Raw genomic sequence first — 144,179 nt, 5'->3', positions numbered from 1 at the left:
ACAGCCGTGAATCAATATACTGTCTTCCTCAATGAAATGATTTCATCAGCCCAGGTATTCCCTCCACTACTGTCTGCATGCCTGCTCATCCTGTGCCCTTCTACTACCAATCTTTCTATGTCTCCATCCAACACAATGAAGATATTCTAGTTTGCTCCTGTCATTGAAATGATCATCAAAATTATGAGAGTAGTGACTATGTGACTTTACTTAAACTCTAGTATACCTCTTTTATCTCTAGGCTGAAAAGAACATACACTTGGATCTTGACCTTAGAGGTCATCTTGGCCAACTCCCATGTTGTACAGATGAGGAATCTGATGCCACAAGAGGTTAAGTGACTTCCTCAAGATCAGAGACATAGCAAGTGGATAAGAGGCAGAGGAAAGATTTGAGCCCAGGAGCTCTAATTTCAACTTCATCTCAGTTTCCACAGAACCACACTACCTTTAGATCAAATATATACTAATACTTTTCCCTTTTAGATTCTGTTTGTACACTATATATGTACTTTGATATTTACATATTTTATCCACATTAAAATACATTATCCTGGAAAGCAGAGATTATGATTAGGTTTTATTTTGTTTTTGTTTGGTTTGTTTGTTTTTCTGGTGAATCCTATGGATTCTTTCTCATAATAATGTTTTTGAATCCATAAAATAAAATACATGGTATTATAAAGGTAACCAATTATACTAAAGTACAGTTTTCAAAGTTACAATTAAAAGCACATTCTTAATCTAGCTTAAGAAATTCTCGTTTAGAGAAAAGGAATCAGAAGATCCGAGTGAGAGGGGCTCTCATAAGCTATCTGGTTCAAAGGGTACCTTAACACGACTCCTATCTGGAACAGACTTCTTCATAAGAGTGTTGTATACTGGCAGGAATTACATGAACTGAGGAAAGGTAGAGTAGGATCAGGAGAACACAGTACACAGTAACAGCAACATTGTGCAATGATCAACTGTGATTAACTTCGCTTCTCTCAGAAATACGGTGATCAAGATAATCCCCAAAGAAGCATGGAAAATTCTATCTACCTTCAGAGAAAGAATTGATGGAGTCTGAATGTAGATCAAAGCGTGCTATCTTTTTACTTTCTTTAATTTTTTCACAGTTTTTTCTCCTTTTGTTCTCTTTCTTCTTTTGTAATATGACTAATATGGAAACATGGTTTATATAATTGTAGAAATATAACCTATATCGGATTATTGTTTTAGGAAGGGGGAGGGGAGGGAGGGAGAAAATTTGGAACTCAAAATCTTATAAAAAGTGAATGTTAAAAATTGTCTTTACACATAATCAGAAAAAAAAATACTATTTAGAAAAAAAAAAGTGTGGCATAATAGAAAGCGTGTTAGATTTGGAGTTAGGGAACTTTGGCATAAACCATCCTCTTTTATTATGTGTGTAGCCTTAGGCAAGTCCCTTAAAGCTTCTGGGCTTCAATTTCCTTATCTAAAATGAAGTGGTTGTTCTAGAAGGTCTCCTGGGTCCCTGCCACCTATAAATCTCTGATCATATAATTTTACAGTTGTGGAAACTAAGGCGGGGAGGGGAAGGGTCTCCTTAAGGCCAAGGCCGCAGAACTAGCTAATGGCAAAACTGGAACTTGAACACAAATTTCCTAACTCTCAGTCCAAGGCTCTTTCCACTGAACCACACTGCTTCTCATTGTACTTTCAGGCTAGCCTGTTATTTTGAAACTCTTCTTGAAACCCAGGGAAGAAAATGAAGGAAGGGGTTGCGGGCTTGCCAAGGGCTTTCTCTGAGCTGCTTGTACCTCCTAAGTCACATTATGCAGCCTTTTGATTCCTTCCACAATTGGAAATATCCTCTGCAAATGATTTTGAGGAGAACATGTACAAGGATTATGCAGGATTTAAAAGTATGGATGGATTTTGATTTTAACCAATGGAGGGAATGCCCAAATCAATGAGATCACAAAGCCCAGAAGTAGAGGACAAGCCTAATTAGTTAAGTGCCTTCCTTTTGTCTTCCACACTGTTTACATTTATTTATTTGCATATCTCAGGAGAGATGAGCTTTCTGTATTAAATAAAGTGGTTGGAAAGGGAACCTTTCCTAGATAAGAAAAAAACAGAGGGGGGGTAGGTATCAAGGAAATGGAGTGTTTGCTTCTCCTTTCACTCACCTACTCCAAAATGAAGATGGCCAATTTGTGCATTCATTTATTTGTTCAATAAAGTGGGCAGAACCAGGAGAACATTGTACACAGTAACAGCAACATTGTTCAATGGTCAACTCTGATTGACTTAGCTTTTCTCAGAAATACAATGATCCTCAAGATAATCCCAAGAGACTCATGATGGAAAATGCTATACACCTCCAGAGAAAGAACTGATGGGGTCTGAAAAAAAAGTGTGCTATTTTTCATTTTCTTTAATTTCTTTGTAGTTTTTTCCCCTTTTTTCTGTTTCCTCTTTTGCAGCATGACTAATATGATTAGTATTATATTTAGTATTATTAGTAAACATGGTCTATGAGATAGTTGATTTTTACGAGCCGTGCTTCATGATTAGAACTCAAGTCCTTCTGCTGACTGCCCAAGAATTGTGCACATGCTGCTGAGTAAATACGGCTGCCCTTTTCCATGCATGACAAATGCCACAGAATCGGTTTGAAATTACTTTATTTGAAGAATCATTTGTAAAAAAAAAAAATAGACCCTACATATCAAAAAGTGTGTTCTTTCTGAATATATAATTGAAATGTTTTGTATCAATGCTCCTTAGGGATAATGGCCTGAAATTTTGTTTTTTCATTTTCTTTCTCAATGTGCTCTGTGTATGTCTACAATTCTAAGGCAAATTTTTCCAATCTAACAATTCAGTTCAAATGAGATAATATTTGTTAAGTGCTTAGCATCGTGCCTGGCATATCACAGGGACCTAAGAATTCTACTCCAATTTAACAACTATTTATTAAGCATCTACTGTGCGCCAAGTACTGGGGATCTAAAATTAAATAATGTCTGACCTCTTAGTTGGGGAAAAACAATGTGTGATCTTAGTTCTCAAGATCAGAGTGGTCTCAGAACTCATCTAATCCAACTTCCTTATTTTACACATGAAGAAACTGACATATAGGGAAATGAAGTGAATTGATTAAGGTCACACAGATAGTAAATATTAGAGATAGAATTTGAATCTGGATCCTCTGATTCAGCAGTTTTTTTCTATACTATATTGACTTCCATTGTACAGATAAGTAACCATAAATTATACAGGGTTACCCAAATGGGACATCCTGTATACAAAATAAACATAATTACAAAATGATGGGGAGGAGCAACTGTAATAATGGTTGTATAGCTAGTCATTCCTGAGCAGTGATTTAAAGGAAACTGAAACTGCCTTCAAAATTTGGAAATGTAGGCTGGAGACAGACTAGGAAGGGTTTTCAATATGATAATAATCACAATTATAACAGCTAACATTTATATAATGCCTACTATATGCCAGGTCCTGGGCTGAGCTCTTTATAGATATTATTTTACTTTATCCTCACAACAGTCCTGGGAAGGAGATCAAATTATGATCTCCATTTTACAGATGAGGAAACAGGCAGATTTAGGTAAAGTGGTCAAATAGCTAATAAGTGTCTGAAGTAAGATTTGAATTCAGGTCTTCCTCACCCTAGGCCCCAAGTTCTGTCCATTGGCCTACGTAGTTGCCTCAATATAGATGTTTGCATTTACTCTGGCAATAATAGAGGACCACGGAAGTTTAGGGAATGAAGTGGTTAAACTTCTTAATTTTCTTAAACTTCTAATTTTCAAGAATATTAATTTGACCACTACATGTCAGATAAATGGGAAAAAGGGGAATTCGAAGGCAGAGGAGTCAATTAAGAAGCAATCTTAATTGTCTAGAAGTCTAGGTGAGAGATGATGAGGACTTGAGTGAGGGGGAGGAGAAGTGGTTAGATTTGAGAGATGTCATGGGGGATTGGTCAATAAGGCTTGACAGAAGAGTTCAAAGGATCATAGGATCATAGATACATAGTTGGAAGAGACCATTGAATCCAAGCTCCCTTTTACATATGAGGAAACTGAATGACAGAAAGGATAAGGGACTTACTTAAGGTTCTGCAGGTGTCAAGTGACAGGGCCATGATGAAACCCAGGTTGCCTGACTCCAATCCCAGAACTCTTTTTACAATACCACCTCCTTTTATGATCTTTATATGAATGGATTCCATCATGAGTCCACAGGCCTGTCAAATAGTTTCCCCTGACACCCAAAGAATTAATTGTGGCAGACCCCATGACTGTAGAGGTGATCAGTATAAGTTTAGAGAAAACATTCATTTGCCATGATGTCTTTTCTGACTGAATATCAGTTTTGTGTGGTCTTTTGTCTACTCTTTGAAAAGGTGGCATTTGATGAAATGAAATAGTTGTTAATGTGTAACCTAGTAGTGTGCCCATAGGCAAATAGCTTTCCCTCTTAGAGACTCAATTTTCTTATCAGTAAAAAGGAGGTGAAAATGGTCTCATGGCCTATTTCCTGGGGTTGTAATGAGGATCAAGTAGAACAATGGATGTGAAGTGTCCTGTCAACTGAAAATTTCATGAATGATAACACTTAGATGGAGCTATAAGATTTTAAAAATGGCTTATTCTAGGAAAAAAAAAACCATCCATTTTAGAAAGTAGGAAACTGAAGTTTAGAAATGCTGAAAGAATTCCATGAGCTTATACACCTAGTTACTTTCTGGGAAGGGATTCAAACTCAAGAGGTCTAGCATTCTTTCTCTTACACTCTTCTGCCTCTTTTAAGTATTAGACTGTGTTGTGGACGTCTGTCATCTAAATAGCTCTCCTTACACACACTCAAACAGCACCTCCTTCATGAAACCCCCCCTTCTTCTACCTATTATAACAGTCTCCCCCTTAGGACCTTACATAGACTTTCAGTTTGCAGTTCTCTAATGTACATATGCTATACTTGTGGTCATAGTGCTAGGTCTGGAAGAGAGTTAACAAGACACCGAGTCTAACCTCCTCATTTTATAAATGAAAAAACTGAGGCTCACAAAGGTCAAGCGACTTTTCCACAGATATTAAATATTAGAGGTAGAATTTGAACCTAGTCTTTCTGAATCCAATATCAGCACCCTTTCCACTAATAATAATAATGACTAACATTTATGTAGTGCTTTCTATATGCCAGACACTGTGCTAAATGCTTTACAATTATTATTTCCATTTGATCCAAACAAGGACCTTGGGAAGTAGGTGTTATTATTGTCCCCATTTTATAGATAAGAAAATTCAGGCAAACAGGGGTAGGTGACTTGCCCAAGGTCATACATTTAGTAAATGTCTGAGACTGAATTTGAACTTATGTCTTCTTACCTCCAGCCTGGCACTCTATCCACTGAACCAGGGTTGGGGAACCTGCAGCCTCAAGGCTATATGTGGCCTTCTAGGTCCTTGGGTGTGACCTTTTGACTGAATCCAAGTTCACAGAGCAAATGGTTTCATGAAAGGGGTTTGTTCTGTGAAGTTTGCATTCAGTCAAAGGGACTCACTTGAGGATCTAGAGGGTCACATGTGGCCCCATCCCAGCCTGAATCATCTAGCTGCCTCTATTTTATCATGCATTTTAGTTATTTGTGTTTGTATATTATTTCCTTACTGTAACGTGCTGCATGAGAGCAGAGACTACATTACACCTAAACTTTGTACTTCTATCAGCACAGTGCTCTGCTACAACTAGGGACTTCACAAATGCTTACTGAATGAATAAATGAATATACAAATTGACCATCTTCATTGTGGAATAGGTAGGGAAAAGGAGAAGAAAATACTCTACTTCCTTGATATCTCCCTCTCTCCCCCTCTACTTTTTTCTTATCTTGGAGAGATTCTCTTTACAACCACATTATTGAATCCAAAAAACTCATCTCTCCTGACTAATCTAGTGATTTTCCTCTTGAAGGCATTTTTGAAAAATACACTAATATAAGTATCTCTAGGTTAATCAGACAATAATGAATTTTGGAGTGACAAGTTACTTTGGAAGACTGTATAATAGGGCAAAAAAGGGTTGAGATCTTTATTGACAGAGGGAGTAGCCGCATTGATGAAACCACAAATCCTCAAAATATTGATATAAGAAACTAGCTAGCAAGGCAGGAAAGCTAATAGCAATGCCCCCTGGGCACCCTCCAAACACATCATTTCAGATGGCTTTAAAGAAACCATAATTTTTATATTTATGGATATAAATTAAACTAAATAATAAATTAAGTATATATAAATTAATGAATAACAATAAATTAAACAAAGAGAAGTTTGTGAAGTTACAAAATGACTTCCTAACAGTATATTTGGCTTACTTATAGAATTTTATGGAAATAGAAATATATTAGATAATAGATATTGTAATTATATGTAAATTATATTATCATAAAATAAAATAATAATAACAATGTAGGGTATTGGATGAAATCAAATAAAACCCAAATGAAATTGGGATAAATGTAAAGACATACCAATTGGGTTCAAAAAATGAATGTCACAAATCCAAGAAGGGGTGGGCAAGAGTTTGCTTGAGAAAGCTCTTGGGATAATGCCTGATCATATAACCTAAGGAGGCTACTGACATAATAAAAAGTCCTAAGTATAATAATATGATACTTATTCAACTTTCTATGGTAGCAAAAACTGAAAATAAAATGGGTGCCCATTAAAAAACTGTGGCATATAAATCAAATGGCATATTATTGTTTCTTAAGAAATCATAAATATGAGACATTCAGAGAAACTTACAGGGATTTACATAGAGTGATAAAGTATGAAGAAGAAAGAATTAAGACAGCAAAATATTCAGTGACTACGATAACGTAAATAACATAATACATGTAAGATTTTAAAATATAAAATATGTGTAATAATGTAAATAATGCTTTTGGGGGCAGCATCATGTAGGGAGTGGAGAGTAATGTTTCTGACCAATCCTGGCTATGTAACCCTGGAAAAGTCAATGTATTTCTCATGGCAACAGGCACCTCTCTCTAAGATTATCAGTGGGAGAAGTACTAATCTGCATTAATAAAGGAAGTTTCTATTTATTTTGATGGGTATCACCAGTCGATGAAGGGGCAGTGCCACCTTATTTTAAGAGATGCATCAATATTTAAAGAATGGAAGTCCATTCTTCTTAACAGAATGTCGCCTCCTCAATTCAGTCACAAGACTCACTGGGGCTCACTTGTCCTGGAAGGAGATAAATAGAGGAGGAACCCAATTCCAAACTGCTAGAAGAACAGGTAGCTGGAGCAGTGGACAGTGCTAGGCCTGGAGTCTGGAACACTTGTCTTCATGAGTTTAAATCTGACCTCAGACACTTACTAGCTGTGTGATCCTGGGCAAGTCACTTAACCCTGTTTGCCTCAGTTTCCTCATCTGTAAAAAGAGCTGGAGAAGGAAATGGCAGACCACTGTAGCATCTCTGCCAAAAAACCCCAACTAAGATCATCAAGAGTCAGATGTCACTGAAATGATTGAACAAAAACAATAGACACAAAGAAGGTAACTAGTCATAATCTGATAATTATATCACCAAGGATGGCTTAATAGGAAGTTTGTTAATATCAGGTGCCTAGTAACTGGATTCCTGTTTGGTTCTCTCACTGAGTCAAGTCAAAAGGCATTTATTAAGCCCTTGCTATGTAGCAGGCACAATGATAAGGCCTACAAATCAAGCAAAAAGAAACAGTCTCTGACTTCAAGGAACTTACATTGTAATGGAGGAAGGTCACACTTAAAAGGGATGCTGAAAAGTGGAGCTGGGCCTTGGTATATGTCCCAACATGGTATTTTGGTCTCCCTTGGGGACTTATCTCATTTCCAGATCTCTATTACTGGGTCTCTTAGACCTCTTGTCAGGCCTTCTGCATATTGGTGTACAGATGTACAGATGTACATTATGTACATCGGACTCTAAGAATTCTCATGACTACGTTGCTTCCACTGATCACTTGCCTCATACCTCCTTGACTTCTATGCAGACTCTTGTCCTTGTGTGTCTATTATCCAAATGATTGCAGTTGCTTTTGTCCCATGTTCAGACAGTTTCTGCTGGACTGGGAAGGTCTATATGGGCTCCTGGTCCTGAACTTCCTTGGTACAAGTGATGATGGTGATTACCATTATTCTCTGAACTGTGGTTCTGATAATAGAGAATCATGATTGTGCTTATAGATCTTGACACCCTCCCTTATCTACTTTCCCTGGCCTCGCCTTAGCATTCAATTCTATTTTATTTTATATCTCATTCGACGGAATCTTAGAGTTGCAGAGAATCATAGCTAGAGATCAGCTAGCCCTCCCAATCTGTGCATGAAGTTCCTCTACAACACCCCTAATGCAAGATTCCATTTCAGTCTGAATATTTTTGTTAACCAGGAGCTTTGGTGCAGTAGAAAGAACAGTGGATTTGCAGTCAAGCTATCTATTGAAATTCCAGTTTTTTGCTTGCCACCCGTAGGACTTTTGACAAATCACATTATATCTTTGGGTTTCTCTTTCGTCATCTGTTAAACAAGTAGGTTGGATTAAATGATGTTTAATGAGCCTCCTAGCTCCAAATCCTAAGACCTCATGAGCTGACCCATTCTATTTTTAGATAGCTCTATTAAGGAGCATGTTTTATTGACTTGGAATCTGCCTCCTTGAAATTTGCACTCATTTTTCCTGTATTGTGGAGCTAGCCAGATTATACTCCCTCTTCCTTCAAAGTCAAGTTCTGTTCCACAGGTTAAAAATCCCAAATTCCTTTGACATTCTCATATTGAAATGTCTGTACTTCCTTACCACTTTATCACCTTCCTCTGAATTATGCACTAGTTTGTCAGTGTCCTTGCTCAAATATGATACACCAAACTGATCACAATATCCCTGATGCATATTCACCAGGGCAAAGGAGAGTAGGACTCCAATCTCCTTTGACATGTTAACACAGCCTAAATTTGCATTGTCCTTTTTAGGTAACATATTAATATTTTAACAGAAAAGAAAAAAAAAGGAAAAAATAAGCATTTATTAAGTGCTTACTATATGCTAGACACTGTACTAAGCACACACTAAGTCCTTGCCCTCACAAAGCTTATATTTTAACATGGGAAGACATTGCACAAAAAGGATATTTTTGAAGTATGGAAGCCAAGAGCAGTGCCAGGAGGAGAATAAAAGCTAGCCTGGGCCCCTCCACAAAGGGGAAGCCCTGGTAGGAACTCATCAGTGGAAGAAGTGTATGGATCATAAAGAAGATGTTCCAGGTTGAGAACAGGGACCATCAGTACTTTGGTAACAGACTAGAAAGCAGACCAAAATCTTTTCCATCTTGAGCTGATTTTTCCATCAGCTTGCTTTTCCTTAGGAAGTTACAGAAGGAAAACATAAAACAAAATTATGCACTGGACTTGGTCAGGAAGCTTTGATTTTGAAGACTGCCTTAGATACTAACTCTGTGACCTTGAATAAGTTACTTAAGCTCTCTTGGCCCCAGTTTTTTCATTTGTAAAATGAAAGAGTGAACTTGATCCTAAGGTCCTTTCAAGCTCTAAATTTATTTGAACAATAGGAATCCACGCTTCTCTGATTTCTTTCCCACTAAGGGAACTAAAACTATTCCTTACTCTGGGCATCTTTTTGTGGGATTACCATATGGCTCACTTCTCTTTCATTTCTCTTGAGAAAGAAACAGGGATGATCAATCTCATTCAAAGATGACACAGCTGAGTGCAGAGAGCTGTTAGATGAATGACTGTAGAATATAGAAAATAATGATATTAACATATATGGATATTGGGGACTTTTAAAAAATTGCTTTGGGAGGAAAGGAAATATATATTATATGTATTCACTTCTATTGAGAATTGTGAAGCATGCTGACTCTAGCATGGAAATAGTTTGATTGCAAGTTGGTGCCTATTCATAATGAATTCGATGGTGCTGATTTATTTATACCAACTGTTTAAGGCATATGCCAGATACATGAAATATATATACATATATATATATACATATATATGTATGTATTTTAATAGATGCCAGCCTAAAGATAGACAATACCAGTTGAGAAAGCAAGGAGAAGCAGCAGTGGGAACAAAGAGAAAAGAGTTACCCAGAGAAAATGTGCACAGATCATGCCACTGAGATTCCTCGCTCTCTTACATTTTTAGCAATGGGATCTCAAACAATGTTGCTTGTACTGTCTGGATCTCAGTTTCCTAATATGTGAAATGGGGATAACATTGCTTATTTTACAATAGATTGAGGTGGAAGTATCCTTGTGAAGAAAGTTATTAGTGAATTTCAATATACTAGAGACATATGAGCTATCATTCTAATAAGAGATACAAAAACAACCAGTGTGAAACTTAGTTTTCCTTAATCAGGGAGGAAATAATTTTCTATTGAATGGTGTCCCTGTTTCAATTCTCTTCCTACTCCCCACAGTATTCTGTCAAAATTATTTGTGCCCTGACAATGTGGTACCATTGCTCAGAAAGAGCTCTTTCAGAGCAATGAATTTTGAATCAGAAGACCCGAATTCAAATATAGCCTCTGCCCTTGCTACCTAGCTAACTGCCTTAGGCAAGTCACTTTGCCTATAGATTATTTTTCCTCACGTGTAAAATGAGAACTTTGGACTCGGTAGCCTCTAAGTTTCCTTCTAGCTCCAAATCTATGATCCACAAAGAATAAGCATTGAATATGTTTGTTGAATTGAAGGACTGATACCTGGTGATCATGAGCTGTTGCTAAGCTAATGAATACTATCTAAACTGCCCATTTTTTATCAATGGTAATTAAAAAAGAAGTCACAAGTAGTAAATAATGTTTCATTCATGTCATGGATCACACGACGTCAATAAACTTGCTGAAATACATCCATAAGTGTTCTACATTATATCAATTAACATGAAGGTACAAGAATGGAGAAGTTCTATGGTGCTTTAGGGGTACTTCCTTAATATATGGTGTCATTGTTCCATTAGAACCCTCTCCAGGTCATTGTTCTTCTCCAGAGTTACTACAAGTGAAGGATAATAGGGTTTTGACTTTGGATACCTACATGGAATAACATGGGCAGGGGAAGGGGAGAGATGGGAGACAAGGAAGAGTGGGGAATGAGAGGTGCTTCCCAACATCTTATCTCATGATCTTTGACCAGTCTCTGCTACTATAAAGTAAAAATTCTTAATTTACCATTCCTAGAATCATGTAGCTTATCAACCCTTGTCCAGAGGCCACTTTTCTTCCAAAATCTTATGGGAAGATTTATAACTAAGATGAGGAAGAGGGACATTTTTCTCTAGTGTCAACATTTAGCACTGGATGACGACAGATACATGAGTTTTGTACCTAATTTTCTTGTTCGTTTGCTATTGGACCTATGGTTACATCAATGTGTAAGGAGTTTCTGGTATAGAATTTCCTATCATAATGCAACGAATGGTGATTGGCACCTTCCCTACAACTTAGTCTTAGAGAGTTGCCAGACACTTGAAAGACTACAACTTACCTGGGCTCATACAGTCAGTATGTATCTTTGGAGACACTTGAATGCAGGCCACTCTGCTACTCTGCCATGTTGCCCCTTTAGCACTTAGTTAGAAAGAATAATCATTTAAAATTGGACCCTTTCACAATACAGAATCATAGAATTAAAAGCCTAGAATTTTGAAGGAACCTAACTCGCTCCTCAAAAAAGACTGCTTTCTATAGCATACATGATATGGGTCTCCATTTCCTGCTGGACCCATTATAGGTGAGCTCCCTTAATAACTCTTCTCTTTCTGGTTTCCTTATTCTCAGAAGTCCAGAGCACCATGATTTTTGCTCCTCTTTCCAGATAGGTTTTATGTTCTTTGTCTCAAGCACAGCAATCACCAGTTAGACTTCTGCATGTAAGGCTAATAGTTTTGGGGCATAGGCCACTTTCTTTGGTGGGATTTGATATATGATCAGATGGCCAGCTATGCTACCACATGGCTGCCATTGTTCTCTTCCTCTCTAATCAACTATTTCCCAAATGTCAATAGGTCCAGATTTATTTTCAGTGCTAATAAAGTACAAAGCAAGGGATGGAAGGGTCAGAAAAGTAAATTATTTTCTAGGAGTGAAACAAATAAGATCACTATTAATTGATTACTCATAATGTAAAAACTGATGGTAAGACTTTCTACTATTTCTAGGCCTGGACTCCATTTTCCAGTTATTTTTCTCTCCTTATAATGCTTTTGACTGTGTGTCAAGAGGACTTATATTTTGAATTATGATTTTAGCAGAGAAGATGGCTTTGATTAGAGCCATCCATAGTCTTTTGTCTGGTCTCTGGAGAGAGAGTTAAGGTGGTTGATCTGGAAGAAACCTTGGAGGTCATCTTGGGAAAGTATGGCCCCGAGAAAGGAGTTGCTTTACTAAGATCACTCAGGAAGACAATGACAGAACCAAATCTCCTCATTCCTAGTCCAATACTCTTTCTATGGCACTATTCTATGCTCTCTTTCTACTGGCCCCCTGACAGCTGTGCTCCTTACTTGTGATTCTAGCAGAGCTGGAATGGATTTGAATGGAGTTAGTTACTCTTATTTAGTTTTTATAGACCCCTTATCCTCCCCCCTACACACACTGGCTTGTGGCTGGGGAAAAATACAGGCAGAATTAAGGGTGATATCAAATAGGCAGAAGTTGGTTGGCCCATATAAGGAGAGGATCCAAGATGGACAGAGGGGGAAAGCAGCAAATTAACACCAAACTCTAATGAACATGTCTAAGTAATTATCTAGTCAACTGCAAACCATAGCCTTATCTTTAGAGCTCCAGTAGAGATACTATCAGGTGCTTTAGGTAATGTGTTCCAGCTGATATCAGGGTTCTCCAAATCCTGCCATGGGAAGATGGCACTGATTGGATCCATCAAGTCCCAGAAAATTCAGATACCCCTTCAGTGAAATGCATAATTATTCAAAAGAAATTTTTGAATCTCAAAGTAAGATATGATAATCTGTTGTTGTCTTTTTTTCTGATCAGGACAGATCATAGAAGATAGAACTATGATGAAGATACTCTACAGCTCTAAATTTAGCTTCAAATCAAATTTTGAAAGGCTATGTGGGACAGTGGCTAGTGGGTTATTCTCTATATCAGAAATGGAGTTCACACTCTGTCTCTGACATATACAGGCTTTGGGACCATGGGCTAGTTATTTAATCTCTCTTGAATCCCAGCTTGCTTCCTAAGGTTTTAAGGATAATTGCAACACAAAGAAATCTTGATGTGGCAAACAACTTAGCCATTGCAGCTGCCACATCATACTAGACCTCATGTTGAGTTTGTGGTCTGTTAAAATACCCAACTGCTTTTCACATGAGTTGTTTTCTGACCGAGTACCAAGTATCTTTTTATGAATTTTGTAGTCCAAGAACTGATTTTTTTTTTAAAAAATCACTACAAGCTTTTATATCTATTTCTATGAAATTCCATCTTTATAGATCATAGGATAGTAGACTTAAAAGCTAATAATATTAATATCTAGCATTTATATAGAACTTTAAGGTTTATAAAGTACTTTATAAATATCTTCACAATAACTCTGTATGGTAGGTGATACTATTATCCCAATTTTGTAGATGGAGAAACTGAGGCAGGCAATCGTTAAGTGATTTCCCTTGGGTAGGATTCAAATTCATGTCTTCCTGACTCTAGGTCTGGTTCTTTACTGGTCCAGGTCATCTACTGAAACTAGAACTGGAGAGCACTTTAGAGTCCATCTGCCCCACCCTCTTCATTTTACAGCTGAGAAAAGTGAGGCTAAGAGATTAAGTGACTTTCCTAAGGTCACTTGAGTAGCTTCTCCAAGGTAGGATTTGATATTAGGTCTTCTGACTTCAAAATTCTTTGCTATTTCTGTTTTTGCCATCCTGCCTTTAAAAATTTTATATGAATCAGTCCCCTTTTCCATCCCATCAAGATCATTTCTGGATATTGTCATCTACCCTGTTTGGTATCCCACCCTCCTAGTATCTTCATTCTTCATAGTATCTGAAAGTTTGATTAACATATTACCACTTGGAAGGGGGAGTAATAGCAATTAGTCGTTGTCATCATCATCATAGTAGTAGTAGTAGTGGTAGTAGTAGTAGTAGTAGTAGTAGTAGTAGTAGTAGTAGTAGTAGTAGTAGTAGTAGTGGTCAGTAGCAATAGTAGTAGTAGTATATTTTTCGTGATATAATAGAAGGGCCCTGAACAAGGAGCCAGAAGATCTGAATCTAGTCAGATTAATACATTTCATTTCATTGCAATTCTATCAGTAATTACTAAATGTTTGTTTTATATGAATAGCTGTGCTAGATACTAAGGATAGAAAATTTAAAAATAAAACAATTTCTCCCCTGAAGGAGCTTATATTCTACTGCGGTGTGTGTGTGTGTGTGTGTGTGTGTGTGTGTGTGTGTGTGTGTGTGTGTGTACGTGTGTGTGTGCGCGCACTTATGGATGGATGGATGGATGTCAGGGGAGGTCAATGTACCCAGAAAAATAAACACAAAATATAAGCAAAGTAAATATAAAATAATTTCCGGGATGGGGGCGTGTGCCAATGACTGAAGACTGGGAAGAGCTGGGAGGTGAGTCTTGACCACAACCATGGCAAGAATAAAGAATTTCAAGAAGCCATAAGAAGAGAGTATTCCAGAAATGAGAGAGAACATGGGTAAAGGTGCCTAGGTGGGACATGGTATGTCATGTGTGGAAATAGGCCCAGTACGATTGTAATATAGAATGAAGGGGAGTAGTATGAAATGCCATGAATGAAAAGCTGGGGTGACAAAGGATATATTTTAATCTAGAGGCAATACGGAATCACTAAAGCTTCTTAAGCAGAGTAGTGACATGGTAATGATGAGGGTCAGGTAGAATTGTGGTGGGATGTCTCTAAAGAATTTCCAAGATTCAAGTCAACTCCATGCCAGTTAGAAAGGTTTTATTATGGTTTTGGGGTTTCACACTCTGGTGAGTGGCCAAGTTCCTTAGAAGAATCAGCCACATCAGTAAGACAAGATATACAATTTTGTAGATAATACACACCGATTACACAATCCAAATTTATATATCTCATCCACTTCTAATGTTCTAACATTTAATGATTGGTGGTATGTTCCCACCTCCTTTTAAGTCTTAAAACAGAGGCTGTGTTAGAGTAGGTATTCTTATCTGGCAGAAGTTGAACTATATGGCTTCCTAGGTCACTTAAAACTTTAAAGTTCTGCAATTCTATTCCTTAGTTTAATCAGAGTACATGAAGTAGTTGGCAACAGGATGAGGTGTTAAGTGCTTAGTATTCCTTAATTCTCTGCCTCATTTCTCTGATGAGGGCTGTGCCTTCTCATGACACAGTGGTGAGCTAGATTGAATTTGTCAAGGCAGAGGGCAAGCTTCTCTGGTCAATTGAAAGGATAATCTTAGAAAATAGCATAACAGATTGGACAAGGATGCTGTACCCATCTTATATAAGGTCATCATTTAGAACGGAAAAAAATTAAGAAAGTCAGCTTGCTTCTAGGTCAGAACAACTTCGTTTGCAAGTACCCAGAGGGAGAAACTAATCAGAGAAGGAGGAAACCATATAATCATGGAATAATTCATTGTTACAGGCAAAGAAGCCTTAAATTACTGTCACCCTCTTAACTTCTATTATTCTTCAAATCTATTATACATCCTAATGTGAGATTGTGTTCATCTATATACTTTCTGTAATGATAACAATGATGATATTAATAATAATGAAAAGTAACTCATTTTGATAGTGCTTAATGGTTACAAAGCTCTTTAAGTATTTTATTATATTTGATCCTCATAAAAGCCCCTTGAGATAGAAATTATCATTCTCAAATATTCAGTATGGATCTGAAATCTCAGGAATTTGGATGTTCCCTCAAACAAAAAAGAGTATAACCCTTCCATGCCTGCCAGAATTCTTGTTCAAGATCCCCTATAAATTTGTGATCCAAAAATGATGGGGGCTAGAAGTAGAGGATCAAACTCCTTTCAATACTTTTCTATATAGAGGATAAAAGCTGGACTCCCAGCTCACTCCACTTTACCTCTTCTTCTCTGCCTGGTTTCAACCCTACAGAACAAGTTTCCACTGTGGGCTAACCATTTTCTTGTCCTGCCATCTTTTCCTGTCTCCTTTTGTGTGTTGTCTCTTTCCATTACATTGCAAGTTCCCCAGCATTTAGCACAGTGCCTTCCACATAGTAGACATTCAGTAAATATTTATTGAATTATATTGAATAGCAGTGTTCAGGGCTAGGGAAAGCTTCATACAGAAGCTGGGATTTGAGCAGAATCTTGAAGGAAGTCCTTTAAATCCAGTGGGAGACGTCAAGAAAGAAAGCATTCCAGGTACTCACAAAAGCCAGGCAAAAATTTATTGTACTTTTCTCCAGAGGTCAGAATTAGGGAGAAATTGCAAAGATTCAGATTTGGGATTGATATAAGGAAGTTTTTCTAACAATAAGATCTGTCCAGAAGTATGATAGACTGCCTGCTTAGACATATTCTAAAGAGGTTTCTTCCTCTGGCACCCGTTACACTAGATAACCTCTCAAGTGCCTTCCAGCTCTGAGATTCTATGATTCTGTAATTCTTAACAATTAGCATCCAAATTATTGTCTTGTTTGCTTCTTTTTGGGCTATTTCAACATCTCCTTATGAAAAACCAAACCAAACCTTTCTAGCTCATGATAAGATGCTTGAACAGACTTTGTCATAAAACCAATCCTGGATTTGCTCTCTAATGCTGTTTTTCCCTTGATTGCTTTGTCTGGAATACACTCTCTCCTCTCTGACTTTTACAATCTCTGATTTTATCAGACTCAGCTCATGCTGAATCCCTCTGAAAACCTATCCCAACCCCCTAGTTACTGGTATTCATTTTTTTCTCAAGTTATCATGGAGGTACTTAGTTGTTTATCCATTGCTTCCTTTCAATAAAATATAAGTTTTTTAAAGGCTTGAAATGTTATTGCTTTCATTTTTATTTTTACCATCTAGCATAAGGCCATGCACATAACAGGTTATTACTCAATGCTTATTTTATGATATTGTATATGATTAAACACTTAAAAAACCCTCCTTGGGCATGAGTTTCTGTAAATTTTTTTAAATTATGTGATCTCTAAGTTTTTGTCTAGCTCTATAACATCATAGTTCCATGAAATTCAATTTAAGTACATGCTGATTTATTCAATTCAACCCACTTTATTCATCAAATAATTATGAAGTACTTACTATAGGAAAGGCATTGTTATTGGTGCTGAGTATCCAGAAATGAAAATTGACAGTTTCTTCTCTCAAAGGATTTCAGTCTACCCAGGGGTTAAAAGGGGGAGATAATAACAAGGATATAAACAATCATGTTGGAACAAAGGAGAGATCTTGGAAGAAGTGTTTTAGGTGGGAGAAATCACTTTCAGTTGTGGCAAAGAGATAAAGTTTCCTTTTTGTAAAATAAGTTGATTTCTAATTGTTCTGCCTAAATTCAGGAGCTTCCTATTTTAACCAGTACATAGACACTCATAGAGTTGTTTAGGGAAGCAGAACTAAGATGGTGGAGTAGTGGGAGGAAATACAGTAAAATTCCCTACCACGATTCTTTCACACAGGTTAAAGAAAATGCACCAAAGTCTAGATTGGGAAATCCAAGAAAAAAAAATACAGTGAATAATTTTTCCAGATTAGATGAGCATAGGAAGAGAGACATTCCAACATTGAGGACAAGGTCTTGTCAGACATAGTAGTGTAGATCTTTCCAGTACAGTGACTGAATAAAGATCAAGGCTATGCACTATGGCACGAAGAGGTCCTAGAACCATATAGAGGAACTCGATCTTGGGCAGGATGTAGAAAAAGGTACAAATGACAGCTCTTTGATCACTGACCAGTTCTGGGTCACAGATCCATGGAGAACCAAGTAGGACACCTGAGCCTAGTGGTAGTATTCTAGGATAAAGAGTGGTGTCAGATACCAGACGGAGCAAAAATAACCTTAAGCAAGTAGCCACTATGTGGCAGGGAGGCAGGGAGAGGAGCAGGGGCTCAATTTCAGCTCCTAGTCCAATCCGAAGTCTGCAAAGAAATAAACAGGACAAGAATCCCAGCTAAGCTTTCCAACTGGTTGATTGTGGTTGAATTCAGCAGCAGTCCACTTGGAATTCCCAAAGAGGAGCAAGCTAACAGATATATTGTTCAGGTCCAAATATGTCAGGAGCTTGCAAAGTTCAGACCAACAGAGCAGTGATCAGATTTTGTCTTGGATCAGATGACTCTGGAAACATTGAAAGCTTGCAGGTTTCCACCTTGATCTTTCCCTGAACTCTTTTCTCATAACACTCAGTGTCCTAAGAAGGCAGCAACATTCCTTCCAGAGGTACACAGAGTCAAATTCCAACATTAAGTCCAAAGTCAAGAAGTAAAATGGAAGAACTACCAAGTAAAGAGACACAAAAAGAATCTCACAATTAATATATATATATGTATGTTTGTGTGTACATATATGTGTGTGTATTATATAATATATATAATACACACATACATATATGTATATATAATGGTGATGGGTCTACTAAAATTAAAACAGAAGAAAATGACTCCAAAACACCTATAAGTAAAGTGGCACAAGTGGCCTGGGCACAAGTTCAACTAGAATTCTGGAAGAGATGATGCAAAAGGGATTTTTTAAAGGAATTATAATATTTTTTATAAATAAGAATGCTAGAGAAAAATGGACAAGAAATCATAGCAATGGGGGAAAATAGAAAGCTATTAACATGTTAGCAAAACAGGTAAAACAATCTCATTCAAGCAATAAGCTTTCTAAAAATTAGAATGAGTTGAAAACAAACTAATGACATTATGAACCCACAAAATATTAAAATAAAGCAAAAATACTGAAAACAATAGAAGAAAGTATAAGATGTCTTGGGCAGCTAGGTGGTGCAGTGGATAGAGCACTGGGCTTGGAATTAAGAAGACTCATCTTCTTGAGTTCAAATTGGGCCTCAGACACTTGTGTGACCTGGAGCAAGTCACCTAACCTGTTTGGCTCATTTCCTCATCTGTAGAATGAACTGGAGAAGGAATTGGCAAACCACTCCAATATCTTTGCCAAGAAAATCCCAACATGGGGTCACAAGAAGTCAAACACAACTAAACAACAAGTAATGTATTAAAAAGTATGAAAAACTCTTCAATAAGAGATAATTTAGAAATCATTGGACTACCTGAAAATCAAACAAAAATGGTCCCTGACATTTTATTTCAAGAACACATTAAATAAAATACTCAGCTCTCATATAACAAGAAGATATAATGGACATAGGAAGAATGCTCTGGTAACTTCTTGAAAGAAACTCCAAAATGTAAACTTTTAGGTATATGATAGCCAAAAAATTCAAGGATTCTAGGTCAAAGGAAAAATGATGGCAAGAAGCCAGAAAAAAAAAAGTTTCAGGTGCTGAAGAGCCACAATCAGGATGACACAAGCACCCACCACAATGAAGCAGAAGAAAGTTTGGAACATAATATTTCAGAAAGGCAAAAGATACAGGAATACAACCCAGAATCACATGCTTGACAATACTGGGTCTAAATCTATATGGAAAAAAAATGGGATTTTAATGAAATAGAGGGCATTCAAGTATTCCTGATGATCAGAACTGAGCAGAAACTTTGAAATATAAATGCCAATGTCATAAAGATGAGCAATCATTTCCAAAGGACTGAAAAAGGATAAACTGTTTCTATGCTAGTATGGGGAGATGATCCCCTCCAAATTCTATCAACATAAGAGTTTATAGAGGAAGTTTAATTAGACAAGTCCTGAGAGTGTTTCTAGTATGTTGATCTTAAGAGAAGAATGGAAAGAGAAAGGAAGAGTTGAATATTAGACCCAGAAAAGAAAGGAAGGTTAAGGAAATTATATCATATATTCATGATATATGAGTAGGTATCTATAAAGATAGAAGTAGGAGGTGGTGGTGAGCACTTGAATTTCACTCTCATCTGAACTGATCAAAAGAAGAAAGAACACATTTAGGTAAAGAAACAGGCAAAATGTAGGGAAAGGGAAGAAGGGAGAAGGGAGAATGAAAGGAAAGATAGATTAAAAGAGGGATCAGTCCTTAGCAAAATAAAATCTAAAGAGAATGTATCTCAAAAAGAGGTTTATAAAGAATCAGAACATATAAGTGGTCTCAGGGTGAGGGAGACAGTAGAAAGTTAGTGGTGCAGAAGCTGATTGCATCAAAACTAGAACATTGATGCTGAGAATACTCCTTTTATCTCACTGCCTTCCTGTATTTATTAAGATGGAATGAGAAACAGAGAAGAGTAGAATAGAACAGGATGGAAGGAAATGCACAATTAATGATCATAGCTGAATACAAATGGGATAAAGTCACTCATAAAATGAAAGAGGATACCTGAATGCATTAGATAGTAGATTTCAACATTATGTTGCTAAGAAGAAACACTTGAAACATAAATATGCGCACTGGAGCAAATCTATTATACTTCAGCTGAAGTAAAAAGAAAGGCAAAGATAATGATCATGATAAGATACATAGTGAAATGTTTTAAGTGTCTAAAAATGAGTCATTCTCCAATTGATAAATTGTCAAAGGATATGAAATCAACTTTCTGAGAAATAAATCCAAGTTATAAATAGCCATACGAAATTCTCCAAATTACTAGTGATTAAAGAAATTCAAATTAAAATATCTTGGAGGTTCTACCTTACACCCTTTAGAGTAGCAAAACTGACAAGCAGAGGAAAATAACAATTGCTGGATGGACTGTGTGAAAAAAAAAGTTACATTAATGCACCACTGATAAAATTGTGAAACTATCCTACTGTTTTGGAAAGCAATTTGGAACTACATCCCAAAAGTCATTAAATTGTACTTACCCTTTGGCCCAGATACGTCATTTCTTGGTCATTACTTCAAACAGGTCAAAGAAAGATCTTTATACCAAAACATCTTGTGGGAGGAAAAAAGATGGAAACTGATGAGCTATATCAATTAGAAAAAGGTTGAACAAATCAGGAATATATGAATATAATGGAAAACTCTTGTGCCATACAGAACAATTTATAGAGTAAGAGCAATACTGGAAAGACAAATAACTTTGAAATACTTAGGAAATAGGATCAGTGCAATGATTAACTCCTGTGATTCCAGAGGACTTATGATGAAACATGTTACCCATCTCTTGAGAGACAGCTGATGTATACAATGAAAAGTGAGATTTTTTTTGACATGGTCAATGTGGAAATTTGTTTGTTTAACTATATATGTTTATAACAGAAGTTTTTTTTCTACCTTTTAACTTTTAACATTCATTTTCATAAAATTTTGGGTTCCAAATTTTCTCCCCATTTCTCCCCTCCTCTCCTCCCCAAAAAGGCAAGCATTCTAATTTCCCCTATCACCGATCTGCCCTCTCTTCTAACATCCCTCCCTTCCCTTGTCCCCATCTTCTTTTTTGTCCTGTAGCACCAGATAACTTTCTATACCCCTTTACCTGTATCTCTTATTTTCTAGTAGTAAGAACAATACTTGACAGTTGTTCCTAAAATTTTGAGTTCCAACTTCTCTTCATCCCTCCCTCCCCCCCCGCTCCATTCCTTTTGGGAAGCAAGCAATTCAATATAGGCCATATCTCTGTAGTTTTGCAAATGACTTCCATAATAGTCATGTTGTGTAAGGCTAACTATATTTCCCTCCATCCTATCCTGCCCCCATTGCTTCTGTTCTCTCTTTGGATCCTGTCCCTCCCCAAGAGTGTTGACCTCAAATTGCTCCCTCCTCCCACTGCCCTCCCCTCCATCATCCCCCCCACCCCTCCTATCCCCTTTTCCCCCACTTTCCTGTATTGTAAGATAGGTTTTCATGCCAAAATGATTGTGCATTTTATTCCTTCCTTTAGTTGAATGTGATGAGAGTAAGCTTCATGTTTTTTCTCTCACCTCCTCTCTTTTTCCCTCTACTGAAAAGTCTTTTGCTTGCCTCTTTTATAAGAGATAATTTGCCCCATTCCATTTCTCCCTTTCTCCTCCCAATATATTTCTCTCTCACCCCTTAATTTCATTTTTTTAAAGATATGATCCCATCCTATTCAGCTCACTCTGTGCTGTGTGTGTGTGTGTGTGTGTGTGTGTGTGTGTGTAATCCCACCAACTACCCAGATACTAAAAAGTTTCAAGAGTTACAAATATTGTCTTTCCATGTAGGAATATAAACAGTTCAACTTTAGTAAAGTCCCTTATGACTTCTCTTTGCTGTTTACCTTCTCATGCTTCTCTTCATTCTTGTGTTTGAAGGTCAAATTTTCTTTTCAGCTCTGGTCTTTTCATCAAGAATGCTTGAAAGTCCTCTATTTCATTGAAAGACCAATTTTTCCCCCTGAAGTATTATACTCAATTTTGCTGGGTGGGTGATTCTTGGCTTTAGTCCTAGTTCCTTTGACTTCTGGAATATCCTGTTCCATGCCCTTCGATCCCTTAATGTAGAAGCTGCTAGATCTTGTGTTATCCTGATTGTATTTCCACAGTACTTGAATTGTTTCTTTCTAGCTGCTTGCAATATTTTCTCCTTGACCTGGGAACTCTGCAATTTGGCCACAATGTTCCTAGGAGTTTCTCTTTTTGGATCTCTTTCTGGTGGTAATCAGTGGATTCTTTCAGTATTTATTTTGCCCTCTGGTTCTAGAATATCAGGGCAGTTTTCCTTGATAATTTCATGAAAGATGATGTCTAGACTCTTTTTTGGATCATGGCTTTCAGGTAGTCCCATAATTTTTAAATTGTCTCTCCTGGATCTATTTTCCAGGTCAGTTGTTTTTCCAATGAGATATTTCACATTATCTTCCATTTTTTCATTCTTTTGGTTTTGTATTGTGATTTCTTGGTTTCTCATAAAGTCATTAGCCTTCATCTGTTCCATTCTAATTTTGAAAGAACTATTTTCTTCAGTGAGTTTTGGACCTCCTTTTCCATTTGGCTAATTCTGCTTTTTAAAGCATTCTTCTCGTCATTGGGCTTTTGAACCACTTTTGCCAATTGAGTTAGCCTATTTTTCAAGGTGTTATTTTCTTCAGCATTTTTTGGGTCTCCTTTAGCAAGGTGTTGAACTGCTTTTCATGCTTTTCTTGCATCTTTCTCATTTCTCTTCCCAGTTTTTCCTCCACCTCTCTAACTTGATTTTCAAAATCCTTTTTGAGCTCTTCCATGATCTGAGCCCACTGAATATTTATTTTGGGTATTTGGGATACAGAAGCCTTGACTTTTATGTCTTTCCCTGATGGTAAGCATTGTTCTTCTTCATCTGAAAGGATGGTAGGAGATATCTGTTCACCAAGAAAGTAGACTTCTATGGTCTTACTTTTTTCCCTTTTTTGGGCATTTTCCCAACCCGTTACTTGACTTTTGGGTCTTTTGTCAAGAGTATGGTATACTCTGGGAATCTATAAGATCTCAGTTCCTCCAAGGTGGCACAATCAAGCGTGTACTGGTCTGGATGCAGAGAGAGATTTTTGTGCCCAGAATCTTAGCAGATACCTCTCCACAGCCACTTGGCCTCCAGTTCCCAAGTCAGTACTGGGGGCTGATTTTCAGATAAGCTGGATGGGCAGGGCCCCTATTCAGGGTGAGACAAAGACCAGCTCTCCCAGGGCCTCCACCCAGGGCTGAGTTAAGACTCAGCTTTTCAATGCCCCTAGGTGTTTTTACGCTCCAACAATGGAGCTTCCGTAAGGGCTGCTGTGTGCCCTCTGTGACAGCTGCCTGCTGCTGGAGCTATGGGAAAGCCCTTCTCCCTTCCTGGCCAGCCATTTAAACCCTGTCTCTGACCTTTGGTGTCTGTGGGCTGAGGGATCTGAGGACCCACTACTGAGACTGGAGGTTCTGCCCCTGAGGTGTCCTCCTCCCAGAGTCTCATTGCGCCTCGCAGCTTGGCCAAGGCTGTGCTGGGCTCCACGCTCTGCTCCGTGTCCAGCTCAACTGACATTTCTGTGGGACTTTCAGGTCACTGTGGGCTGGAAATCTCCTCCACTCTGTTGTTCTCCACTTCTGCTGCTCCAAAATTTGTTGAGAGTCCCTCTCTACAGGTATTTTATGGGCTGTGGGGGAGGACCCTGCGTAAGTGTGTCTTTCTAGTCTGCCATCTTGGCTCTGCCCCCCTCTTTTGTTTTCTATCTTATGAGAGGAAGAAAAGTGAAAGGGAGAGAAATCTGACTTCCACTGACTGAAAAAAAATAATTCAAACTCTAAAAATAAAATAATTCAAGAAGTGTTTAAAAGTAATTGTTTCCTCTTTCAAATTCAATGTTTTCCTTAGAATTTTGTTTATGACATCATCTCTATTTTTCAATTATAACCCCTTCCCCTTTCAGCACAAATTTTTATATTCCCCTACTGTCACTCACCCTTGATATTTATATTATTGTTATACTTTGAGAAAAATACATGATAAAAAAGCTACCATAATTTTAGTGAAGATGGAGATGACTTGTGATGTCATAACCTGCAATTTCATTGATAAAGTACTCCCAGATGAGGAGTTAACACCCACTTAACAATTCAGGTCTGAACTTCTGCAAATGACAGTCTTAGAGGGCTGCCTAGAGCACTGAGAGATTAAGTAACTTGCCCAGGGTCACTCAACCAGTATGTGTCTGAGGTGAAACTTGGGCCCAGGTATTCCTGCATCCACTTTTCAATACTGCCTCTAATGTTCTTGAATGAATTTGTATTTAATTAGACCACAACAGCATCTGTATACATTTGAAAATAGTAATATATGTATGTATGACACATGTAGTTAGTTTATTGAAGCTGCGTGGAATTCACTCTGCTCTCATTGTATCCTCTCTGAAGTCTTAACTGTTTTCAAAGTTCTTAGTGATAACCTATCTAAACCCCCCTCACTGTTAGTTATCTTTCTTCTCCTGGAATTATTTTTCACTTATCTTCATCAAAGTTATTTTCCTACAATAGAGGGTAACCTCCCTGTGGGCAGGGACTATTGTTTATTTTTTCTTTGCATCCCCAAGTTTTCAGTTTCTGGCACACTGTAGGTGCTAATAAATGCTTGTTGAACTAAATTTATCATATTGAATGAGGCTGCATATTTTGTTGGCATTAAATCAAAGCCAAAAGGGCAATGCAAGCTATGAGTAGAATATGAATTGTGGGTCCCTTATAGTGTTTATAATAGTAATAGTTACCATTTATTTCATGTTTAAGGGTCTGAAAAGCTCCTCTAAATATGCCAGCTCATTTGATCCTCACAATAATCCTCTGAAGTGGGTGACATTTTTATCTCCATTTTCAAGATGAAGTTGAGTAGCAGAGAGGTTGTGTGATTTGCCCAGGGTAACACATCAGGCAGAATTCAAACTCTGGTTTTTCTGACTCCAAATCTTGCTTCCTTTAGAATATGCCAAAGTGCCTCACAGTTATGGGACATAACATTGACAACCACTGCATTCTTATTTGGCTCAACAAGTTTTTCTTTCTTGGCTGAAGACAGAAGTTAACCCATGATTATTTTAGCATAAATTCTAAAGTGGTGAGGATGAAAATCATGCAGTTTTCTTAAGCTAAGGAAGCTTATGAATTATACCTCTGCAAGGGTTTTATGGGAAGAGGCCTACCTGACTTCATTAACTTAGTAAAGTGACATACACTTCCATTTGACAACCCTCTCCTGTAAAAACCCCTTAGTAGTCTTACAACAGTCTCCTACAGTGATTCTAGGTGAGGGGCATTAGAGGGACAGTAGGTACCTGCTGGTCTGGTAGTCAGAAAGATCTGAGTTTCAATCCAACCACTGACACAACCTGTGTGACCTTGGTCAAGTCACTTAATCTCTGCCTCATTTGTAAAATGGGTTCTAATAATAGTGACGAGGCAGTTGGAACCAAACAGTACGGGATGTGAGATAAGATGCAGGTATAAAACAGGACCCAGAATGTCATACCCGACTAGCCAAAACGTGCTCATAAATCACACAAATCACAATTTGGCCTCAAGAAGATAGGAAGGACTTTCCAAATCCTAGAGCTTGTGCATTAGCTAAAGTTGTGACCTTTGGGTGAACTTATGACAAAGTCAGCGTGCATTATGGGACACCACATGTGCAAAACCCACCAGATTACATGACATTACAGAATAGCTCTCCCTCTCCTATTTTCCTGTTCCCCCTCCCATTTTCATGTTTTCCACCACTGTCAGAGTGTATATAAGCCAGACACATAACCTGGCTAGAAATCCAGCCTCCCACAAGAAGCAGAGCCCACTGGGTGCATCACCACAATAAATGTCCTTTGCTTGACTTGGAGATAATATGAGTATAGATTTTTTCAAGACAACACCGTGACACATGCACCTATATCTCGTCAATAGCACCTACCCCACAGGGTCCTTGTGAGGGTAAAATGAGGTAATAGTTTGCAAAGCACTTCTCAAGCCTTAAGTATTATATAAAAGCTAGCTATTATTATTATTATACGTAGCCCTCAGAAAGGGCAGGGGAGATCTTTTGGACAAGAAGCAGTGTAAGGACCTGAAAAGGAACTGGAATGCAAGCCAGAAGATCTTGGTTCAAGACCTATCTCCGCTACTTCTCAATGGTGAGACCTTTAGCAAATCACTATCCCATCTGAGTCTCAGTTTCTTTATCTGTAAAATAAGAATTCTTTCTTTTGGCCATAGAAGGCAGAACTAAGCATCTTTTTAATTTCTTTATACTTGATTTGACCTTGCTTTACTGATTTTATTTTCAGATCAGAGGGATTCAAGCCATCCTTCTAGGGCTAGTTCATGGCCAGCCTCCTCCATGAAGTCTTCTCTGATTATTCCAGAAGACATGGATTTTCTCTTTGACTTATTTTCTGTTCCTCAATACCATATTTGCTAACTAGTTATTTTGTAAGAGGCAATTTGGTCTGCTGGAATTAGCCTTGAACTTAGTGTTGGAAAATTGTTTGAATCCTGTCATTTCTACTTATTGTTAATGAATGAATTAATCATCCATTAAAACACTATAAAGATATTGTGAATTGTAATTATGTGTGTATGTCATCTGCCCAACTAGATGTAAGTTCTCCACAGAAAAGAAATGTTCCCAATATAGCCATTCCCTCACAACTACACCCCCAGTGACCGTTAGAGTTCTATCATTCTAGGTACTCAATAAATGATCCTTAAATGAATATTGAAGGATTCAATTTAAATATTTATTAAGTATTTCAATGCATATTGGACACCATATGGGAAATTCAGAATAGAAAAAAAAAAACAACTTAGATATCACTGTGTCAGACTTTCTTCAATAAGAGAGGTCATGTGAAATAAGGGAAATGGTATTAGATAAGGAGGCAGATAGAAAACCTGGGTTCAGGTTCAGGTTCTGCTATAACAATCTGTGACTTGGACAGCTCCATTCACCTCTCTGGGCTTCAGTGTCCTCACTTCTCAAATGAGGAATTTGACTCAATCAACAGGCAGTCATTAAGTGCTTATTTGTAAGCACAGATAGAAACTTAGGTTCCAATGGTGTCTAAGTTCCCCTTCAACTTGCACATTCTGCCACTGTAATTACATCTTCTTTCTGATTGCCCCTTCCTTGAACCTGCCCTCTAGCCCTATTTGTATTTAGTCCTATCTCTGACTTGAAGGTTTGGGTTTCTTTTTCTCCTTTCCCAATTCTGATTCTAACCCTCTGGGTACCTTCCCTTCTCCAAAATTATACCCCCCCCCCCCAACTTTTTAGCTTCCTTTTTATGTATTGTCTTCCTCATTAGAACATAACCTCATTTGGCCGGTATTTGTGACCCAATCCTTAGCACAGTGTCTGGGCTACATTATTTAATAAATGCTTCTGAAATGACTGACTGACATTTTTATATGTCTGTAATTATTCTTGAGGAAATTCCTTTGTATAAATTTGATCTTCACAATTAATCTCCCTTTTGCACTCTCATTCTAACCTATCTTTTCAGTCATATTCCTGTTGTTTCCTTTTGATACTTGTATACTGAAAATAAACTGGGCAATTAGCTTTTGCCTGGTCTCATGCTACTCACTCCTGCCAAGGTATTCATACAAGCTGCCCCCATACTTGGAACACATACCTTCTCACCTCTGTGTGTCAGAGTTCTGTTTTTTCATATCCCAGGCCAAGTACTGTCCCTTCTCTGATCTCTCCTACATGAAAAGTAAACCTTCTGCTCTGACTTGATCACATTTTCCTTTGTAGTGCATTTCTTTATGCAAGTGGTATCCTAAGTTACCATACTTCTCCCCACTCCTTCATCCCCCCAATTGCTTGGAAGTTTCCTTAGGATAGGTACTAGATTGTATTTCATTTTTATCTCTAGGAACAACAGATAATTTTCAGAGAGGTGACATTAGGAAACTCTTCTTAAACATTAGAAGCTCTTCTTGAACATTTGAATTATCTAAAAGTGGAATGGGTCATCTCAAGAGGGTAGCAGGTTCCTGCTCAAAGGCCTTTAAGTAAAAAGTTGGATGGTGGCTTTCCAATGATTTTATAGAGGGAATTCATCTCTGAGTACAGGTCAGGCTAGATACCTTCTGAGGTCCTTTCTATTTGAAGATTCTTATAATAACGGCTCACATTTCTAAAGTGATTTTAGATTGTAATCTTTTTTTTTTCAATAACCCAGGAAGGTAACCTCTTTATTTTGCCTTGTAGCATAAATTTAAGGTTCAGAAATAAGAAAAGAGCAACCAAGTTTAGTGATCGGAAGTGTCAGGAGCATTACGAAATGCTTTCTGTCCACTGGAGAGTTGAACTGAAGATCGGAAATGCTTCAGTGGAATGATGATAGCAAGCTTTTCTTCAACAGTACTTGTTAAGTAACAACATGTCCTGTTCCATGAATAATGAGCCACTTGTAGCAAAACATCATAGGTCATATTGCCTAGCAACATGACATTGAAGAGAAAACAACTACATCTCAAAACCATGTCCTGTGACATGAGGAGGAGTCAAGTCCTGGCTTCTTAATTCCCGAGTCTTCAGCTAAAGACTAGTCCTACTGGAGGCATGAGTACAGCCTAATCTGGGAACTGTGTTTTATTGTCTCTCCCTGTAAGACATATAGTTACGAAAGAGTAAGCAAACAGAATTGGGCCATCTCTAGAGCTCTTGGGTTTTGAGAAGTGTGTGTACTGTCTGGTACTTCTTGAGCATAGGAAATATTGTGCATGATCTGTGTATGTGCGTACATGTGTCTGTGGGGATAATGGAATTCTCAGTGAGGAAACCTCCTCTCCCAAGACATATTGGCACCTTTATAAAAAACTATTAGGGAGCTGACTTGGAAGCTTAGAGGTTAGGTGACTTGCCCAGGGTCACATAACTAGTATATGTCAGAGACAGTAGCTGAACCCAAGTCTTCCTGGCTCTCTATCCATTACATTAAACTTCAAGGAGAGTAGAAAGTAGAGGCCTGAGGGACAGAGGTCACCCCTTTAGTCTACCCACAGAGCTCCACCTCAGTAGACAATTAAGGTAGTCCTGAGAGCCAGTAGGAGAAAGAGAATATCTGCATCTGCTCTGACATTAGGAGATGAGATCCATCATGTACTTTCAAGGGGTTGATGCATATATTGTGCAGATCTTTCCACCAGATCACAATGCCTCTTTTATAAACCTGTGGCTTCTTCCCTCAAGATGCAAACAAGTCTTAGGTAGCTTTTGTTCACCTTTGTCTGACTCTCTGATCCCATAGACTTATCTATGGGGTTTTCTTGGCAAAAATGTTGGAATGGTTTGCTATTTCCTTCTCCAGTGTGTCCCCATTTTACAAATGAGGAACTGAGGTAAATAGGGGTTAAATGACTTGTCCAGGGTCATGTAGTTAGTAATTGTCTGAGGCTGGATTTGAACTTAGTTCTTCCCAACTCCAGGTCAGTGCTGTAGTCACTGCAGCATGTAGCTGCTAGTCTTAAGCACAAAGAGATGTTAAACAATTGAGACAGACTAAACCCAGCTATGGTAAAAGTGCTAGAGGAGTTGAGAGGAGAGTGAGGCCAAGAAAGTTGGGAAGATTGGTAGAGTCAGTCCTAATAACCTGGGATAAATACAGTTTTGCCTCAGGGCACTGATATACAGCAGGTTCTTTGAAAGGAAGAAGGGAGATTTCCATACTTTCTCCCTTGCTCAACGCTTCTTTTTGATTCTCTAGAGGCACAAGGTTCAAAGATTTGTACCAGATTCTCCGGGGGATGGATCACCACCTGCTACCACATTACATCACTCTTGGTAGGGTTGTTTTCTGTTCTTCCTTCCTTCTCATTAGTCTGTCTTCCATGACAACAGGTCACAAACATACCTCCAAGGCAAATTTTTTACTTCTTTTAGTTGTGATGGTCAGGTGAGTCCCCTTCATGTACACCAAAGTTAGGATAAAGAGACAGCAAGTCAGAGTGGATAGGACATTGGACTTGAGATTAAGAAGACCTCAGGTGAGTCCTGCCATCAGACACTCATTAGCTATATAACCCTGAACAAGCCACTTAAATTCTCTGTGCCTTAATTGTTTCATCTGTAAAATAGGGGGTTGGACTTTATGGCCTATAAAGTCTATTCCAGTTCTAAATCTATAACCTCATTACCAAAAATCCTCCATGATCTCCCAGTATTTCTGGGGAAAAGCCATGTTTTTCCTAGGTCTCTCCCTCCTTGAATCTGTTAATGCTAAAAATACCCTTATGCCTGATGCTCCCTGTACCTCTCCTGGGGCCTATCCAAACCATAATGAACAAGAGTGGGCAATAGAGGAAGCAGTTGTGGTTCTCAATCTGCCTGGCACATCCTTGTTGTGATTGAGTGCTGTCTGTCTCCATTCAAGGTCATTTCCTCTGATCTTCCTCCTGTATCCTCAGTATAAGCATGTATGCCAAAAGATACTTCCTACAATGTCCAGATGCTTCTCAGTCCTACCCTTGAAACTGGTTTGCATCCAGCCACCCCCAGGCACCTCAGTTTCCCAGGTTGATCTTCCCACAAATAAACTGTGTTTTCCTTCTAGCCTCTATCTTTTTCCTTCTTCCATCCCACTCCCCAACTTTCTTCTTTAAAACTCACACCTCAAGTAATGGCCACAGAACCATAGCACCCTAGTTAGAATGTCTCTGGAGATGACAAGCCTGTGGGATAATGGAAAAAATTGGTTTAGAGTAAGAAGATCAGGGTTCAACTCTTGGTTCTGATATTCATTACTGGTAATATCTTGGGAAGATCACCTTTCCTCTCTTGGCCTCAGTTTCTTTCTCTGTAAAATGGGTGGGATGGAGTGGACTGAGTGACCTTCAAGGTCCTTTCCAGGTATGGAAGAGCTAGTAAATATTTAACAATCAGTTCTCCAAAAGAAAAACAAAAAGTAGGCTTCACATCTTTTTAAAGTTTAATCTGTATTATTCTATTGACATTTTCTCCATCATGTTCTTAAGTCTGTACCAGGGATGGGAAACCTGCAGCCTTGAGGCTACATGTAGTCTCCTAGGTCCTTGACTGTGGCCCTTTGACTGAGTCCAAGTTTTACAGAACAAATCCTTTTATTAAAGGGAGGTCCTCTATCAAGAACCTTCTTCAGCTCATTTTTCAAATTGCTACTATTCAAGACACACAGCTATTAAGTGTTTGAGGCCAGATTTGAACTCAGGAAGATGAGTCTTCCTGATTCTGATCAGGCACTCTATGCACTGAACCACTTAACTGCCTGATGACATAAGACGAGGCTGAACTAGATTACCTGAGATTTCTTATAAGCCTAATGGTTCTTTTTATTTAATTTATTCTTTTTATTTAATTATTTTAAGTTGTTTCTGATTCTTTGTGACCCTATTTGGGGTCTTCTTGACAAAGATACTGGAGTAGTTTACCATTTCCTTCTCCAGCTCATTTTACAGATGAGGAAACTGAGGCAAACAGGGTTAAGTGGCTTGCTCAGGATCACACAGCTAATAAGTGTCTGAGGCCAGATGAACTCAGGTCTTCCTGACTCCATGTCCAGTGCTCTTTCCATCGAGTCACTAGCTGCCCCTTGCTAGCTGTGTGACTGTTTGCCTCAGTTATATCTTCTGTGAACTGAGGAATAAGAAAAACACCTTTCTCCTAGGATTTTTGTAAGGATAGATATGAGATAATATTTGTAAAGCATTTTACAAACCTTAAAACCACATGTAAACCATAACTATTATTAGAAAGTTCTTTCTTTTATTGAATGAAAATAGAACTGTCTGTAGCTTCTGTCTATTGATCCTAGCTGTGCTCTCTGTGGCCAGGAAGAGGCGGTTTACTCTCTATTTCCTATAGTAGCTTTTTAGATATATGAAGAGAGTGATTATGCCCCACCTCCCTTCCCCTGCTTGCTCCTCCACCTAAAGTTTCCTCTTGACCAGGTCAAATATTTCAGATATTCCATTTCTTCTTGTCACATTCTTAGGCAGGACAGGTTTCATGAAAGGTAGCAGATGCTCTTAAAAGGAAACAAGTTAAAGCCTCCTTGACCTGGGGATTAGATCTGCTTCTTATTCAGGAGAGAGTCAGAGGTGTTGGATTAGTTAAACAGAACTTGATCTAACTGCAATATTACAAGGAGCTGAAATGAATGGTCAGTGTTAGAAGGCTGTGCCTGAATCAAAAGCAATTAATGACACAAATATATTAATGATGAACAAGTTGTGGTGGCCCAGGAGCTATGTTGGTGGCTTTCTGTACTGGGATAATAGAGATTCTTTTTCAGAATTCACAGTTCATAGAATTTGACATCCTGTGTTCAGCTATCTCTTCATATGCCCTGGTACATGAGGCTAGTACTGCCTTCCCATTTTCTCTGAATGTGTTTTATTCACACTGATCTCTTGCATTAAGTTATGCTCAGAAAATATGGTCTTCTCTAAGCAGTAGACACTGAGTTACTTACACTAATTGTCATAGGACATGCCTTCCAGTCCCTTACCAGACCTGGTCTAGATACTTGACAACTTTTCATTGCTCCTTTTTAAATACAGCTCCTGTAGTTGAATGTGATCCTAAAAGTCTAAAACAAACACCATCACCACCACTTCCGCCTACCACCCCCCAAAACAAAAACTAATACTGATGAAAGCTTTTAGGTAAATTCAGAAACTTTTAAGTTATTTCAGTTGCTCCGTTGTTTAGTTGTGTCCAACTCTTTGAGACCCTGTGAACCGTATTTTTCATGGAGCATACTTGGCAAAGTTACTGGAGTTTTGGGGGTTTTGGGGGGTTGGGCACCAGCTCACTTGCCCATACCCCGTACAGGCTACCTATGTAACTCCTTTCAAATTATCACTAAAAGGTCCCAGGTACTAGGATCAAGTCCCTAAGGACAATTCATTCCACAATGTCTCCAAAATGAAGTTGGATTTTATGTTATTATTTTACCACTTTTTTCTTCTTTATTTACAACTATTTATCCCCCTAAACAGCACTCCCCTCCAACTAGTCTGACTACAACAAAGTTGCTTAGGCTAAAGATGGCAGCAGACCTGGGAATCCCTCATGCTTTCATGTGAATATGTTTGTCCCTCCCAGCTCTTCTCACCTTCCATCAGCAGGGTCAGAAATCTGTCCCTTTCCTCCATTCCTAGACCAGTCATTACTGCTTGTCTCTAGAGGTCATCCTTAGCATCCCCCATGTACTGTATAGTTCTTCTGCCATTCCTATTGCCTGGCCAACTGCACATGACTGTTGTCGCGACACTCCCAGAAAAATCTCAGATTTGTCAATCCAGTCCTTGAACAGCTTGAATCTGAACAAGAATACATTTCACAGAATTCTTGATGAGTAGACATCCAGCCTCTACTGGACTTCAAGTGACAAGGGACTCCTAGACTCACACAACCTCAGAGCTGGAAGAGACTTCAGTGGCTATTTAGTCTGACCAATACCCAAACAGAAATCTCCCTGAACAATCCTACGTCCCTCTTACAAGTGATCAAATAGACTATGTTTGAAGACTTCCAGAGAAGATGAACCTCCTGCGTCCTAAAAGTGACGCATTCCTTTCCAAGACAAACTCTAATGGGCAAATCTCTTTGCTAGACATTTTTGCTTTGAACCCTACAAGGAAACTGACCAGCTAAAGCGCAGTGAGAGGGAATTTGAAACTGCCCAAGCCTCTTGATTACTGAAAAATCAGGAAAACACCTCACATTTCTGGAGGCTGGTGGAATTATTACATCCCTCATACTGTATAATCTACCTTTATCAACAAAGCACAGAATGTATTACCATTTTTTTCCTTTGGTGGTGATGATTAGGAAATTCTTTTCCAACTCAACATTGCATTGAGAGTCCTCAGTCTCACTGTGGGTTATGTGAATTCATTCTCCTACTGGCAACATAGCTTTTTGTCTTTTTAAAGAGAATGGGGGAAAAAAAAAAAACTTTCAGAGAGAATGGTATGACTTCTTAACTTTCCAGCCTCTTCATTCTGACTGACTGTAACCTTTTCATTCTTCTGGCCTTAAAGAGTGCCAAGAGTAAATCCATCCACCACTTCAGCTTTACCCTTTCCTTCACCTCTGCCCCATGGCCTTTATTACATTGTGCTCTGGCTCTGGGCCACACCTCAAATGCACCATGGGTAATGCATTCAAATATAAATGCCCAGGAGGGAAATAATGAGTCCCATTCAGAGGGGAGTCATATAAGTCTGGCAGGTGGCATACATTTAAAAAGAGGGAGAAAAAGAGGGAGTGTCTAAAAGGTCATCCCCTTTACCTTTCCTCCCTTCAGGGTCTTGTGTCCTCTTGATGAACAAAGGAGAAAATATCATTCTCTTTATGAGGCATTTTATTTCATTCAAATCTACCTTCAGGCAGGAATTTTTTGTCCATTTCCATTTAACTTCTTGAAAGCAGGACTGGGGCTGGAGCAAAACTTGAAATATAAAAAGTCTCTAGTCAGTGGATTTAAGTGACATGGCAAGGACCTGTGTCATTCCCAAACCAAAGGCAACTGAAGGATTTAAAGCTTAAATCATTTAATGCCTCTTCTTGCCACTTCTTCACCCCCTACTCCAATTCCTGTCTTGGGGTAGCGGACTGGCAGAATCATATGACATGGTAGCAGATCTGACAAAGAACAGGACATCATTCATTCAATAAGTTTTTATTAGGGATACATTTCCGAGAAAATAAAAATGTCTAAAAATATCCTAGCTATACCTACCCAGCATAGCATAGGAAATAGAGTGTTGGACTTGTAATCAGGAGGACCTGGAGGCCTTTTGGAGTCCCTTCAGCTGCTAATGCCTTTCCCTGCAAGGGTGCCATCTATGTACTCTTTATATATCTTATAAATTCTCTCTGAATGCTATCTCCTCCATTAGGATGTGAGGTCCCAGAAGGCAGGATGGTCTTTTTTCCCCCCTTTCTTTGTGTCTCCAGGGCTTAGCACAATCCCTGGCTTATCATTAGGACTTAACAAATGCTTGTTGGCTTGACTAAAATTGAATATCACCTTTGGCACTTAATGGTCCTGTGACAAGTCACTTGAGTTCTCTGAGTCTCAGTTTAATCTGTTAAAAGAGGATAATAATACCTGTAGTACTGTTGTGAGGCATGAGTATCTCTGTGAGGTACCTTGAAAACTTTAACATACTCTATGAATATCATAACAATAGAGTACCAATTTTCCTTCATGTCACATTAACTTTTATCTTTCATAAAATAAATTTTATATCTTTTGTTTTTATATAACTAGAATTTCTCCCACTGTCTTTGTCCTTCCACTCTCTCACTGAGCCATCTCATATCACATTTTTTAAAAGAAGAAAACAAATAAAGAGAAAACAAATCAATAAAAACTGATCAATACATAGAAAAATCTGAAAATATATGATGTGTTCTATACCCCATGTAAATTTCCACCTATCTCTCCAGAAGGCATGGGAGAATGTGTCCTTTCACATCTTCTTTTTGGGGGTCATGCTGGTTCTTTACAATTTTGCAACATTCACTGCTGATGTGTGTGTGTGTGTGTGTGTGTGTGTGTGTGTGTGTGTAGTTGCTTTTCTTTCTATTTACATTGCTGCAATCATTGTGCATGCTGTATTTTTGGCTCTGTACCGGATCGTGAAAGTCTTTCCATATTCCTCTGTATTCAGTGTTGCATAGTAGTATTTCATGAAATTCATGGGCCCCAATTTGTTTATCTATGTCCTGGTGGCCAGCTACTTTTTTTCCAGCTCTTTGCTACCACCAGAAGTGCTACAACAAATATTTTTATGTGTATGGATACTTCCTACTTATCATTGGCTTTGGCAGTATATATGCCCAGTTGCGGAACATCTGGATGAAAAGGAATAGACATTTTTAGTCACTTTCTTTGCACAATATAAAATTGTTTTCTAAAATATATGTATAGAATCGCAGTTTCACCCACATTGCACTACTTTACCTATCTTTCCATAACCCTTTCAGCATTGACTTGCCATCTTTTTCTCAACCTAACCACTTTACAGGGTGTGTGGTAAAAGGTCAGGGTTGCTTTGATTTGTAATTCTCTTATTTTCAGTAATTTGGAACTTCTTTCCATAATATTGTTAACAATTTGCAATTCTTCTTTCAAGAACTGTTCATTCATATCTTTTGACATGTTTTCTATCTTGTATGCCAAGCTCATCTCTGGGAAATTTGATAAAAAGATCATTTTCCATTCAACAGTCACCTGTCTTATCCTAGATGCATTAATTATGTGCATTACAAGTGTTTTGGTTTTTTATAATCAAAGTTATTTGTCTTTTGTAATTTCTGCTATCCTTTGTTTTCTTAGGAATCCATCTCCTACCTATACCCATGGAAAATATATTATCTGCTTCTCTTTTAATTTTAATAGCATGATCTTTAAATATTAAAGTCATGTATCCATATTGAATTAATTGTAACATATATACACATATTAATTGTAACTATAATACAGATGTTTATATACCTACATATATGCATGCATATATAAATATATAGATATAGATGTTAATCTAAACCCAATTTCTTCAAGACTGATTTCAAGTTTTCATAGCAGTTTTTTTTCTCAAATAGGGAATTCTTTCCTAGGTAATTTTTGTTTCATATTTATCAGACACTGAGATATTAAGTTCCATTTGTTCTGCCTTGCCTAGTCTGTTTCACTAATGGACCTTTTTATTTTTTAACCAATATCATATTACTTTGAATCCTGTTGTTTTATCATATAATTTGAGATCTGGAAGTGTTATTCCCCCTTCATCTTTTCCTTTTCATTATTTTTTTGATATTCTAGATCTTTTTTTTTCCAAATGCATTTTTAGTGAGTTCTGTAGAACATCCTTTTGATAGTGTGACTGATAAAGTATTAAAGTTGTAAATTAACTTTGATAGTGGCATTTTTATTATATTGACATAGCCTATCATTTAATTTTTTAAAAATTTCTTTAAGAAGAATTTTATCATTGTATATATGTATGTATATACATATATGTATACATACATATGTATGCATGTATTTTGTTCTTTGCAGGTTTATCCTTAAATATTGTATGCAGTAGTCCTTGGAATGGGATTTTCTTCTCTATCATTATAACTTATTTTTGTTTATATGTTATAGAAATATTATTGATTTTTAAGGTTTATTTTGTAGCCTAAAACTGTGCTAAAGTTATTATCTTCATTAGTATCACTGCTGATTCCCTAAGATTTTCTAAGTAAACTACCCACCCTTATAGAAATTGGAGACTGGTGAGAAAGAGGGTGTCATGTGAGCAGAGTCGGCATTAGGGATTAACTTCCTTTAGGTCATGATGTAGTTACCTTATTATGTTTCTTGGTGCCTTGCACTGCAGAGAGAATTATCCTACCTCTTGTCTATAGTTCTTATTGAAAATTTGGGAAGACCAGAGAAAATTTCTAGTCCTCTATACTGTTGGTCATATCACATGGAAATACTTCATTCAACATCCCACTTTGAAGTCAGATTAAGGTGCTAAGAGAAAGGAAGGAGCAGGAAGATCCTTGGGAGCTCTGGGCTTTGTTTCTGGGGGGCACATGGTCTTTTGCTACACTGCCCCAGCATGGCTGGATGTGCTGCTGGTAAACACTCTGAGTTCCAGAGGGGTGAAGTGACTTGGTCAAACATACATAACAGAGCTCTTGACTCTACAGCTAAGTACATTTCCCACTTAATCTTGAATACGGTATAGCCATAGCTCATGGTCTCAACAAGGATCTGAAGCATGTAGCAGCTTCAGAGCACTGGATGTTGGATAAATTAACAGGCGTTTTTATTCCAAGGTCATCCACAGGTTCCCACAAGCTTAGAGAGGATCTCCCACTCATTATCTTCTTGAGAAACAGACTCAAGTATGCCCTGACTGGACAGGAAGTAAAGAAAATATGACTGTAGCAACCTATGAAGGTTGATGGCACTGATTTACATACCCTGCTGGCTTTACGGATGTCATTACCATTGAGAAGACAGGTGAACATTTCTTTCTGGTTTAGAACACAAAAGGACTCTTTGCTGTTCATCGTATTACAGCTGAGGAGGCTAAATATAAATTGTATAAAATGGGAAAAATCTTTATGGATACAAAAGGCACTCCCCATCTGATGACCCATAATGTCTTACTATACCCAGATCCTCTCATCAACGTAAACACCTTTCAAATTGGTTTAGAAGCTGTCACTATTGCTGATTTCATCAAGTTTGATACTAGTAACCTATATCTGGTGACCTGTGGAGCTAACTTGGGTTGAATTGTCATAATCATAAACAGAGAGAAACATCCTGCCTCTTTTATGCTATCCATGTAAAAGATGCCAATGGTGATAGTTTTGCCTCTAAGCTTTCAAATACTTTTGTTATTGGCAAAGGTAAGAAGCCTTGGTTCTCTCTTCCCCAAGGAAAGTATATCTATTTTACAATTGCTGAAGAGATAAGAGATTGGCAGTTAAACAGAGCTGTGGCTGAATGATTTGTAGAAAAGAATTTGTAAAGTTTCAATCAAATTGAGATAATAAGACGCAATTTTTGACCAAAAAATGTGATTATCCTACAAAAATTTAAATTCACAAATAGACAAGAAATAAACAGTTTAAATAACACAGTCTCACAAAGTGAAATTAAACAAGCTATAAATGCTTTTTCTTCTTTTCTTGGATTAGGATACTGTGGATGTGAATGTTGCACAAACTATTATAAGATATAGCTCTATCGGTTAGTTTTACTTAGCTTCTTTTCTTTGTAATGAGAAGGCCCACTGGTTGGAGGATGAGGAGAGGACACATCCCAAAATGGTTGATGTGAAAATAAAAGGTAACAAAAAAACTTCAAAAAAAGTTAAAAAAGAAATAAAAGGAAAGGGGTGGTGGTGGGGAGGGTTAGAAAGGACCCAAATGAAAGGAGAAAAAGGGTTAGGGGAAAGTGAGCAAGAAACAGGATTGTGATGACTAACTCCTTTTCCTAAGTATATAGTTGTTGCATTTTTTTTTTTAACAATAGGCAATAGCTATTTCATGAATACATAATTGGTAAATGCAAATTGTTACCACTCAAAAATGTACAAAAAATGTACAAAAAGGAAATAGAGTACTACAGGGGTATACAGCTGTCCCAAGCTAAGTCAACATGGGGGAGTTATGAACGAGATAGCGTACCTAGGAATAGCACAGAATGAAGGAAATTCCTAAGGAACAGGGGAAGAATTTGGAATTATTGAGAGAAGGAACTATAAGAGGTAGTTGTTCTGCTTAATGAAGGGTTGTGAATGTGGTGTTCATGGAAAAGAAAAGATAGAAGCTTGGATTATCAAAGGTCTGAAAAGAGATCAGTCTTCATGTACCCCTGAGACATAGGAAAGGCTTTGATTTTCTTAAAGAGTGAGAGGTAGAGCAGGCTACCCTGGGAGTGAAGCAGGGTGCTGGCATAAAATTAGCTTTATGTCTTGAGATGAACAAGGTTGAATGCTGTAGTTGTACTAAAAACTTGATGTACCTTAATGTTCCTCATCCGATAACATAGTAGACCTTAATTTCTAGAGAATGTGATGATTTGGACACCTTGCAATGAATGAGAAAAAAGTGTGAGGCGATGATTATAAAATTATATGGAATATACTTTAAGTCATAGAACTTATCAATGGCTATAGGAGGTTAGCTGTAGAAGGGGTGTGTGTGTGTGTGTGTGTGTGTGTGTGTGTGTGTGTGTGTGTGTGGCATGAGTGTGAGAGAGAGATGGAGAGAGACAGAGAGACAATGAGAGACAGATAGAGACAAAGAGAGACGGAGAGAGAGAGAAAGACAGACAGACAGACAGCAACAGAGAGAGATGGTAAGAGACAGATAGCATTACCTCCATCATATATGCCCATTCCAACTCTGAACCATGTTCAGATTTGAAGATAACTACCTCAAATTATCCTTTCTTTGGCTTTTGCGGTCCCTATCCAGAATTATCTCTGGGAAAACCTTTGAATATTGCTGTCTTATAAGTTTGTTCCACATAAATGATCATAAACTCTCCCTATATCCACTTAGCTTGGGATAGCTGTATGCCTGTGTAACCCTCTATTTCCTTTTTGCACTATGTATTCAAAGTTGTTTGTTTTTTATAGTGTTTTGTTATTGAACAAATTGTTCTCTTGGTTATGCTCATTTCATTCCTTATTAGTTTAGGAAAGTTTTTGAAAATGTTCATTTTTATAATATTGATATTGTGGTATAAATTGATCTTCTGGTTCTGTTTACTTCAGTCTGCATCAGTTCCTGTAAACTATCTCTGTGGCTCTTTGAAATCATCCATTTCCTCATTTCTTACAGCACAGGATGAGCCCATCGCTAGAAGAGTAGTTCATTTACCACAGCTTATTTAGCCACTCCTGAATTGATGGGCATTCCTTTAGATGACAATTCTTTGCCACTACAAAAAGTGTTACTATAAGCATTTTCATACATATAAAACCTTTTCCTCTTTATTTGATCTTTCTTTTGGGTATTTGACTAACAGTGGTATAGCTGAGTCACCTTTAATAAACTCTAGGATCAAGGAAGCTCAATTGGAAAGGAGATAGAAGTAAGCTACTCCCAGGTAGTTAGAGTGTCATCTGATGACTAAAATATATATATATATATATGTGAGATACCTTCACTTTGTTAATTAATTGATTAATCATTTATCCTGCTACATGCTATGATAGCAGAAAGCAGTGAAATGAGGCAAAGTCTGTCTATATCACTAGTAGCACCATTACTTTATCTGTTTCTAGTACTTATTGATCACATTAGCAGTCAGAATTGCATCTGTTGGATGGAGGACTGACTCACTGGAATGTCAGAATGGTGGAAACATAGACCACACAAATCAAGATAGAAAGGACCTTGGAGGATGTCAAGGATAAACCCCTAATTTGTCAATGATCAAACTGAACCCCAAAAAGGTTATTATTTTCCCAAGGTCATATAGTTTGTAAATGGCATAGCTATAACTTGAACCAAGGTACCTTTATTATAAATTGAGTTCTTTCTTCATAACTTTCTGGAAAAATGTTATAAGTTCTCCAATCCCAGTCACCTGAATTGAAGGGGTAGGAGTAGTTATAAAAAGACTTTTCCTAAAATTCAGCCTTCTAATGAGAGAAGAGGGAGTTCCTGATTTGTACCAGGATTACCTCTTTAACAAGTCTGACTTTTAGATTTCTACTAGAAGAGGCAAAAGTCGAGTTGTATTATTGTATCTCCTACAGTTATGGTAATCATGTGTATTATCCCAGAAAACTGGTACTTAATAAGGAGTTCATTCATTTCTCTTGAAGATTAGATCCTAGAATTCTCAAAATTTGGCCTTTTAGAGAGGTATTTTTGGCAGTATGTGATTCTGTGATCACATTATTCAGATATTTGCTTTTCATCTCCATGGCAGCCATACTTCGACCAAGAGATTATCTCACTGCTCTCTCTAAAGCTTAGGGTAGGGGCATGGAGTTCAGGTATTCTCCCCTATGGCTATATGAGTGCCCACACTCTACCCATGTGCCTCTGCCCCAAAAGAATCTTTCACAGCTCTGGGGTAGAACCCACCTAGTTCCACTTGTAGCACTCTGATGAGCTCTCAGGATCTCCCTAGAAAAAATGTGAGTGAGGGAAGACCGAAAAAGGCTACTTCTGCAACTTACCCTTCCCTTTCCATTTTATAGTCCCAGCACACATGGCTTCTGCCATGATCAATTAATCCTCAACTGTTGTGATATAATCAAAGAATCATAGAGAGGATTGTTACCCTCTACATTCATCTGAATCATCAGGAAGTTCTGCAATACCTCTCCCCCTGTTTAGAATAAAGAAAATAGACTATCAGGACATAAAATGTTAGATTTCCTACCTTCCTACTACATACCTATTTTAATCTTTGAAAAACGTTGGTAAATGGAAGAGATACCAGAAAACTGGAGATGGAGAATATTATTTTTTTCTGATTTTGATGGAAGGGAAGACAATAAGTATTTCTAAATATAGATTAGTGGGCTTGACTTTGATTTCTGCCCAAATTTTGGAATGTTCAATCTTTGTTCAGTCATTTCTGCCTCTGTGACCCCATTTGAGATTTTCATGGCAAAGATACTGGAATAGTTTGCCATTTCCTTCTCCAGTTCATGTTCCAGGTTAAAAAACTGAGTCAAACAGGATTAAGTGACTTTCCCAGGGCCACACAGCTAGTAATAAATGTCTGGGGCTAGATTAGGTCCTCCTGACACCAGTCCTGGGGCTGTATCCACTGTACCTCACTGCTACCCCAATTATCCCATCCTCCCTTGCCCCCATCCCACCCCACTCCATTTTATAAATGATTAAAATTGAGGCTAAAAAAGATGAAGTAACTTATATAAAGACTCCACAGGGAGTAATCAGTAAGGTTGATACTTAACACCACGTTCTTTAACTCCAATTCTATGTCTCTTTCTAACATGTCATATTGAATTTCATCAAGGCATTTTGATAAAAACTTTTCTGATATCCTTGTGGACAAAGTGAAAAGATATGAATGAGAAGATAGTACACTTAGGTAGATTCAAAATATACTGACAAACCATGCCCCAAATTAGTTAATTGATAGGTGACAGCTTGGAAGTAGGTCTCCAATAGAATCCCCCAATGTTCTGTTCTTTGTCCATTTTTGTTGAAAATGTTCAGCGATTTGGAGGAAAATATTTATTGTTCAGTCGTTTCAGTAGCATCTGAATCTTGGTGACCTTATTTTGGGGTTTTCTTGGCAAAGGTTCTGGAGTGGTTACCATTTCCTTCTCTAGCTTACAGATGAGGAACCAAGGCAAATAGGGTTAAGTGACTTGCCTAAGGTCACACAGCTAGTAAATATCTGAGGTCAAATCTGAACTCATGGAGTTGGGTTTTCCTGATTCCCAAGTCCAGTGCTCTAGCCACTGTGCTGCCTACCTGCTGATGAAGACATACATGATATGTTAATCAAAGAATAGACGTTGTGGAGGGAGTTTTTCACTCTAGAAGAAAAAAATTCATAACAATTAGAGCTTACCAGAATTAGAAAAGGCTGCTTGAGGGGGCAGAGAGTTTTCCATTACTACAAGTCTTCAAGCAAAGCCTTGATTACAATTTTTGTCAGAAATGTAGACAAAATTCTGAATCAGATAATATTTGGATGACATCTGAAGACCTTTCTAAATCTAAGATTCTATAAGTTTCTTTATAACAGATGTTAGAATATCGAACAAAGAAAACCATCTTAAAGATCATCTGGACGCTCATTGTAATTGATCCCCAACACTGGGAGAATGACTTGTTCAAAGTGATATAACTAATTACTAGCAGAAACAGGCGTGAAACCTAAGATACCTACTGAAGTATAGTGCAATCCCCTTTCGAGTTCTGATCATAGCCAGATACGTAGACGATTGGTTCATCTCTGCACCTTTCCAATGGTTATGACAGTTCATTGTTTTCCTTAATAAGTACATTTCTGCAAGCTCCTACTTAGACTTGCTTAGCTCAGTGGGATTGCTGTGGTATCTTGCCTACCTGACTCTTCAGTATAGTTATCCCAATTCCTATGTTATTAAAGGCATCATGAGAGCAGACAAATCCAGACACAACTCCAAGAAAACTGGGGTTCAAGTCGTACTCCCAACACATGCAGGGTGTGTGAGCCTGGGCAAGTCAGTATCACAGGCAAATTTTTACATCTATAAATTGCAGAGAAGGTATTGACTTGCATTGGTAGAGGGTGCTCCCTCTACCAAAGAATTCACAATCCCAGTGTCATAGTATTGAGAATTGGAAAGGACCTTAGAGTTCATCGAGTCTAGGCTTGATCATGTTATACATAGGGAAATTGAAGAGAGGAAACAAATTACCTACTAAGGCTGCTCAGGTGAAGGTCATATCAAGAGGAGTTTCATTGTAATCAAGTTCTCCTCCTTTCTCAAAATTTCTTTTTAAACTAAACTCAAGACCCATTTTGGTACTTATCCAGAAGTCATAGATATTATATGAAATTAGTCCTTAAAGATGCCATTCAATGAAATCATCTACTCTAATAATCTAGGAAGCTATGTGATAGTTGAAGAAGTTCAGACCCAGAGAGGTAAAACTGTGTGTCCAAGGTCCCATAATAGGTCTATAGCACACCTTAGATTAGAAACTAGGTCTCCTGACCCACACCACCACCCATCCCTGCCCCCCAGTTCAGTATTCTGCCAAGCTCCTCAGTTACTGTTTCTGTTTTTATTTTTTGAAGGTGGTCAGGATTAAGTGACTTGTCCCATGTTAAACAGATGCTGTGTCTGAGGCTGGATTTAAACTTATGTCCTCCCCACTCCAGGGCCTGTTCTTTACCTACTGTGCCACCTAGTTGCTCTTGCGGTATTTTTTTTCCAGAAGAGGAATCGGATAAGTATTTACTATAATTGCTGTACTATACTATATCTAAGTATTTATTAAGTACCTACTATGTGCCAAACACTGTCCTAAGCACTTGGCAATTATTATCTCATTTGATCCTTCCAATATTTCTAGGTAATTACTGTTATTATCCCCATTTCACAGCTAAGGAAACTGTAGCAAAAAGAAATTAAGTGACATACCCAAGGTCACACAGCTGTGTATAAAGCCAAATTTGAACTCAATCTTTTTATTTTCAATTTTTATTTGTACTTGTCTATATATTTACTTCATTTTACCCTCCTTAAGTTTCTCATTGCATTTTTCTTGTATCTCTATATTTATGTCTATATTATCATAGGATTATAGAATTTACTAGAAGAGACTTGAGAGATTACCTATAATCTCAGTTATAAAGATGAGGAAACTGAGGCAAGGTGTTGCTTTTTTTGTTTTTCCTAGTATGGTACAATGGAAGAATGTTTTAAATCCCCTCTTCCCCATTTTATTTATATGTAGGGTTCCTGAGACAGGAGTGACAAAGAGGGGAAGGAAAAGCAAAACATTTAAAGAGAGAAAGAAGAATCCTGTTTTCATCCTCTGTCTGGCAAGACAAGCTCTAAGTGCCTCCTCTTTGAGACTCAGACAAAACATGGTTGAAGCGCAATTGAAGACTTAATTGTGCCAGGCAATTCAGAGGCACTCAGAGGTGACATTGCCTGCCTGGCTAACCCTTGTTGAAGAGAAAGGATCGTTTATTGGAATGGTTTCCAAAGGACCTTGTTTCGTGGGAGCATTTGCAATGGACAGATGCTACTATCAGTGTCAAGCTGAGAGGTGCTGTGAGTGTTTAAGACAGACATCACACACAATCCTTTAGTTTTCATTCTAGTCTTTAGGAGTAATTTCCTGAGGGTCAATGGAACCCTCTGAGACAAATTCAGTAAGCTCCCCCAGCACAGTTTCAACTTGGCTTCTTTTGGGGCTGGGGTGTTAGAATCTCAACCTTTCAGAAGCTTTAGAACCAAGCTCTTAACTTCCCTCTAATATTGCAGGATTTCTTTACATCATATTCCCCACTCTATTTTTAATTTCACTTTAAACCCAGGGAGCTACAATCTTTGTAAACAAACTAATCAATCAATGGGATCAGCCATGAATGGGAGAGAGCTAGATAATTTGATGGATTCCAGGCAATTAAAGAAAAAAAAACAACAACCACAAGCATCTTGTATGTATGAATGGAAAGCTTATCTGAGGAAATGGAGTCTCCCTCAGGAGCCCTCAAAAAGATCACATGGATTCTTTCTTCTCAGTCTATTAAATCTTCCATATGCTTGGAGGAGATTATATAATTGAGAGGATTAGCATTTAGGATTTTCAAGCCCTGTCTGGAATACAAGAGAGTATTCAATAATTCCACAGATATTGGTTAAAGGTTTGAGATGTGCAAGGCCCCTGTGCTCTACACTGAAGAGAGATGCACAAATGAAAAATTAGTCACCCTTCTCTCAAGCAGCTCATAATCTAATGGGGAGAAATACACAGGTATAGACAAACATCAGAGCTAAAGAACAAGGAAGCTAATTGGCACCGTAGCTAAAATTCTGGACTTGTTATCAGGAAGACTGGAGTTTGAATCCTGTCTCTGTGACCCTGGGCAAGTCAATTAACCTCTCTATGCCTCAGTTTCCCATCTATTAAATTGAGGTCCCTTCTAGCTCTAATTCTATGATCCTTTGAAAATGAGTTAAGCATAAAGACAGAGATGCAAAGAAAGTGTAATGAGAAATTGTAGGAGGGACAATATCTCTCTCATTGGGATCAAAAATCTAAAGCTGGAAGAGACTCGCACAGGTAGTAGGTGTCAGTAGCATGATTTTGATCTAGGTCTCATGATTTCAAAGTTATCGCTTTTCTCCCTTATTCCAAGGGACATTTAAGATGGGGGCCATTGTCGATCAGAGAAATTTTCATAAAGGGGTATGACACCTGAGATGAGTCTTGAAGAAAGGAAGAGATTTTCACTTCTCTGCGAAAGAGGTCATTTTAGACATGAGGAACAAACAGGGTGAGTGGTCAGGTTGGGGGATGAGAGCAGAGGAGGCAGATGGAGAATACGTGACAGACAAATAGATTGGAGCCAAATTGTGGAAAATTTTAATGGTAGCATGAAGATTTTATACTTTATTCAATATTATTGTTAATTATTATTAGTAGATAATAGGAAACCAGTGAAGGTTTTTTGGCTTTGTTTTCAGTAAAGCAATCCCACCAGTGCCTTCATCAGCATTTTAAAGGATTGACTGAAGAGAAGATGGACTGGAGATAGAAACCAGACTCGCAAAAGAGTTTCTTTCTTTTGCATTCATTCTTCACATTGTTGTTCGATTGTTTTCAGTCATGTCTGATTCTTCATGACACCATTTGGGCTTTTCTTGACAAAGATGCTAAAGTAGCTTGCCATTTCTTTCTCCTGCTCATTTTACAGATGAAGATCTGAGGCAAATTGTGTTAAGTGCTTTGCCCAAGGTCACGCAGCTAGTAAAAATTTGAGGCTAGATTTGAACTCAAGAAGATGCCTTCCTGACTCCAGACCCAGCACTCTATCCACTCCTCTTGCCAATGTATAATCATATCCTTTCCTCTGCTTGTCACATTCCTTTCTATCTCTTAAAAGCCCAATTCCAGTATGACCTCCTCAAATGTCACCAACTCCTTTGCAGTATAATACTGGCACACTTACATGTTGTTTGCTATGGGGAAATTCCAGAAGGAATGGGGCTAACCATGTGCTGTGTTCCCTTATGAAAGGGCATCCATGACCAGAGGTCCCTGGCTTGTGGTCCCTTTGCCTCTCTGTTTGGGGATGAGAAGAAAAGTTGTAGAAAAGAAGTTGGCAAATTAGCCAGGAAGAACCATCCAATCAGTAGATGTTAAAGAAGCCAAAGTCTTCATCTCTCTCTCTCTCTCTGTCCCTCTTTCAAGCAGATAGATTGGGTCTCTGAGCTCCTTCTTTGCCTTCCAATGAGAAGCAAGTGAATATCTTCCCTCTCATTATTCCCATGAACAGCTGTAATAGTTATGGACACATGGTGGAGGGATCATGGGATTGCCTAGACTAGCCCGACTCAGGCTTTGAAACCTTTGCCTGCCTCAATGTCTTGTGTTTCACTCACTAAACACTGATGAACAAATGGAAATCTTGAGATGACTACTTCTAGCCTTGATGGATACCTCATGAGCTTGGAAAGTCAGTAGCTCCTGAGTCCTCACAGTCGGGGAGAGATGATTCCTTTTTGTGAAGGAGGAAATGGTCAGGAGAATGAGCCGCTCCTGCTTCTTTCATTAAAACATATGGACTATGGGTTGTTCTTCTGGAAGTACAGATTAGAGATTAATGGAATGAAATATCTGGTTAGAAGTTAGAAATCTTTACTTCCCTGAAGAAGGTATGGGTTATAGTTTATGATTTAGATTTCTGTTAAGTAATGCTTACAAGTCTTTTGAAATTTTCAACATTTCTATTGGTGTGGAAGGAAATAGATAGCTTTCCTATAGTTGATATTAACCACTTTTTATATCAAAGAACTTTTCTAAAAAGCTTCTGTTTAGGGTCTTCCTAAAAGGGCTCATATTTGGTTAAATACGAGGAAAAGCTAAGTTTTATAATGGAGACTGCCCTCCAAAATTCCATGGTGGGGTCATAAGGAGCCAGAGAGAATGAGGGGGAAAAAATTCTTTGGAGCCTAGCTTTATCAGGACAAAACTGAGATTTTTGGTAAGTCTAGACCTTGGGATCCTTTGTGAGGAAGGGTCTCCCACTCCCAAATGTGGGCAATATGTAAAATAATTATTTATATTTGTGTCTTATCTCCCTAGACTTTAAATTCTAACAAGTCATTAAACCAGCCAGTAAGCAGTAAACAGTAGTCATTGTCTGACTTATGTGTCTGTAATATTTAACAAAGCACACAGTATGATTAATGATTGTTTGTTGAATTAAATTGAATTGAATCATTAAATCATTCATTTATATTACTCTTCCCCTCATAAACCCTTACAACAAATGTAAGTTACCCAACACATCTAAAGCTGCTGCACTTGAGCTACGGTTGCTTCCCAAAACCAACCTAACTCATATCTAGCGCTCATATCTTTGTACTACTATTGGATATTTGTTTTGCTTTATAAAGTCTCCTTAATCTGTTTACATGTTTTCTGACCAAAGAGACAAAGAGTTCTATAATGTGACTGGGGCAGGGTGGGGTGGGAGTTCTGGTGGGGGTTGAATAGCCTGAAACACCCAACCAACAGTGGGTTTGACACTTCTAGTCTGGTTCTTACCAACTTTTGTAGACTTGTCTGCTGTTTCTCTGCTATGAAACCCAGGCTGCAATGCACTTGTCTACTGTCTCTCCTCCAAACAGGCCTCATGCTTTTCCACATTTCATTTCCCATCATGTCATAAGTGCTATTCTGAACCTAAATAGCAGGTCCAGGTTCAGGACAGCTGTCCACTCAAACTATAGTTGGAACTGCTACTTCATAGCAGGACAAAAAAATGTAAAAGAGAATAAGAAAGAATGCTTCCTTACTCAGTGACAAGGGATTAGTTGAAGCATAATATGAGGAATCAAGACTTTCATGGAATGAGTAAAGAGGTTTATAGGAAAGGGATTAGAAAGAAAACAAAGAATTGATGATGAGTGGGGCAAGAAATTTCAGTGGTTCAGAAGGAGAGATCAGGTTTGTCAGAGAATAACAGTTTGTGATATTCAAATCTTTCTACAAAATCCTTCCCACAAAGTTCAGTTCAGGTTTCACCTTTTACATGAAGATATCTTTGATATCTAGGGTTAAAATATTCTGTCCTCAGGGCAGCTAGGTGGTGCAGTGGATAGAACACCAGTGTAGGAGTCAGGAGGACCTGAGTTCAAATCTCACATCAGTCACTTGACACTCACTAGTTATGTGACCTTGGGCAAGTCACTTAACCCCAATTGCCACATCTTGGGTTATTTCCAGTCATCCTGATGAATATCTAGACACTGGGTTCAGATGGCTCTGGAGAAGTGAGGCTAGTGACCTGCACAGCCCTCCCTCACTCAGAACAAAGTCAAGTGCAAGTCATGTCATCATTTCTCTGATGGCATGATCTTCTTCAGCGATGAAGGACGAACACACCCACCACATTCTGTCCTCGAGTCTATTATTTTTATTTAAAATATATTTGTTTGTACATTCTTTTCATTTCCCAAAATGTTCTTTCCCCAATTACAAATAGCAACATCCCTATACCAAAAAGTAAAGAAGAAAAAGAAAGAAAAAATCAAAACAAGCACATACATCAAATTGAACAGTATTGTCTGTATTCCTCCTTGAGAGTCCCAACCAAACCTTTGCAGAGAAGGAATGACATAGATTTCCACAACTTTTTTTTTAGGTGCAAGCTTGGTCATTATAATTATATAATACTCTTTTGTATCTGTTTTGAGTTGTGCTGTTATTTTTGTCTTTTCTATATATGTTGTCATTGTAAATCATATTCTTTGCTTTTTATTTTACTTTCGATAATATCCCATAGGTTTTCCCATGTCACCCCATATTCTTCATATGCATGATTTCTTGAAATATATTACAGCAATATGATAATATTTGTGTCACCACAAATCTAATTAGTCAATGCAAATCTTGGTTTATCTTTCTTTGCTACTATATAAAGTTCTGCTCTTAATATTTTGGTGTATATACCTTTATATCTTTGATCTCTTTAGAATGTATACCAAACAGTGAGATCACTGGGTCAAAGGATATGGACATTTTTATCACTTTTTTTAGTGAATCTTTGTTGTTATTTATTGATAAATCGTTTTCCAGAATGATTGGACCAGTATACTGATCCAACAACGGTGAATTACTATCTTTCCATAACTGACACTAACTACTCCCATCATTTGTCATGTTTATCAATTTTCTGGATGTAAAGTGAATCCCTAGGGTTGTTTTGACTTACATTACTCTTAAAAGAATGCTTTGGGGTCACTTTTTCATCAGTAGATTGAAATGAATGTTTCTTTTGACAATTATTTGTTGACCAACAAATGGAATGGCTTTTGAGAATCCTGCATTTGTGTAAGTTTCCTAGGTACATGGAATGTTGAAATGAATGAAAAGCCCAAAAGACAGAGTTTTTGGATAATTAATAATTAATTTGTTTATTAGGCTAGCAAACAATCAATACATTGATGGTCAATGGTCTCTCTCATTAACCAAAGACAAATGATGGAGATCATCAAATGCTTAAAGATCATTAGAAAAGCAGGTGCCCTGACAGGCAGAGATCAACCCTGATTGGTAAATAATTAATAAGGAGGTGGATGAAAATGTGGGCTAAAAACCTTCAGACCCTCCTGCTGAGAACATAGCTTGGTCTTGAGACTCAACCTCAGGCTGTCTGGACAAAGGTATCTATGTCCACGTAGACCACTTAATGTTGAACAATGGGGGGTGGGAGTTTCCCCAGGGCATGAGCCTACTGGTTTTTAGAGCCAGAAATTTACCTATATTCAGTTGTCTTTACATTTAAATCAGAAATAAGCTCCTTAAAGGCTGAGAAGAATATTCCCATCATCTCATCATCAGCCCTGGTTTTTCAGAGACTAGACTAGGGCTAGTGCCTGAATGAGGAAAGAAGGGGGAAAAAACCCCACCTCAGTCCTAGTTTAATAATTGGTTATTAATAATGTAAAAATAATAATTTCTCTCAATATTAACTCCTTATCATAGATATTTGATGCAAGTGTTTTATGTTCAAAACCAGTTGGCATTAGAAAGGGATGAGACAACTTGAGATTCTTTAACCTGGGGCAGTATAAATGTAGGAAAACTTGAAACTATCTTTGAAGTTTGAGCAGGTTTTCATGTGAAAGAGTGTTTAGATTTATTCTACTTAGTCTTAAATGATAGAATTCATTCCTTTCTTTTCCCTTGGTAAACAGGGAGGATTTGAAATTGTTTTTTAAAATGATATTTTATAAACCTCCACCCCACAAGTGCACTTGGTAGCCATTCTGTCAGTGTTCACTTCTATTACTTGGCTCACTGTTTTCAGTGTTTGTTTTCTGGAACAATCTGTATTATTTGAATCAGCATCTTTGTCTTCAATCAGTGACATGTTAGTTATGCTGAGTCAAATAATATAAATTGTCTGATAAAAATATAGTAGTAAGTTGCTTGGAAGAATTGGTGTAGCATACTGAAAAGAGCATTGGATTGGGAGTAAGGGAGGATGTCTTCATCCTAAAGTCCTGAATGTGTCACTTGTTAGATATGCAAACATGGGCAAGTCCCATCCTCTCTATTGGTCTCAGTTTCCTCACCAGTAAAAAAGGTTAGCAACCTTTAGTGTGGCCTTTTGACTTAGTCCAAGTTTTACAGAACAAATCCATTTATTAAGGGAATTTTTTCTGTTAAGTTTGGAATCAATCTAAGGGCCACATTTGAGGACCTAGAAGGCTACATATGGCCTTCAGGTCATGGGTTCCCTGCTCCTGTGTTATATGCTAAATGTCCTTTGAAGTTCCTTTCAGCTCAAAATCTATGATCTTATGAAAATGGGTGATTTGTTTAACTTTTCTGGGACTCACTTTCCTTGTGTAAGGGAAAGTTGGACTAGTTGATCTCAACATACCATTATATCTGCAATACTTTGTGTTATAGCATTCTATTTTCCATCAGCAGTGTTGTGGAAAAGAGTACCTGATTTGTAGTCATAAGACTTGGGTTTGTAATCTCTCCTCTGACACCTATTAACTGTGTGATGGTGAGTAAGCTCTGGGTCTCATTTTTTTGATCTATAAAATGGAGGAGTGGAGCTCAATGATTTCTAAGGTGCTTTCGCATTCTAAATATTCCTATCATCCTGTATTACAGAGCCACCCATAGTGACAGATACATAGCTAAGATATAAAAAATAATGTTTTTTATGAATATTTAATTTTATGAATTTAATAACATTTTTTTGAGAAGAGGTCCATTGATTTCACCAAATTGGCTAAGGGTCAATAACACAAAAAAGATTAAGAACCCTTAATGTAGAAGTCAACGACTAGTCTCAGAGTTCAGAAGTCAAAGGCTTGCTTTTGACAATTTCCCAGCAGCAGTCAGTTAACTAGCTGTGTTAGGCACTGAGGTAAGCACTGGAGATACAAAGAAAGGGAAAAGATAATTTCTGTTTTTAAGGAACTCAATCTAATTGGAGAGATGCAAACAATAAAATATATACAGAATAAATTAGAGATTATTGATAGAGGAAAATCTCTAGAGTCAAGGAGGGACAGGAAAGGTTTCTTGTAGAATGTGAGACTTTAGCTGAGACTTGAAGGAAGCCAGCAAAACCAGGGGGGCAGAGGTTAGGAGAGAGATCTAGGCATTGGAGATGCCCAGGGTCAAGAGATGGAGTGTCTTATGTGAGGACTGACAAAAAGTCATTGTCACCCAATCACAGAGAAACACACACAACCTGCATTCTCATACCACCTTGATGTATCTGAGGAACCCACTGGACAGGTAGTGGCAGGAAAGGGGTGACAAGACATCTGGGAACCCACAAGAAAGTTTTTCCTACCAGACCATGGCAGCAGCTCATGCACTGAAGAAAGAACAGGAGTTAGTTAAGTTGTGGCTGAAAGGGAAGCAAGTCCCTTCCTTACTCCTCTTTTTTTGTATGTGTTTCTTTTTCCAAGTACAGACGACTAAGCAGTGCTCTTGAGAGATGGATGTTACCAGCATTATTGTTTACCTTGAGAGTTTGTGATTTCTGTAGCTGTGTGCTGCCAGGAGAAGCTGATTGCTGCAAGTATAGCTCTTCTCCAACAAAATATAATCATCAGGAATATTTCATAGCCAAAGGGTTAAAACTCAAGCCATACCCTGTCTTGCCAGACTTTTAAATTACAAAGATAGCAAAGTCAGGCTCTTGTCATCTTGTCACCCTTCTAACATATCTGTCTGATAATCTCATTGTTTCATATTTTAAGCATTTGTTAACACACACTTAAAAGTCTTGAATGGTAAGTTTTCTTTTGTGTTGGAAGAAATAAATAGCATATATATATATATATATATACACACATATATGTTTTAAATCACTATCTTTGAGAGTTGAAATGACCCCAGAGGTCATCTTGTCCAAACTCTATATGGAAGAAATTCTCATTATAACATACCTGAAGGTTATGATGTAGTCCCTACATTGAACCATTCAAGTATGAAAGATTCATCACTTCTTAAAGCAGTCATTCCACTTTTGACAATCTCTAACTGTTAAGAAGGTTTACCAGACATCAAGCTCTTCTCCTCTACACCTACCCCACTCTTTTTCAGGTTAGACATTCCTGGTTCATTCAATCAGTTCTCATCTTACATTGGCTTAACATCCTGGTGGCCCTCCTCTGGATATTCTCAGCTTCTTAGGATCTTTCTTAAACTGAACACTATACGGTACTCTAGCTAAGGCTTAGTGAAGGCTAAGTGCACAGGAATTATTATCACTTTCCTATTTCTGGGACCTCTGCCTCACTTCACCCAGACTACATTCTCATTAAGGTTTTTGGTGGTTGTTGTGATTTGGCTGCCACATTACACTGCTAATTCCAATTGAGCTTGAAGTCCACTAAAAGCCCCAAATATTTTGCAGAACAATATACTCGCTTGCTTCAGTTTAGCCCTGTGAAACTGATTTTTTTGTACCCAAGTGTAGAATTGTATTTTTATCCTCATTTTATCTCATCTTCTTAGATGTCATGATCCTTTTGGATCCTGAGAATGATATTAAGTGTATTGACTATCTCTCCTAGCTTTGGATAGTTTATAAATGTGATGGGTGTGTTATCTATGATTTTATCCAAGTCAAAAGAAAAAAAAATTGTTAAACAACACAGGGCTAAATGCATTCCCTCAATGTAATCCCTTGGAGATGTCCTAAACTACCTAGCCCAGGACCTAGCACATAGTAGGCACATTAATAAATGCTTGTTAACTTGACTTAACAGGTACAATGTATACCTTTCCACAAGAGATTCCCGTTAATCCTTTTCAAGGGCAAACCTAAACCATATATAAAACCATATATAAATCATACTTAAACTTTTAGATTCCCCTCTCCCCCAGGACTACATAGTGAGGGCATAAGGAACCACTGAGTGCAAGAAAAAGCCTGACTTCTTCTTTTAGCCCAGGACTAAACCAAATTTTCTTGTATACAGAACTTCAGCTATTTTGTGCTAGATGACTCTGTGGAAAGAATACAGGACCTGGAGTCTTGAACATCACATCCAATCTCAGACACAGTTTACAGCTTTACAACCTTGGACAAGTCACTTAGCCTCTGTCTGCCTCATCTATATGTCTGCCTCAGTTTCCTCATCTATAAAAAGGAGAATAACAGTAAAACCTGCCTCCCTTTGCAGTTGTGAGGATCAAATGAGATAGTAATTATAAAGCATTACATACATACGTATTAATATCTGTATCTACATATTTTTATATGCTGGCTAACAAGGGGTAACCCTGGACCACGGATGACTCTAATACTGTTCTAATAATGTTCTAACCTTCTTTCTAAATTTAACATTCTGTGTTCTTTGTTCTAACATGCTATGTTTTAACATCCTATTTTCTACAATCTCTCCTGGATTGAAGATTTCTTGTAACATTCCACATTCTAAAGCATAAGTATCCAATCTACTTGAAGGCAAGGATAGTTTCATTTTTACTTTGGTATCCCCAGCACCTACACTAGCACTTTGTACATAGTACATGCTTGATAAATGCTTGACTAATTGAACTGAATTGAAATTCCCTCTAGTTCTGGCATACTGTATTCTAATAGTGACCATGTATTTACTGAAACCACTCTTTCCCCCCATACTATGCCTTAATTCACCATTTTGAATGCACTACTGGAGGAATGCTATACTCGCTAGTGTTAGATTTCTTGTTTGTTTGACTATTTCATTCTTTTTTTTTTGGTCTTCTTCCTGAAATGTAGTTGGCTTGTGCTTGGCAAGAATAAACAGCAGAGTGAACATAAGTCAGATGATATATGGGAAAATGAGAGAATAGGAAGGAAAAACTGCTGAGCTACTGAATAGCAAACCTTAAGGGGAACTTACTTATTTTCAATATCTTTATTTCCCTAAACAGAAATAGAAAATCTACACTCAGAAAGGAAATCCCAGAGGACCTTGCAAAACATGAAAGAGAATTGCTTGCTTGTTTTATTTCTTTTTTTTTTTTCATTTTGTTTTGGCCAGCTTTGTTTGCTATACTTTTTAAAAAGAGGTTTAAGTTTACTTTTCCACTATTAGGGTAAAGTTAGCATCATGATTGGGACAAGGGAGTCTTTGGAAGGGCAGTAGTAAACAGGAAGGAAAAGAATAAAAGGAGATTTAATTTAATCTTAATCTAATTCAGATGATCAATTTGAACTTTTATCTCATAATCACAGAGCTAAATGAAAACATAGAAGCTGAAAGGAAGCTTAGAAGTCATTTAGCCTATTTCTACTTGATATCTTATGCAACAAAGTCATGCACAGTGTTGGTGCATATGGCCCCCCTGCTCCAGTCTGACTAGTTCTAGTCCTTTTCATTTCACATACAGCACTTGGTATGACATTCTTTACATTGACCTGAAATATGTCTTCCTTTAACTTCTCTCTTCTTTTGCTCCTAATTCTAGGCTAACAAGAACAAATCTTATCCGTTTTCCACATGACAATCTTTCACAAACTTTGGAGACTGACATCATAGTCATACTAAGTTTTTTATTCCCCAAGCTAAATGTCCTTAGCTATTCAATGTATTTCCTTATGGTATGACTTCATGTCCATTTGCCATAATCGTTTTTATTGCTTCTTTGTTACTACTTTGCTGTGTGATCTAAGGTAAGTACTTGTATTCTATGGTCCTAAGTTTTCCCATTTGTTAAATAAGGGAATTGAATAAAATCTGGATTCTTAACCTGGGGAACATGAACTCCAAAGGTTTCTGTGAATAGATTTCAGGGAGTCAGAGGAAAAAAAAAATTCCACTAACTTTGAACTGAATTTTGACATTACATTTAGTTATTAAAAAAAAAAATCAAAACACTTTATTCATGGAAAGGATCCATAGGAGCTAGGTCAATGTTTGGTAGGCTCCACAGGAAAATATGTGAGAGAAGAGATATTAGGCTGCCTACCAAACCTAAATAGCCATTGCACTGACCTCATTGTTGTATGCCTGTGAAACGTGGACAGTGGACCAGCATCATGCCAGGGACCTGAATTTATTTCATTCGAATTATCTTGGGAACATTCTAAAGATCACCTGATAAGGTAAGGTCCAGGACACTGAGGTCCTTCCTAGGGCAAAAATGTTAAGCATGCAAACTGCTACAGAGAGCACAACTCTTATGAGCTGGCTATATTGTTCAAATGCCAAATGTGCATTTGCCTGAAAGACATTTATGGAGAATTCATGCAAGGCAAGTGCTCATATAGTGATCAGAAGAAACGGTACAAGTACACTGTCAAGATCTCTCAGAAAAACTTTGGAATTGATTGTGAGACATGAGAGACACTGGCACAGGACTGCTCAGCATGGTGTGCCTGTATCAAAGAAGGCTCTGAACTCTGTGAGTGAAGCAGAATTATAACAGCTTAAAAGAAATGTGAGATGCGCCAATTTAGAGACCTTTCTCCTCCAAATGTTCATATACACTATTTGTGCCCAATTTGTGGTAAAGCCTTCCAAGCTCCTATTGGTGTGATCAGTCGTAATCAGACATACTGAACCAACATAGTGATGTCATTTTGATCTTCTTTGAGAATGAAAGCCAAAAAGCAATCAACCCAGCATAGGTCTCATCAGCTTGCCAAAAGGCTCATGACACAAGAAAAAGGTTAAGGATCCTGAGACTTGATGATTTCCTTGTCCCAAAGCGAAGGGAACTAAGAAAATGAGTAAAAGTTACTAATTGGCATTTTTAGGTTTGATTTAAGGAAAATCTTCCAAACAAATTGATCTATCCCAAAGTAGGAATGGGCCACTGTGTTAATATTGTAGCTTGTTCTTTTTTTGCCCTGTCTATCTCTCCCTTCCAGTCAGTATATAAGTTTATAAGTAGATAGTATACAGTGGCAATAGCAGGAAATAAGACCGCAAAGCAGAACCTGGAAGCCATGTACTGCAATAGTAAGCACCTCAACACACATAGGGGGCCTGTTATCATAGGTTTCTTGATCTGCTTCTCTAAAATGAAAGACATCTTTTGAGGGGCTAACAATCACATCAGGCAAGCTTAGGTATCAGAGAAAATAAAAATAAAAATTTCAGAGAAATCAAAAATCAACAGACAGAACTTCCAAACTACCTGGCCATTAACATACATACATCTTTACCAGAGAAGGAAGTACCAACATCTGGGCTTTCAAAGCTGGGGGACTGCCCAGAAGCTTCCTAGAGTTTCATCTGGCACACAGACCTTCTTCCAAAAACTAAGCCTCAAAGTAAAACCTCATCCTCAGACTACTGATACACTTCTCAGTGCAAAAGTACATGATCCTCTGACCCAGTGTCTCATAGGAAAAAAACAAAAGGTACTTGGGACCCTCTTACAAAACAACTCCCCCAATCAAGCTTCCCTCAATGGGCAGGCCCATTAATGGGTGGGGAAGATATTCTTTAATCACATTCAAATAGAGGCATTATACTTCTTGATTATACTAAAACAAAAACAGCAAAAGATCCTACTTTGCTTGGTCTCACATGTACAAACTCTCCCAAAGAGCATAATTTACAAATTGTATTCTATGTTAACCAAAATCATATTCTAGTAATATATGTAGAGTCAAGGGAAAATATATAGACTCTACTATCAAGGTTTTCATCGAATGTTATGTAAATCTCACACAAGTTCAATACATCTCTATAACACCAAAAGGTGCTAACAATTTTGAGATGATTTCGACATGTTAACTTTGAAGCTTTCCTGGCAACTCTGAAGTGACTTGGGTAGGTTAACGAACTAATCCCAAAGTGGCAAAGGTAAGAGTCTAACCCCCCAAACCTTATAAAACGAGACTTCAAACTCCTACCCCTTCAAACACTCTTGCCTCTCCATTGGGTCCATGCTGCTGAGTGCTTGCAACTTTAATTCATGGTGATTATCTGTGCCTCTTCTCTTCCTCATCCCTTTCCCATCAGCAGTGTAGTAGATATGTAGTAGATAGCTTTCTTCCCCATTCTATTCCTTGTTCCTATGTCATCTTCATTCTCTTTGCTGCTTGATTCTCCTTTTATGGACTTCTTGCCTCTATATGCTCTGTGTTTAATTAAAGTGTGATTTTTGCTACGTTTCCCACAAGTTGTGGTCTCATCTAGTGAGTACCAAAAGGACTAGGTATGGCTCCCCTCAATTCATAATTTCATAAATTAATGATCAATTTAGCCATCTTAAAAGACAATAATAATGGATACTTATACATTGCTTTAAAGTTCACAGTATTTTATATGTGTTAACTTACTTGAAACTCACAACCCTGCTATTGAAAGGCATATACTACAGGTAATATCCTCTTCAATGTAGAGAAGAGAAAAAAAGCTCAGAGAGTCTATGGCTACATATCTGTCAAGCATCATGGATTAGATGTGAACTCAGCTATTCCTGACTCCCAATCTAACAAGAGCAGGCAATATCAAATGAATACCAGAGCATGGCATGGTCCCATGAAACAGCATCAAGAGTGCTAAAACTGAGACTGAGCCTGCTGAGAGAAGTCCCCTTCAAAAAGGGTTTTTTTGTTTGTTTGGGGGAGAATGTATTACAGGTAAAGAGGAGGACCAAAGAGCTACTACTGGGGTGAATGGGACCTTGAGAAAAGGCATAACTTTTTGATTTTCATTTTGCTTGCCTTTTCTGTCGAGGACAATGGCCTTTGGATGGCAAAGGACAAAACATAATGGACAGTAGGGAATTGATACTCAACATAAATGAGGGATAGGAAACATCTAGCTACACTTGATGAATCTGTCTCCTGGCCCAGATGAAGTACATTCTTGGATAATGAAAGAACCTACTAGATAATATTACTGAGTCACTGTCACTGATATTTGAAAGATCATGGAGAATGAGAGAGGAAGTACAGGGCTCAAAGATGGCAAATGTTACCTTAATATTTTAAAAAGAGAAGAGAACACAAAATATAAAAACTATAAACCAGAGACATAGACTCAAATTTCTGGAAAATTATAGAATGCTTTATTTTTAAAGATGTTCGTGAATATCCGGAAAAGGGAGTCCCTATGTCTTAAATAATAGGAGTTAGTTACTCTAAACTAGTAATATTTCCTTTTGGGGAGAGGGTAGGGGAAGGTTGCTAAATTGTTAGATCAGAGAATTGCTGTATAGATGTTAGTACTTCTTTTGATGGAAGATTTAACACTATTTTTTTGTGGAAAAGATGGACAGATAATGGACTAAAAGCTATCATAAACAGATGAATTTGGAATTGGTTGAATGGACATAGTCAAAGAGTTGTCAATCTCAAAATGAGAAGGTGCTGCAGAAACCATTTAGGCTAAGGCATATGTGAACAAGAGTCTCTTCTATTATATAAGCCATAAATTGCTCTCCAGTTATTTCTTGCAGACCTCTTTTGATAGACAACTTAACACAAAAGGCAACATGGCCTAGTGAATAGAGTGTTGGACTTGGAGTCAGGAAAATGTGGTTTTACATTCTGTCCATGAAACTTGATAGCTGTGTAACCATGGGCAAATCACTTATACTTTTTGAGTCTATGAAAGGAGTAGGTTATTACCTATAGCATCTGCCTTTCAACATTAGATTTGTTGTGAGATTAAAATAAGTCAATATATGTAAAACAATATACAAATACTAATTATGATTATGTCCTGAGGTAGCCCATTTCCACTTTGGGATTGTTCAAATTGTTAGTCAGATTTTTGCTACATCAGGCATAAATTTGCTTTTTTTTGTAACTTTTATCCATGGCTCCTAGTTCTGCTCTTTTGGGCCAAGCACAAGATTCTAATCTCTTTTCCACACAACATCTCTTCAAATACTTGGTGACAACTATCATGCTTTCCCCTAGCTCTTTTCTTTGCAGTCTAAACACACTAAATCATCATATATCATGAACTTCATTCTTCATTGTTTTGGTTGTCCTCATTCCGATAGATGCCCACCAGCATCTGAATGCTCACCCTAAGATGTGATACTCAGACCTAAACACAGTGATAGATATGCTTCCTCACCTAAAATGTGATACTCAGACCTAAACACAGTGCTCCAAATATGTTCTAATCAGAGCAGAATAAAGTGTGACTATCACTGATCCTGTCCTGGACACTATTATCCTCCAAATGTACCCTACTTTTTCATCAACTATTTTTGGTCTCCATATCACATTGCTAATCCATTTTGATGTTGTGGTTCATAAAAACCTCCCACAAGGTCTTAAATAATGACCTCAGGTAGGAGTATCCACTTGCCTATTTCCTATCTCTTCCTTTTTGATCCCCTGATGTACTTAATGACATACTAACTTAGTATCATAGGAAATGGAGCTGAGACCTACTTTAAAGCTCTTTTTATCCAACCCTGTCAGTTTTATAGATAAAGCGCAGAAACCGAGAGAGATGAAGTGAATTGTCTAGCTAAAGCAGGTCATAAGTAGCATAGCCTGAATTTGAACCTGTTCCAAACCTAGTGAATCTTGGTACTGCCATTTTCCTATCACTATATCCCCAACTCTGACCACAGTGCTCTTTCCTTAGCAAACATATAATAAATACTTGCTGTGCTGAATTGAGCAGAGTTGAACAGAAAGAGGAAAGAGTCTTCTAGTCAAGCCTCCTGTCTCCAAAATAGAGATGCAATTTTGAAAAAAATCTCCCAGGAGGATTTATCCAGATAATTTCTCCTCCTTCTCTTTTTCCTCTTATCTCCCTTCCTTTTCCATAACAACCTGTCCAATATTAGCAGACAGTCATGAAGATTTCCTTTCAGCTTTAATGAGGAAAGTAATATGCAATAGTTTCCTGTGAGGGGCTCCTTCCATCAATTATGTTAACATATACACGATGATTATTTTTATAAGGGAATGAATTATGGTGGCTATTTTTTAGGAGACCAAAAAAAGAACAATGTCAAAAGATGCAGTCAGGGAAGCACTTTATTAAGGGCATGCACTTCTGTGAAGCAATCAGACATTTAGATGGAATGTTAAGTATCAGGGGAGACAGCAGGTATCCATATCAGAAAAGTAATTCCCTTTCCCTCCCAGTCTTTAACATCTGTTTTGGCCTAAGATTCACTGCTGACCTCTGGATAATGTAACAACATGGCACACAGTCATGAAGCATAGAATATATTTTATTTTAAGTTGCTTTTTAAAAATCTAGTGAGTGAACTCTGTTTTTCATTTAGATAGCTTGTTCCCACTTTAACTAGGAAGTATCTGCTTAAAAATTATTAAAGTAGGCAGAATCATAGAGTGATCTAGCTAGAAGGGACCTTACAACATAAAATGTGAGAACATAGAATGTTAGAGCTAGAAGGGAATTTAAAATACAGAATGGCAAAGGGAGAAGGACCTAAAAGCTTATTTAATCTGTGTGAGTGAAGAAATTGAGATCTGAAGAAATGAAATGGCATATAATTAGTAAAGAGCAAGGACCAAAGTCCATGCATCTGACCTCCAGTCCAAGGCTACCCACTACAGCAGGCTGCCTATGGTGAATTCCTCTGGGCATCATCCTGTATGATGAATTGGATGAAAGAAAGCAGAGAACAGAGAGCTCAGTTTTAGGAAGTTATTGAATAGTTCAAGTGTGAAATTGTTATGACATTGATCACTTCTGGTTCTCCTCCCTACTTGAATCAGTTTCCTTTGATGACTTTTCATCCAGGTAAAACCACAACCTAGGTGGCATTGTCTGCTACTCACCCTATCAACCTCCCACACCTGCTCTACCATATATGCAATCACTTGACTGTACCTTCATAATATCTCTTGAATATACCTCCACTGTCCTCTGACACTGTCAGCACCATGGTGCAATCCTTTCTCACCTCATTCTAGGACTATTGCAGTAGCCAGTTGGTTGATCTCCCTGCCTCAGGTCTTCTTTCCTCACTGTAATGCATCTTCCACTCAAGTGTTAAAGTGCACTTCCTTAAATTCACATTTGACCAGGTCATCACCTCCAATCCCCCACTGTTAGTGGCTTCTTTTTAAAGCCAGGACAAAATATAAAGTCCTCTGCTTAGATTTAAAGTCCTTATAAACTGGCTCCTTCTCATCTTCATTTTCCATCTTCTTACAGCTTATTCCCTTCCATATAATCTGCAATACAGCACTAGCCTCCTTGCTGCTCTTTGATTTTTTGTTGTTGTCCAGCAGATTGAGTCATGTCCAAGTCTTCATGACCCCACCTGTGGTTTTCCTGCCAAAAACACTGGAGTGGTTTGCTATTTCTGTTTCCCTCTCATTTTATAGATGAGTAATTGAGGCAAATAGGGTTAAGTGACTTGCCCAGAGTCACACAGATAGTAAGTCTATTAGACACAGATTTAAACTCAGGAAGGTAAGTTTTCTTGACTTCAGGCATGGCACTCTATCCACTACATCAGGTAGCTGCCCTGTTTTTTGGCATAAGACACTCCAGTTCCTTACTCTATTCATTTGCAATGTTAATTCTCTCCCTCCTTAGCTCCACCTAATATCTTTCCTGGCTTCCTTCAAGAGTCAGCTAAAGTTTCACTTTTTGAAAGATACCTTTGGAGGATGGAGCCAAGATGGTAGAGTAAGAGCAGGGACCTGCTTGAGCTCGCCCCCCCAAACCCCTCAAAACACCTGTAAAATACCTATTAAAGTGACTCGAAACAAATTCTAGAGCAGTAGAAGCCACAAAACGACAGAATGAAAGAGATTTCTAGCCCAAGAAAATCTGGAAGACCAACAGCAAGGGTCTATTGAACTGGGCTCAGAGAGGAGGCCAGCACAGACAGCACTGGAGCAGGCCTCAGGGTGCTGAATCACTGGCAACTGCTGCCGTTTCCAAACTTCTCAACCCACAAAAGCCAAAGATAGCTTCTAAGGTCAGTGAAGAAGCTCTCTCACCTGGATAAGAGGGGAGTGTTTTCTGGCCTCAGCCCCAGGGTGGTAGCACCCACTGTGGCATCCGCACCCAGTTCTGGAGCTCTTAGCCTACAGACAGTGGAGGAATCAAGTACCTGATCTGGGACATAGTCCTGAGTAGCAGTTCTGGGGTGAGGATGAGTTCTGGTGTGGTAGAGCTGGTGGTGGTTGAGGAGAAGGAATCCTACTCGAAGTTCTAGGGCAGAAAAGAGTGTTTGTAGTTGCTCATAGACCAGAGCACAGACCAGGAGAGGACTAAACACCTCTTATTTGAATATACTACTTTGGAGGAACTGAGAACTTATAGGTCCCTAGAGATATCTCTGAAAATAGCTGCATAAAACTTCAGAAACTTGGGGTACTACACGCTCCCCTTAACAAAGAGCTCAAAAGTCAAATAATTGGCTAGGAAAATGTCCAAAGGGGGGGCGGGGAGGATAAGACTATAGAAAACTACTTTCTTAGAGGAAAGGTATTTTCTTACACACTTTCAGACAAGAAAGATCAAAGCATACAACTGGAGGAAGACAGCAGGGTCAAAACTCCTACATCCAAAGCCTCCAAGAGAAATATGAAATGGTCCCAGGTCATTGAAGAGCTCAAAAAGGATTTTGAAAATCAGGTAAGAGAAGTAGAGGAAAAATTGGGAAGAGAAATGAGAGTAATGCAAAGAAATCATGAAAGACAAGTCAGCAGCTTGCTAAAGGATACACCAAAAATGCTGAAGAAAAGAACACCTCTAAAATTAGACTAACCCAATTGGCAAAAGAGAGGTCCAAAAAGCCAATGAGGAGAAGAATAACTTAAAAAGCAGAATTATCCAAATGATCAAGGAGATCCAAATGCTCAGTGAAGAAAATAATGCCTTAAAAAATGAGAATGGAGCAAATGTAATTTAATGACTTTATGAGAAATCAAGAAAATATCAAACAAACCAAAAGAATAAAAAAATAGAAGACAATGTGAAATATCTCATTGGAAAAGCAACTTACCTGGAAGATAGATCTAGGAGAGATAATTTAAAAAATTATCTGTCTACCTGAAAACCATGATCAAATAGAGTCTAGACATCATCTTTTAAGAAATTATCAAGGAAATTACCCTGGCATTCTAGAACCAGAGGGTTAACTAGAAATGGAAAGAATCCACTGATTACCTCCTGAAAGACACCCCAAAAGGGAAACTCCTAGGGATATTGTGGCCAAATTGCAGAGTTCCCAGGTCAAGGAGAAAATATTACAAGGAGCCAGAAACACAATCAGGATAACACAAGATTTAGCAGCATCTACACTAAGGGATAAGAGGGCTTGGAATATAATATTCCAGAGGTCAAAGGAGATAGGTTTAAAACCAAGAATCATATACCAAGCAAAACTGCATATAATACTTTAGGGAAAATAATTGAATTCCAATGAAATAGAGGACTTCCAAGCATTCTTGTTGAAAACACCAAAACTGAATAGAAACCTTCACTTTCAAATACAAGAATCAAGAGAAGTGTTGAAAGGTAAACAGGAAAGAGAAGCCATAAAGGACTCATTAAAGTTGAACTGTTTATATTCCTACATGGAAGATGATATTTGCAACTCATGAGACTTTTTTTTCAGTAATTAGTGTAATTAGAGGGAATATATACATATGTGTGTATGTAAAATACATGTGCATGTATACGTGTATATGAATTTATGTATATTTCTATACATACATATGTATGTATATATACATATGCATATATACATATGTATGTATGTATTTATGTATATTTATATAGACAGAGGGCCCAGGGTGAACTGAATATGAAGGGAGGATACCTAAAAAGTAAAATTAAATGTTGAAAGGGAGAAAGAAAAAGGGAGAGGCAGAAGGTAGTACATCATCTCACACAAAAGAGATAAGGAAGAGCTTTCATGATGGAGGAGAAGAAGGGGGAAGTGAGATGGAATAAATGAGCCTCACCCTCATTGGATTTGGTTTAAGGAAGGAATAACACACATGCCCAATTGGGTATGGAAATCTAACCCTGCAGAAAGGTGGGGGGGGGGGAGATAGGAGAGGGAGAAAAATAGAAGAGACAGCAGATTAGGGGAAGGGGTAATCAGAAGTAAACACTATTATGGGGGGACAAGTTAAGGGAGAGATCAGAATTAATGGAGGGCAGGACAGGATAGAGGTAAATGTGGTTAATGTTTCACAACATGACTGTTATGGAAGTGTCTTGCATGGTTACACATGTATGACCTATATCAAATTGTTTGATTTCTTAATGAGGTTGAGTGGGGTGGGAGGAAGGGAGAGAATGTGGAACTCAGAGCTTTAACTAGATGCAACTGGGAAATAAGATGCACAGGCAATGGGGTCTAGGAATCTCTCTTGCCCTATAGGCAAATAGAGGGGAGGAATACGTGAGAAAGGGAGTGTTACAGAAGGTAGGACAGATTGGAGGGAGGCATGGTTAGGGTGCACAGTCCTGGGGTAGAAGAGAAAGACACCTTTCCTTGCCCCTTTAATGCTAGTGTTTTTCTTCTTAGATGATGTCAGATTTATCCTGTTCATATCTTGTTTGTATACAGTTGTTTGCATGTAGTCTCCTCCAATATAATTTGAACCCTTGGGATAAAGGACATTTTCTGACATTCTTTTTATCCTCAGCACTTAGCAATTATAGCTGTCACATAGTAGGCTGTCAATAAATGCTTGTTGACTTGACCAGACTTGAACAATGATGGACCTTCCAAAGCAAGAATTGGGAGGATGTACTGACTGAATAAATGGATAAGATGAATGGAGAGGTATCAGTCTCTCAGTTTTGGCTTTATCTGCAGTGTTGACTGCATTTTGGGTTGAGCCAGTATATAGTATAAATTTTTAACTTTAAGGAATTAACTTTAGAGAACATTGACATCTTCAGCAATTGGAGATGTTAACAACAATATTTAGTTAAAAATCGAAATAAAGAGTTAACCTACCAGGACAGGACAACTTCCCCACTCTCACTAACCTGTATTTTGTACCCTCCCATCCCGCACTCAACTGAGAGTATACTTCATGCTGCTTACTCAGGGTGTATTCGCTGGTACATTTTTCTAGTGAAAACCTGGAATATGGCTATGGGGATGTGACATTGGATCTAGCCTTTCTATGAAAAATTTTGTATGAGAAATCACTCTCTACTTCCAAGTATCATCTCCCAAAAATTCTAAAGCGAAGCATAACAGACCACATGCCAACTCAGGGGAGTCACCAGAAAGCACAGAGGGCATCCTTGGTTTACCTCCATTCCTCTCCAAGCCCCATTTTTGAAAGTCTGGACTTTACTGTGACTCAACTGCCTTCTCACCCAAGAAGATGCTCTTCCTTTGCGGTCTTCTTGCCCTAGATGATGCTTCTTTCCCTGTTGGTGAGTTTCTTTTAGAACCTCCATTTTGATAAAGTGCCCAGGTCAACTATGTTCCTTCCTTTGCTCTTGTATTGACTCTGTACCAGATTTCTCCACCATGCTTCTGCACAATTTCTCTATCCACACCCCTCCTATTTTTCAGTTTCCTTTTTTGTGCTGCTTTCTTCCATTAAAATGTAAGCTCCTTGAGGAGAGGGACTATTTTTCTCTTTGATTATATTTATATTCCCAGCCCTTAGCAGAGTTCCCAGAGCGTAATTAGCACTTAGGAAATTCTTGTGGACTTGACTAAACTTTGGGCAAGGACCTATGTTCAACCCCCAATTATACCTGTTATGTAGTAGGCCCTTAATAAATTCCTCTTGCTTTGAACTGAATAGTCTCACCACCTATTTTCTAAAATTACCTCCTCCCCATGCATCTCCCAGGTTGCTTTGGGAACCAAGTTCCAGACTAAGCATTCTGGGTTTATCTTTCCACCTCAGATATAATGGGATCCACATGCGTAGCATTTACTCATGTTAAAGAATATTGTTAGTGTATGTAATACCAGCACTGAGTACTATGGAATTATCAGCTCAGTAAAGAGGAAGCATTATAGCTTATAATAATAATAGTAGCTAACATTTACGTAGCACTTACTATGGTTTAAGCTCTGTGGTAAATACTTAACAACTATTATCTTACTCAATCCTCACAACTTTGGGAATTATTATTCTCCCCATTTTATCCGATGAGGAAACTGAGACAAACAGAGGTTAAGGGACTTGTCCAGGGGCACAGAGCTAGTGAGTATGAGACTAGATTTGAGTTCAGTTTTTTTTTTTTTTTTAACCCAGGTCTGCTCTTTATACACTGTGCCATCTAGCTGTCCCCCTTTCTTTAGAGAACACTGTTGTTTGCAGTTGGAGGAACAGGACATAAGGGACAAATTCCAACAGTTGTTTCTTTCCCATTTCCTTCCTGTTGTTCTCCTGTCTAAATTCTAATCCATATCTTATCCCATTGAGAGGTTCTCATCTTACTGTCAAACTGGTTGTCTCAAAAAATAGTGAGCTCCACAAAGTTTCTAGGAAACATCATTCCTAAATGGAACGTGGAGCCAGATGCACCTCCCTTGTACCTGAATTCAACATCTTGGAAATGGAATTACTTGATGTGAGAAAGGGGATAAGAAGGAGGAGGTAAAAGGAATGATGGGGGAAAATGAATAAAGAAAAAGATTTAAAAAGGTGAAGAAGGATAGAAAGGGTGGAAAGAAAAGGAAAGATTTGGGAGAGAGAACAATGAAAAGGAGGAGGGAAGAGAAAAGAGAAGATGGGGAGGTTTCTCCCTTGCCCCATTTCCCTGGATGTAGATCAGTAGATGGGTCCTGTGGTTGTCAGGACTTTAGAGAGAATACATCAAATAGAGTTAGAGTCAGAATCAACAAACACTTATTAAATGCCTACTGTGTACCAGGTGAGCAGCTAGGTAGTGTGATGAATGATAGAGCATTGGACTTGGAATAAGGGAGATTTATGTTCATGAGTTGAAATCCAATCTCAGATAATAGCTGTGTGACCCTAGGCAATACCCTTAATTCTGTTAGCCTCAGTTTCCTCATCTATAACATGAGCTGGAGAAGGCAATGGCAAACCACTCTGGTATCTTTGCCAAGAAAACCCCAATTAGAGTCACAAAGAGCTGAATATGACTGAAAAGATTGAAACAACAAATGTGCCAGGCACTGTACTAAGGGCTTAAGATATGAAGAAAGTTATAAGACCCTCCTTGCCCTCAAGGGTCTCACAATCTCATGGGGGAAGAAAACACATAGTTAGAAGCTGAAAGGGGGGAGGATGGAGAAGGCAGGTTACCTAAGATGGAGCATGATGAAGTTCAGCATCTGGGGAGGAAAATGTTCTAAGGAGGTAGGAGTTTCAGTGTTGATTTCATTTTGCAGAATGATGAGTTTCTGGAGGCCATGGATTCCACATCTGAATCTAATTGGTGATGATGTGTCTTGCAGATTAAACCAAGAGCTGTGTGCCTGACTCTGCATTAGTGAGCCCAATCTCCAGTAATTGTGGAAGAGAATCAGCATCTGATTTGATAAAAGGGCTTAGTGGGTAGTAGATGGGTTTAACTGGAGACAGCTGGGACCAGACCAGGGCTCAGACTGTTGGACTGAAGCAACAATGGTGGCAGCAGATAATCTTTCATTCCAGCACTTAGCACAGAGCCTGACACAGGCACTTAATAGACCTAGGCACAGGTGCTTAATAAAATGCTTGTTATCTGGATTTGCCACCTCCTCCCGCAGCCTCCCCACCTCCCTCTAGCATTTTCTGACTGATTTCCACTGCTGGTGCACCTTTGAGCAGACCTCCAGTGATGAAGATCTGGAGAAATTACAGAATACTTGTTCTGGGGCCAGGCTATCCTGATTGGTAAGAACTTGCTTTGCTCAACTGGTCCCATAAACCACCATGTTCTTTCATGAGAGCATTTTTTTTCCTACCTTTCCCCTGCCCCGCACCTTTCCCACTTTTTTTTCTGGAAACAATTCAAATCAATACCACCACCATTTCTGTAAAGGTGCGTGAATTGATTGCCCTATTGATTCATTCACTATCTCTATGATTCCTTATCCAAATTTCTTTATATGTTACCTCTCCCATTAGAATTTAAATTCCTTGAGATCATGAACTGTCTCCCTTTTATATTTGTATCCAGTGATTAAAACAGTGCTACATGTAGAATACAATTTATAATTTTTACTCATTCATTAATTCATATATCAAGGTATAGAAAATCAGGAGAATAAATGGAGTATTTGCTGATTGACTATCTACAAGTCAGAGACCATCGATAAATATTCTTTGGAATAAATGAAGTGCATATAAAAACAGGATAATAGTTTTACAGATTGAAGGAATTTTGGAATCCTTCTAGTTGAAACACCTCATTAAAAAAAAAAAAATAGGGCAATTAAGTCCAGGTGGGGGTGGGGGGGAGAGATTATATTTCCAAGGTCACAAAAGTAGTTAAGTATAGAAGAGTCAGGATTTGAATCCAGGTCTCTGATCTAGGCGTTTTCCCATTGTGCCATTCTCCCTTATTAATCTCCAGTCTTAAATGACAGTTTGAGTAGTCTCCAAAAGAATATTACAGACTTTCTTGGTGCTGTACTGAGGGGAAAAAATTGAAGAAGTTTGGCCCAGTCTTTTGCTTTGATATTCTCCTTAGTGTATTTAACATGTAACATTACTAATGATCTCTTAATTTCCAAATCTAAATGCCTTTAGTAATCTTTGAAATGAGGAAAACTTTAATAGTAATCCACAGCAGGATTTGACCTGCTGTGACATGATGTCTGCCTCAGTTTCCTCATCTATAAAATGAGGATAAAATGCAACCTACCTCCTAGGGTTATTGTGAAGATAAATCAGATAGTACTGCATCATTATAATTATTGTATTATTAACTATTATTATTATTATTATTGCTTCTGCTGCTGCTGTTATAGATTGGCTCAAATTCAGGAGCCTGCATCTCAGAAAGGTCTCACAAACATCTCCCCATGGAGAGTGTGGGCCTGTCCGCAACTCCTTCAGAGGACAGGCGTATTTCTTGTTTGATTTTGAATAGTTAGGATTACATGGGTATCTGGGACTTGAACAGGGCTTACCATCAGAATTGCTCCTTTGTGCTACAAAGGAGAGAACCAGAACACTTTCTCTCCCTTTGCTTTTTGCTTTTAATGAGAAGACAGACCACAGCTCAGTAGGTCCAACCAAGTCCTGCACTGTTAATAGGAGGAAACATTTGTATGCATGATTAAGATGTGTCCCCCAGGAAGTGGTAATGATTGCTTTGAGGCAGAAGCACATGGATGTACATGTGCATTCCCACAGCTTTCTAAGCACGAGTCAGTGCTTAAAGATCTGAGAGTGGATTCATTTCTCTCTAGAGATGGTAGCAGCTGGGGCATTGATAGACTCCGTGCAAAAAATCATATGGTAGAAGCTGACATGTGCATTACCATCCAGCCCAAGAGGGAAGCTCATGGATAATGTTCTTGGAACTTAATCTCCTGGTTATAGGAGGGGATTTTTGATTTCTGAAATAGTATGATACATGAATCTAGCATCCTCCATAGAAAAGGGAGATTTACTGGACAGCGCTAGCTTTGGAAATTGCTTTGTGAGTAACCCTAGTTTCCAAGTATCCCAAATCTGAGCATCAGATAATCTACATTAAAGGTTCTTAATTTGGGTCTGTGGATAGATTTCAGGATGATAATATAATTACATCTTTATCTTTGCTAACTTTTGAATTAAATTAAGCATTTCCTTTGATTAAGAATGTGGGTAACAAATCACAGTATTATAAGGGTTTCACCAGATTGCCCAGGGGTTTTCTGACATGAATGAAGTTAGGATTCTTTGGTCTCGAAGAAGTGGATTTCCCAGTGAGTGCTGCCTCTTAGAGAAATAAAATAATTACTCCCATGATTTCCATGGCTGGAGGAGCAGGGAAGGGATACTGTGTCATGGGGAAGCAAAGAGGCTGGATCTTGTTATCCCAGAGTTACAGAAAATATGGGAGAGTTCAGTTCTGATTGAAAGGGGGCACTACTAATTGAGAAAATCCATGATGTGATTGACTTTTGGTGAAGAAACATAGATAAGAGCAATGTGTAAGCTATATTCAATGATCTTTTCACCAGGAATGCTTGAAAATCCTCTATTTCACTAGATATACTATTTTCCCTCAAGATGCATATTCAGTTGTCGTGGGTAGGATATTCTTGTTTGTAATCCAAGCTCTTTTGCCATCTAGGATAACATATTCCAAGGCCTCCATTCCTTTAATGTGGTAGCTACTAAATCTTGTATGATCCTGACTGGAATTTCATGGTATTTCAATGATTTCCTTCTTACTGCTTTAAATATTTTTTCTGTTATATTATATTGTACACAAAATAAACAACTGCTTAAATTTAAATCCTGTCAGTTTAGAGTGAGTGAAACAAAGCTGCATTTAGCTATTGCTAATGAAAAACGATGTGATTGCAATGATAGTACACATATTATATTGAATAAACCTAAAATAATACGGAATCCCATATCAACATTCTGATAAATCTCCTTATTTTTGCAATAATTGTGCCAATGTACTTTTAGTGACAATACTTAAACATGTACAGTACCTGCCCATTGATTCTCAGATGGAAATTTATATTAAAACCAAAAATGTTTTTAACTATTTATTTAAGTAAAAGATGATTTATACTAATTAATAGGTTAAAATTACTCCACAAATCTTTTCGTTACAATAACTTCTTATAGCAGTAAACTAGGTTTTGTAAAAGTTGAAATTAAGTCAAATCTGAAATCTTTGCACCTAACATTGACTCTTACTTGAGTTAAATGAGATGTGAACAGGCATATTATAAATCTTGTCAGTAAGAGGTGATGAACGTAAAGGAGATCTTGATAATTGAATAAATTTTTTATCTTTCCTCAAAAAAATATGTTTTCTCATTGACCTGAGAGCTCTGGAATTTGGTGATAATATTCCTGGAAATTTTCATTTTGGAATCTCTTTAAAATGGTGACTGACAGATTCTTTTAATTTCCAATTTATTCTCTTGTTTTAAGATGTTGGGGCAGTTTTCCTTGATAAGTGTGGTGTTTATGCTCTTTTATTGATCATGGCTTTCAGGTAGTTCAATATTCTTAAATTATCTCTCCTCAATCTATTTTCCAGGTCAGTTGTTTTTCCAATGAGATATTTTACATTCTTCCATTTTTCATTCTCTTGGCTTTGTTTTATTGTTTCTTTGTATCCCATGCAATAATGCATTTCCATTTATTCAATTTTAATTTTTAAGAAACTTTTCTTCTTCAGTGAGTTTATGTACCTCCTTTTCTATTTGGCCAATTCTGCAATTTAAAGAGTTATTTTCTTTCTTTCTTTTTACCAACAGTGTGTAACATTTATTACATAGTTGTTTGTTTGTTTGTTTGTTTGTTTTTTTTTTTGGAGGGAGGAGGTAAGGCAATTGGGATCAAGTGACTTGCCAAAGGTCACAGAGCTAATAAGTGTCATAGGTCTAAGGCTAGATTTGAACTCACATCCTCCCAACTCCAGAGTTGGTACTCTATTCACTGTGCAACCTAGCTGCGTTATTTTCATCAGTGAATTTTTGTACCTCCTTTTCCATTTGTCTGATTTTGTTTTTTAAGGCATTATTATCTTCAGTGTTTTCTGTGCCTTTTAAAACAAACTAATTGTTTTTTTCATAATTTTATTACTTTGCTTTCATTTCTTTGCCTGTTTTTTACTCTATCGCTTCTATTTGATTTTGAAACTCATTTTTATCTTTTTGGGGAATTTCTGCTGAGCTTGTAGCCAATTTACATTTTTTTCGAGTCTTTGTAGCTGTTTTGACTTTATTGTCTTCTTCTGATTTTGTGTCTTAATCTTCCCTGTCACCATAGTAGTTCTTCATTATCAAGTTCTTTTGTTGTTGTTATTGTTTCCTCATTTTCACATTCTTTTTCTCAATTTGGAACTTTATATTAATGTTGGGCTCTTCTCTTTGTATGGGGATAGGGGAGAGGCACTTTCCCAAACTTCAAGTTTTTTGCACTGTTGTTTTCAGAGATAATTCTGGGAGTTTGAAAATTTTCAGTACTTCCAAGATGGTGTGATCTGGGGAGAGGTGTGCTCACCACTCTCTTGATCTGCGCTCTGATCCTTACCCAGGAAGGATACCTGATTCCTTTATATTGTAGTTAGTACTGCTCCTCAGCCCCCTCCTCTCTTGGGACTGGAGATGATATTGTTCCTCAGGGTCCCTGATCCCTTGGTACTGTAAGTGATACTGCCCCTCAGGGCTTTCAGTTTCTGGACTAAAAGTACTCCTCTCTGTCCTTGAACTGAGACCCAGAAGTGGGTGTAGGCAATGGAGTTGCCAAACAATGTCTGGTCCTGTGTCCATTTCTAGCAAATGGGTATCCTCTAATCTCTTTCTGACCAGTTGCCAAACCCCCTTAGCATTGGGAGTTCCAAAAGTTGCTGCTGCTTTTATCTCTACCACTTAGTCTCACCACTGGTGTTGTATCCACATGGACTCCAGGCTAGTTTCCTCCCCCATGTCATCCATCTCTTTTTTTCTAAATTCCTATGTTTTCTTGGACTGGAAGAATTTCTCACTGAACTTTTGTTGGCTAAGCCATTCCAGAATTCAATTTGAGGCATTATTATATTAAAGTTGTTTAGAGGGGTGTTAGGAGAGTTCAGCTGAGTATTTCTCTACTCAGCCATGTTGGCTCTGCCTCCAGAAGTGCCTCTTTATTTGGATATTCTTAAGAGAACTCCATATGGGCTGCATAATGAACAATAGGAAGTCTTTTTTCTTGGGTTACCCTTTAGTTTCAGAGCAAATATGCATGAATGTAGAAACTTTTTTCTGGGGAGGGAGGTAAGGGGTGTGACTGGGCCATGGTCTATATTGGTTTTTATCTAATTTAACTCAATTGAAATGTAACCTGAGTCCCAAAGCCCATCAGTATGGGACTTTCTTCTTATTAGTAGAGACCGTTGATCTATGCCTTCTTAAGGGTTAGAGAGGAGTTGAATAGACATGGAGAGAGAGACAGAGAGAGAAGACAGACAGAGCAGACGGAGGGAGGAGAGAGAGAGAGGGAGAGAGAGAGAGAGAGAGAGAGAGAGAGAGAGAGAGAGAGAGAGAGAGAGAGAGAGAGAGAGAAAGAATCTATTCAGGCTCTGCAGTTGCCATGCCTACTTATTGCCTTGTGTTCTGGTACCTCAGATGAAGAAGGTGATGCACCTACTTATACTTTACATAACTTTCAGCTGAAGGATAAACTGAGAGAGACCTACTAATTAGGCATAGATTCAGCTTAGAAGATCTGTGACAAAAACAAAAACAAGTTATGATGTCACAGTGCAAGGTCAAGACTTTCAACAAAGACAAATAGTTTTATTGAGAAACCTTCAAGGGACTCACAAGTTAGCTGAGCAGTGGAAAATGAGAGAACTAGATAGACACTCACTTAGGAAAAGATGGGGAGAAACGATGGTCCACCAGCTGTACAAAGACTTTCTGACCCAGATGTTTGTACTGAAAGTGATTTATCCAGTGCAGGAAACTGTGTATTGTTATAGGGAAGAAAACTGAACCAAGAGACAACTATTTTCCTGCCAAAAAACTATTACAAAGGCTTATAGGGTGTAGATTCAATCCACAGAATGGATGTTCTCCTATGTATGCTTTCTCTGGTTTCTGTTTTGCTATTTGGGTAAATGAGTTCCTTGGCTAATTATTTGTGTTCATCATGGAACTGGTATTTGGTGGAAAAGGGGTCAAACTTTGTATATAAAGCTTAGGGTTCTGCTTCCCTATTTATGAAACATGAGCAGAAGTTCGCTTGAACATGAAAATGACATTCTTAGACTAATAATATTTAAGGCAGAAAATAGGCATCTCTCTCTTGGAGGAGATCAGAGTTGTGGCCTCTGACACCTATTTCCTGTTTCCCTTTCTGGCAGGATTAAAGTCTCTAATGGATGATAATGGGCAGAAAAGAGGATAGAACTATCCACTCTGCCTCTCTTCAAGCCACACAATGACACATGAATTCTTCATATCAGAGTTAGCTCTCACTACACAACAAACATAACATACTTAATATGTCCAAGACACTATTCTTGGTGCTGGTGATATAAAATAAAAAAGTAAACAAAATGAACCAGTGCCAGCCCTTAAGAAAGAACCTTACATTCTCCAGTCCATGTGACTATGAGTAAGCCACATCCTCTCTCTAAGCCTCAATATACTCATCTGTAATACTAAGGGCTTGAATTAGATGACCTCTGATGTTCTTTTCAGCTATTAAGTCTGTGTGTGGCTATGTGTTTTTGTGGCTGTGTGTATTTATATCTGTGTGTTTCCACTCGGGGAAGCTAGGCTAAATGACCTTGAAGGTTCTTTCCAACTCAAAGATTCTATGATTCCATTCAGTTCAGATCAATTCAAAAAACATTTGTAGCAATCCTACTATGTGTAATCCTGTGATTGCCTACCCTTTTTCTGTGTTGTGTCCCATTCAAGTGTAAGACTTATCTAAACCTTGCTCTGTCTCAATTATTGCACCATTATTTTTCTCATTTATATAATGGTATTTATCAAAGTATAGTCATCAGATTGGTCTTTTGTGGTTTTGTTGCTTAGAACAAAATGATGTCTGTGCTGTTGTTTCTCACATAAATAAATAATCTAATATAATAAAACAAACTCATCATCTTATACCTCTCAGATCAGCTCTGGCTTTTCCAGTCAGTGTGGGACAATTTATTTTTTTAACCTGGTATATAGTAGTAGGTAGTGTAATAATTACGACTCTTTCTCATTTACTTTGTCTATGCTTCCATTCTTCTCTCTCCTCCTCTTTCACATACCCACTCTCTCCTGTCTCCTCCCATCCCTTTTGTTAGACTCCTTTCTGGTAGTATAGGATCTTAGCATCAATGATCAAAAGAGAGAAGGACCCTCAGAGGACCTCTGCTCCTACATTTTGCTCCTCATTTTGCAAATGAAGTAACTGAGGCCCAAGGCTAGTCATCAACTTGCCTAAGATCACAAATCTTGGTGTCAGGGAAGAATTGGATCTCAGGGTCTCTGAATATCTAGTACTCTGCTTGGTAAATCTTGATTGTGTTCAGTTACTGGTCAAAGTCTTTGCAGTGCAATAGTAACTTTGATATTCCATACAAAAAAGGAAAGACTTTGAGAATGGACTCAGGGGTTATGTGCCAGTTATCACAGGACAGGCTTTAGCTAAGTGCTGAGAGGGTCATCACCATATAGGCGACTGCCAATTGTTACTTTTTTGGCCACAGATCTTCTTCCATTTTTCTTTACCTCCTCCTTATCACCCAACCGCTACTGCTTGGTTACATACACACACACACACACACACACACACACACACACACACACACACACTCTATCTCTCTCTCTAGTGGTATTGGTGATGATAAATTATATTAATATAATAATTTTATTTTCATAATAAAATATAATATCTATTATCTCATCTGATATATATATATATATATATATATATATATATATATATATATATATATATATATATATATATATATATATATATATAAAACCGTCCTGTAAGGTAGACTAGCTAGGCAATATCATACCCATTCTGAGTCCAGATTTATGGCATATCAGGATCTATAGAAAGAACTGGTGATATTTAAACCAGTAAAAGAGAAGAATTAGGGAGAGAGGATGTGATAACTGTTTTCAAGTGTTTGACAGGAGGTTGTGTGGGATTAAATTTGTTCTGCTTTGCCTCAAAGGGTAGAACTTAAACCAAAGTGTGGGGACTGCAGAAAGGCTGATTTAGGTTTGACGCAAGGAAAACATGCCTCCCCAGAAAATAAATGTCTTGCTTTGGAACACACTGGATTTACCCTTATAGGGACTCTTCAAGTGAAGCTTGAAAATGATTGGCTGGGAATATTTTATGAAGGATTTCGGAGTCAAGTTTAGGTTGGACTAGTGAATTGGGTGTGGTTGGACTGGGAAGTTGAATAGAATCTCTTCTTTCTTCCCAGCATTCAGTAGCAAATGCTCAAGAATTAAATTCTTTTTGTACTAAGTCTGTAGGCACACTATTTTTTGAAGGATATTTTTGGGATGAATTCAGCTGGTCTTTCATCTCTAATACAAGAAAATGCCTACTGATCAAACTTCAGGAGTTTCCAGTTGGAGGGGGTAGTAGTGTATGATCTCCTAGACTGTAATCTCTGTCTATAGGCTTTGCTGTTGCTGATCACTTACTGGTAAAAGCCAGCACCTGGGGTGCAAGTCCTTGTAATGTGGAGCAGCCTGAGTTTCTTTTTTTTATAATTTTACATTTATATTTATATAAAAATTTTATAAATTTTCCTACGTAAGGTGTTCCAAAAGTCTTAGTGCAGTTTTATGCTTGAGCATAAAACTGCACTAAGACTTTTGGGATACCATGTATATAGGAAGAAGTCTCCTTCCTCACAAGCGATGTCAGATGTCTTATTTTTCAGCTTAAAAGATCTTAAACACTTAGGGTTAATGGACTCAGGGGTCAAACTTAGCAGTTCTTGGACCAGGATTTGTCAAAGGACATTTCTATCCACTCAGATCCAGAATTGTTGCAAGGAGAACTGTCTTTTAGATCCATCCTGTTTGTGAAACACCTGACAGCTCATTTGGAACCAAGGAAGTCTGGATGGTCATGGAGTCACAGGACAATAGAAAAAAAAACAATAGTATAAAGAAAATATTTCCCTTAATGTTCCCCCCCCCACTACAACATACAAAGAATAGATCAAAATGTGTACAGAAAATTCATTAATATAGTACTTAGTAGGGAATCTCATCTACTTTTAGCAACATAGTGAGTTCTAGAAGAGTTCTCAACATCAGAGTAGTCATCAGTTTGCTTCAACATTTTAGATTGATAAATTAGCCAAAAAAAAAAAACAAAAAAAGAAATCATCAAGGACACAAACCAGAGGGGCACAAATAACATGGGCTCTGTGCACCACTGTCTTTCCAGCAGAGGGAGAGGGGCAGAAGAATATTGCTTTTAACAGAGTTCAACAAAAGACTTTAACCAAAAGGAGGGATGGGAAAGGGGGGGAGAGAAAGAGAGAGAGACACAAAGAGACAGACAGAGACAGAGAGACAGACAGAGACAGAGAGACAGACAGAAAGAGGCAAAGAGAAATAGAGACAGAAAGAGATAGTGAGAAACAGAGAAGGGAGACAGTGAATTATAAAAGTGAACATAATGCAAGTATATATTCTAAAGAATATTCCCTGCTTGGGATGTTGTTGCTGAGGATATCTTTGTCTCCTCTTTTTAGTAATTGTCTTAGAAAGGCAGAGCTGCCATCGAGAGCTTTTCCCTGAGCTGATTGCCTTAAGAGCAGGAAAACTATTCTCAAATGCTCCTCAAGGTGATAAATTTAAACAACTGAAAAAAAGAGATAGACAGGAAAGACATAATGGATATTATTTCAAATTATTGGATGAGCAGGAAAGGAAGAGGAGAGGTCTGTTTCCAAGAACAGATCAGGTGTAGTTTTGCTCTGGAAAACACACTAATAGTACATATCTTGTCTTGTTGAGAAGTAACACACAGCTTATTTTCTTGCTTCCATAGTGGAGAAGTGGTAGAGTGGTATAGTTTGCAGAGAGCTAGATTCCAAGCTGGAAAACTTGGGTTCATGTTGTGTGGGATACTGTGACCCTTACTCACATTAAACTCAGAGGCTTCTCAACGTAGAAGGCAAAAAGGAATTTGTTACAATCTCATGAGAAGGGGCACTTCCTGCGAGACCATGGGCAGTGCCAGCAAAGGAGTGCACCTGAGCAGAGCCGAGTACAACATTCTATATAACCTAACACAGAATCCCACTACCTTCTCTTCCCGTTGGCTAGGAATCCAGGCATACAGTCTTTATGGGCATCTACCCCAGAGACAAAGAACATGGAAAGGATCATTGCTCACCAATGAGGGTTTTTGTTGCCAAATAATGGAACTTAAGCGAAGCATGCTGATGTAGTATTAGGGGATTGTGAAGGGGAAGTAAAGAGGGGGAGGGGGCGCACCAGGTCCTGTGCCCAGTACTTTGATGGTTCCCCTCCATCCTGGAGCATTGCATTTGCCTAAGGGGGATACTTAGGGATACTTGGCTTTGGCAGGAAGGGTGGGGGTTTTGGGGAATTCATGCCTGAGGGGTCTTCACTTAATCTGATTTCACTCAATATTCAACCAGTGACACATACTGGCTTGTGTGACTCTAGACAAGTAAGTCTTAAGCCCTCCCTCTCACCATGCCCCAATAATCCTCTTATCTCCTTTCCAAATTTTTCTTGATACATAACTTTCTTGGATGTTGTAAAACATAAATTTTACATTTAATTGTTTGCATAGAAACTGCTCTTTTCTACAGGCTGAGACTCTAACTCTTTCCAGTTCAAACTTTTTAAAAGATAATGCACTATGTTATATGAATAATTTAAGGAATTTTTGAGGAAAATTTTAATGAGTGGTTTTAACCATATGCTTGATTTCAGATCATAAGCACAGTGTAAGAGATGACTCCTCTGTATTTACTTCCCCAATTCTTGTTAGGACAAAATGAAAACTGCTTTGGAAACCTCAAAGGGCTACACCAATTCCAGTTATTATCGATATTATCTGAAAGTCACTATGCAAGCTTAGGTGATGCAAAGATTATCTCCAACACCTTTTTGTTTTTGAAATTACAAGCAAAATGCTAGCTCACATTTATTTAGCCCTTAATTATTTATTTGCAAAGTGTTTTCCTCACCATCTTATAAGGAAAAGAACAAAAAAAATATTAGTCTAACTGTGTAGATGAGGGAACTGAAGCATATAAAAGTATAATGACTTAAGCCAAGTTGTACAGCTAAGTGGCAAAGATGAGACTCAAGCCAGCTCTCAGGTTCCCAAGCCAGTGATTTTTTTTTCATTAGCCCACACTGTTTCATGGATATATGTCAACAGTTTGAGAAAGGACTAGGTAATATAATTGCCAAGTTGCCCTTAATTTGCTGTAAACAGAAAAAGAAAAAGAAGGGAGGGGGACGCACACCCTTTAGAAGGTGCTAACAAGACAGGTGGATTTTTGAGATGCTTTTGACAAGCTTACTGACAGATTTGTATGCACAGTCTGTGGTATATAAAAAGACAGGCAAAAGTTATAACACTAATGTGAACTTTTATTCATACACAGAAATAGGAACATTTTAGGAAGAACTTCAAACAGTTAAAGTTATCCCTCGGATGGAGTGAGCTATAAATTGAAGCAGGAATAATAACAATGATACAATAGCAACATTAATAACAATGTTATTCTCATCTTTTTGATGGCATTAAGATATAAATGGTTTGGAGAAAACTTGCTATCTTATTCTTTATTTTTGCTTTCTTGCTTTATTATACTTTTGTAATTAAATATAAGTATTAGGATGTAAACTCCTCTTATAGTTAGGCAGTACAGTTGATGTTAGAATTGTACCTAGAGTCAGGAAGATGAGTTTAAGTCCAGGCTCCAACGCTTATTCGCTGTGTGACACATGGCAATCCCTTTAACCTCTGTCTGTCTCAGTTTCCTCATCTGAAAACTAGGGCCCACCATACTAACTCCTGACTAGGGTTGTTGTGAATATCAAAAGAGAGAATGTTTGTAAAATGCTTTGTAAGCCCCAAAGTGCTTTATAAGTGCTAGCTACTCTTGTAGTTCGTCTCCTCATTCTGTCGTCTCAGTGAAAGTATCTTTCAGACACATGTAATAGCAGAGAAAGATGAGAGGAAAGATAAGTACATCATCCTGTTTACACATGGTTTTGATGTCTTTTGCCAGGTCTTTATAGTTTGAAAACTTTTTTTGTGCCGTAAAGCTTAGAGATTGAGTATTTGGTTCTATGACTTTTAAAACATTGTTTTGTTGGGAGGAGAGGAGTGTAGGGCTGTATGTGTATGTGTGTGTGTGTGTGTGTGTGTGTGTGTGTGTGTGTGTGTGTGTGTGTGTGTGTGTGTGTATGTAAATGTGGCATAATTGATTTGTTTAACTCCACTCCAATTAAATTAAGTGATGTGATGCCCAATCAATCAATCTCACTCTAAAATCTTACATTAAGCATGGAAAAGTCCTTCAAAATATAGCAACCTTTTCAAAGAATCATATTCAGATCATTTGAAAAAAAACTTGGTTGTGCCTTAGAGATTGTCTAGAACTCATCAATCTAGAGAACCAGAATCATTTAAAGGCTTGGAAAAAGCATGGCATTATATATAGTACACCCCAGAAGAGCAAAAATAGAACTAGGCTATGACAGAGAAAGGTGACATCAAAGAGAGTTATGAGCTCAACAGTGATCTTGGAGAATAAGACTGTTTTGTACCTTGAGAAAAAGTCCTCTGTCCGAACTTATCCTCCTTGTCCCTATCTATATATAGCCATTATAACATCATCTAGGGCAGCTAGGTCGTACAGTGGATGGAATGTTGGGCCTGGAGTCAGGGAGGCTCATCTTCCTGAGTTCTAATCTGGCTTCAGACACTTACTAGTTGTGTGACCCTGGACAAGTCACTTAACCCTTTTTTTTTTTGCCTCAGTTTTCTTATTTGTAAAATGAGCTAGAGAAGAAAACAGAAAACCACTCCAGTATCTAATATCTTTTGCTGTATCATTACCTAACATTTCTAATAAGAAATTTTGCCTCAATCACAAAGAATTTAGTCAGTCAGCTAACTTTTATTAAACATCCACTCCAGGTACTGTCCTAACTGCAAAGAATAAGAAAGGCCAAAAAAAAAGGTCCCTACTCTCAAGAATCTTATTAATGGAGAAGACAACATATGAAAAACTGTGCACAAACAAGATATATACTGAATAAATTTCTGATAGTCTCAATGGAAAGACATTAAGATTTAAAAGGACTGGTGGGTAAGGTTTCTTGTAGAAGGTGTATGACTTTACTTCAAACTTAAAGGAAGTCAGGGAAGCTAGGAGGCACAGATAAGGAGGAAGAGCGTTCTAGACATGGGGGACAACTGGTGAAAAATCTGGATGAAGAGATGGCTAGATATAGATTAAAAAGGTAAAGTTAGGCAGAGAGCACAACCTTTGCCTAAGCGTTAAGAATATTTACAGCTAAAGCCGTTGACCTATTGTGATTGAACATATAATTGTTCATCTCAAATGAAACACCCAAGAAAAATAGGAATGGACCATGTAGACCTTGGCAGCAATGGTCCATAAGGTTTAAAAAGGCTAAATAGTATAAGGAGGAGTTAACATGAATTGATGTTAAATTTCGAGGGAATAATAATTTGTTTCTGAGAGGAAGCTGGTAAAGTATGTTGTTGGTAGTTCATGTGCCACTGGGAAACCATTGAGCCAATAATTATGTCCATTATCTAGATCTGATACTTTCCAATTCTAAAGAGAGGTCAGTTTCATTCAGTTCCCTTAAGGTAATTGTTGGCAGTTGTTGGCTAGGTGAACATGCTCTGACCCAAGAGCAGTTTGTTGGTTGAGTTTTCAAGGATTTTTTGAAGTATTTGAAGTATAGACTTTGTCATCTCTTGGTCTAGGAAACTTCAAATGTATACATATTTCTGACTACACAGTTCTGTTGCTCTATATTCAGTAGATGCTAAAATTTTGCATCTAACAGTGAAATAACAGTTTCTACTATTTTCATGATAATCTGAGCTGACTATTAAATCTGGGCTCCTAAAGGATAAACTTGTAAAAATTTCTGTTATTGATAACCCCCTCCTGAATTGCCAACAGAAGTTTTCACAAATTATCATGACTTAATCTTTTAATTGATCCTTCTCTATTGACATATTGTTAGCTTAATGTTGATATTTTGATGAAGGGTCTTTGTATTCCACTCTTGGATTTTTGCCGTCCGTACAGAGATACATCAAATGATTTTTAAAGATGTTGTGGTTTGATCTTGTTTTGTTCTTAAACTTGGAAGCTGTACTGAATTCTGTCTGGGAGAGGTGATAGAGATTTTAAAGCTAGGTAGAACCATAATGCACTTAAACTATGTCAATAATTTATAGTCATGTTTTCTGTGAATCACTTTAAATATTAGTGTTGGTGTGTTTTAAGTAATCAATCAATAAATATTTAAGTGCTTACTTACTCAGTGCTAGGCACTGTGTTAAGTGTGAGGGATATTAAAAAAAACACAAAAAATAGTGTCTGCCTTCAGGGAATTAACAATCTAAAGGGAAATATAGCCTACAAACAAATATATGCAAAGCAAGATATATACAAGACGAGTATTTGGATATCAAATATTCCAGCATTCTCATGATATTTGTTACTGGCATTCAGTTGTTTCAGTTTGTCTTTGTGATCCCTTTTTGGGGTTTTCTTGGCAATGATACTGGAGTGGTTTGGCATTTTTTTCCAGGTCATTTTGTAGATGAGAAAACTGAGGCAAACAGGGTTAAGTAACTTGCTACTAAGTATCTGAGGCTGGATTCAAACTCATGAAGATGAGTCTTCTTGACTCCAGGTCTGACACTCTGTCCGTTGTATCACTTAGCTGCCCTTACCATACTTGGATGTGTTTTAAACGCTTATAGTACATAAACAAGCCATGAGTGAGGGACTGAGTCAAAGGCTTTGTAGTAATCAAAAACTGTAGTATAAATGCTATGGCATTTCAGGTATCCTGTTCAATAATTACCAAATTGTTAATTAGTTGTTCTTTATAACCATGGAACACTGGAACACAATATTTTTACTTTTCAGTTTTTATATTGTTTTATTGGAAGCACTTATGGACTTTTTTCTTAGTAATATGAGCTATGAGTATTTTGTATAGTCTATGTGTAATTAACTCTAATTCAAATAAATTACTGGCATTCTCATCTTTTGTAAGTAGATAAATAATGCCTTCTGTTAAGAAAGATGGGAGCAAGTTGGTATCTGAGAGGAAGTTGGAGTAATTCATATGCCACTGGGAAGCAACTGAGCCAATAATTATAGAACTTATCTAGCCCTGCCTTTTCCCAGTTTTGAAAAGAGGCTAGAATTTCTATCACTTCCTTTGATATAACTGTTCCTTTATTCATTATATTAATGATGCACAAGCTTTCTGTTCTTTTTCTCCCACAAATGGTAATTTTGTTGTCCTGGGATGCTTACAAATATTTAGACAACCATAAATCTTCCACATCCTACTTCTTTGGAAGTTTTCTCTTTCCTGATGTTCCTAATACTCTCAACAAGTGATAATCTAGTCTTCATGAAAAACTCTTGTAAAATGGGGATAAAAATAGGATCTACCTCCTAGAGTTCTTTGAGAGAATCAACTGAGATGACATATGACAAATGCTTTGCCAGCCTTAAAGTGCTGTATAAAAGTTAGCTTTTATTTATGAGTCTAGAACTGACAGAGACCATGTAGGCCAATCTAAACCTGAACAGGTATCTCCTCTACAACAATCCTAAGGGGAATTAGGAAAACTACAAAGAGGGAAATTGTTCTTGACTTGAGGGAAACAAAAACCAAAGTCTTTGAAATAATTAGAATCATTCAGAAGATCAATGGGTTACCATTAGAAGTAGTTGTTTCTACATTAGGTACAATGAGTTTTATTAGAGGTAGTGGTATCTGCTTCAGTGGTGGCCCTTGAGCAATGATTTAATGATCACTTCAAAGTGATATTGTAAAAGAGATGCTCTTTCTGAAATGGGAAGTCATTAATCAGAGGCATGGGAAACTGACAATCTTTCCAGGTTCACAGAGTTGCAAAATTTCAGATCTAGGAGGGGACTCAGTAATCTTCTGCTTCAAGAAAGTCATTACCTGAACTAATAGCAGTTGAGGTTAAAGAATACACACACACACACACACACACACACACACACGTATATGTGTATGTATGCATGCATGTATGTTTGTGTATATATATGTGTATATGTGTGTGTATACACACATATATACATGCAGCTAGGTGTTATACTGAATAGATTGTCAGACCTGGAGTCAGGAAGACCCAAATTCAAATTTGGCTTCAGATACTTAGCCATGTGACATTGGACAAGTCACTTATCTCTATTTGCCTCAGTTTCCTCACCTACAAAATGAACCAGATAAGAAAATGGCAAAACTCTCCAGTGTTTTTGCCAACCAAACCCCAAATCAGGTCACAAAGAGTTGGGCAACTAAGCAACAACCACAAATTAATATATACACACATATATGTGTATGTACATACACATCTATGTATATAGTATGTAATACATCTTTTATAAATACATCATGAATATTATATGTATCTTATATATCTTTCATATATCATATATATCATTTATGTCATGTATGCACATCTATGTATATATACACACATAGACACATGTGTATGTGTATATCTTATATACTCTGTGTATATGTATATATGTATATACATACACATATATATACACATATATGTAGTTTGTTTGTTTTCCTCCTTCTAGTTTACCTTCCTAACTAGTCCTGAATGAATTCCCTAAGTGCCCACCACCAGTGTATAGCCTGTAAACACAATATGTCAGGTCTTTGTTCTACTTTAAATTTAGTGATAAGCAAAGTAGCTATGACTGACTTCCCCTAGATTAAGAAATCCATAGGCCATGTGCACCAAAGAGCCTTTCCAAGAAGCAAGCTCCTGCTTTCCAGGGTGCTGTGTGTGTGTGTGTGTGTGTGTGTGTGTGTGACAGCTTAAACAGATTTTAGTCTCAGTTTGGTTGCTCTTGGCATGATAGATCAGAAACCTGGCATCAAAATGAAAGGGAATTTCATCTAGATAATTCATTCAGTGCAGATTTCAATAGCAAATATGATTCCATTGCCTCATGTTTCTTCATTTTTTCCTCCTTTTATTTTTTTGTCTCACAAGTTGGAGATGTATCTTCAGTCAGGCTGTCTTGGACATTAATGGGAAATGGTGGGATACAGATGTCTTACTCTGCAAACTCTTCTATTAACTCTCAGCACAATACATGTACACAGAGTCACACAAAGTACAATATAGAGAGAATTGATTGCTTAGACAACCTCCAGTACAGATTTAACAAAAGTGTGATAGGCATAATATTTCCTAGAGCTCTGCACAATAAGTTGGTCTGTTGTTGTTCGTTCTTTGCTCTCAAAGAGGACTATGGCCTCAGGAAGGTGATGCCATGACATGCAAATGAATTGTATTTAAGTGAGGGACGGTTGTGCAAAATCACCAGCCTCATTTTCTTCTCTGGAGCTATCTGGGTCCAGTGGTAAGATGTCAATCAGGACAACTGGCAATGGTCCTGGATTCAGTGGGAAACATTGGCCTTTCTAGCTACGATCTTTTCCATGTCTCCGTTAGACGGAGGCAGTGCCCATTCAATGATTAAGGCTACGTAAGAAATGAGGCAAAAAATGGCCTCTTACTTAGTCAAAAAAAAAGATCAGTCTGGGAGGGGAAGACCTCAGGATTTCTGGCCAAAACAGAAACAGTTGGTATTTATATTCACTCTGAGTCAGTGAGGTCCCAAACAGTGACCAAGTGGGGCTTTGGCCTGGGACCTATTGTTAGCTAATCATTGAGAGCCAGAGGAATGATTTCGGCTTAAGGTGTAATAGTTAAGAAAACAATAAGTCTAGCCTGTAAATCTTAAAATATCTTGCAAAGTTTTAGGGATCAAAATTTACATAGTGTGATACCCTAAGCGGACAGAGGGAGGGGAAGGGAAGGGGAGGGGAAGAGAGGAGGGAAGGAGAGAAAGAAGGAAAGAGAGAAAGAAAGAGATATATTATCTAAGTGGCCAGTCCCAGTTGGGTACCCAGTGGGGCAGCTCTTACTCACAGAAGTTGTCATTTGTTCTTCCTTCTCAAAGTGAACCATAATGTCAGGGCGGTGATGCCATGATACGCAAGTGAACAGGATTAGTTTTTTTTTAAAGTCTCCTGCACCCCCACAGAGAAGGTTGGACCAATTCTGTTCCTTAAAATATATCAAAATTATCCTTGATACTTGATTGACTCAAGGAATTAAGGCTTCTAGGCTGTTGAAGTGACTTCCTGGTCCCTTGAGTATAAAATTTTAAGCTTCAGTTCCCTTTCTGAAATATCTACCTATGAACTATGACCAACAGTCAGCCAACTAGCAGACACCTACTAGCTGTGTGACCCTGGGCAAGTCATATAATCCCAATTGCCTCCAAGGGGGGAAAAACTGTGAAAGGGAATGTGTAGAGTTTTAAAAGAGGTTTAAAGATTGGAAACTTTTGTTGCCCTTAACTATAATGGACTTCTGCTTAATAAGAAGATTAAATGTTTTCTGCCTCAGGTAATTTCTGAAGGTGTTATTTTTTGGCCTCCTCTTTATGGTGACAGCTTGCACTAATTATATATTCTTAGTAAATAGCAATGATCCAGAGCAGCATTTTTGACCTTTTATATTTCTCATTTTTCTGCATCAACATGTCATTTGCAAAGATCAGTTTGAAGCTGTTTGCAATTATATGCAGAGTCTTTTCATCTTTATCCTTTTTCTTTTCTAATTTGATATTTCCTTTTGACTTTGGCCTACAACTGGTTTTCAGTCTGTGAGCACATAAGCAGTTGATTTTAATGGTAACTAATCATTTCCTGTCTAAGACAGAATCAGTTTTATTTTGTGTAATGTTATTTGATATTTGACATGTATGATGTCTCCTACCTCTCTTTTGATTTCTTTTTTTTTTCTTGAATTGTTCTCCTTTGATTCAATGACTAATCAACAAAGTTCCACCTTACTCTGCTGTGCTAAGCTGTAGTCTGTTCTACAAATATTTGTAACACTCTAATGTTTGCAAACCACTTTGCTGGGTTCTCTGGATACAAAAACAAAAGAGAAATTTTCCCTGTGTACTCAAGAAAATTCTATTTGGGGATACAATATTGAAAACAGTTAAGTAAATAGAGGGACTGACCATAAGGGAGTAGAGGAATCAAAAATAGTTTCTCATAGGATTAATGCTGGACCTGAGACTTAAAGCAATATAAGGATTTAAAAGATTAGAACATCTCTGGTATATGGATAGCCCATGTAAAGACACAGAGACATGAGACAGAATGTTGAGTTCAGGAAGGAACAAGATGACCACAGAAAATGTGAAGGGGAGTAATGTTCAATGAATCTGGAAAGACAGGCTTGAGTTGGATTATGAAGGGTTTTAAATGCCAGGCTGAAGAGTTTATATTTTATCCGAGAGGCAGGTGAATTCACTGTAGATTTTTGCGAAGGGGACTGACATGTTGAGAACTGTGCTTTAGGAAGATTGATTTTGCGACTCTGTGTAGGATGGATCAGACAGGGGAAAGACTAGAAGCAGAGAGACCAATTAAGATACTCTAGGGAAAATCTAGGGAAGAAGGGAAGAAGGTCTGAACTATAGGTTGTGGCCATGTGGGCAGAGAAAAGAGGGCAGATTCATGTTGGGGATATGATTATGAAGTGGGCAGGCAGGGTTACAGGACAATAACTTGAGGGGATGGCAGAATCAAGTGAGAGGTGCTTTTTTTGTCTTGTTTGTGTAAATGACTAGCATGGTGTATAGCACACGATAAGTACTTAATACATGTTTTTTAATTGATTGGAAAAAAAGAAACCTAGACATCTTTGGAGGTACAACAGTCTTGGGTATTAATAATGGCACAATGTGATATGCTCAAGAATATAGTCATTTGTACCAATGTGATTCAGTGTTTTGGTGACTTATTATGGGCTTTGCAGAAGAATTAAGTCAGCTATTCAATGCTGAAATAGTTGGCATTGGCTTTTGCTTTTATTAATTAACTAGTTAAATGTTGGCATTCATATTTTTCTCATTTTTATTTCCAAATTCTCTCCTTCCTTCCAGTCTCTTCCCTACCCATGGAGAAGACAAACTATATGACATCAGTTATACATGAGAAGTCATGCGAATCATATTCCTGTATTAGCCATGTTGCAAAAAAACCCAAGAAAAATAAAGTAAAAAAAAAAAAAAGTATGATTCAATCTGCACAGATAATTCATTAGATTTTTCTCTAGAGATGGATAACATTTTTCATCACGAGTCTTTGGGATTGTCTTGGATCCTTGTATTGATTAGAGTAGCTAAGTCTTTTACAGTTGATAATCATTTCAATATTGCTGTTTCTGTATACAGTGTTTTCTTGGCTCTACTCACTTTACTTAAGATCATTCTGAAACCATTCTTTTAGCACAATATCCATCATAAGCACATACTGTGACTTGTTCAGCCATTCTCCAATTGATAGGCATTCCCTCAATTTCTAAATTCATTGCCACCCCACAAAGAGCTACTATAAGTATTTTTTTACATGTAGGTCCTTTTTATTTCTCTTTAATCTGTTTGGGATACAGACCTAGTACTAGCATTTCTGAATCAAAGGGTATGCATAAGTTTTATTGCCCTTTGGGTATAGTTCCAAATTGTTCTTCAGAATGATTGGATCAGCACATCGCTCCACCAACAGTACCTTACTGTACCCATTTTTCATACCCCCTCTATTATTTATCATTTTTCTTTTCTGTCATGTTCACCAAATAATTGACCTTTGAAAACAAATTTACCTCACAAAAGGGAAGGAAGAATTTTAAGGTAATATACTTTATGAGATAGAAACATGGCAAAAGAAATTGATAATAGGATCACAGATTCATAGCTAAAACTAGAGGGGACCTTAGAAGATATCTAATACAATCCCTTCACTTTATTTTTTTATGTTTATTTATTTATTTTTAGTTTTCAACGTTCATTTTCACAAAATTTTGAGTTCCAAATTTTCTCCCCATCTCTCCCCTATTCCCAACCCAAAATGCCATGCATTCTGATCATCCTTTCTCTCAATATACCCTCCCTTTTATCACACCCCTCCCTTCCCTTATGCCCATCTTTTCTCTTTTCTTGTAGGGCAAGATAGATTTCTATATCCTATTACTTGTATTTGTTATGTCCCAGTTGTATGCAAAACCAATTCTCAAATATTTGTTTCTAAGACTTTGAGTTCCAACTTCTCTCCCTTTCTCCCTCCCCACCCAGCCCCACTGAGAAGGCAACCAATTCAAATAGGCTATAAATGTACAGTTTTGCAAATGACTTCCATAATAGTTATGTTGTGTAAGACTAACTATATTTCCATCCATCCTGTCCTGCCCCCCATTTATTCTGTTCTCTCTTTTGACCTTGTCCCTTCCCAAAAGTATTTACTTCTAATTACTTCGTCCTCCCATCTACCCTCCTTTCTATCATCCCCCTACCCCACTTATTCACTTCTCCCCTACTTTCTGTAGTGTAAGATAGATTTTCATACCAAATCTAATATGTTATTCCCTCCTTAAGCCACATGTGATGAGAATAAGCTTCAATTTTCCCTCTCCCCTCCCCTTTTTCTTGCCTCTTTTATGAGAGAGAACTTGCCCCATTCCATTTCTCCCTTTCTCTCCCAATACATTCCTCTCTCACCTCTTAATTTTATTTTTTTAGATACCATTCCTTTCTATTCAACTCATCCTGTGCTCTCTGTCTCTCTGTCTCTCTTTTGAGTTAATTGACTCAAAAGTCAATTAACTATATATACACAGCTCCACCATGTCAGCAATTCTCTTCACCCCAGGGTTGTCACTCAGGGCTGAGATTCGGATCAGCCACTCAATTCCTCCAGTGGCTTTAGGTGAAGAGCTTCAAAAATGGACACTGCCACTACAGTGGCTGCTGCTGGTGGTCCAGACCACTTTCCCTTCTCCTGGGTGAAAGAGCGTTCTCACTGACTTTAGAAGCTGTCTATGGCATTTGCAGTTGAGCAGTCTGGGTACTGCTGCTGCTGGTGGCTCCCTGAAGCTTGTTCTGCATCCTGTCCCTGCTGTGCTGCATGGCCCACACTGGGCTGCACTCTGCTCCATGCCTGGGGCAATAGACCTTTCCTGTTGGCTTTCCAGGTGGCCTTGGGCTTCTACTTCTCTAGAATTTGTTTAGATTCATTTTTATGGCTATTTTATGGACTATGGGGGAGAGCTTTTAGAGGTTCATCTTTGTACTCTGCCATTTTGGCTCCACTCCCCCAATCCCTTCACTCTATAAAGAAACTGAGGCCATAGAAACAAAGTGATTTCCTTATGGTTCTCTCTCTCTCTCTCTCTCTCTCTCTCTCTCTCTCTCTCTCTCTCTCTCTCTCTCTATCTATCTATCTAGTAAATGTCAATGATGGGATTTGAATCCAGACCCTTGTACTCAAGATGTAGTGCTCTTTCCACTATATCATACATTTGGGACTTCAGTCACCGAAGAGGAGCTTGTAACTGGATTCCTCTTTGGAGGGATAGTATCTATCAGTGGCAGCCAGGAGGGGAGTCTAGGCTTTGGATAAACTGATCTAGAAGAAGACACAGGAGAATAAAGAAGGGGATCTATGGTCATATGATAGACACCCTGCAGATCAAGGCAGTTTATACCAGCCTCTCACCATTCTTCCTAGGTCACTTCAGGTATACCTGGGTTGCTCTATGTAGTAAAGCAAGCCACTGATTCAGAAGAAGGCCCCATATTTATTGGATCTCACTAGGATCTGAATGGATATCAGTGAGTTATTGTGGGTTAAGGTTAAAATTGGTTTAGTCTAGCAAGTTTAAGGTCTCTTTGCCCCTTTAAGAAAATATAATAGGCACTTATGAACCATAAAATCTAATTAAAACTACTCTAATAATTGAAATTTAAAAACATATAATGGAAGAATAAAAAAAGATATAAAATACGACAATCTGTAGTCATGGAATAAGGAAATGAAAGGTGTGACCTGTAGACAGTAGGAAATCAGGAAAAGGTTTCTTACAACCTATAAGTTCTAAGCACCAGGTAGATGAATAAAACACTAGGAGAGGCTGAGATAAGGAGTGGGGCCAGGTGTGGCCACTGTATTTTCTATTCCCCATGAGACTTTGTAAACTCCCACTCATGAGTAACCCTTAATAGAGAAGAGGCAAGAGTCTTCTCAAGTTAGCAGAAACTTGGAGAGTCAATAGTTAAATTTTCAGTATAAGCATTTACACCTTGGAAATTGGCAAATGCTACAAATGACAGTTTGATTTATTGTTTTCTTGATTGTCTAGAGTAGACTAAATAAAATGATGGAGAAAATGCCAATAATGCAGATAAGGTTAAAATGTGTCCTGGGTATATTCCCCTTCTCCCCCTTTCCCTCTCCCACCTCAAGGCTTGGTTGCTGAATACTTACTAGCATCAGCGCTGTTGGGAGAGAGTTTGAAAATCTGGTGAAGAATGAAGGCTATACCTAATCCTCCTCCTAGACAGGTGTGTTAGGAAGCACAAGAGAAGATAGACCCATTACTGGAAAGGGTGGCTGGGGATTCAGGATGTTCTGCAAGGAGTCAGATTTCTAAAAGTGCAGGAAGATGGGAGAATTGTAAAATGAAACAGTCTAACATAAAGAGATATGTATTTATTTTTTTTAACAAGAGAAGAGGGATTTCAGAAGGCAAAATGGTGGGGGAGGACAAAACTATTGATAATTGAGAGGATTGGGTTTAAAGGCAATAGGAATGAAACAGGAAAAGGTATTACCATGGGAAAGAATTATTCATCTTGGTAGCCTACAACACTGAATCCCAGGGAGGGGAGAAGGAGGTGGGAATTTGCTAGCATTGGACGCAGAATTAAGAGCTAATAGGTATAGGGGCTACCTCCCTTAAGAAACTTACAATAATGGAAGTTGACACCAGTTTGTTCTCTCTCAAATACCAGGGAAGAAGGAAGATAGGATGAGGCATCAGGAACAGGAACTATCAAGGTTAACAGGTAACCAAGGGGACCATAGTACAGTCACATTTAGAATCAGGTTTGTTGCTTTGTTTTGTTTTGTTTTTGCTTTGTGTCTCATCCCAATTTGGCAGAGGATAATTTAGAGTTAAAAGAGAGCCATATGGAATCTCTACTTGACTTCTGATCAGGCCTCATATGTTTGAGGTACAGACCCTGAAAATGAAAGAGACCTTGTGCCTAAGGCTCTGAGCATGAGTCCTATTATTAGAATCCTGTTATTTTAGTGCTCAATGATTACCAAGGAATAAAGCTATTATTATATTTTTTCCAGTAGTAGGGAAGAATAAGTAGTTCCTCCACAAATTACAATTGATTTAGGGAATAACTCCCTTTGTTTTCCTCTTTCAGAAGAACTTAGGAGACAACCTTCTATTTAAGTCAAACTTTTCATCTTCTAGTTTCATTTATCAAAAAAGTTAGAATTTGTATGGTTCAGGTCTTACAAGTAACATATCAATTATTAGTCATTGGGCCAAGATCTCATATTTATGTAATTCATGCTACCAGATAAGGTTAGGACATTTTTTCATGAAATTTTCCTAAGTAATGGAGAGGATGCAGATGCAAACTTACATGACTATGAGAGGGGCAGAGTTCGTATGAGGGTTTTTTTTGTTTTTTCCAGAGAAAATGTTGCTGGTTCCAAACTCTATTGAGGACTTCTTCCATAAAATTTAAAATACCAAAAAATATAATATTTTAGACCATTTTAAAATGGTGATTTTTAAGCACACTTTACCATCATCCATTTTTTCACAGTTACTTCAGAAGTGGAAGAAGGATTCGTTAGCTTGGGACATCTTTTCCTCTTTGGCTTATGGGTTGCCATGGACAAAGAACTCATCACTATTAAGGGACTTATTTATAATGAGCCTTTTTATGCATAGCCAGGTTGATCCATAGACAGAAGAGTTTATCTGTTCTCAATTCTCAAACTCTTCCTAATGTGGTGGAATATAGCTAAGTTTGTGTTCTTCAGTCAAAGCTTTCAAGAACTAACGGTCAGCATCATGCTATAATGAGGCATCAGAGTAAAACTGTTCAAGTTTGTAGGTCAAGAAACATTTATTAAGCACTTACTATGTGTTAAAAATAATTCATGTTTACACAGACAATGCTTTCAGTCAGTTAAAAAGCTTTTATCAAGCACCTACTATGTATAGGGCATTGTGGTAAATGCTAAGGATGCAAAGAAAGGTAAAAGATAGTCCCTGATCTCAAGAAGCTCATGGGATACAATATGAAAAGAGCTATGTACTAACTAGATATATATGGAATAAATTGATAACCAATAGTGGTAAGGCATTATCATTAAGGCATTATCATTAAGGCATATCAGGAAAGGCTTCTTGTAGAACATGGGATATTAACCGGTACTTTAAGATTTATGAACTATTTTTCTTATAATGACCCTGAGATGTCAGCCTAAGTATTTATTCTCCCATTTTAGGGATAAGGAAACTGAGACTTAGAGAGTTATATAATTCTCTAAAGTGTGAACAGTTAGCAAATATCATAACTGAGACTGTATACCAAGTATCTTGTGACTACCTCTTAAGTACCCTTTCTCCTGTTAAATCTTTCTGTTTAACATTAACCAGAAGTAAGCTAAATGTTCTTTGAAAAATAATTCCTGATGACACTCACTTGGGTTTTATACGACTATAACAATAATTGGTATTAGTTAACTGGCTACTTTACGGTTTTCCAAGTACAACAATCCTGTGAGGTAGGTGCTACAATGCAAATATTCCCATTTTACAGACAAGGCAACTGATGCTCTATAAAATTAAATGACCTGTTCATAGGCCATAGCAGCATAGAAGTGGCATTGGAACCCAAGTCCTCACTTCAGATCAGCTGCACTATGCAATATTGTATCCTTTGACTCATCTTATAGAGTGGTCACATAGACACTTGGTGTTGGAATTAGTGTTAGGGATCTCTGAGTCCAACCCCTCATTTTACAGGTGAAGCATCAAATGTCCAGAGAGATGAAATAACTATCTTGTGGACAGTCAAGAACTAATGGGAGAGCTAAAACTAGAATCTAAACTAGTCTCCTGCTACTTAGTCTAGAGGATGGGAAAGTTGCAGGCCACATGTGGCCTTCTAGGTCCTTTGGTGTGGTCTTTTGACTGAGTCTTTACACAGCAGTCTAAGTTTTACCAAACAAATCCTTTTAAGTATATTTGTTCTGTGGAGTTTGGATTCAGTCAAAGGACTGCACTTGAGGACTTAGAGGGCCATATGTGGTCTCAAGGCCACAGGTTTTCCACCCCTAGGTCCCTTTCCACTATAACTGAATTGCCTTTAGTAATTGTAGTTCATTTGCATTTTGGTCTGTTTTTTGTGCAGTAAGGGGGAGTTGACTAATCATCGCTGCTATGCAGACAGAAGACAGCAAATTTCCTCTGTCTCCTGCTTCACCGCTTGCAAGTACTCCTATCCCCAACCTTCTGGCAGATAGGATTTTATTTTAGTTGTTTGCCATTTAAAATGTTTTTGTCTAGCATTCATCATACAAAGGCAGTGGAAACCTGTTCTTTGTTCCTCATGCTTCATTAATTCTGTTTCTATTTTTACATCTTGAGTCATTTCAACTTGGTGGAGGATCACTAACCCACCCCAGGGTCAGGTGTGCTTGTCTCAGCAGAACTCATGCATCTTGGAATGACAGTAAAGACTTACTCCCATCACCTCCAACCCCACTGGCACTCTCATCTCTCCCTATTGTTGTTGTTGTTTTTTTTTAAATAGGAGTGAGGCTATTGATGGAGTGGCTTCCAAAATTGCATTTAGTGTTTGGCACTGTATGAATGAGTATGTCCAATATGGTTTTCACATTTTGCAATAAGGTCTGTAGTTGGAAAAGTCTGAAGCAAATGTGTCTCTTTTTTGTGCCTTGAACTTAACTCATGGCTCATGTATAAAATCTGTGCTTCTGTAGCTGCATCAATCTCTATTTCTAGAAAGAACAATTAAGGCAGAATTTTAATCTGTTCTAACAACACCCACTAGCCCCTAATAATCCTCAGGGACCAAAGTGATTGAATAAAAATATACCACTTTCCCCAGAAGACCTGAACTACTTAGCCTGGACAACTGATCATCAGTGTCCAAGGATGGGACTCATGAAACACACAACTTTGGGAAAGAAGGGTCAAATCATTGGACATGAAAGACAGAGGCTCTGCAGCATTATGGAACTAGGAGATTCCTTAGATGCTATTCTGCTCACCTAATTTTTACATAGGAGGAAACTGAGGCACAAGGAAACTACAGTGTCATAGACCCAGAACTGAAAAGGACATCAAAGGACATCTAGTCTAACCCTATTCATTTATAGGAAAAGAAGTGATTTGCCAAAAGTTATGTCAGCAGTAATTATCAGAAGTAGAATTGTTACACATGTTCCAGGGCTCTTTCTATTGTACTGTGGTGAATCTGCGCCTCTCCAGTTACCCTTACTCAGCAAGCTGATGAGGATTGAAGAGAAAGGCATTTAGGATGGAATAGCTAAGGATGAGTCAGGTTCACATAATGTCTCATTTGACTCCTTGTGTTTGGTGCCTACCTCCCCATATGGGCCCAGGAATTCTGCATGGTAATTTGAAACTGCTCCAATAGTGCATACCCTTCAACCTAGTGTTACTACTCCTACTACACCTATAGCCTAAAGAGATTGAAAGAGGAAAGAGACCCATATGTACAAGAATGTATAAAACAACTGCATTGGCAGCTAGGTGGTGTAGTGGATAGAGCACTGGTCTTGGAATGGTGAAGACTCATATTCATGAATTAAAATCCAGCCTCAGACACTAGTAAGTACTAGTCTTACTAGGAAGACATGAGTAAGACACTCCAGACAAATGTCCCTTTCCAGTAATTCATGCTGCCTAACGTGCCATCAAATATATCACTGACCAGCCTACAATAGTGCCTCAATAGAGGTAGTTAAATGAATAGAGTGCTGGACCTGGAGATAGGAAGATCTGAGTTCAAATGCAGTTTCAGACACCAGCTTTGTGAACCTAGGAACACCATTTATCTTCTGTCTTCCTCAGTTGCCTCAAGGGTAAAGTAGCAATGACAATAATACCCCTCTCCCAGGGTTGTTGTGCAGATCAGATGAGCTAATATCTGTCAAGTGCCTTGTAAAGTTTAAAGTGCTATATGAACGTTAGTGATTCTTTTTATTATTGTTTTATGCCACTTTGAGCATTATTTGATTCAAGCCCAATTGTCTCCAGAAAATCCCTGATGAAATCACAAATGAATACATCACCAGGGTAATAGTTTTATCAGGATCTAGCTAAATGAAAACAGTGGTTAGCAGTGGTATCAGTGGTTAGTTAACCTCCACCCACAGATTCTTTTATCAGTATGAAAAGGAAAAAGACTCAAAACTTGGAATTTGGTGCAATCCTGGTTCTGATGCTTGTTAACATTATTACCTTGAGTAAAGGGCATTTGGGTGGTACAGTGGATAGAGCACCAGTGCAGGAGTCAGGAGGTCCTGAGTTCAAATCTCACCTCAGACACTTGATACTCACTAGCTGTGTGACCTTGGCCGACTGCTTCATCCTGGGTCATCTCCAGTCATCCTGATGAATATCTGGTCACTGGATTCAGATGGCTCTGGAGTAAGGTTGGTGACCTGCACAGCCCTCTCTCACTCAAAACAAAGTCAAGTGCAAGTCATGCCATTATTTCTCCGATGTCATGGTCTTCTTCAGCAACAAAGGATGAACACACACACTCCTTGAGTAAGTCACTGAACTGCTCTCAGTCTTATTTCTTCACCTGTCAAATGATTGATTGTTATTGATACACTGCCTCTTCTGTCCCCCAGGGTCCCTATGAGCATCAAATCATACAACATGTTTGTAATTGCTTTTGATAACCTCTAAAACACTGCAAAAATGCACGAGATCTTTAATATTGTTCCCTAACCCAGAGGAACATACAGAGAAGCAATGTTTACTGGAACTGATTAGGATGGTGGAATCAATAGACAAGGGTATTATACAAAGAGTTCATATCTAGATGACGCATTGTAGGATATATTATGAGGGGAAGGATAATGACAGAGGGTCATTATATAGAAGAATTGACCTTACTAAATATGAGATAGAAAAGAACTGGATATGAATATTTCATACCCATTTGGTATGAAATCCTGTTCACAAATGAATAGAAATGCTGCTTTCCATGGTGGAAACTTGGATCCAGCTCATTAGCCCTCTCCTTTTGGGGAAAATAGAATTCTCAGAAATATATGATAAAGTTAGGAAGGTCAAAGGGCTGAATATGGAACCTTTAGCTCTTGACTATAGCTTCAGTTCATAGGGCCTCCTTATCTCATCACACTGAGGTCTAAGATAATAGAGCACTGCGAGACAATAATTACTGGATCAGTGCCTGCTACTGTCTCTGTCAGGGCAAAGTCCCAGAGAGATGCGGGGAATGAAACTCTATTGCATTTAGGAGGTTGTGCTGGATGACCTCTGATGTGACTTTCAGCTTTGGAATTCTACAATTCTATGATTTCTAGTGATGAGGATAACACTGTATTATGTGAGAGCATTATACTGCGATGGAAGTCATTGCAGAGGGGGAAAGAGAGCAATGCACTGACTGCAATCGTTTCCATTTCTTTCTTATTATTAGCAAGATAAGAGCAGCATCTGAGAGGCAGGAATGATGTATCAGGCAGCACAGGAAAGTGCCCTGGACTTGAAGGCTGAAGACCAGGCTTTAAAACTTGTGAATCAGGGTTCAAGTGTTAGGTATGTCGCTTACTAACTTACCAGCTGTCAGATAAAATCTGGTATTCTGTTCTGAATGACACAGGAATTTGATTTTGCTCACAGTAGAGCATTATCTTTTGCTATGAGGAATACAGTTTACTATGGGAAAGCCAAAATACTCTCACAAGTTGTACAATTATTAAGTGTAAATTCTAGCACATGTTTTGAGAATCACTGATCAAGAGGATAGTGTCCTAGGATGATGAAAGGATGAAAAACTATGATATAAAGTCTGACGCACATATGCACACATACACACATATATATACACACACAGATCTATGTATACATATGTGTGTGTTTGTATGTATGTACACACAATTGCAGGTATGTATGCATACATATATGTATACACATTTATGCTACATCTACACACATGTTTATGCATATATACATGCACATAAGTGTATATACCCTTATGTGTATACGTATACATGCCACACACATATGTGTGTGTATGCATACACACACATATACAAAGTCTGGTTGTGATATAAGGTCTGGATGCCTTTTCTGAAAGTGTCCTAGGGCATGCTAACTGTTTTAATATATGTGGGGTACTACCGGGTGAAAGTGAAATTAAGACTTTTTTCTACTTGAAACCAGAAAGCAGAATTAGGATCAATGAGTTGTGAAGGTACTAGGAGGATTTTTCAGCTCTACCAAAAGAAAAACTTTCCAACAATCCTAAGAAGGAAGTGATTGTTGAAGTAGAAACTACAGGAATCTTGGCAGCAAGTGACCACTCCATCAGAGAGTTAATGATAGAGAAGGACAAAAAAGCTAAGGACAGTCACTGGAACACACACACACACATATAGATCTATATATACATACACACATACATACATACATACATGCATATATAGCTACTATAGTCAATATATAGTCTCTGTAATCCTAGATCTAAAACTGAATGTTTTTTAAAGATTTTCTAGTCCCACTACTATATTTTGCAGAAGAAAATACTGAGACCCACACCAGTAAAGTGACTTTTCCAAGGCCATAGATATAGTGAGTGGCTTGGCCAGGAATGAAAATCATTCTCGTGTCTTCACAGGTCTTGTGTCTTCATATTCAGAGCTCTTTGTCTCACTCGGGAAGAGCCTTCTGCCCCTTCCACCTGCTTCTCTGATTGGTGAGTTCTCTACAACCTCCATTTTGAAGAATTGTCCAGGTCAGCTGTGCTCACTCTTCATTTTTTTTTTCCTGACCCTCCAGCATTCTTCACCAAGCTCCACTGCCAGGCCTAGAAGCCTGAGGGCTACCCGAGTCTTACCTTACCTATCGTAGGTCTTCGGCTGGCCAAACCGGATAAACATATGAGAGAAGAGACTTTCCAGAGTAGAACAAGGGTTAGACTTTATTCAGGGTCTTGGTAACATGTGCAGGGTGAATTCTTCCTCAGGAGAGAGGAATCTCCCAAGGAGGCAAAGATCTTACAGTAAGAGAGTGAAAGCAGAAGTGGAAGTGGGGAGAGAGGGGAGAGGGAAGAGTGAAGAGAGGAAAGAAGGAAGAGGGGCCTTCTGTCCTCTAAGGGCCCCTCAGCTCTAAGAGCGCCTTCAGGCTTTCCTGACCCTACTTAAAGCTCTCCGGCCGCATAGTTTGCACCTGAATACCGTGCCTGTTAGATAACAATAGGTATGCTCAGATCTGGGCCAATCTCGAGGGCGGGGATGCTCTCTCCCAGCACTTTTCTCATGGGAAGAGGCGGAAATGCATGAGATAGCTTGGTCTCACACATCAATTCCCTGCTGTTCCCTGGGGGGCCTCATGAGAACTCTAAGGTTTAGAAGTTCTCACCTTTACCTGCCCCGAGACTGTCCACATGGAACTGAGCTTACACCCCTAACACTCCACCAATCTTCTCAGACTGGAAGATGCTTTAACCTATATAGCTCTTTTACCCTTGAAAGTCCCCCGCGTGCCCTGTAACTCCCCTCCTCACATTGATGAATTGCTCTCCATTTTGAGGAAGAGCCTAGTCTAGGTAAATTCATTCTGCGCCTTACTTTGTTCCACCCCTGACTCTTCAAAATTGTTTTGTTTTTAAATCATCCCCCTTCACAGTTATGTTCCCTTTTCCATTCCAATTTTTAGCTTCCTTTCATGTGTTGTTCTTCCTTCATTAGGATGTACGCTCCTTGAGGGCAGGAACTGCCTGTGACATTGTAAGTGCTTAATAAAAGTTGTATCTGTCTGTCTACCTATCTACCTATTTGACTAGATAGGATGCTCAATTTTGCAGTACTGTGCAAAGGGAAATCATATTTCAGGTAAAAGTTTCTGTGACATGGGAGACACTGGCAAAAGACCCACTAGCACAGTATGCCTACATCAAAGAAGGAGCTGTGCTCTATGAGTGAAGCAGAGTTGCATTAGCTCAAAAGAAATGTGAGACCCACAAATTTAGAGACATCTGTACTGCAAATGTTCCTATGGACTATTTGTGCCCAACCTGTGGTAGAACCCTTCAAGTTCCTCTTGGTCTGCTCAGCCACAATAAGACATACTGTACCTTGACCCCAATACAATGATGTCCTTTTGGTTCTCTTTGAGAATGAAGGATAACGACCAACCAGGAGAACGCTGTACTAGATTTCCTCTGAGGAACCTTTACCTCCGTGATTCTTTGAATACAGGTCCCCTTTAAGTTTTGTCTTTCCCTATTAGAGATTAGAACGTCCACTCGTTAAAAGTAGAAACCATCATATTTTCTTATATTCCTATCCAAAGTGCTTATTTAGCATAGCACTTGCTTGACACGTACATATTCACTGTTTAAGTCTCTATTTGTCTATCTTATTTGTCTATCCTCTCTCCCTCTCTCCTATCAGTCCAACCATTCATCTCTCTCTGTCCCTCCCTGTCTCTGTCTCTCTGTCTCTGTCTGTCTCTCTCTTTCAAACACACACACACACACACACACACACACACACACACACACATCAATAATATGATACGTCCAAACCAAAAATAGCAGTAATTATATTTGTGTTACCTACCTTATGAGAAAAAAATGTGAAGTAAGAAGTTGAAAACATCAGAACAAGAGACTGGGGGAGAAACCAGGATGAAAGCAGGAACAGAAGTGCTGAGGTTACCAAGGTTGGACTTGAGGACCAGGAGGAGTGTCTGAAAGGAAGCTGTTTTTACTGTACTCACTCAGAGCAGCTGACCAAAGGATGGTGATGCCTCACTCCTCTCCTGCCTTTTATTCTTCCCATTTCTTTTCTTATAGAGATATGCCTTTTTCCCAAATCTCCATTTCTTGAGTTGTTTCTCTATTTACTCTGATTTCAAATATGATAAATGTAATTTAGTAGTTCTAGCCTATGTATATAATTGCATAAATGTGACAGAGGAAGAGAGAGAGAGAGAGATGAGAGAGAGAGAGAGAGGGGGGGGGGTGCAGGGGGCTGCAGAGGAGAGGATAATGACAGATTTAAAACTTCAACATTTTTATTTTTTTCAAAATGTATTAATTTATTTATTTCTGGTTTTCAATATTCACTTCCATAAGTTTTAAATTTTCTCCTCCTCCCTTGCACCTCCTTTCCCAAGACAGCATGCAATCTTATATGTGCTCTATACATATATTTCCATTGAACACATTTTCACATTAACCATATTGCACAGAAGAATTGTAGCAAATGGGAGAAACCATGAAAAAAAAACATAACAAAAGAGAAAATAGCCTGCTTCATTCTGAGTTCTGACTCCATAGTTCTTTCTCTGAATGTGGATGGCATTTTGCATGGAAATGTTTTGGAAATGTTTTAGGTCCTTGCATTGCTCTAAAGGTCTAAGTCTCTCAAAATCAGTCCTCACATTCTGTGCCTGTTACTGTATATAATGCTGTCCTGGTTCTGCTCACTTCACTCAGCATCAGTTCATATAAGTCTTTTCAGGTTTTTCTGAAGTCCTCCTGTTCATCATTTCTTATAGCACAATAGTATTACATTACATTCATATACCACAACTTATTCAGTCATTCCTCAATTGATGGGCATCCCCTTGGGTTCAGTTCTTGGCCACCACAAAAAGAACTGCTATAAATATTTTTGTACATATGGGTCCTTTTCCCATTTTTATGATTTCTTTGGGATACAGCCCTAGAAGTGGTATTGCTGGGTCAAAGGGTATTCACATTTTTATAGCCCTTTGGGCATAGTTCCAAACTGCTCTCCAGAATGGTTGGATCAGCTCATATGTCCACCAACAATGTATTAGTGTTCCAACTCTCCCACATCTTCTTCAACGTTTATCACTTTCCTGTTTTATCATGTTATCCAATCTGATAGGTATGATGTAGTACCTCAGAAGAGTTTGATTTGCATCTCTCTATTCAATAGTGATTTAGAGCATTTTTTTCATATGACTATAGATAGCTTTAATTTCTTCCTCTGAAAACTCCCTGTTCATATCTTTTGACTGTTTATCAATTGGGGAATGACTTGTATTCTTGTAACTTTGACTCAGTTCTCCATATACTTTAGAAATGAGGGCTTTATCACAGCCACTAGTTGTAAAAAGTTCCCAGTTTTCTGCTTCCTTCCTAATCTTGCTTGCATTGGCTTTGTTTGTACAAAAACTTTTCAATTAAAATAATAAAAAATTATCCATTTTGCATTTCATAATGTTCTCTATCTCTTGTTTGGTCATAAATCCCTCCTTTCTCCATAAGCCTGACAAATAAACTCTTCATTGATCCCCTAATTTGTTTGAAGAATCAGCCTTTATACCTAAATCATGTACCCATTTTGACTTTGTTCTGGTATACAGTGTCAGGCAATGATCTATGCGCAGTTTCTGCCACACTATTTTTCCAGTTAAAACTTCAACATTTCTCTAAAGTGTTAATATTTTTCCTATCTGGGAGCTCTGAGTGAATTGAAGAGAACTATTGACTCCTTATTTTGAGGGGAGAGGGAGAGAGAAAGAGAAAGAGAGTCAAAGACAGAGAGACAGAAAGAGACAGAGACAGAAACAGAGATGGAGGAAAGAAGGGAGGGAAGGAAAGAGAAAGAAAAAGATAGGGAAGGGAGGGACGGAGAAAGACAGAGAAACTTAGATCTGGGTCTTTCTAGGCAAATGAACCAGCAGGTTTTGGCCAGCAAATGTAACGGGTTTTCCTACATTGGAAGATGGGGCTTCAGCCTCTTCTCATTCCATTTCCCCCCCACAATTAAGTTGAAAGGAAAACGTCTCCTCTAGAGGGGCAAAAGCAGAGTAATTGGATAGAAAGAAAATTGTACCCTAGGAGAAGAGCTAAGAGAGTGCCTTAGAGGTAATACACTGATTTATAGGAGTAAGAAGATGTGGGCAACACCTGGGCAATACTACTTATCAGCCTACCATACCACTTCACCATTATTAGACAGGCATAAAGTAGATTTTCCAGTATTACTATTATGAACAGCTTAGGGGAGAGGATAGAGATGTTTTGGGAGTAGTGCCAACAGATCTTAGTGAGTAATTAAATATGAGAGTAGGAGAGAAAAGTCAAAGATAATGTGGCCTTTAAAAGCTCTGAGTTTCATGATCCCCATCTCATACTTCTAAGTTGGATTTCCAGAGTGTGATTACATTTCCTTCTCAGGCTGAGGGATCATGCTACCAGTTCAAACATATATTCCACTGCTTTCTCTCCATAATTACAGATTATCATTTGGTCAATCAGATTTAATTAGTTTCTGGAGGGCAGTATTTATTAAGGTGGTATAGTAAAATAATTGTTACAAAGCATACCTGTACCCCCAAGTTTGGTACACACTCTCCCACAAGTACAGACAGACTCCAATGGAATATGGCCTTAAATTTAGAGAGTACATGTAGCAAAGAAAAACTCCTTACTCCTAGTTTTAGGAAGTCTTTTTTCTCCCCCTTCATTGGATACTCAAGAAGTTCCTGTTAGGCATGATTTAGTTCCTTTGCTCAGCTCTTCGTGGAGCCACAGACATAGGCCTGGGATGTCCTTGGATCCCAAAACAGACATTGCTAGTCTGACAATGCCATTTGGACACTACTGGGAAGAGGGGAAATAAAACATCTTCTGAACCTGCTATAATGGCAAGCAGAGTAGGATCTTTTACTGTTTTTGTTTTAGTATGATCAAGTACTTCTGATTGAAACTTGACTTTATCAACCAAGAGTCTTTACTAGGAGTAAAGTACAGAAACAAGAGTTTCTTTAACTAGAAAGAATATATGTATTTATATTGTTAATTATTTTAATGTGATTAAAGAAAATCTTCCCCACCCATTAATGAGCCTGCCCATTAAAGGAACCTTAATTAGGGGAGGTGTTTTGTAGGAAGGTCCCAGGTACCTTCTGTTTTTTTTCTATTGAGGCACTGTGTCAGAGGATCATGCCCTCTGACTCTGAAAAGTGGATAAATTCTCTGAGGTGAGATTTTTCTTTGGGAAAAAGAAGGTTATTTGGCCAGATAAGACTCTGGGTTGCTGTTGAGTCCCCCAGCTTTGATAACCAAGTGTTGGTGCTTCCCTCTCTAGTAAATATGGTCAGATAGTTGGACCTGTCTGTTGATCTGTGATATATGTATTGGAAACCTGTCTCTTGGTCTTTATTTCTCTTATTTTATTTTCTTCTATTGGTGAATGACATGTGCTTGATTAAAGGAGATTGGTAACCCTTCAAAATTTGCCTATCCTTTTAGAACAATAGAGCAAAGAACTGTAATAGCAGGTCCACCTGTATATGCCCGGGTCCTTACTGTTACACCTATATGATCTTGCAAGGTCCTACTCAGACCCAAAAGAAGAGAGAGAGTAAAGGTTAGAAGGAGACATAGACCAAGGCCAAAGCATATGTACATCCTTTTGTTCCTCCCTCCACTAAACGGATCTTACTGGAATACTGCACTTATTCTAATCTCTGGAATAATTCCATTTTTGAACTAGGTTCATCATGTATAGATTATTCTTTTGGAAGTGACTAAGTTTCATCAGTCTATCTGAATACTTTTCCTGTGCAAAATCATTCCAGTTTCAATTATTTTTTACACTTAATTTAAAGCCTATGACTGATTGATTGAGATGCATTTTTAGCTCATTAAGTTATAAGGGCATTTTATCACTTTAAGTGGGGTGGGGTGGCTTGATTGAGTAAATCAATCAACATTCCACCTTATGATAATATGAGGGACAAGGAAGCTTCTTAGCAGAATCAGCAAGTCTTGGCTTAAATATTGACTCTCACACTTAGTATTTGGATGATCTTAGATAAGTCACAAGCTCTTGGGACCTCAGTTTTTGTAAAATGAGAGATTTCACCAATTGGTCTCTGAATTTCCTTCCAACTACAAGTCTGTGATCTTATGATTTTGAACATGGGAAACCCACTGAATGGCAGCTAGGTGGCTTAGTGGGTAGAATGCTGGGCCTGGAATCAGGAAGACCTGAGTCCAAATTTGGCTTCAGACTTTTTCTAGCTTTGTGATCCTGGGCAAGTCATTTAACCTCTGTTTGCCTTATCTACTGGAGAAGGAAATGGCAAACCACTCCAGTATCTTTGCTAAGAAAGCCCCATGGACAGTACTGGAATGCTATGATCCACAGGGTCATAAAGAGTTTGACACAACTGAACTGAAAGAACTGAAATGTGAACTGAAAGATCACATAACGACTTGAAAGACACGATAGGACTAGATGATTTTTCCAAAGCACCATACTGATTAGGGCCTATTTCTCTGTATCCCTCTAGAGGTTTTTGATGTTCTAGGGGTAGGGAACCTCTGACCCACATGTGGTTTTCTAGGTCCTTGGATGCTGCCTTTTGACAGTCCAAGTTTTACAGGACAAATCCTTTTATTAAGAGGATTTGTTCTATGAAGTCTGGATTCAGTCAAAAGACTGCACTTGAGGACCTGGAGGGCCACATTGAAGCTGCAGGTTCCCCACCCCTGCAAGTCTAAGCAATTCATTGCCTTTATCTGTCTCCTTTGGAGTGAGCTGTGGCTAGGACTCTGATTTAGACTTACAAGCAAGTGATCTTTTATAGAAACTAAGAGATCTCTCTAAAGGAAGTCAGGCAAGACATCTCACTCTGCAATCAGCATGTTAACCAAATTAAAACTAAGTGCATTAAGATGCCTTCCTAGAATTGTCTTAATAAGCTGAACGATCTGTGGATTTCAGTTAAATCTTTAATGTCTCAAGAAAAGGAAATAGTCAGAAATGTTTTTATGCATTCTCTCCTTTGTGAGATAAATTGATATTCTGTTGGTAGTGTATTTGAAATATCTAGCAATTCAGGCCATTAATATGAGAAAATACTTATTTGTTTCCACTTTCCCTGATGCTAAGCTTTTTGCTGTCAAAGATGGTTTTTCAGACACAATGCTGGTCATGTGAGAATTGTCATATGTGCTAATTAGCATATGACAACCCAGAGTTCTCTAAAGAACTAATCATTCTCATTGTTTAGAGGTAGTAGAAACAATCCTGTCTAGTGGTTAAAACCATATTTTTTCCTTCCTTTTTATCCTCAGTATTTAGCACTTCAGCTAGCACATAGTTAAGTGCTTAATAAATACTTGTTAACTGACTGACTGATAAACTAAAACTTCTTCCAGGGATAGTAGGATATAGTGGTGCATTATAGTGGGAATTGAGCTATATCAGAAGATATGGGTTCAAGGAATGGTCATGTGGTTCATGAGACCTTGGTAAAGTCACTGAACCTCAAAATTTGTTTTAAAGTGGATACAGTGCTGGACCTGAAGTCAGGAAAACTTGAGTTAAAATTCAGGCTCAGACACATATTAGCTGTATAACCCTCAGCAAATCACTTAACCTGTCTGTCTCAGTTTCCTCAACTGTAAAATGGAGATGAAAATAATAATAGTTACCTCCCAGGACTGCTGTATGAAATTATATTTGCAAAGCACTTAAACCTAGCACCTGGCACAGCGTAGGCTCTCATAATCTTCCTTTTTATATGAACTTGACTGAGGAGCAAGACAATATAATGTAGAGAAAAGAATGTGTGACTCAGTGTCATGAGATCTGAGTTTAAGACCTGGTTCTGATGTTAAATGCATCTCTGACCTTGGAGCAGGTGACTTTTCCTTTTTTAGGTTTTTCATTTTTCTTATCTATAAAAAGATATGATTAAGCAGATAATCTTCAACATACCTTCTTCCATGGTTAGACCTATAATTTTTAAAGGCTCAATTGCTTCATCTTTAAAATGATGCAGCTAATACCTGAATTCTTTTCTCCATAGGGAAACCATGAGGGTAACCTTTGGTAAACCTTAGTGGCTATAGGGATAGGAATTGCCACTAGTGCTGTACTTTCTGTGTGCCTAAGGACTCATGCTGCAGAAAGTCTGTCTTCCCACACTAGCTACTTGTGCCTCTTCTTTCAAGGTCACCTTATATCTCCTTTATATGTGTCATATATGAGTGTGTATGTGTATGTATATACACACATGCATATATATGTATACGCATACAAATATGTGTACATTTTATGTGTGTATTCCACAGTCACATATATGCACACAAATGTATGTGCATATGTACACATGTACATATATGTATATAGTTAAGATATATGTATGAACACATATACATGCATGAATATGTGTGTGTGTCTGTTTTTGTCTCTCTCTCCATCTCTTTCTCTCTCTTTATCCATCATATCTGACCTATCTGTTTTTTTTTCTGTCTATCTATCTATGTATCTACCCACATGTTGTACCATTAGAATGTAAGCTTTTTGAGGGTGGAGAGTATTTTTCTTTTGTTTTCATATCCCATTGGCTGAGCACAGTCTAGTTTGTTACTATTACTACCCACCTCTCCTGTTAACTGGTCTACATTTCCTGCATATAGCTGACATTTTATTTTGGACCTATGACTTCATCAATGTAGAGAAAACCTAATGAGAAAACTCCTTCCAACAAAGTAAATGGCCAGTCCTTTCGAAATGGATAGTTAGAGAGTTCCTGGTGGCACTTCAAGATGAAATGTTACTTGTAGGTATCAGTCTTGGGGTTTGAACTCAAGACTACTGATTTCAAATCTGGCTCACTCTTCACCTTGCCATGCTGCCTTTCCAATGTCAGTTGAGTGACAGATGATTGTTAAGTTATCAAACAGTCTCCGTTATTATGGAAGAGAGAAGCAGAAAGAGGAGGAGAATGGAAAAGGAGGATGGAAGAAGGAAAAGCCCAAAGAAGGAAAAGAGAGGGAAGTGGAGAGAAGAGGGAAAAGGCGAAGAGGAGAGAGGAGATAAAAAGAAGAGAAATGGGAGGGGAAGAAAGAAGTGGAAGAGGAGGAGAGGACAGAAGATGGAATGGGAGGAGAGAGACAGATGGAAGATTTTTAAAAAAGTCAATTAACTTCCATTCAGCAATGAATACATCCTAGATGCTGTGAAGACACCGCAAGGGCATGAATGAATGACAAAGGATTGAATATGATTAGTTCCTCATCCAAGAAGAAGAGTCAGGGTATCAGCTTTAAGAAACTGCAGGTGTAATTCCATTCTCCAGTAATCAGGAAAGAGATTGCTCTTGAAGCAGAGGGTGGCAGCCATGATGACGGGGATAATTGGAGGAAATCAGTGTCAATGAGGAGAACATGACTTTAAACAAACTGTAAGATTTTGAGAAGTATACAGGAAAGTGAATTTAAAAAAAAAAATCTGTATTTTCCTTTTGTTTTTTAACCAGTTAATAAAGTGACCTTCGTTGAAACATAACTTTGAGCGTTTGAATGTTGTTCTGCCTGAAGGTCCAGAGCATCATAGAAATGAATGGAAAAATTGACCATATATATCTTGTATCTAACATCTCATCCAATTTTGAGGTCCCCTCTCCTTTACCATTGCCTCTGCTAGAACACTTCCATTGATGGGATTCTTATTACCTATTGAAGTAGCCTATTCCATTTTTGGACAACGTTAATTATTTTTTTTTTTTTTTAATTTATTTATTTTTTTATTATTATTAAATTTATTTATTTAACTTTTAACATTCATTTTCACAAAATTTTGGGTTACAAATTTTCTCCCCTTTTATCCCCTCCCCCCCCAAACACCAAGCATTCTAATTGCCCCTATGACCAATTTGCTCTCTCTTCTATCATCCCTCACTGCCCTTGTCTCCATCTTCTCTTTTGTCCTGTAGGGGCAGATAGCTTTCTATACCCCTTTACCTGTTTTTCTTATTTCCTGGTGGCAAGAACATTACTCGACAGTTGATCCTAACACTTTGAGTTCCAACTTCTCTTCCTCCCTCCCTCCCCACCCCTTCCCTTTGGAAGGCAAGCAATTCAATATAGGCCATATCTGTGTAGTTTTGCAAATGACTGCCATAATAGTTGTGTTGTATAGGACTAACTATATTTCCCTCCATCCTATCCTGTCCCCCATTACTTCTATTCTCTTTTGATCCTATCCCTCCCCATGAGTGTCGACCTCGAATTGCACTCTCCTCCTCATGCCCTCCCTTCTATCATCCCCCCCACCCTGCTTGTCCCCTTATCCCCCACTTTCCTGTATTGTGAGATAGGTTTTCCTACCAAAATGAGTGTGCACTTTATTCTTTTCTTTAGTGGAATGTGATGAGAGTAGACTTCATGTTTTTCTCTCACCTCCCCTCTTTATCCCTCCACTAATGAGTCTTTTGATTGCCTCTTTTATGAGAGATAACCTGCCCCATTCAATTTCTCCCTTTCTCCTCCCAATATATTTCTCTCTCACTGCTTGATTTCATCTTGTTTTAAAGATATGATCCCATCCTATTCAATTCACTCTGTGCACTCTGTCTCTATGTATGTGAGCGTGTGTGCATGTGTAATCCCACCCAGTACCCAGATACTGAAATGTTTCAAGAGTTACAAATATTGTCTTTCCATGTAGGAATGTAAACAGTTCAGCTTTAGTAAGTCCCTTATGACTTCACTTTGCTGTTCACCTTTTCATGGTTCTCTTCATTCTTGTGTTTGAAAGTCAAATTTTCTTTTCAGCTCTGGTCTTTTCATCAAGAATACTTGAAAATCCTCTATTTCATTGAAAGACCATTTTTTCCCCTGAAGTATTATAGTCAGTTTTGCTGGGTAGGTGATTCTTGGTTTTAGTCCTAGTTCCTTTGACTTCTGGAATATACTGTTCCATGCCCTTCGATCCCTTAATGTAGAGGCTGCTAGATCTTGTGTTATCCTGATTGTATTTCCACAATACTTGAATTGTTTCTTTCTAGCTGCCTGCAGTATTTTCTCCTTGACCTGGGAACTCTGGAATTTGGCCACAATGTTCCTAGGAGTTTCTCTTTTTGGATCTCTTTCAGGCGGTGTTCTGTGGATTCCTTGAATATTTATTTTGCCCTCTGGTTCTAGAATCTCAGGGCAGTTTTCCTTGATAATTTCATGAAAGATGATGTCTAGGCTCTTCTTTTGATCATGGCTTTCAGGTAGTCCCATAATTTTTAAATTGTCTCTCCTGGATCTATTTTCCAGGTCTGTTGTTTTTCCAATGAGATATTTCACATTATCTTCCATTTTTCCATTCTTCTCTCTTTGTTCTGTGATTTCTTGGTTTTGCATAAAGTCATTAGCCTCCATCTGTGCCATTCTAATTTTGAAAGAACTATTTTCTTCAGTGAGCTTTTGAATCTCCTTTTCCATTTGGCTAATTCTGCTTTTGAAAGCATTCTTCTCCTCATTGGCTTTTTGAACCTCTTTTGCCAATTGAGTTAGGCTAGTTTTCAAGGTGTTAATTTCTTCAACATTTTTTTGGGTCTCCCTTAGCAGGGAGCTGATCTGCTGTTCATGCTTTGACTTCATGTCTCTCATTTCTCTTCCCAGCTTTTCCTCCACCTCTCTAACTTGATTTTCAAAATTCTTTTTGAGCTCTTCCATGGCCTGAGCCCATTGGGTGGGCTGGGACACAGAAGCCTTGATTTCTGTGTCTTTGCCTGATGGTAAGCATTGTTCTTCCTCATCAGAAAGGAAGGGAGGAAATGCCTGTTCGCCAAGAAAGTAACCTTCTATAGTCTTATTTCTTTTCCCTTTTCTGGGCATTTTCCCAGCCAGTGACTTGACCTCTGAATATTTTCCTCACACCCACCTCACCTCCTGATCCTCCCAGCCAGTGTTTGTGGTCTGAGATTCAAATGCTGCTTCCAGCCTCAGGGCTTTTGGCGGGGGCAGGGCTGCTATTCAGTATGAGATTATGATCTGGTGCTGAGATCGGGGCAGGGCCACCTCTCAGGCTCAGTTCCCTCAGGGGGTTTATGCACAGACCTTCCGCAATGGATTCAGGCTCCGCCCGCTTGGGGAGCCCCTGTCTGCAGCCACCTCTCAGCTTCTACCTGGGGGGGGGGGGTGCTGTATTATGGGGGCACCCCACTCCCCTCTCGACCCGCCAAAGAGACTCTCTCACCCACCCCTGTCACCTGTGGGTGGAGGGACCCGCGTGGCCGCTGGAGATCCTGTCTGTGAAGCCTGCTCGGATCTTTTCCTCTCGGTGCCGCGGCCGCGGCAGGGCTGCACTCAGCTCCCAGTCCCGGCGCCCAGTCCGCAGCGCGAAGGACCCCCCGCGAGAGGTTTGCAGGTCTCTCTGGAACAGAAATCTCCCTCGCTTCAATGTTCCGTGGCCTCTGGGTGCGGAATTCGCCGTGAGTTACTTCCCTGTAGCCATTCTATGGGTTGTGGGTTCAGAGCTATGTGTATGTGCGTCTTTCTACTCCGCCATCTTGGCTCCACCCCCCGACAACGTTAATTATTGAGAAAAAATTCTGTCTGTTAGATCTTGTGGTCATTGGCAGAAAGTGATTTTAGTATCCTACTGGCAACATTCTAGCTTTGTGTAGTTGAAAGAGTGTGCTAGATAAAAAGTCAGAAGATGCGGAATTATGACACTGATATTTACTAACTGTGACTTTAGGGAACTCATCTAACTGTTTGGAGTCTTGATTTTCTCATCTTTAGAATGTGAACAATAAAACATCTACTTCATAGGGCTGTGTGAGGCAAATGCTTGTTAAACTTAGATGTGCTGTATGAATGTGAGATATTAAGATTTTGTTGAGAAGAAATTTTTTAAACACTAAAAGGGGAGGTTGTGACATAGATCCCTTTTACTATAGGAGAGAGGGAGAGGGAGAGGGAGAGGGGGAGAGGGGGAGAGAGAGAGAGAGAGAGAGAGAGAGAGAGAGAGAGAGAGAGAGAGAGAGAGAGAGAGAGGGAGAGAGAATTTATACAAGGTAGCTAGGAAATGACTTTACAACTTAAACTATGCTATTGACAATTAAAGTCAATGAGACTTGTGTATGTATAAGTGAGAAGTGATTTAAGCCTAATTAGGTGGTAAATAGAAATGAATGTGTTGCATTGGCATGTATTTCTGAATGATCTCAGGAGACAAGATACAAGTGGTCATATGATATTTCTAATCTGTGAGGCAGGGAATATGTGGTCAAGAACCTAGAATAATAAAGGGGAAAAAGGAAAAGGAAAAAAATAAGTAAAGGAAATATCAAGGTGGTTGTCCACTAAATGCTAGAAGGAACATAAAAAAGCAGGAGGAAAATCAGTCTCTGGGTAAATACTAGTCCATAGGGTGCATGTTTTATTTGAATGCAGGGATACATGAGAATGTCCCTTCCCTTTCTTCTTTATCAAATGTTCCAAATAATAGGCCAATGATCTTGACAACAATTCTTAGTAATATTCCAGGTCTAACTATTGAACATATTGCTTGTCAATATTTAGAAAAGGAAGCAGAGAAAACTTAAAACCAGCATGCCCTTATTAACAAAATTCAGTAATCTTACTGATAGACCAGAGGACTTTAGTAGTCATAGCATTCCTGGATTTCAGTGAGGGATTTGATAAAATATCTTATGATATCCTTGTGTACAAGATAGAGATATGTGCACTGGATGATGGCATAGTTAGATATATTTAGATCCACCTAACTGACTTGACACAAAGTGTTTTGATTCATAATGGACTGAGGAGTACACAGAGGAAGTTCTTTAAAAAAAGGCTTCTAGGTTCTACCTTTGATTCTGTTATTGTCAACATTTATTAACATAAGAAAAGTTGGGTGATGTATTCATCAAATTTTCAGTTAAAGCAAAGCTGTGATAGACCAATAGTTCATACATTACATGACATAACAGATCCAAGCAATGTCTTGTCTGGTTGTAAAGGTGATCTTGAAGCTAACCAGATAAAATTCAATTGTAAAGTTAAAATGTAAATGACTGGGTTAAAAGAAAAAAATCAATTGTACAAGTACAGGATAAATTGTACAGGATAGGTAAAACATGGTTATAAAATGATTTCATGTAAAAAGACTTGAGTTTTTATTGAGCTGCCAACTCAATATGAATCAATAGTGGATATGGAAGAAAGAGAGCCAATGTGACCTTAAGCTGTATTAATAGAAATATAGTGTTCAGAGCAAGTGAGTGCTCTGCTCTGGTCAGAAGACATACAGAATTTTGTGTACAGTTTAATGGCATTTAATCCAATTTTGTTCAATTCAACAATTTTAAGCAATAAGGAAGGCCTTATTGTACACACTGAGAAGGATATGAATATATATAGAGTGATATTACAAAGATATTACACAGTCTAGCAGAAATCATAATATGAGAACCTAAATATTACCAAATATGACTTGGTAAGTCCAAACAAAGAACGAGTCAAATGTTGGTGATGTAGCCTCTGAGGAGAGGAGGATTGCTAGTGACAGGGGGCTCAGGGAAGGCTTCTTGGAAGAGGTACAAAAACCAGATGGACAAGAGTCACTGAAAACTGTGACATAGACCACAAGGCTGATGGGTGATAAGGATAAAAATATTTTGTAAACTATAAGGCAGAATATGAAGTGAATGGTCTATTTTCTGAGAACTAACCAAACCAAGTTTGGAGGAACTACCAACAGGTTGGTGATAGAGTGATTGTCTTATCATTCCCTCTCCCCTCCCCACCATAACTACTCATTAAAATACTAGCCAAGGCATGGAAGATTTATGCTCCATTTTGGTGTGAGCAGGGTCAATATAAAAGTCATATTTAAGTTCTAGAAAGGGTCTTTTAATGTTCACCACTTCTTCCTAATGAGTTGTCATCCTAAGCACAACAGTGTCTAAGGATGAATGAATGAATGAATGAATGAATGAATGAATGAATAAAACATTTATTAGGCTTCTAACAGTGTTAAAAGTACTGTGCTAATTGCTGTGGACACAAATATAAATCCCTTGGGGAGATAACATATATAGGAGTTTGCAGATGTAAGTCAGAGAGAAATGTCCTGAGTTCCTTAGGATATAACTGTAAAGCATATGGAAATACATCTTCTTTTTTTTTTTTTTAAAGCCAAAGAAACAAAGTTTATTAAGGATTCGCCTAATTGGGTTGCCTCTTAAGGAGCCTAAACTTTTGTAACGCTTGTATTCACAAGCGGGCCAGACACAATCCCAGCTAGACAGAGTCTGAGCTGGATTGCATCTGAGCGCCTTCATGGAGGCAAGGTGGGACTTAAATACAGAAAAGAGTATAGGAGGGATCTGGGGGGTGGTCTGGTAGTCCAGGATGATGGGAGGAGGGATTTAGGAAGGGTCCTGAGGAGAAGTCCAAGGAGGGTCAAAGGCTGGAAACAGCTGGAGGCTATCAGGAGATATCAGACAATGGAGGGTTTGGGTGGGAAGCAGGTAGGGCAATCCAGAGATCTTGATAGGGGCAGTATGGGTATGGGGTTGATGGGATCAAGGGTGGGGAGTGCAACAGAGACTTGAAATGATAATGAAAAGCCCATGGGCTTCCTGAGACTGCCGGAACAAATGGGAAGATTAGATTTGAGTAAGAAAGGCCAGATTAAGTGGGAAGATTCAAGGGGAGCTCAAGGAGGCTCCCAGAGTCTGAACCTCATCATTCCTCCCTCAAACAGATTGAACCCAAATTCTTTTGGGGTAAAGGGCGAAGGTCTCAGCTTCTGAAACTTCTTCCTGCTGGCGAGGGGCATAGAGCTGTCCCTGCCTCGATGGGTCCTGTTCAAGGGGTCAGAGTTCAGAATCTGGGTCGTGCCGGGTCCAGTGGGCTGGAGACCTAGGATTCAGACAGCCTGGGCTGTTATCTGGAAGTTGATGGCTTGCACTCTGGAAAAGACAAACCTGGCAAGGAGGTTAGGCAAACACACACCAAACAGGTACAAAAGGAGTATAAAGAAAAGACAATTTCCCTGGCATAAAAGATAATTTCTCTGGAGAGAATTAAAGATGACTGTGGCAAGGCCAAAACATAGAAGGGCATGTTTGATAGGGGAGTTTTTGCTGTCAGATATCCCCTTTCTTTCCAGATTGCTCCATGGGTATGTAGAACAAGGAAAGCATATTTTGAGTAAATAAAAACATCAACTGGCCTGGGATCAGGTTCTAAGGAGTGGGTTAAGACTCCCAAAGCCTGTCCTCTCCTTTCATCAGCGTACAGAGTGAAAGGTTTTCCCAGATTGGGTAGACCTAGTGATAGGGTGGTGGTCAAATTAGTTTTCAGAGTCTCAAAAACTTTAGCCTGGTGGGAGTCAATGCCCTGAGTAGGGTCATAAAGGGATTTAGCAATAAAACCAAAATTAGGAATCCAGAGTCTACAAAATCCAGTCATTTCCAAAAACACTTGAACTTGTTTCTTAGTAGCTGGAACAGGGATAGACAGGATCGTCCTTTTTCTCTCAGAGGTTAAGGATAGAGGGGTGGGCTTGAGTTCATGGCCCAGATACCTTATGGACTGGCATGCTATCTGGACTTTGTTCCAAGAGACCCTATAGCCTCGAATGCCTAAGAGATTAAGGGCTTCTGAGGCAGTAGCCAAAGAACCTGCCTGTTTGGGGCTACAAATAAGAATATCATGCACATACTGAATTAAGCTACTGCCTGCTAGTTTCCGGCGCCTTAAATCCCTTCTCAAAGCCTGGCTAAACAAATGAGGGTTATCTCGAAAGCCTTGGGGCAAAACTGTCCGTGCCAGTCTATATGGACTCGATTCCCCAGGAAAAGTATATTCAAAAGCAAAAACATATTCTCCATTAGTCTTTTTTGTGGGAATGGTTGCAGTGTTGCATGGAGATGGACAAGGGACCAAGATTCTATACTTAAGGAATTTTTCAATTAAAGGTTGTAGTCCTTCCCAGGTCTCAGGCTTAATCAGATACTGGCTGAGATGGGGGAGCACTTTAGTGTCTGAGAGACTAACAATGGCTGGGGTGGCATAAGTAGCCCTCTCTGGAATTCCAGGGTCCCAAATGTTTGGCCTGACTGTCTCCCACACTCTCAAGCAAACCCGGGAAGATACAGTGAACAGCGGCAAAAGGGAGATGCGAGGTTTAACTAGAGAAAATTGGCTACCCAATTTCACCATCAGGTCCCTTCCCAACAAGGGGGCAGGTTCAGAGGAGGGCATGAGGAAGGAGTGTTTAAACAACAGATTCTTGAGCAGGCTGGGGAGGGGATATGTCTGGAGACATTCCTTAGTTTCCCCTTCAATGCCTATGACCCGAGGGGTCAAGGGACAGGTAGAGCCAGAGTGACTGGTTAAAGCAGAGAATTTAGCCATGTTAAAGTGGGTAACGTTACCTGCAGCCTTCGTTTTTGCCCAAGGCTTGGTGAGAGAGGTAGAGAAAGTGGGAGCACTACCAGCACCCAGGTTTTCCTGTCGTTCCAAGTCTTGAGAAGACTGGAGGATGGGGTACTGGGGGGCGGCTCCACCACTTTTCCAACCTTGGGGACAATCCTTCCTCCAATGTCCCTTCTGGTCACATGGGCACGGTTCCACAGGCATTGGTTCCTGGGGCTCCCTCTGGGGGGGCACCCTGGAGCGGCACTCCTTGGACCAGTGACCCTCCTTGTGGCAACGAAAGCAGGTTTTCCCACTGCCCAAGTAGCCAGCCTTCCTCCTAGGGGGTGCCCTGGAGGGGTGCTCCCTGGGTCTCTTCCTGGCCAAGGCAGCAGCCAGGAATTGAGCATGCTTCCTGGCCTTGGCCCTTTTCCTTCGTTCTCTTTCCTCTGCTGCAACAAGGTCTATGTTGTTAAAGACTCCAAAGGCCATCTCCAGTAACTGGGCCTGAGGTGTTTGGGGTCCCATTGCCAATTTCTGCAGTTTCCTCCTAATATCTGGGGCAGACTGATTAATAAAATACATGCTAAGGATCATTGCCCCTTCCACAGAGTCAGGATCCAAATTTGTATGCTTTTTAATAGCTTCTACTAGCTGGTTTTGAAAAAGGTCTGGGTTTTCCTTTTCTTCCTGAGTAATTGCCCTAATTTTTTGAAAATTTACTTGTTTTTGAAATGCAGTTTTTAGGCCTTCTAACAGGCAGATTACCATAAAGTCTCTCTTTTCCCTGTCCTCACTCTTTTGATAGTCCCATCTGGGGTCACTCATGGGAACAGCAGCTGTTCCTGGGGGGTATTTTATGGGATTATTGCTAGCCATATGATCCCCAAACTTTTGGGCATGTTCCCAAATTCTCCCCTTCTCCTCAATGGTACAACAGACAGAGAAAAGAATATGCAGATCCTTCCAAGAAAGTTCAAATTGTAGGGATATGTCCCTAAAACCCTCAGTGAACCTAGTGGGGTCTTCCAAGTATCTCCCCAGTTTCTCTTTAATCTGGGGGAGATCAGAAAGAGAGAACGGAACACACATACTGGTTGTCCCACTGGGTGGGGTAGGCACTTCTCTCAAGGGAAACAGCCCTGACGGCCCAGTGGAGACAGGGGCTTGTGGAGGAAGGTAGGAAGTCCCACTTCTTGTGAGGGAGGGGTTGGGGAATGCCTGCTGAACTGGATGAGACTGCGGGGCCAGAGGATCTGGCTGGCAAGGGGAAAGATCTGCTGGTGCCTGAGGAAGAGTAGGGATAAAAGGGGGAGATGCCCCAGAGAATGCCACAGGAGCGGGGGCTAAGGCCTGAGTGAATATTGCCCCAGCGAGAGGGGCTGCAGAGGGAGATACCCCAGCAAGACCCATAGTTGGGTACTGAGGTAGAGTCCCCAAGGAGGGATGGGTTACAGGCAGTGATACTGTAGAGACTGCCGTGGGGGTGGGACCTGAGGTCTGAGTGAGCGTTGCCCCAGCAAGACCCATAGTTGGGGACTGAGGTAGGGTCCCCAAGGAGGGGTGGGTTACAGGCAGTGATACTGTAGAGACTGCGTGGGGGTGGGGCCTGAGACCTGAGTGAGTGTTGCCCCAGTGAGAGGGGCTGCAGAAGGAGGCACCGCAGCAAGCCCAGTGGCTGGGAACTGATCGGGGGTTACCGGGATGGAGGGAGGCACGGGAGGAGATACAAGATAGGCAAATGAAGCAGGAATTGGGGGGGTTGGGGAAAAGGAAAGGTTGGGGTAGAGGTGGCTGGGGGGGGTGGTGGAACGACTGGGGGGGGGTGGGGGAGCAGTAGGAGGTTGGGGAACTGGAGGAGGACTCAGGAGGGGTTGGGGAGGGGGAAGGGGAGGGGGTTGGAATGGCGGTAACGGAGGTAGAGAAGGAGGTAAGGTCAAGATCCTAGGAACCATAAACAGGGGGTCATCCAAAACATCCAATTCACCCCCACTTCCCTTTTGTGGGACGACTTTAGCTACAAGCATCTTACAATCTGTTCTGAGAATGGGGTCCTGAGAAAGTTCTACAAAGGCCCTTACATAAGGTATTTCTATCCATTTTCCCTTTTGGAGGCAATATAATTGTAATTTTAAAAGGATATCACTTTGTAAGGTCCCAAATATGGGCCACACTTCGTTGTCCTCCAGGTGATACTGAGGCCAAAGTGTGTTGCAAAAGAATACCAACTTTTTCTTTTCAAGGTCTTTAGAGCAGTTAAATTTTTTCCAATTTTGTAAAAGACAGCCCAAAAGCGAATTCCTTGGAATTGATGAATTTTGACCCATTTTTTTTTTCCCTTTGGGACTGGAAGTCCCCCCCCCCCCCAAAGGAGGACGTGGAAGTAAGCCTTGAGAAAAAAACACAAGAGGACAAAAATAACCGACCTTTCCCTGATTTCCTTGCACCCAGGAAATCCAGAGAATTGGGTACCCCCTTAACTGACGTTTCTCTAACCTTCTAGCGCCCAGAAAGTTCAGAGAATTGTGCTTTGGAGGGAATGCCCAGGTCCATGACCTCAAACACAGCCACTGGACCGACAACCTGAGTCTCTAACTCTCTAGCGCCCAGAAAGTTCAGAGACTTAGGAACACACAAGAAAAGTAATCAAGTTTTCCCCGATTTCCTTGCGCCCAGGAAATCCAGAGAATTCCCAGGTCCACTGCCTAACCAATAGACCGACAACCTGGGTCTCTAACTCTAGCGCCCAGAAAGTTCAGAGACTTAGCCTGATACTGGAACCTGTCTTAGCCTGATACTGGAACCTGAAGACAGGTCCGAAAATCCGCTTCCAAGGTGCTTGGAGAGCAAGTAGGGGATAGAGAGAGGGGGAGGCTTACATACCTTCCAGTTTGAGCAGAAGAACTTGAGATTAGCAGGTATCCGGATCAGGGAACCAAAAATGATGAGGTTTAGGGGTGATCGGGAACCCCAAAATACCGATGGTCCGGGTCGTGCTCGAATGAATTCGACTCAAGCCTTCTTAAAGCCAAAGAAAACAAAGTTTATTAAGGATTCGCCTAATTGGGTTGCCTCTTAAGGAGCCTAAGCTTTTGTAACGCTTGTATTCACAAGCGGGCCAGACACAATCCCAGCTAGACAGAGTCTGAGCTGGATTGCATCTGAGCCGGAAATACATCTTCTTTAATATCATTCCCATTTAATCCAGGAAAAGAATCTCTTGTAGTTTTCAAGTTGATGTGTTACCTGATATTGACTGGGTAAGAGTCAAGGATAATATGATTGATATCAGTCAGGTCACCGGTTGGTAATGGAGATATTATGCTGCAATGTGAATTTGTTCTCCCGGAACAATGGTATTTTACTCCTCAGTTCTTTTTTTGAGAGGCATTTACTGTAGTGGAAATCTATTCAGAGTGAAAATCAGCAAACTTGCATTTCAGTCTTGCATGTATATAAAATGTGGACCATATTTTCTTTCCTGTTAAGTTATAGATCAGTTGTGGTGATCAGCTGAGATAATCTGTTTTGATTGCTCTGACCATGCAACACTATATAAATGTTAATTGTTATTGTGTAAAGGAAGACTTTCTCCCTCATAAACTATTATCTTTTGCTAGATTTTATACACCCGAAAACCAGGGATCATGTCTTATTTGAACATTGTATTTCCCTCTGAGGTTTTGTTCTGTCTATTCTGTATATAGTTTGCATGTACCTCATATTTTACTTGTTAGGATTTACCCTATTTGGATGTGAACTCCATGAGGGTAAGGACTATTTTCTTTTGCATTCCTTTGCAAGTCCACATTTTAGCACAGCACTGGGTTAATAAATGTTTATCATTGTTATTTCTCCTACTGCCTAACATAGTACTTGGGAAGCAGTAGACTCTTAACAAATACTTGTTGAATGAAAGAATGGAGAAATGTTAAATGAGCCATGAAAATAAGTTTATACATCAGTAAATAGATGGGAAGATAACGTTGGGGTATAGGAATAATTGCACTTTCTTGGGACTGCTGGACTCATACAATGTAGGCAATCACTTACTTCATCTTTCCATAAAATTGTCCCAGATCAGAGCAAAAAGGATTTCTAAATTGGTTGCTCTCTATGCTCTATATCCTAAGACCTATGTGTATAAAGTTTAGAATTTCTGTACAATACCAATAGTTACAATTATAACAATAACAAGAACCAGCTTTAAGATTTACAAAATGCTATGCATATGCTTTCTCATTAGGAGACAATTCTTTCCTCTGTTCTATCTTCCACTCCCATACAATTTTTGGCCATCATACGGACAACACTTTTCTTATTCCCTTCTTTTAGTATAGAGATTAATTTCCCCAAATGATGAATCCAATATTCATTAGCTAGTTGTGTGACCTTGGATTAGTCAGTCCTTTCTCTGTGTTCAATTCCCTTATTCATAAAATGAAAGTATTAGACTAACCTTGAAAGTCCTGGTTGTCTAGTTCTAGCACTCTACTAAATATGAGCTACAGTTGAGATAAAAGAGATAGGATAAAGAAGTCAGGAGACCTAGATTTTCTGCAACTTAAAAACTATCTGAATTTGGGCAAGTCACTTATCTCTGGGTATAAGTTTTCTCATCTTTAAAACGAAGGGCTTGAACTCAATGAGCTCTTAGGTTTCTTCCAAACCAAATATTGTATAAATTTATGATTAAGATTTTAGATCCTTCCACTCATTTCATTTAAACCTGAAGCCTAGCTTGACATTCTTGTGCTTAATTGTCCATGATAGAAATTGAGACCCAGAAAGAGTTTTTCACAAAGTCCATGTGCATGAGTGCTAGTCCCAACCTACCCTGGGCACTCTCTCCCAAGCTAGCTGATTGATGTGCTGTATAAATAGGGTGACAGGAAAACATTTCACTGGTGTTGTGGGACCAGGAAGTGCAAAATGTCAAATTAGAAAAAAAATCCTGAAAATGACTATTCAAATGTATGCAAATTGCTTAATTAATTGACCTCATTTGGGTTTGCATATATCTTCTGCATGTTCCTTTGTGAATTGGTTATTTTCCATTGTGCGCTGAAACAATATTCTGAAGCTAATTAAACTCTTCCGAGCTATAGGTTAATATTCAATTCATATGTAAACACATTTATAAACATTAATCAAATCCAAATTACTCATTTCATAAATACTGTTTTATTCATTTTCAGCTAATAGATGTGTTCCCTGTATTTATTCAGTGTTGGTCTCAAAGAGTTCACGTGTTTGGGGAAATAATAGTTATTTAAGTGGCAACCTAGTGTTTACTTTTGAGTCTATTATGACTTACTCTTCATCCCAATGATTTGGTTCCATGACGATTTAGCACAAAGACTTCATTTGAAGGGGTGGTGGTGGAATATGGGAGTGATCATGATGATAGCTCAAAGATTGTCATTTATTTCATCACTCTGGAATCATACAACTTAAGGAATGAAAATGATCACATCTCACAGGCCTATTGAGAATTGTTTTTTTTTTGTTTGTTTTGTTTTGGATTTTTTCTCCCAAATTTATTCATTATTTGTTTTGTTTTCAACAATCATTTCCCTAAGTTCCATATTTTCTCCACCCTCCCCCCCTCGCTCCTCAAGACAGCATGCAATCTTATATGGATTCTATGCATTCATTCCCATTAAACATATTTCACATTAAAGACATAATGAGTTCAATGACCAACCATAATTCTGTAGGGCCAGCGATAAAGCATGCTACACATCTCCTGAGAGAGGTGAAGGACTGAGAGATGAGAATGAGACATAATTTTTAGACGTGGCCAATGGGGGAATTTGTTTTGCATATTTGTTAGACAGACTTTTTTCAACAATAGCGGGGGTGGAGGAAGAGAATATTTATATTTGTTAGTTAAAAAAATTTAATGAAAAAATTTAGGTTAAAAAAATGATCTTTGAGCTATCTTTTAAAGAGAGAGACTCTATGAGGTTGGAAGTGAGAAGAGAGTACATTCTTTCATAGGGGAATGGCCTATGCAAAAGCAAAGAGATAGGAGAGTCTCTTGTGATGAATAAGGAGGACAATGGATAGATTGCCTGATGTGGGAGATAGGTTGATGTACAATGAAGTTGGAAAGTTGAGGACAGGTTGTGAATCTAGACAGATTTTTAAAATTTAAGTTTTCAACATTCATTTTCACAAAATATTGAGTTCCAAATTTTCTCCCCATCTCTACCCTTCCCCACCCCAAAACGCCTTGCATTCTGATTGCCCCTTCTACCAGTGTGCCCTCCCTTCTAGCACCTTTCCCTTCCCTTATCCCTATTTTCTTTCTTGCCCTATAAGGCAAGATAAATTTCTATACCCCATTACCTGTATTTCTTATCTCCCAGTTGTACACAAAAACAATTCTCAACATTTGTTCCTAAAACTTTGAGTTCCAACTTCTCTTCTTTCCTACCTCCCTACCCATCCCCACAGAGAAGGCAAGCAATTCAATGTAGGCTATAAATGTGTGGTTTTTCAAATGACTTCCATAATAGGTATGTTGTGTAAGACCAACTATATTTCCCTTCATCCTATCCTACCCCCATTTCTTCTATTCTCTCTTTTGACCTTGTCCCTCCCCAAAAGTATTTACTTCTAATTGCTCCCTCCTCCCATTTGTCCTAATTTCCATGATCCCCCCACCCTGCTTATCCCATTCTCTCCTACTGTCCTGTTGTGTAAGATAGATTTTCATACCAAATTGAGTGTGCCTGTTGTTCCTTCTTTGAGCCAAATCTGATGAGAGTAAACTTCACTTTTTCCCTCTCACCTCCCCCCTTTTCTCCTCCATTGGAAAAGTTTTTTCTTGCCTCTTCTATGAGAGATAATTTGCCTCATTCCATTTCTCCATTTCTCCTCCCAATATATTCCTCTCTCATCCCTTAATTTTATTTTTTTAGACACGATCCCTTCCTGTTCAACTCATGCTGTGCTCTCTGTCTCTATCTATACGTGTGTGTGTGTGTGTGTGTGTGTGTGTGTGTGTGTGTGTAATCCCTCCAACTATTCATATACTGAGAAATGTTTCAAGAGTTACATGTAGGAATGTAAACAGTTCAAATTTAGTAAGTGCCTTGTGATTTCTCTTTCCTATTTACCTTTTCATGCTTCTCTTGATTCTTGTGTTTGAAAGTCAAATTTTCTTTTCAGCTCTGGTCTTTTCATCAAGAATACTTGAAAGTCCTCTATTTCATTGAATGACAATTTTTTCCCCTAAAGCATTTCTTTCTAGGTGCTTGCAGTATTTTCTCTTTGACCTGGGAATGCTGAAATTTGACCACAATATTCTTAGGAGTTTCTCTTTTTGGATCTCTTTCAGGAGGTGATAGGTGGATTCCTTTGATATTTATTTTACCCTCTGGTTCTAGAGTATCAGGGCAGTTTTCCTTGATAATTTCACGAAAGATGATGTCTAGGCTCTTTTTTTAATCATGGCTTTCAGGTAGTCCTGTGATTTTTAAATTGTCTCTCCTAGATCTATTTTCCAGGTCAGTTGTTTTTTTCATTCTTTTGGATTTCTTTTGTAATTTCTTGGTTTCTCAAAAAGTCATTAGCTTCCATCTGTTCCATTCCAGTTTTTAAAGAACTATTTTCTTCAGTGAGCTTTTGAACCTCCTTTTGCATTTGGGTAATTCTGCTTGTTAAAGCATTCTTCTCCTCATTGGCTCTTTGGACTTCTTTTGCCAATTGAGTTAGCCTATTTTTAAAGGTGTTATTTTCTTCAGCATTTTTTTGGGTCTCCTTTAGCAAGTTGTTGACTCACTTTTTCATGATTTTCTTGCATTGCTCTCCTTTCTCTTTCCAATTTTTCCTCCACCTGTCTTACTTGATTATCAAAATCCTCTTTGAGCGCTTCCACGACCTGGACCATTGCATATTTATTTTGGAGGTTTTGGATGCAGAAGTCTTGACTTTTATGTCTTCCCCAATGGTAAACATTATTATTCCTCATCCAAAAAGATGGGAGAGAAAACCTGTTCACCAAGAAAGTAACCTTCTATAGTCTTTTTTTTGTCCCCCTTCTTTTTGGGTATTTTCCCAATCAGTTATTCGACTTATGGGTCCTTTGTCAAGAGTAGGGTATACTCTGGGGACCTGTAAGTTCTCAGTTCCTCCAAGGTGGCAAAATCAAAGGAGAGGAGTTTACTCCTTAGGGCCCTCCAGCTCCACCATGCCCCAGGACTGAGGTTCAGATCAGCTGCTCAATTCCTCCAGGGGTTTTAAGCTAAGCTGCTCCAAGTATGGACCTAGGCTACTGCTATGGCCACCTGTTGCCTGCTGCTGCTGATGCTACTGCTGCCACCTCAGGCTAGGGGAGCTAGGGGAGAACCCTGCTCCCTTCTCACTCTGGTTGAAAAAGCCTTCTCACTGATCTTTAATGCCTGTGGGTTAAGGGATCTGCAAACTGCCACTTCTACTGGGGATTCTGTCCCTGAAGCCTGCTCTGGTCCTGCTGCTCCTGGTGCTGTGTGGCCCAGACTGGGCTGTGCTGTGCTCCACATCCGGTGCAACAGACCTTTCCTGTCTGCCTTTCAGGTCACCCTGAGCTGGAAATCTCCTCCACTCCATTGTCTGTGACTTCTGCTGCTCTAGAATTTGTTGAGAGTCTTTCTTTACAGGTATTTTATGGGCTGTGGGGGAAGAGATAGAGTATGTGCATCTTTCTACTCCACCGACTCTGCCCCACCCTCCCCAAGAATTTTAAATTTAAATTTTATAAAGCTCTTCTTTCTTTTAATCTCATGGGAGTAGGTAGGACAAACATTAAAGTCATATGACTTCTCAATGAGTGGTTGTAAGTCTCTATAGATTGTAAGTCTCAAAGTGTTCCAGCAGTCCCAGGAAATTCTATGAAGTGTAGTCAGGCATAGAATGAATCAGATTTTCTCTGAAGTTCATTTTCTTCATTGGCTATCACCCCATGGTCAATTGACCCACTCTGGACCTATCTGGAAATCATCCCTGTCCCACATAGGTACATATGTTCAAGTAGAATCAGAAAAGATTTCCATTTTCTAAGGGATGTGAAGGACTAGCTACCCCCCTTGAACTAGACACTAAAGCACTAATCCAGAAATTGGTAAGAAATATAACCACAATAACAACTTTGAATGTTCAATAATTATGATGATAATGAAGACAATGACAATAGTAATACCTTGAATAAGACTTTGATGTTTCAAAAAGTGTTCCGATTATTCCCATTACCCTTGTCAAAACCTACTTTCCAATTATTTTCTATCACTTAGCAACACTGAAATTGATAAATAGGAAAACGCGATATTTTTAAATTGACAGATAAGCAACAGAGTCACAGTGACAAAAGTGAGACATACTAGTAAGGCAGCATCCTTACACATTGTAAAATTAATCACATAAAATGAGCTGTAAGAGAAAATCAAAGGTACATATTTTGCCCACATGGGTGTGGGCAAGTGGGAAAAGGGTTTAGACTTCTGATCCCCTTGGTAGGATAAAATCATGAATAAGGGACTCCCTCTCCCAATAAAGGTTGGTTTGGCACCTTCTGTTCAAGTCATAATCTCGTAGAATAGCCTAGAACATTAAGAAGTTAAAAAGTCACACAGTCAACCAATATGCATCAACGGAGGGGACTGGAACTCAGGTCTTCCCAGCTCTGAATCCAGCTCTTTAAGCATTATAGCACACTGCCTTGAGCATGGGGAATGTTGAGTAAAGTACCTCTGCAACATATGGTAACATTGAGTGATTTAATTCCTGATGGAGCACATCCTAGATAATTTAATATGGCTAATTAACAGAAAAATCAAATCATTGACTGTGAAAGTTGACAAGGTCCTTAGATATATGCCCTCATTTTTACAGATGAGGAAATTGAAGTCACACAGTCAATTGGTGATAGATCTGGGACTTAAAATGCAAATTTCTTGACTCTTAGCCCAGAGCTCTTTTCATTACATCCCAGGTTAAGAATCCCTGGTTTCAGACCCTCTATGGTCCTTTCCTAGCTCTAAATGCCACAATTCTAAGTTCTATTATTCAAATTTCTTTCCAGATAAATATATCTTCAGTTGTACTAATACCTTACATTTCTAGCATTGTTGACAAGGGTGTCTTGCATCCTTCTTCGATAACTGCTATTGGAACCCTGCTTCCCAACTGAAATGCTGAGGTATGTTTACAGCCTTTATGTATTAGATTCTGGCATAATGTATGGCTTTGTATACTAGACACATGGGTAAACACTTGTCAAAACCCCAAGACTTAGTGCATTGGGCAACCACAGCCCTGGGCTGTGAATGGTCTGGGCCCTTGCAAATTAACTGCTCTGGTGTTTGAAAATCATATTACTTTATAGACTTGGTGGAGAAACAAGCGAGGAAATGCATATAGAAACCACATTAAGAGGCACTCTGACATTATTTACTCAAAATAAGGAAAACAGAAAGGAGAAAGGTTACTTATGCGGTCCTGCTAGGAAATGGTACTTCATGAATTTCAAAGATCGTAAAACCTTCTTGTTCTTGTTCTCATAAGATGTATTGGTGCCATTATTGGATTTACATTCAATAAATGGAAGCAGTGGGTTTATGGAATTACAGGCTTCATAACTGGAAGGCACCTTAGAGATTCTTTAGCCGAAATGCATCATTTTAGAGATGAGGAAACTGAGGTGAAATGATTGGCTCAAATTCATATAGGTTGATAATAATGGTGGAGCCCTGTTTTGAACCCAGACCTTGTGACTCCAAAGACAGTACTCTTTCTATGGCACAATACTGTTTTTTATTACCCATATTAGTTCAGCCAGCTTAAAAGATTCACATATACACACACACATACACACATATGTATATGTGTGTATATATATGTATATAGGTATATATATATTATATATACACACATACATACATGCATATACACACATATATGTTAATATATATCAATTATTTCTACAATTTATGTATATAATATCCTCTTTTCCCCCTAACATGCTCATGTGAATCATATGAATAATTGTCATAAAAGGGGATATTTACGTAGTGCCTTAAAGTTTGTAAAACACTTTATATGTATTATCAAATATCTGTGTGGCAAACCTGAGAGGTAAGTGTTGTTATTCTCACTTTAATAAGGAAACTGATTGAGACAGGCTAAATGATTTGTTCTGGGTAACTGAGACAGCAATTGTATGATACAGGATTTGAACTCTGGACTTCCTATAACAAAGTTCGACATTCTGAAAGGCATATCTATAGGTCTCTGTAAACGGAAAAGACTCTAAATTATGGTGATAATTTTTTTTTTTCCCAACCACAACAATTCACAAGGTTGGGATAATTAGGGGCGGAATCTATGTTAACAACTAGCACTAGAATTTATACAGTGTCAACTATGTGCCAGGCACTCTGCTAAGCACTTTACAAACATTGTCTCCTTAGATCTTCACATCAACCCTGGGGAGATAAGTGCTATTATTATACATATTTTGCATTTGAGAAAACTGAGAAAATAGGTTAAGTGACTTGCCCAGGGTCACGCAGTATCTGAGGCCAAATCTGAACTCAAATCTTCATTATTCTAGGCTCAGCATTCTATCCATTTTTCCACCAGCTGTCTCTGTACATTAGTGTATGGGCTGCTCACCCTCATGAAATTTCATTTCCCTCAGAGTATTGAAGTAATATAAATTATGTATGGACTAGGACTTTACCTGCACTGGCACATTTAGAGGCATCCTCCTGAAATTTTCTGCTGTTGAATCAACAAAAGGAGCAAAATAGACCCCATTTTCCTTGGCTCTGGTTAATCACCAATTGACCCCAGAAAACTCCTTTGTATATTATAAGACATTTCAGATCTGCTGCTGTGTCATGTAAGGCCATTTAACATGTGTTGAAACTACCTCCTTCTTTACCTACAAAATTCCTGGGTGTGGTCTCTGATGTAAACATGTAGCTCACCTATTAGGTGGCGTAGTGCATAAAGTACTCAACTTGGAGCCAGGAAGAACTGGGTTCTAATTCTGTCTCTGACACTATCTGCATAGTCTTGGGCAAGTCATTTAATTTCTCTGTATGTAAGTTTCGTCATCTATAAAATGGAGAAAATAATATAACCTACTTCCCAGGAATTCTGTGAGGACCAAATGAAATAACACACATAAAGACTTTTGCAAACCTTTAAATGCTATATAAATGCTAGCTAATATAACAATTAATAATAAGCCGAACATTCCCAAAAGATTCTTTACAGATCAAATGTAATTGTATGGCTTAAATCTGACTTCACGCACACTAAGAATGGTCTTTGTATTGTAGAAAAGAGTATTTAGGATTATGACAAAAATACCTGCAAGTGAATTAGTGTTGTTTTACCCCTCTGAAAATGTTTGTCTTTGCCAAAAAAAAAAAAAAAAATGTAAAGAAAGAAAAAAATAAAAGAAAATGACCAATTTTGAAAATTTAAAAATAATTCATTTGAAGTGACCTTATTAGCGGAACATAAGAAAAAAATGATCTTTGCCTTTGGCATATAATGACTAAAGATGTAATTATAGGTAAATTAGTCCTGGTATAGTGAAAGAAAAGCTGGAAGTGGGATTAGAGAAGATGAGTTCCTATCCTGGCTTTGCCCTCTACTGCCGGTGTTACTTCAGGCATTTCATTTGGCTGAGTATTGAAAGATGCAGTTGGGGGTTAGTGATTTTTGAGAGCTAAAGGAATATTTAAAGTTTTAAGATGTTTAAAGAAATTAAGGAAAACAACAGGGAGCTTTTGGTTGACTTTATTTGGGAGGGACAAAATCAGGAAGTGGAGTGGGGAGAAAGTTTTGACCACAAGGTTCCACACAAGGATAGAATAGGAAATTGCTGAATACAATGATTAAAAGGGACATTTTATGCATAGGGTTATCTACTCCTTATATGAATAAACAGCTTCCAGAAGACCACCTCATCTTTTCTTATTATTTTCTAGGAGGCTAGTCTAAAATGTGACAAATCTGTTCTAATAATCTGCATCATCCACTTTGGACTGACATCTGGGATTTGGAATTCAGCCTTGTCCTCAGAATTCCCTGGAATCATTCAGTCTGGCCAAGCTCCTAATTCATGTCATTCTCAACCTTCCCTATTTCAAAGTCATTCATGACCTTCAGCCCTCTCAACACATAACTATTGGGGAGGCCATCCTTGTTCTATGCTCCATACTTACTGATTTCCCAATCCCTTTTTAAATAGGATATGGATCATACTATTCTGAAACTCATGCCTAAGATGCTGCTGATATTACTGCTACTGATCACTGATGATACTACAAGAAAACATAATGTCATCAATATGGTTGTTCCCTCTATCAACACAAAGCTGATTCATCATGTAACTACCAATATTTGGTGAGGTGCTTCTTGGAATTTAACTGGGCTAGCCCTTGAATAGCAGGAAACATCAGCTTAATGGTGCAGGTAATATATTTTTCTTATATATTAGCTGAAGGAAAGGAATTCTCTGGAAGGGATATTTTCTTTTTGAAAGATCAAAGTTGACCCAGAAAGCTGAAGAGTCAGAAATGCATAACATTCTCTTCTCTCTGGCTGGGGGTGGTGGTGATGGTAGTGGTGATGGTGGAACTCTTATCTTTCTTATTAGTCCACTATATGGATATAATAACATTTGATACCAGAAGACATTCCTTCTGCTCACCCCTTGCCTAAGACATCCATGGGAGTGGGCCATGGCAGGTGCAATATATTTATCTAGACCAGCTATACCTTAGAAGACTTGACTCTTCCAGATTTGTCAGTCTTCTTAGCTTAGGAGAGAAGAATCATGCCTACAATGTCGACTAAGATTGTTGGCTAGTGTTGTATCAATAGTGACATCAGCCACTTTTGTAGTTCTGTTTTGAATAATTCAATACACTCTCTAAAACAAGGGCCAGAAGAGTATTGTGAACCAGTATATCTGAGGATGGATAGAAACCAGGCCTAGAAGGGTTAACCCACAGGAAGGAATTTTTAAAGAGTATTTTTTTCTTGATCTCAATCTACTTTTACTCATACTTTGCACCTTTCAACCTTTCAACCTCCAAAACTGAGATGGTGGAAACCACCTTTCATTTATATCCTCCTTTACTCCTCTTCATCTATGAGTTCTTAGGTATCTTTTAAAGAAAAAACAAAGGCTAGCTCCCCCAAGGACATTGCAAACAACTGTCCCCATCTAACACTTAGGTTAGCACACCTCTGAAATAATTTAGAAATAATATTGTGTTAAGCAATGTGACACAACAGAGAGATAACCAGCTTTGGCATCAGGAGGACCTGGGTCTAAGTCTTACCTCTGAAATATACTAGGGAACATGCAGTAAGCATTTATTAAGTGCTCACTGTGTACCAGGCACTGTGCTAAGTATTGTGGAGGCAATACAAGAGAAGGGGAAGATAGTCCCTGCCCTCAATGTGCATACTTTCTAATGAGATAATATAACACACAAGAGAAGCAGAAAAGTGAGGGATGGGAGAAGTATCCACTTGAAGGTACAGTGGTAAAATCATGAGAGTAAATAGCAGAGCTGAGAGGGGAATGAGTCATGGCCAGCCTGAGCCCCTTCCACATATAGAAGCGCTGGGAGGAGTTCAAAAGTGGGAGAAGGGGGCCAGGGAATTAGAAGGAACTGGCAAGGTGAGAAAGCTCCAGGAGCTGATGGAAGTTCTAGGGTGAGAGAGCAGCTGAGACATAGTGGTGAAGTCATAAGAATCAGAAGCAGAGTTGGCAGGGGAATGAAGTTTACTGACCTGATCCCTTCTTCAAAATGGATGTCCCAGAACTCACCAATGGAAGACAAGGTGTTTATCATGGATAAGTTCCTTAGGCTCTCACTTAGAGAGGAAACTCTGAGTGTGGAATACATATAATTTATACATTATAAACAAGTTATTCATCTTCCATTTTAAGAAGTTTCCAGTGAAATCATAGCTCTGGCTTGTTGCACCCCTGTTTCCCCTTCAAAAATGCTTATGATAGTACCATGCATAGGTATTATCTTTCTATTACTAGACTGTGTCTGAGGTAAACTACTTTCATTCATGACATTTGGACACTTAAAAGCTCAGTTACTATTCATCCTTCATTGTCAAAGAGGATCATTGACATCACTTTTGAGTGATGCCTTGACTCGTGCATGAATTGGATTTAAGTGAGGCAGAGTTGCACAAAGTTGTCATCCTTACTTTCTCTTCCAGAGTCATTGAAATCCAGTTGCAGGACAAAAGTCAAGATGACTGGTGATAATACTACCCACCAAACTACAGACACTAAACTATGGTGGTTACTTGCTACCTCAATAATTTTATGTAAACTCATCTATTTGGTTTTAAAGCCCTTCATAAACCTTTGGCTATTGCCACCTTTACAGTCTTTTTATATCTTTCTTACTCCCCCCCCCCACATATTCCATAATCCAATGACACTAGCTTCATTGCTGTTTCTTGAGTGTGATGTCCCATCTACCTTTTATTTTAGGAATTTTTACTGACTTTTCCTCATACATGGAATGCTTTCCTCCTCACCTCTACTTTCTAATTTCTTTGGCAACCTTCAAGTCTCAACTAACAAGCCATATTCTACAAGAAACCTTTTCCTCCTTTTCCTTAATGTTGGTGCCTTCTATCCATGATTGTGTTCCAATCTAACTTGTATTTATCTTGTTTGTACATAGTTGTTTGTATGTTGTCTCTTCCATTGAATTGTGAGCTCTTTGAAGACAGTGACTATTTTTGCCTTCCTCTGGATCCACAGCACTTATCATAATGCCTACACATAGTAGATACTTAGTAAGTGCCAGTTGTTTACTTGACTTGTCATGGAAGACATATAGCACAGAGTTCATATTAAAGGAGCATGAACAAAGGTGGTGAGGTATTCCACATGCTCCTATTGATTTAATCAAGACCCTTAATTACTGCAAAGCCTCCCCTTTGAGATCTATAACCATCTTCAAAGAGTTCAGATTCAATACCAACAAAAGTCAAGTAGAAGAAGGATGCCTATTGTCCAGAGAGTATGTTGTACCTTTGGATTGACAATCTGTGAAGTGTATTCACTAGTCCATTCATACAGACACTCAGTAACTTAATTCCTCAATCAACAAGCAGTTCTTAAGTGCCTCTTATGTGTCAGGAGTACTGGGGAGGCAAAGACAAAAGTTGAATCTGTCCCTGTTCTTGAGTTTGCAAGCTAGTCAAAAGAAACAACACATTCATACACATATAATCTATCTATCTATCTATCTATCTATCTATCTATCTATCTATCTATATCTATATACACATACACACATATATATAATATATATACATATACATATATATTCTATATGTGTGTGTATATTATGTGTTTGTGTGTATGAGTACAAACCAAGCCAAGGTGATTTGGGGGGTAAATAGTTCAGAATTGTGTAAGAGAAAGAGATTAAGAAGTGAACTGTATTTGGGAAATTTCATAACACCTTTGATGAACCCCAACTTTTTACCAAAATAAAGTTTTGTTTTTTTAAAAAAACATAAATATCCTTCCAATAATATTCTATAGCTGAAACTTGTAAAGAGGACAATGTATGATGCATAAGTAGATAACAGCATACTAATGGTGATTTTCATGCAAAAATATGGGGCATGAAAAGAAATGGTCTGATCACATATTGAAAATGATTACAGATAGATAGCTCGAGTGTTGTAACAGTAGACACAGAATGGTAAAAGACATAGGCAGAAGGTTTTAACCTGGGACCATGAGCTTAGGTAGATAGAAAGATAGATGAATGGACGGATAGATGGATGGATGGATGGATGGATAGATAGATAGATGGATAGACAGACAGCTTTCAATATAATCAATTTCCTTTATAATTCTATGTATTTTATTTTATGCTTTTATAAACATTCTGAGAAACAATTCACAAGTTTCATCAGACACCAAAGAGGTTCATGAAATAAAAAAAAGTCACAAAAAATAAAACAAAATCCTGCCCAAGATGTTACCAACTTTTCAAGAATAAGGACTCCTTTAAAAAAACTCAAGTACTCCCACAAGATAGTAGTTACTATCCATAATGGCAAAAGGCAATGGATTTATGCAGATTTGTTACAACTTGAACCATTAAAAGGAATACCTTGTTAATATTGACTGGCACAAAGTAAGCAGTTAATAAATGTTTATTTATTGATTGATTGTTGACCAATGAGACCATTACTTCTTTAAAGTACTGAAATATTTCTCAATGAGTTTTAGTTTCTTTTACTACATTATAAACCCCTTGAGTACCAAGGACCTTATTTTTGTAGCCCCTACTGATTTTACTTCAGCGGTTTATCTAAATTGTGCAACTGATAAATATTTTTTGGATTAAATTATTCAACTGAAGGTCTTAACTGTCTCATCACTGTATTAGGTACTGAAGGGATGTGTAAGGAGACACAAAAGAACAAGGGGTCCCACTCCAAGGTGTTTATGATCTACAGAATCAGAAAAATATATTATTTTAAAGCTGGAATGGATAGATTGTTCTTAAACAAAAGCCAAAAATAGAACAAGCCACAATAGTAATAAAATCCACTGGTCACAGAATTCAAAGAACCAAATGGAGACTCCTCTTCTCTATCATACTAACTGTATGACTTTTAGCAAATCACTTCATCTCTCAAGGTCTTACTTTCCTCCCCTGCAAAGTGACAGCATAGCCTGTAAGTCCCTTCCCATTCTAAAATATTTTCATTTAATCTAACCTCCTCATTTTACTAATGTGGATAATGAAACTATAATAAGACCAACATTTCCCTTTAAAAGGTAGCAGAGTTAGGATTTAATTGTCTGGGAATGGGGAAAGACTTATATTGTGTTTCTCTTGACACAGGTTCCTGGTAATCTCTAAAAATAATTAAATGGCTTCATGGTCAATTATGGACATAAAATATCCCATCCCTGTGAGCTTTGTGCCTTTCAAACTTGATGGAGGTCCTTGGACCACATTAGAGACCACAACCTGCCATGCTAATCCATTCCATATGGAGATGGGGGTGGGTAGGGTGGTACACTCTACTGAAGCTAAGTGCTACTATATCACTATTGAATATCCTTGAGATACAAGACTAAGTAATACTCCTTTTGTCAATTGTTCAATGAAGTATGAGTGCCTCAATTTATCTCAATGTGCAACCTGAAGTAACAAGAGGCCAGTGTCAAGCTAACTCCAACAGAGATTTAGAGATGAAATTGCTTTCTAGAAGTCACATAGCTTCTACATGGCAGGGATAGGTTATGAATTCCAGTCTTTTTACTCCCAGTTCAGTGTCTTATTGTTTCTGGTTCAGTTTTGTACTGATGAAGGTTGTGGGCTGTGGGATATGAGAAAAAGTCTTTTGAGGTAACAGACAAGATCATAGACAATCTACCATGAGTTGTATAGCTTGTGCCAGGTCCAAGCCTTGCAACTTGTACTATTGCTGGGTTTGACAACTTCAAATAAGCCAGCAATCCAAGCTGGCTATCCAAATGTCTATTTTTGGAAAGATAATGTCATTTTTCTTTCTTTTCCTCCTCCTCCCCTCCTCCCTGGCAGCCAGCATCGACAATTAAGCAAGCTCAGAATTTATTGTAGGCATCAATTAAGAACTAGATCATGTGAGTTGTACTTTTTCATGCTGGCTGGCTAGAAGCCATGCCTAATTATTAAATTGGGAGATAGATCCTTGGAGAGGGTTATCTCCCTTAGCCCAGCTTAACTGGGGAAATGAACTCCCACTGAGGTGAAGTGGGGAGGATTAAATGTAGTTAAGGCCCAAATCAGCAAACCAGGCATACTTCCAAGAAACCAGCAAAAGCCCAACGAAAAGTCCATCAATTGATGGACAGAAAGAACAAAAACTTAGAGTCAGAAGAGATGAGTTTTTAGTTTTTCTCTGCTACTTCCTAGCTTTATGCTTTTGGGCATCCATACATTACCCATCTCATCCTCAAAGGCTTTGGCTTAGGCTATCTCCTATTACATATTCCACAGGGTACTTATGATGACTGTGCTTTGAAAACCTTTAAGAGCTATAAAAATAAATTTTATTATTCTCTATGCCATGGATGTCTTCCCTCTCACATGACTCCTCAACTCATATCTATCCTTTAAATTTCAACTTAGATTCCATTCTTCAGGAAAACACCCCTGAAAGAGTATTTTATTTCATGTTTTTAATGCATTCATTAATCATAGCATTCAATTAAAAACATTTACTAAACACCTGTTCTGTGCAAAGCATTGTGATAACTTCTAGGGACAGAAAGAAAAATGCAATAGACACAGAATTTCAGAATCATTGAATTTCACTGGTAAGAAGGGATCTTGATCATCATCTAGTTTAACCAACATGAAGAAAATCTCTTTATAGCATAATCAAGAAGTCATCAGTTTTTGCATGAAGACCTCCAAAGAAGGGGACTTCAATACCCCCTGGGTCTTCTCGCTCTACTTTTTTCATAGTTCTAATACTTAATATATATTTACTTATATTGAGCTTAAATTTGCATTTTTACAATTTAAAATCATTGCTCCTAGTTTTGTCTCCAGAGCCAAATAATACAAGTCTAATTCCTCTTCCAAAGGATATTATTTCAACTACTAGCAGACAGCTTTCACATGTTGCCTTTCAAATCTTCTCTAGTCAAAACATAGCCAATTCTTCCAAACCATTCTCTCATGGGACTATTACATTCCCCATAATACCTGTTCTAAACATACTTTTCTCTGTTCAAACAACCTACAACACTCATTCTTCTTTCCTCTCAGCAAAAGTACTTGCTTCATATTTTACTGAGAAAATTGAGGCTATCCATCATAAACTGTTTATGAGAATTTTCTCAACCCTGCACTTCAAATCCCTGCAAAATCATGCCCCATTTTCTTTAACTTTGCTCTAGTTTTAGAGGAAGAAGTGATCTTTTTTACCAAGGTTAACTCATCCACCTGTGCCTTTGATCCCATCCCCTTCACTCTGGGAACATTCCCCTTCCATCATACATACTTTTTTTCCCTCCTAATTTTCAATTTTTCATCTGTTGATACCTTTGCTTCAGTTTTCTTTCAACAACAGTAATGAAAACAAACACCCAAAGCAACCAACCAAACAAAGAAACAACAACAAAAAAAACCCAATCCACTTTATTTGGTGATATAGTCAAGCTACATTGTTACTCTGTATCATTTCCAAACTCTGTAAAAGTACCTGCCACTTCTGCACATCACATTTACTTCTTAATCCCTTAAAATCTGGTTTTTAACCCCATAACACAACCGCTTCTAGGTTACCAACAGTCTCATAATTGCTAAAACTAATGATTGTCTTTCATCTTTCATCTTCCTTGAACTCTCTGCAATGGCTGACACCTCTGGACAACTTTGCTCTCTGATATTCTGTCCCCTTTGGGAGTTTTCTAACTTTGCTCCCTTCTACTTCTCCTCTCATCTCTCCAAGTGTACTTTCTTGGTTATCTTTGCTGGATCATTATCCATGCCTCTGCCTTTTGTCTAGATCTATCTCCCTGTTACAGACACAATCCTGTTGGTTTTCTACAGCGTCTATCTTGGTCATTCATCAGTTCTCATGAGCTCACTTATACCTATGGAGAATATCCTCAAATCTGAATATCAAACCTTTATTTCTCTCTTGAATTTGAGTCTCTTGTAAGGCAGGTAGTCCACAAACATTTATTAAACACCACTCCATATCAGGCACTGATAAGTACTGGAAATATAATGAAAGGCAGAAAACAGTTCCTTTCATATACTATGGAAATAGAAAAGACCAGGGTTTGTTTTCAGAGGAGGATAGTGAAGCAAAGAAACTCTCTTCTACCACAAAGAAAAGTGTCAAATGGTCACTTGCCCAAAAATAATTTGTAGAAGAATTTAAAAAGACTTTTAAAAACAAATGAGAAAGACTGAGGGAAAAAAAAAATATGAACAATCCAAGAAAAACAAGATTATGACAAGAAAGTCAGCCAATCAGAAGAGGAGATCCAGAACCTTAAGAAAGAAAATGACATCTTGATAATCAGAATTGGGCAAATAAAGTTATAAGAGATGAAGAAATTATATAGACAAATATATGTATATAAAAAAGAATAAATAGAAGAAAATGTGAATTATCTTGTAGGAAAAACAATGGATCTAGAGAACAGATCAAGAAGAGAAAGCATAAGTATAATTGATCAAAAAAAGAATCTTGATAAAATAATACAAGAAATAATAAAAAAGTTGTCCTGAAGCATCAGAACAAGAGGGGAAAGTAGAACAGAAAAAGTATCTACTGATCATCACCTCAAAGAGATCCTACAAAGAAAACTCAAAATAATATTATAAATACTGAAACCCCCAAATCAAGGACAAAATAGTATGAACAACAAGAAAAAAATTATATATGATGGTATCACAATTAGAATCACTTAAGGCCTAGCACTGGCAACACTTGAAAATTATAGATATTGGGAAAACTATATATTGAGGAGGAAAAGAACTGGGCCTCCAGCTGAAAATATCATACCCAGCAAAGCTAAGCATAATTCTGAATGAAAAAAAAATGAGCATTTGATAAACTATCAGACTTTCAGGAATCTGTTAAAAAAACAAAAAAACAATAACCCTGAACTCAGTAGAAGATTTGATATACAAGAGCAATGAGATATATAAGATACATATCAATGACCAATTACAAGGGACTAGATAAGGATAGAATGTTTACCTTCTACATATGGAAAATGTAAAACCTATGTCTAAGATTGTTACCAGTAATTAGGTAACTTATAAGAAAGCATGGGGTAGACCTGAGTATGATATGACTTTAAAAAGTAAAACCATTCAAAAACAATTAAAACAATAAGTATCTTGGGGTGGAGACAAGATGGTAAGGTAGAGAGATGGACCTGCTCTAGCTCTCCCCCATGGCCCATAAAATACCTGTAAAAAATGACTCTAACCAAATTCTAGAGCAGCAAAAGCCACAAAAGGACCGAGTTAAAGAGATCTCCAGCCCAAGAGAGTCTGAAAGGGTGATGGGAAAGGTCTATTGTACTGGGCTCAGAACACAGTGCAGCCTAGCCTTAGCTGTGCAGCCCAGCACGGACAGGACTAGAACAGGCTTCAGGGTGCAGGATCACAGTTAGTAGCTGCGATTCTCAGATTTATCAGCCCACAAATGCCAAAGATAGCTTTAAAGGTCCATAAGAAAGCTCTTTCACCTGGGTGAGAGGGGAGCATGGTCTAACCTGAGTCCTGGCCCCAGTGTGGGCAGCAGTCACTATGGGAGCAGCAGCCACTTTGGAGCCATTGGCCAAAAGACCCTGGGGTCAAAAGCCGATCTGGGTCTCAGTCCTGAGTGAGGGTCCTGGGGTTAGAAGGAGGACTGACATGGTGGAGCTGGTTGTGGCTCTGGACAGGGAATCCTACTCACAGATCCAACGCAGAAAAGAGTGCTTGTGGTTGCTCACAGAGCAGAGTGCAGTCCAGGAAAGGAGCAAATTCCTGTCCCTTGATTGTGTCACCTTGGAGGGACTGAGAACTTACTGGTCCCTAGAGTATTCTCTCCACTTGACAAAGGACTCAAAAGTCAAGTAAGTGGCAGGGAAAATGCCCCCCTAAAGGAAACAAAAATAAGACTATAGAAAGTTACTTTCTTGGTGTAAAGGTATTTTCCTCCATTCTTTTGGATAAGGAAGAACAAAGCATACCATCAGATGAAGAAGCCAAGACTTCTACAACCAAAACCTCAAAAAAAAATATGTAATAGTCTCAGGCCATGGAAGAGCTCAAAAAGGATTTTGAAAATCAAGTTAGAGAGGTGGAGGAAAAATTGGGAAGAGAAATGAGAGCAATGCAAGAAAATCATGAAGAGCAAGTCAACAGCTTACTAAGGGAGACCCAAAAAATGCTGAAGAAAATAACACCCTTAAAAGTAGACTAACTCAAATGGCAAAAGAGGTCCAAAAAGCCAACAAGGAGAGGAATGCTTTAAAAGCAGAATTAGCCAAATGAAAAAGGAGGTTCAAAAACTCACTGATGAAAATAGTTCTTTAAAAATTAGAATGGAGCAGATGGAAGCTAATGTATTTATGAGAAAATAAGAAATAATAAAACAAAATCAAAAGAATGAAAAAATAGCAATGTGAAATATCTCATTGGAAAAACATCTGATATGGAAAATAGGTCCAGGAGAGATAATTTAAAAATTATTGGTATATCCTGAAAACCATGATCAAAAAAAAGAACCTAGACATCATCTTCCAAGAAATTATCAAGGAAAACTGCCCTGATATTCTAGACCCAGAGGGTAAATTAGAAATGAAAATAATTGACTAATTCCCTCCTGAGATCTCAAAAGGAAAATCTTAGGATTATTGTAGCCAAATGCCAGAATTCCCAGGTCAGGGAGAAAATATTGCAAGGAGTCAGAAAGAAACAATTCAAATATTGTGGAAATACAATCAGGATAACACAGGATTTAGGAGCTTCTACACTAAGGCATCGAAGGGCTTGGAATATGATATTCCAGAGGTCAAAGGAGATAGGACTAAAACCAAGAATCACCTACCCAGCAAAATTGAGTATAATACTTCAGGTGAAAAATAGAATTTCAATGTAATAGAGGACTTCCAAGCATTCTTGTTGAAAAGATCAGAGCTGAATAGAAAATTTGACTTGCAAATACAAGAGTCAAGCTGTTTCTTCCCTCTTGTATGTGAGATGATTTGCTACATATATACATACAAAGACACAGGGCACAAGGTGAGCTGAATATGACGGGAGAATATCTAAAAAGAATAAAATTTACTCTAATGAAATGTACTAGGAGTAAGAGAAAGGGAGAGGTAGAATGTAATAAAACATCTCACATACAAGAGAAAAGAAAGAGCTTTTACAATAGAGGGCAAGAGGCGGAAGATGAAAGGAAATAATTAAGCCTTACTCTCATGGAATTTGGCTTAAGGAGGGAATAGCATACACTCAATTGGATATGGAAATCTATTTTACCCTGCAGGAAGGCAAGGGGTAAGGGATAGGAGAAGGAAGATTAATAGACGGGACAGCAAATTGGGGAAAGGGATAATCAGAAGCAAATACTACTGGGGGAGGACAAGTCAAGGGAGAGAATGGAATAAATGAAGGGCAGAATAGGACAGAGGGAAATCTGGTTAGTCTTTTGCAATATGAATATAATGGAATTGCTTTGCATTGTTACACATGTATGACCTAAATTGAATTGCTTGTTTTCTCAATGAGGGTGGGTGGGGAGGGAGGGAGAGAGTATGGAACTCAAAGTTTTAGGAACGAATGTTAAAAATTGTTTTAGCATGCAACTGGAGATTAAGTTATACAGGCAATGAAGTATAGAAATCTATTTTGCCCTACAAGAAAATACAGGGGAAGGGGGCTGAAAGAAGGGTGAGTAATAGGAATGAGGGCAGACTGGACGAAGGGGTGGATGGGGTGCATCTGTCCTGGGGTGGGGTTGGGGAGAGATGGGGAGAAAATTTTAAATTCAAATTCTTGTGGAAGTGAGTGTTAAAAATTGAAAAATTAATGTTATATATTTTAAAATAATAATTATCTTATGCAAATTACGTGTAAGAGGAAGAACCAAAATGTAGGAATTAGATGGGAGAGGGGATCTGTTAGTTCTGGAAACCTACTTGCACTGAGTATGGGTTTCAGAGGGGAAAATACATACATACATACATACATACACATATATATATATATATATATATATATATATCTAGAAGAGAATAAAAGTCTTCTAAATTTAAGAAAGAAATAAAACTCTAAGGGGATAAGGGGGGGATAAAGGTGGAATATTTAGAGAGGAGGGTGAAGGGATAGGTTAAAAGGGGGTAGAGAAGGGTGTTTAGATCCAGAGGAATGGGAGGATAAGAGAGGGAGCTTTCAAGGGGAGGAGAGAAAAGGTCAAGGGGTCTACCAAAGAGTGTCTATATTTAGGGGGATGGGAGGATAAGGGAGTGATTGCTGGAATGGGAGTAGGTTAAGCAATTAGGAAGGCAAGGTAGCAGATAGAAGTAAAGTAGAGGAGTTAGGAGAGATGGGAAAAAGATATGCATTAAGATAAAAACAAATTAGGACTAGAGTCTCTTAGGGAAAGTATATGTATATATATATGTATATGTATGTATATACCAATACCTATTTATAAATATATCCATGCTTAATTGTAGCCTTGGGGTGGTAGGTAGCGGGGAGGAAGGGAAAAAGAAAAAACAAAGTAAAAAGTGTACAGCAGAGAACAAAAGAAAACCTACAAGGAAGCAAAGAAAAGATGGACAGCTTTTAACAAAATGCACAGTATTTAATACATTGGCTTTCTTGAAATGATGTTTTTGCTATATATTCTGAATCCTCTCCTATGTTCTGCTATGCACGTGATGTTTTTTCTTTTCTTATTTTATATTTTTGTTTAATATTTAAGTTTATAATGTTTTTTCTTATGCATTTGTTTAAGTATTTATCTAAAATTTAAAAACAAAAAGAAACTTAAAAAAAA

The 144,179-nt window shown here is 38.4% G+C and overlaps 1 pseudogene; it reads left to right on the top strand.

Moving 5' to 3' along the window:
- The first annotated feature begins 38,359 nt into the window (after positions 1-38,359).
- On the top strand, positions 38,360-39,124 carry LOC140498208 (small ribosomal subunit protein eS4, Y-like; annotated as a pseudogene).
- Positions 39,125-144,179: the final 105,055 nt, after the last annotated feature.

The sequence above is a fragment of the Notamacropus eugenii genome, chromosome 4, assembly GCF_028372415.1.
Source record: "Notamacropus eugenii isolate mMacEug1 chromosome 4, mMacEug1.pri_v2, whole genome shotgun sequence".
Lineage (NCBI taxonomy): Eukaryota > Metazoa > Chordata > Mammalia > Diprotodontia > Macropodidae > Notamacropus > Notamacropus eugenii.
Note: the sequence above shows the minus strand (reverse complement) of the source record. Positions and strands in the feature narration are given on the sequence as shown.